Source organism: Hyperolius riggenbachi, chromosome 6 (genome assembly GCF_040937935.1).
Source record: "Hyperolius riggenbachi isolate aHypRig1 chromosome 6, aHypRig1.pri, whole genome shotgun sequence".
NCBI lineage: Eukaryota > Metazoa > Chordata > Amphibia > Anura > Hyperoliidae > Hyperolius > Hyperolius riggenbachi.
Window position 1 is genome coordinate 64,626,045 of NC_090651.1, and position 144,179 is coordinate 64,770,223.

Genomic DNA, 144,179 nt, shown 5'->3' on the forward strand with positions numbered 1-144,179 from the left:
CGCAGGGCCTATGCTGCATGCCAGGTACGACGCTGTCACGCCATCTTAGACATGTCTTGTCTCAAAGCGGAGAGTCACACTGGAGCAGCTCTCCTGGCTGCTCTTAAGAAACAGGTGGATGAGTGGCTGACCCCGCACCACCTGGAGATAGGCAACGTGGTGTGCGACAACGGCAGCAATCTGCTTGCTGCTTTGCATATGGGGAAGCTGACACACATACCCTGCATGGCACATGTCATGAATCTAGTTGTTCAAAGATTTGTGGCAAAGTACCCTGGCTTAGCGGATGTCCTGAAGCAGGCCAGGAAGTTCTGTGGGCATTTGAGGCGGTCTTACACAGCCATGGCACGATTTGCAGAAATTCAGCGGAAAAACAACATGCCGGTGAGACGCCTCATTTGCGATATCCTGACTCGCTGGAATTCGACCCTGCTCATGTTCTCCCGCCTGCTAGAACAGAAGAAAGCCGTCACTCACTACCTCTACAACTACAGTAGAATGAAACAGTCTGGGAAGATGGGGATGTTCTGGCCCGACAACTGGACACTGATGAAAAATGCATGCAGGCTCATGCGGCCGTTTGAGGAGGTGACCAACCTGGTGAGCCGCAGTGAGGGCACCATCAGCGACTTAATTCCCTACGCTTACTTCTTGGAGCGTGCTGTGCGTAGAGTGGCGGATGAAGCTGTGAATGAGCGTGACCAGGAACCGTTACGGCAGGAACAGGCATGGGACCAATTTTCATCAGACCCAGCTGTTTCCTCCACACCTGAGGCAGCACAGAGGGGGGAGGAGGAGGAAGAAGAGAAGTCGTGTGCAGAAGACGAGTCAGACTCAGAGGATGATGAGCAAGGTGTTTCTTTGGGGGAGGAGGAGGAGGAGGAGGAGGGGACGGCGGCAGGAGAACACCCGCAGCAGGCGTCGCAGGGGGCTTGTGCTGCTCAACCTTCCCGTGGTATTGTTCGCGGCTGGGGGGAGGAGGTTGACTTACGTGACGTCACTGAGGAAGAGCAAGAGGAGATGGAGGGTACTGGATCCGACTTTGTGCAGATGTCGTCTTTTATGCTGTCCTGCCTGTTGAGGGACCCCCGTATAAAAAACCTCAAGGGGAATGAGCTGTACTGGGTGGCCACACTACTAGACCCTCGGTACAGGCACAAAGTGGCGGACCTGTTACCAACTCACCGGAAGGTGGAAAGGATGCAGCACATGCAGAACCAGCTGTCAACTATGCTTTACAATGCCTTTAAGGGTGATGTGACAGCACAACGCCAGCAAGGTACCACTGCCACTAATCCTCCTCCCGTGTCCACGCAGTCAAAGACAGGACGCTCCAGCAATCTCATGGTGATGTCGAACATGCGGACCTTCTTTAGTCCAACGCCTCGCCGTAGCCCTTCCGGATCCACCCTCCACCAACGCCTGGAACGGCAGGTAGCCGACTACCTGGCCTTAAGTGTGGATGTAGACACTGCTGTGAACAGCGATGAGGAACCCTTGAACTACTGGGTGCGCAGGCTTGACCTGTGGCCAGAGCTGTCCCAATTTGCCATCCAACTTCTCTCCTGCCCTGCCGCAAGCGTCCTGTCAGAAAGGACCTTCAGCGCAGCTGGAGGCATTGTCACAGAGAAGAGAAGTCGCCTAAATCACAAAAGTGTTAAGTACCTCACCTTTATCAAAATGAATGAGGCATGGATCCCGGAGGGCTGCTGCCCGCCCCAAGACTAAGTCAGTCCCCGCACACACAGCATCTCTGCCTGCACGCCGTGTGACTGGCTGCCTGGGCTGCCCCAAGAAGACTAAGTCGCTCCCAGTCCCTCCACACAGCATGTCTGCCTGCAGGCCGCTTGACTACCTTCTCTGCCACCACCAACAGGGTCCGGGACTCCAGGCGGATTGCTGAATTTTTTAGGCCGCTGCTAGCAGCGGCCGCTGTAATAATTTTTCTGGTGCGTGTACATGACTGCCTAATTTTTCTGGCTGTACTGCGGGCAGCTGCAACAACAAAAGAAAAGGCATGTACATGCGCCCATTCCCCTTCGTGATCATTACCTTGCCGTGGTGAAGGGGCTTGCGTATCACAATGAAGCAATGACCGGCGCCTAGATGAGTGTCTCGGGGGACACACAAAAGATAATAAGGTCGTTGCTTCATTGTGGTCAGACCAAATTTGATCAGCTGGACAGTCACTGTTCTGTCATTCAGCTACATCAGCCAGGCGACCATATGGGCTGTAAAGCCACCAAAACCTGCACTCTCGCCATGGTGCGCACCAGTCCAGCACGGCCATCACTACACAAACAGCTGTTTGCGGTGCGTTACACGGTGAGTTTGGTGTGTCAGTGTGAAGCAGTACCTTAATTACACTACCTGATTGATGTATACACATGCAAGATGTTTTAAAGCACTTTAGGCCTGTCATTTAGCATTCAATGTGATTTCTGCCCTTAAAACGCTGCTTTGCGTCAAATCCAGATTTTTTCTCGGGACTTTTGGCATGTATCCCACTCCGCCATGCCCCCCTCCAGGTGTTAGACCCCTTGAAACATCTTTTCCATCACTTTTGTGGCCAGCATAATTATTTTTTTTTTCAAAGTTCGCATCCCCATTGAAGTCTATTGCGGTTCGCGAACTTTAACGCGAACCGAACGTTACGCAAAAGTTCGCGAACCCGGTTCGCGAACCTAAAATCGGAGGTTCGGCCCATCTCTAGCGGCAAGCGCATGTAAATGCGCCCAAACTATGATCTGGAGAGCCGCTTTAATACATTAGCCTGGCTTTTAGAAACTCAGTGCTCTTCCATCTCACCACCCCTGCCCTGGGGGATGTGAGTGAGTGTTTGTTTGTGTTGTACTTACTGCGAGAAGCCATTCACCCTAAAACAAGACAAGACAAATAACATTTATATTGCGCTTTGCTCCTTGCGGACTCAAAGCGCCAGAGCAGAGCAGCAGCCACTAGGGCGCGCTCTATTGGCAGTAGCAGTGTAAGGGAGACTTGCCAAAGGTCTCCTACTGAATTAGTGCTGGCTTACTGAACAGGCAGAGCCGAGATTCGAACCCTGGTCTCCTGTGTCAGAGGCAGAGCCCTTAACCATTACACCATCAGCCAACTGCTAACCAGACTATCCACACAGGAAAAAGGTTATCTATAAGGGGGGGCAATAAAGATTCTCCAGGAAGTTTCTCCCATCCTAGTTTTAAAGATAAGGAGAGAAACAGATCCCCATTATAAATTCATTAGGACCCATTCACATTCCTGCCTGTCCTGAGAATACCCAGAGACATGTCCCTGGCTTAATGAGCTTTTGATATCTCATTTCATAGTAGTCTATAATTTGATGGATATTGCGGAACCGTTTGGGCCCAGCGGTCCACAACTCACAGTGCGCCATGCGAACAGCGCAGCACACCTTCTGAGACGTTAATCAATCACCTAGTCATCTCCCAGCCGGAGATATCGATTACATAGGCAGGGAAGGTGGCACTCCAAGCGAGTTTGATATCAATTGGTTCAGCGCATGATGACGGAATGTAAAATGTTGGGTTGTATATGATATGGCAGATATTCGCTGAGTTATGGCATACTTGGAGAAACTGCCAATTCTGTCCCTCAGACAATAGGGGCGGACTTCAGCAGCCTGAGGTCAGATTGTTAAGGGTGGAGCAACCACTCTTGTTACCATCCACACCCTCTGGCAGAGAAAGGGTTAAAACCGACTGACACTCAGCCTGGAGAGAGAGACCCCAGCCATCCTGTACCATCACGGATTTGGGCTGGATGATAAAAGGATTAATACCCATTCCACAGAACTTTCCAGAATGGAGCTACATATCTTCTGTGGGACTTACCGCAAAGGACACGGTAACTTGACAAACTGCTCAGACTGTAATTAGCTATTATTTTCATATTGAACCTTCATTATTTCTGTATCAATTTGTTTCTATTGCTATATTTTGTTCTGCATTATTTCTTTAAATAAACGATTAAAAAATCGTTCATCTAAGTGCTGTTCTGAAACAAATCTCCGCCAAAAGAATTCACATCTTCAAAGAGAGACATGTTACCATAACTGTTTTGATATTAAATATTGTTAGTTTTGCTATCTCTAGAAAGGTTGTCAAATTAACCCTTTTTCCTACAGGATTTAGCTAGAGTTCAGGGCCGGGCCGAGGCATAGGCTGGAGAGGCTCCAGCCTCAGGGCGCAGTGTAGGAGGGGGCGCACAATTCATTCAGCTGTCACTCCTAATTGTGTATTAAGCAGAAATAAATAAGAAAAGGGGATACATAGCAGTGACTGCAAGCCATATAACTAGATATTAAGGTGTTGGGGAGGTTGTGGGCCCTGTGGCACCTCTTAGTCTAATAGCAATCAGTGTGTGACAGCTGGGGTGGGAGGGATGGAGGGGCGCAATTTAGTGTCTCAGCCTTGGGTGCTGGAGGACCTTGTCCCTGCTCTGCTAGAGTTAGAATTAGCGCATTCGCACGCCTTTATTGCGGATTGGTTGCAGCGACCTGGCCTCTATATGAGAGCACAGATTGTATCGATTGTATATACAATCGAAATTGGACTGTGTGTGGACCAATCCAAAAGGTTACTTTGCCTGCAGTTCTGACTGTCTTCAGGATTCCCTCAGGGTCTGAGGCTTTATGGTAAACTGCAGAAAAGGGAACAGGAATTGGTGGGTGACTGCGCATACGTCACATACTCCACCTCCAAATAGTTATTAACCGCAGAGGAGTATCTAGGGAAAACAACATCTATGGCTATTGGCTAAGGCCTCTTGCACACTACATGCCATTCAGATTTTTTTATCTAATCCGATTTTTGATTCCGATTAAAAAACTGCATGCTGTTACTTTTTTTAACTAGAATAAAAAAATCGGATGTTCAAAAATATCGGAATTGCATGCAATGTGCAAGAGGCCAGAAACTGAAACCCGCCCTGGTGTAGAGATGGGGGGGTGTCACATCCCAAAAGTTTAAGGTGATGCGCTTTGATTCCTACGGGAGAAAAGCGCTTTACAAATGTTGTTCGTTGTTGTTGTTGTTGTAGTCTCAGTTGAATTGGTTGTGACCAAGGTTGACATGAAGCATAGGTGAGCCTGTACATATTTCCCAAATAACATAGTTACATAGTTATTTTGGTTGAAAAAAGACATACGTCCATCGAGTTCAACCAGAAAACAAAGTACAACACCAGCCTGCTCCCTCACATATCCCTGTTGATCCAGAGGAAGGTGAAAAAACCCTTACAAGGCATGGTCCAATTAGCCCCAAAAGGGAAAAATTCATTCCCGACTCCAGATGGCAATCAGATAAAATCCCTGGATCAACATCATTAGGCATTACCTAGTAATTGTAGCCATGGATGTCTTTCAACGCAAGGAAAGCATCTAAGCCCCCTTTAAATGCAGGTATAGAGTTTGCCATAACGACTTCCTGTGGCAATGCATTCCACATCTTAATCACTCTTACTGTAAAGAACCCGTTCCTAAATAAATGGCCAAAACGTTTTTCCTCCGCGCGCAGATCATGTCACCGAGAAGCGCTCTCGTCTGTCCACAGAGGGCGTGGACAGACTGACATTTTTGAAGATTAACCAGGCCTGGATAGAAGGCATGTTCCTGGCACCTGTTGTCGGCGAAAGGAGGACATAAGGTGCCTGCCTGGGAATTACAATACATTGCCTGCTGCCTGCCATACGTGACGACTCCTCCTCCCCCTGCTGGCCTGCTGCATTGATTTACCTATGAATTTATTTATGTATTTATTGTATTTCTACCTGACTCCAGCTGCTGCTGCTGGCCTGCTGCATTGATTTACCTATGAATTTATTTATGTATTTATTGTATTTCTACCTGACTCCACCTGCTGCTGCTGGCCTGCTGCATTGATTTACCTATGGATTTATTTATGTATTTATTGTATTTATAAAGCGGCAACATATTACACCGCGCTCATTTTCATCCTGATGCTGTCAGTGGTCCCACCGCCAGGGTCCACGCTATGCATTGCCTGCTGCCAGTGCCACACGTCACTCCTCCTCCTGCTGCTGCTGTTGTATTTATCCTGCTGCTGTCAGTGGTCCCACCGCCAGGGTCCACACAATGCATGGCCTGCTGCCAGTGCCACACGTCACTCCTCCTCCTACTGCTGCTGTTGTATTTATCCTGCTGCTGTCAGTGGTCCCACTGCCAGGGTCCACACAATGCATTGCCTGCTGTCAGTGCCACACGTCACTCCACCTCCTCCTCCTGCTGCTGATGTATTTATCCTGCTGCTGTCAGTGGTCCCACCGCCAGGGTCCACACTATGCATTGCCTTCTGCCAGTGCCACACGTCACTTCTCCTCCTACTGCTGCTGTTGTATTTATCCTGCTGCTGTCAGTGGTCCCACCGCCAGGGTCCACACTATGCATTGCCTGCTGCCAGTGCCACACACACGTCACTCCTCCTCCTCCTCCTGCTGCTGCTGTTGTATTTATCCTCCTGCTGTCAGTGGTCCCACCGCCAGGGTCAACACAATACATTGCCTGCTGCCAGTGACACACGTCACTCCTCCTCCTGCTGCTGCTGTATTTATCCTCCTGCTGCTGTATTTATCCTCCTGCTGTCAGTGGTCCCACCGCCAGGGTCCACACTATGCATTGCCTTCTGCCAGTGCCACACGTCACTTCTCCTCCTACTGCTGCTGTTGTATTTACCCTGCTGCTGTCAGTGGTCCCACCGCCAGGGTCCACACTATGCATTGCCTGCTGCCAGTGCCACACACACGTCACTCCTCCTCCTCCTCCTGCTGCTGCTGTTGTATTTATCCTCCTGCTGTCAGTGGTCCCACCGCCAGGGTCAACACAATACATTGCCTGCTGCCAGTGACACACGTCACTCCTCCTCCTGCTGCTGCTGTATTTATCCTCCTGCTGCTGTATTTATCCTCCTGCTGTCAGTGGTCCCACCGCCAGGGTCCACACAATGCATTGCCTGCTGCCAGTGCCACACGTCACGTTTTTAGTTTTGTTTTTTTAAGTACACCTATTTCAATGTAAAGTCCCTTTAAAAAAAGACACAAAAAAAACCCCGAATTCGCGAACACTAACTTTTACCGAATTTTGAGGCGTAACCCCGAACCGAATATGAATTGGAACCGAATTTCATGGTCGAAGGCGAATTCGAATTCGAATGTCATGCGGACCCGAATTCGAATGTACCCGAACCGAATTTTGGTACATCTGAGCATGCCTGGCCAGCAGTCATCAGAAAATAATTGTAATGTGGGAAGCAGCCAGCCGTCATCAGAAAATAATCGTAATGTGGGCAGCAGTCACCAAAAATAATCGTAAAGTGGGCAGCAGTCACCAGAAAATCGCAATGTGGGCAGCAGTCACCAGAAAATCGCAATGTGGGCAGCAGGCACCAGAAAAAAAATGCACCTGTGAAAAAAACCCAATTCACTTACCTGGCTGAAGTCTCCTCTCCTGGCCTCTGGTGCGCAGCTCCCCCGACGAGCCTCCTGCAGCACATCTCCCGCGCTGACAGGCAGAGTGCAGGGCTATGGCAAGATGGCTCCCGAAGCCCTGTACTGGAGACACAAATAGTCTCCAGTGCAGGGCTTTGGCAGCCATCTTGCCGTAGCCCTGCTCTGCCTCCCAGGAGACTGCAGGCTGCGGGGAATGAACTGGCGCGGCGTCTATTAGACGATGCGGCCAGTTCCACATCTGGCTTGGGGATCCCACAATCGGGAGGGCGTCAGCACTCCCCCCGCACACGGCTGGTGGGCCCCAGAGGGGCCCCGGGCCCCCCTGCGGCCGATGGGGTTGCATCCCCAGTAGTAATGCCAGTGGTCAGTACATTGAAGGTGCCCGTACATCTAGGGATTTTGGCAGCCGATCCACCAATAGACAGCTCTCTACCTGATCAAATGTGATTGGAGAGAGATTTGTTGGCCGCCAAATACCGCAGGCCGACTCCCGACCAATTTCAGCATGAAATCTTTAGGCAACTGGTCTTGTGATGTTGCCTCGCCACCCCTGGCCCCGGCCCCACAAGTGTAAATGTACCTCAATGCCCCTGCATTAATACATTACATCTCTGCCGCCACTGGACTCCTCCTCCGGGTTCATGCGCCAGGCAACCACATAGGGGCAAGAACCTGGAAGCGGAGAGGTAATGTATTATTGCAGGGAAATGGGGGATACATTTACACTAGGGGAACAGCGGCCATTGGTTTCCGCCGCATTCGCAACTTTCTCGTACCATTACCGCCGGAAGCCCAAGCATGTCAGTACGACATCTTACAGCATGTCCGGTTGCTACAATTTTGGCCCAAAATGTATCAAATTGTCGATCGGGTATGCTTTCGGCGGCACTGATTTTCATCCAATTCAATACAAATTCTCTAATCAGATGGCCGATCAGTCGCCAAATCAGTAGATGTATGGGCAACTCTAATTATATATTGTAATTTCTTGATAATCCAGAGGAAATTTTGGCCTGATTGTGCATAATTACATGATTGGTTTGCTTTCCTGTTAAACAAAAGGAAATCACTATACTTGCTTTATAAAATAACTGGACATCAGTAAAAAGCGTTTCCAGATATAATAGGCATCCTGCGGAGTTCCACCTTTTACTGTGTAAACTTTTCTGAATCTCCCCTGTTGTGTTCCAGCCTGATAATCCTTCTGTAAATATTATTCTGGTACAAACAATTAACACATGAGAATATTATATCCCTGCGCCTCACGATTTATGGAGTGGGGAATTTACTACTATTTATATTATTTCGTGTTTATATTATACACATTTTATCTATAGGCCCTTAAAGGGCGTTATTTGTGATTGGTGGACACTTTTATTACATTGTGTAGAAATTGTTTGTGCAGCCTGTCATCTTGCTTTATAAAATGGTGTCTTCCTATGTATATGTGTACAAGGAATTCTCCAAAACTGCTGAGATGAAGAAAGCTCTTATTTTATATTTTAAAAAATGCTACAGATCAGCTATATATATTATTATTGCAAAGATTTTTAGAAAATTTTATTACAGATTCATGTCTGCTTCCAATTTAATAAGGCACTGTTTTCTTTAGTACAGTTTCTCAACATTTTTACATACTGTACCCCTTTATGAAAAACATTGAGTACCTCTCAATGTTTTTCATTGAGGGAGTGCTCACAGATCATGGGGTCCACCTGGGAAACCTTTATAGACCCCCCTCCTGATTAAGTAGAACCCCCCCCCCCCCCCATGGTCTATTATCTCATCCACAGCTGGGAGGAGGACCCAGACTACTTTCCTCCCTCCTCCACCAGGAATCCCCACCCATGCTCCCCTGGACATCGCCTCACATCCACCCTTAAACAGACCCACAGACCAGCATAGCTCCCAACTGTCCCTTTTTCGGAGGAACTGTCCCTCTTTGGGAGCCCTGTCCCTCTTTCCTCCTCATTTGTCCCTCTTTCAGGACTTTGTCCCTCTTTCTATGTAAATATATATATTTTTCTACTAAAAAATGTGTTCGATTGACTCTAAACTTTATTCCCATCCTTTAAATTGATATATTACTAATTTTAAAATGTTAATATGAAGGAAAAGAAACCTGGATAGAAAGGACCAGTGTGGTTTCAATTATAAAACAACACATTTTTCTTATGAAATGTTTATGGTATGCGTGATTAGGGGCGTGACGGGGGTGTGGTTAGATGTGTGGCAGGGGGGTGGCTTACGTGTCCCTCTTTCTCATGGATCAGTGCAGTGCTAATGCTTAGGATGACCTCTTCCAGCATCAGGTCCTTGCCACAGCCACTAGTTCCCCTCTTCCTCTATTTAAAGAGACTTAGAGATGAGTCTCACTACAGTTTTTTTACTTGCCCCGGGGTTCCTCCAGCCCCATAAGTATGGCTGTGTCCCTCGCCGTCCTCCTACGATGTCTTGTTCAGCCACGGTGAGCCCCGGTAAACGGCTCAGTGACGTCAGCGGCGGACCTTCTGCGCATGTGCAGACCTCACTCAGTCAGGCTGAGTTACTAGTGGAAGTCGGCACACCATTATTTGCTTTGGGTGCTTGACAAAGTAGCATAGGCAACATAAGTACAGGTTGCAAGGATTGTCAGCACACCACTCTTTACAGCACACACTTTTTGTGCCGGTTTCCACAATGAAGTCTAACAATTGTTTCGGAGGCAAACAAATGTTGGACTTCATTGTGGAAACTGGCACAATAAAGTGTGTGCTGAAAAGAGTAGTGTGCTGACAATCCTTGCAACCTGTACTCACTGAGTCTGACTGAACCGCTTACCGGTGGCTGACTGCGGGTGAACGGCGGCGCTGAGGAGGACAGCGAGGGACACAGCCATGCTTATGGGGCTGGAGGAAGCCCTGGGTAAGTAAAAACTGCAGTGAGACTCATCTCTGAGTCTCTAAGTGTTCTGCATGTCGTGTAGAGTCATGTGACATACAGGGAAACTTGAACCGAGAGGAAGGCAGTGGCTGCAGCGGGAGTGCAGAAGGAACCCGATGATGGAAGGGGTAAGCCTAAGCACTACCGCTGTGCAGATGAGATCTGCAGGTTTGTTAAAGTGAACCTGAACTGAACTCAGAACGTCCTCTCTGCTCTAAAAGATATGCAACAGCTTAATAACCTTAAAAAAGAAAAAAACATTTCTTTGTTACAGCTGATACAAATCCTAAAATACATCTCCACAGTTTTTACTTCCTGCTTTCATGGAAGCAGACATATTGTTAACCTCCCTGGCGGTAAGCCCGTGCTGAGCACGGGCTATGCCGCCGGAAAGGCACCGCTCAGGCCCCGCTGGGCCGATTTGCATAATTTTTTTTTTCTGCTAGTACTGCTACACGCAGCTAGCACTTTGCTAGCTGCGTGCGCAATCCGATCACCACCACTACCCGCCGATCCGCCGCTATCCATCACGCCGCAGCCGCCCTCCCCCCCAGACCCCGTGCGCTGCCTGGCCAATCAGTGCCAGGCAGCGCTGTGCGGTGGATCGGCGTCCCCTTTGACGTCGCGACATCAATGACGTCATCCCGCCCGTCGCCATGGCGACGGGGGAAGCCCTCCAGGAGATCCCGTTCTTTGAACGGGATCTCCTGATCTCTGATCGCCGGAGGCGATCGGAGGGGCTGGGGGGATGCCGCTGAGCAGCGGCTATCGTGTATCATGAAAAATCATTTTTTTTTTTAAAAAAAAGCGGCTTTGCTGCCCCCTGGCGGATTTTAATAAACCGCCAGGAGGGTTAACATCCTGTGCTTTCAAATGAGCTTATCTGCCATTTTTGCTGTGGCAGTCATGTGACACAGGGCAGAGATTAAATTACAATTTGTGATTAGACACAAATGAGGGGGAATTGGTTAAACAGGCTAAACTCTCTTACTACATACAGGGTAAAATTCTCTATGTTTTCCTTCTGTCCTGTGCAAGAGTTCATAAGGTCGTGCACCGTCAGCCAGGGGAGCAAGAAGCCTTAGTGGAGAAGGAAAGAAAGTAGTCTGGGGGGAGGGGGTCCTTGCCGTGCCTCATCCACGTCAGTGAGGGGCTCCTTCCCCACTCATAATGAAGGAATTCTTACCAAACATTATTTTATAATTTAAATTAAATTAACTAAAAAAAAGTGTTTTGCATATGATTTATTCATCTCAAAACTTACTAAAAGAAGTTGGCTTCCAGTACTCATTGGGCCCAACCCAAGCACCCGATGGGTGTACGAGTACCATGTGTTTCACTGGGCCCAACCCAAGCACCCGATGGGAGTACGAGTACCATGTGTTTCACTGGGCCCAACCCAAGCACCCGATGGGAGTACAAGTACCATGTGTTTCACTGGGCCCAACCCAAGCACTCAATGGGAGTACGAATACCATGTGTTTCACTGAGCCCAACCCAAGCACCCGATGGGAGTACGAGTACCATGTGTTTCACTGGGCCCAACCCAAGCACCCAATGGGAGTACGAATACCATGTGTTTCACTGGGCCCAACCCAAGCACCCAATGGGAGTACGAATACCATGTGTTTCACTGGGCCCAACCCAAGCACTCGATGAGAGTACCAGTACCATGTGTTTCACTGGGCCCAACCCAAACACCCAATGGAAGTACGAGTACTATGTGTTGAGAACCTAGATTCTAGATTTAAAAAAAAGTGTTGAAGTCCATCCAAATTTGTAAATGGAAGGAATAGGCACACACATGGATGCCCGGATAGTACTTTTTAAAATCCGAATTGATCCAGATCCTAGTCCCCAGATATCCGGATCCGGTTTGGATATCCGAATCCAACCGTTTAGATATCCGTGTTCACGCAGATATCCGAACGCATTATCCGCGGATATCCAACATATTCGGATATCTGGATAGGAAAACCAGAAGTGCCCTTTAAATAGCTTTAAAAAGGGTTTTTAGGGTAAATGAGGCATGTATCATCATTATTTTGCAATGGGGAACAATAATTGATGAAGTGGGGACTTAAAATCCCCCCCCCCCAAAAAAATGGCTGTCAATTAACATTAGGCCTAGGTTCTAGACAGCTGTTGTGCAGCCCACATTGTGTCCAAAGTCCAACCGCACAACTGGGACATGACAGTTTTCAGTCAAGACACCTCCAAAAAATTATGCAGCAATTGTGTTTTGGGTTAAATATAGGTGGTATCAGTGGCCTGTGGCACCCTGGCCTGGCGGTGGGAGCTGCACAGGCAATGCAGCAGCAGCAGGTGTAACGTGTGCCAGGAGCATGCCGGACGTGGCACTTGGCACATGCAAAGTGTCGGCACTTGCCACTTGTCACGTGGCACTTGCCAAGTGTCACGTGGCACTTGGCACGTGTCACTTGCCAAGTGTCATGTGACACGTAGCAAGTGCCACGTGAATACGTGGCAATTGCCACGTGAATACGTGGCAAGTGCCACGTGAATACGTGGCAAGTGCCACGTGACCCTTGGCATAAGACCAATCCTTTCCTTTATCTTGATCCTAATCTTTAAGTGATCTTCTACACCAGTGCTGTCCAACTGGCGGCCCGCGGGCCGCATCCGGCCCGCCAGGCCACCTGCTGCGGCCCGCTCGTCTCCCTGGGATGCAGGCATGGCTTGCGCTATGGGCGCCATGCCTGCTCCCTCTTATTGTGTCCCCGCTGGCCTCTCCGGTGTCCCCGCTGGCCCCTCCTATGTCCCCCTGCTGCCGCTGCCTCTCCTATGTCCCCCCGCTGCCGCTGCCTCACAGATCAGACCTCACAGATCGCGGCGACTGATGTAAACAGAGGGCGCATGGTACCCGCACGGAGTACGTCACATGCGGAAGTGAATCATTAGTCACTTCCGCATGTGACGTTCTGCCGCGCGGGTGTCATGCGCGCGCTCTGCTTGCTTCAGTCGCCGCGATCTGTGAGGTCTGATCCAGCGGGGACACCGGAGAGGCCAGCGGGGACACCGGAGAGGCCAGCAGGGACACCGGAGAGGCCAGCGGGGACACAGGAGAGGCCAGCGGGGACACAGGAGAGGCTAGCCCCAGAGGTAACGGGCTCGCTACTGGTGGGGGCACCTGTCACTAACTGGGGGGGCACCTGTCACTATCTAACTGGGAGGCACCTGTCACTATCTAGCTGGGGGGGCACCTGTCACTATTTAAGTGGGGGGCACCTGTCACTATCTAAGTGGGGGGCACCTGTCACTAAAGGGGCATTCTGCTTATTTATGTGAAATGCTGTCTATTTATGTGCCTCATGACTGCTGAATTTGTCGTGTTGGGGGCCTCATGATTGCTGAATTTGTCTTGTTGGGGTCCACATGATTGTTGGGGGCATCACGATTTTTTGGGGGCCTCATGATTGCTAAATTTGTCTTGTTGGGGGCATCATGATTGCTGAATTTGTCTTGTTGGGGGCCTCATGATTTGTTGGGGGCCTCATGATTGCTGAATTTGTCTTGTTGGGGGTCACATGATTGCGAACTGTGAGACTATGGAAAAGCTGAATCGTCATCATGAGACAATAGCATGTTGCCACTTTGCAATAAGTGACTTTTGGGTTGCAGTTTGGACACTCGGCCTCCAAAAGGTTCACCACCACTATCCTAATCTAATGTCCCACATTGCTAAGTTCATGTAAATTTGTCTCCACCCGTGGCCACACCCGCATTCTGGTCCATGGCCACACCCATTTTTCGGGAACCCTCGTGTTCACCATTATTTTAAATTGCATTTTGTGAAAAGTGCTGCCAATCTAATTATCCTTTAATTGCATTTTTTTCCGGGGGGGGGGGGGGGGGGGCCTGCGGCTCTAGCAAGACCCTTCGGCCCTCTACCATGGGTGCTGAAAAAAAAATGGCCCTCCATGCCCATGAAGTTGGACAGCACTGTTCTACACTAACCCATCTCCTGAACAATGACTAACCCTAACCAAACCTCCATTAATTAACTTGACACTAACCTAACCAAAAGCCTAATGATACCCTTCTTTAGTCCTAACTGTGCTCACTCCTGATTAGGGATGGTCAATGAGATGCAAATCATTTTGAGTTGATGCAGCTTTATACACATTTTGTCTGCAAGTTTATGCAGCTTGAAAAATAAATCAAAGTAATTAAATCCCGCTGAGGTAAAATTCAATTGGTCCATTTCCAAGCTGCATACAGAATTTGCATAATGCTGCATCATCTCCAAATTATTTGCATCTAATTTACCATCCCTACTCCTAGTATTAGCAATACTTACCAGTGTGGAAGATAGGTTATGATAATTGATTACTCTAGGCAGTCCTTACACAAATTTTAAATTCACTCTCAAATTTTTAGATTAGAATTTAGCACATAATTTTGCATCTGTTTTGCATTAGAGGCATGTATTCAGCCCTAGGGGGCTCTGCATTGCCACTGATGGCTTACAATTCAGGTGCATCCTTGAGCGCTTATCATTTGTCTATTTTGCTTGTCTTACACATATGGCCTCTTACATTTCATTTTCATACTAAGAGTTGACCTGTGACCTCTATAGACCCTACCTTGTGGGACCCCAAAGAAGCTTGGAACCCTGGATAATGTCCCTGTTTGACACTATGGAAGCACTGGCCCTATGCACACAAACTGGGCCTAACAGGTATGCTTTGGAAACTAAAAATTTGCTTAATGTACTTAATATTAACAACAACAAAAAAAGAAATATAGATATTTTTTCCCATAACACTGTTTCAGGGGCACTTTGGAGAAGAGTTATGAACATTCAGCCTCACATCGTCAGTGAGATTGTGTTTCACCACCGAACAAAAGACAACACCTCAGAATAGTTGACCACCGTATCAGATGTACAGTCGGACCTCTCCTGGCACACATTCTCAGTAGCTAAACAACGTAAATCTGCTAGCACCAGCAGACCGGATCAGCTAAAAATAGCGCTAATAGATTTGGGCGCGGCTATAATTCTAATGTTAATTATCGTTTTTGTAAATTTACACTCAATTTTGCATATGTTTGGGCGCAAGTGCCTAAAATCGGTATTTTACGTAAATCGATAAAGTAAACTCGGTAATATTCCTAATTGTGTTGTGGAATCGGTAATATCGGTAATTTAAAGTTTAAGATAATATATCAGAACGAATATCATAACGCTAAATAAAGTAAAACGATGTCAGTCATAACGATAACTTAAAAAGTTTTTTGGTGTAATAACGGTAAATGAACATGTTTAATGATGGAATGTAAGCAAATTCTGTCCAAATACATATAATTTTGTAATTACGAAAATATAACATTCACTGTACAGATGTAATACCGATATTTGACATTTCAATTTACGATAATATATAAAGTATTTACGATAATTTAGGGTGAGACACCACCAGGGGGGTGGTTAGGGTTAGGCACCACCAGGGGAGTTTTAGGGTTAGGCACCATCAGGGGGGTGGTTAGGGTTAGGCACCACCAGGGGAGTTTTAGGGTTAGGCACCACCAGGGGGGGTGGTTAGGGTTAGGCAGCACCAGGGGGGTGGTTAGGGTTAGGCAGCACCAGGGGGGTGGTTAGGGTTAGGCACCACCAGGGGGGTGGTTAGGGTTAGGCACCACCAGGGGAGTTTTAAGGTTAGGCACCACCAGGGGGGTGGTTAGGGTTAGGCACCAATAGGGGGGTCTAGGGGTTAGGGATAGGTACAGGGAGGGTTCTGTGTCAGAGTAGTGTTAGGTACATTTAGGGTTAGCCACCACCATGGGGGTTAGGGTTAGGCACCACCAGGGGGGTGGTTAGGGTTAGGCACCACCAAGGGAGGGTTCTGTGTGAGAGTAGGGTTAGGTTAAGCTGTGTTGTTGAATTACATTACGATATTTAACGTTATTATATTTTCGTTTTCATCTCACATCAGTTTTATACCTGTAATAATAATAGTCAGAATTATTAATTTTACATTACAAATACCGTTAAATTATCGATATTTCTAAATTACGATATTTTTCTTTTCTCGATAAATCGCGCCTAAATTTGACCGCGACTTTTTCAAATGTACGCCCAGCAGACAGCGTACCAAAATGCACAAGTGCAACAACATCAACAGCAAGATCTTATGACATGTGGTTCCTCCGACTATAAAACCTGCAGAAAAAATATGGTCCACACAAGCCATAGACTTTCCGAGCTTTTGTCAGTGATAGGCGAAGATTAACTAGCTTAACCACTTAAGGACCATGGGCTTAAACCCCCCTAAAGACCTAGCAATTTTTAACAAAATAGGCCACTGCAGTTTTAAGGCCTCGTTGCAGGGCTGTAACTCAGCACAGAAGTGATTTCCCACCCTTTTCTGCCCTCCAACAGAGCTCTCTGTTGGTGGGCTGATTGCTCCCAGGATGTTTTTTTTTTTAATAAATATTTATTTTATTTATTTTTAAATAAATCTGCTTTTTTTCCCCACCCGCCCCCTCCCTTCCTCCCCCACCAGCCAATTACCATGATCGGATGTGATAAGCATCAGCCTATGACAGCCGATCACTACTGAGCCTCTTGAGGGGACAGCAGTGTCACGCGTCTGTCTTCAGTACAGCGCTGCCGTAGATCGCAGCACTGTACAGTGTAAATAGAAGGCGGTTTCGCCGTCTAACAGTCTCCTAGCACCGATCGCCTCTGGGAGACTGATGGCGGAGATGATCTGTTAGAATCCGCTCTGCTGGCTTTGATTCCCTGGACTGTTTTGTTTCCTATACAGGTTGCATAGTTCAGTCCAGGGAAAAGAGGCCTTTCTGTCAGTTTGCAAGGCTGACTGATTTGCATCTACTTATCTTGCAAGCTGCTTGTCTGCTTCCTTTGAAGGTTTCCAGTATAAATGTCACTTTCTCCCAGAATTCCTTGCTCGAATTGGTTTCTGTTTGGTGAGATTACCTTGGAGCCTCAGCCTCTTTTGTATCTTGTTGCGAATATTCTAGTGTAGTTAATTCTTTGGGAGTGCACTTTGCAGTCCTTTTAGTGCAGTCAGGTTCTGTATTATTTGTACTGTTTATTCCTGTTTTGTTTTGTCGTTTCCTTGTGATTGTACTGTCACCTGCGGTGGCTGACAGTGAATCGTTTGGTCTTGCTCCTAGATTGCATTCACCCTAGTGGTAGAGGCGGTGGATCTCTCTTTTCAGACTCTTGGAGTATAACCTTAGCTGCGGTTGCTACTGGTTACTCCTTCAGTCTGTTTTGTCTAGAACAAACGCTTGCTGTTGTCTGGTGTGAGGCAACCGATTAGCAAGTGTTCGCAATATTTGTTTGTCTTCATTCTCCGTGTTCATTTGTTAGTCAGGGTTGGTACGTTTTGTCACTGTTGCGCTTAATGTGCGGTGGCCGTGCTGTTAACGCGCGGGTCACTGTTGCGCATATCGTGCGGTGACCGTGTTTAGCTACTTCATTTGTTATTTACCTTGGCGTTCAGATTGTGGTTATTTGCTGTGTCTTCCTTACTCAGTTCATGCTCTGTCTTTGCTCAGTCTTGTGTTGCTGATAGCAATCGCCTCTCTTGCGATTAGCTTTCTCACTCTGGTCTGCTCTGATATGATATGTCTACCGTCGCGGTGTGGCGACTAGATTGGTGGACATTCATGTTGTCTGTCTCTGTTTTTGCTTTCTTCTGAGTTGTTGCTTTGTTGCCCAGTCTTGCTTAATCGGGCAATTTCAATCTGGCATTTGTGGCTGTACAGAGGACTTGTTCCTCTGTACTCCACAACTCCATCTGCTGGTTGGAATTCTCCTCTGTTGTCCAGTCTTGCTTAATCGTGCAATTTCCATCTGGCATCTGTGGCTGTAAGGAGGATTTATTCCTCGGTACTCCACAGCTCCATCTGCTGGTTGGAATTCTCCTCTACAAATCTATACTGGGTACTTTGCTCCTGTGATTGTGGGGATTTCCATCTGCTTCAGCGCAAGTGGTGTGCGCTGACTTTGGAAATTGCCCCCAGATCATTACATGATCGCCTGCAAAACACACCCCCAGGACTTTATGCCAATCGGCGTTAGGCAGTCCTAGGGCTGGCGCCGAGTCCACGCCCATCTGTGTGATGCGGTCGCCAAGAAGTTAAATAAACTATCTCAAATGTTTGATATACACAAATAAAATTAGGTCAAGCTGTTGATCAGTAAAGAAAAAAAAAAGATGAAATAAGATGAAAAACAGCTTTTCAGTTAACTGCATTCTATGTTCTACAAAACATGTTTATCTCTTCTGCAGCGAAAACGGCGAGACTTCCCTCTGTTTCTAAATAAAAGTTTTTTCAGTGTTTAATCAAATGACTCAGCTTGTAGACAAAGATGAAAATCCAATCACGCACACGGGTGAATCTTAGGGCCATAAATCGTCCACCTCTGACAGCCAGTAGCAGACAAAAGCCATCTATTATTCAGAAGTCTTAGTCAAGCATGCAACTGGGTTCTACTCCGATTGTTGAGGGTGTTTTGTCACTTGTCCAGAAAGTTCTACTCCCTTAGTAACAGGAAATTTCTGACAACACTCAGAAGTTAAAACATTAAAGAAGTCGAAGTCAGGAGGCCTTGAAGTCCATAAACTAAGCGTGCAGGCCAAACTTGAACGCCCTCCTGGGGTGGAGGCGAGTAGGCGCAATGCACGCATTGAAAGCAGAAGACAGAATCCTGATTGTGCACTTTTTCTCCAGTCTTAAGTCTGCTTTGTTAAAGAGGTGAGAGTTCAGCCTGAGGTTAGATCGCTTTGAAATCTTGTTTTTCCTCACAGCCATAGTAAGAGAATTGCTGTAGTTGTCACACAGGCCACAGAAATAACTTGAAGTTCATTTTCAAATGTGATCCTCAATGCAGTTAAGCAGACCACTTTACACTGAGGGCCCTTTTACACTTAATCAGTTGCTCTCAGTTATAACTGAAAGAAAACTAATTTCCAAAGTAATGCCCATGTTTTCCTATGGCCTCTTTTACACTTAATGCGTTTTAACTGAAATCTTCTTCCCAATGCACTGCTATGAAAAAAACGCGTACCAACGCACACTAACGCATACTAACGCACACTAACGCACACCAACTGATTAAGTGTAAAAGGGGCCTAAGTAAGGTTTGCAAAGCACCAAAATTATCCACAAATAGTAGATTTTTGCAACAACTTGTAATCTATAACCAGTGAAGTTATACCTTTATAAAGGGATTCATGAAACCCTGGCAAAATTGTAACTTAAAGCAGACCCAAAACCAAACATTTTTTTAATTCAAAATATTTAGTTGCACCACTCTGACACATACAAAGATAAATAAACACTCCTTCAAGCCTATGAGCATTTCAGTGCATGCTTTTCATCCTTCTCTTTTCATAACTAGGGTTATACAGGTGGCAGCCATTAGCAATTCCTCCTTTCCCGACACCTTCTACTCCACCAGACTGCCGGATTCTGTCCCAGCAATATGAAAGGAAGGGAGGGGTTCCTCCAATAAATGTAAAATATTTTATATGTGTCATCATGCAGCTAAAAAAGGCTGCTAATTATTATTATAATTTAATAAATAGATTTTATTTCTGAAATCTTGTATTTTTAATTTGGGTCCACTTTAACCAGTATCTTTGCAAGTAATTTAGCCCATGTTGTGCTTATAATTCAACTCAAATGATGTATTTAATGCATGTGTTACCAGGGCCGGTTCTAGCTACAATGGGAGCCCAGAGCAAAAAGTAACTTGGGGGCACCACAGATAAAAATAGCGCATAGCGCTAAGGGTATAAAAATGGCACTGCATTTACATTATTAGGGGGGAGGGGAGAGTGTTAGGCAGCGGAGGGGGAGGGGGGGGGGTGTTAGAGTGAGAGAGGCAGACACAGGCAGATCAGTTTGTATACATTACCTGGTCCTTGATGATTGCGTCTTCTCTCCACTTACTACTTAATTTGAATGAGTCCGGCAGCCAGCCAATCACCATGCGGCTTTAGTCCCCGCATGGTGATTGGCTGGCTGCAGGACTCTTGCAAACTAAACAGTAAGTGGAGAGAAGACGGGATTGCTGGGACAAGGTAATGTTATTACTAAAGTTATTAAAAATAATAATGTTTCAATAACTTTAGTAGCAAGATGCCATTATCGGCATCACCCCACTCCATTTTTCACATGCGCCATTTTTGACTGTACCCCCCCCCGACACCCAGCCACCTCCCCCAGTATATTAGTCAGTATGTGCCCCTAACAACCCCGTGCAGCGATACGGAGGCAGTGGTGACAGGCAGACACTCACCTCCAGAGTTCCAGGTCCATCTGTCTCCTCTGTAGTTGCTGCTCTGCACTTCCTGCTCCTCACAACAGAGCTTAAAAATAAAAGGAATAAAATCAGAAAGTTCTTACTTAGTTAGCTGAGCAGTCCATTTGAAGCATGAAGAAAATAGTCCAGTTTAAAAGTAGGCATTCAGTTTAAAAGTCCTTTGTACACTGCAGGCGCTGGCTCTCCTTAGCGCCTGCATAGACGTTCCTTAGTCGATGGAATTTGGAGAACTGGGTGGAGTTCCTTGCAAACGCTTTTTACTGACCAGAGTTTTGGGGCGGTCACTACCTGGAAAGTAGGTGTGTTTGAGGCAGGGTTACCTCCTGGCAGTCAGGTTGCCACCCACAGACTTGGAGCAAGGAATGTACCAATTATTAATAATTTGTGTAATTCCGCCCCAGATGGGTGCATCGCAAATCCGAGACTATATTCATAAGCAGCATGCGACGCTGTATTAAATGAGACTATACACGCCTAGTCTGTCGAATTGGCTCTACGCAGGCCGGATAAAGTGGTCTCTCTATTGATTCCTGAGCCAGAAAATTATAAATCATGTGAGTGATAGAACTGATTTCTGGGTATCAGGAAATGTGTTTGTTGTCTTTCTGTGCCAAACCCATCTTGAATTATTAATAAAGTAAATGTTCCCATTGTGTGAAGCTATAAGCTTGGAGGGAAATTTGAAGTTCAACCAGTTTGAGCTGGTTTGGTGGAACATGAGCTGTGTGACCAAATGGCTGCTCCCCAGGTGGTCTGGCCACTTGTGAATTCTTTCCTGACCTGAACAGGATGTGGGGGAGGGCTGTACTCCTGCCATGCTCTCAGAAGAAGAGCAAAGAAAGGCATTTTTTTATTCTACCCAGGGCTGACAGTAACTGTGTGGGGCCATACGAAAATCGTTGGCGTTTACGCGCACGACTTTCCGTAATGTTCGTCACATATACCGCTTCCACAAGGGCAGAGGGGTTGTGGGGACTATTGTTATGCTCTGGAATAGCTCCAGAGCAGTCACAGGTCATTATGGAAAGCTTTAAGTCTTTATGATACATACAGTATCACTGTTGAAATTAAAGCTCCAAAGTAGGAATGGTCAGAAATGCTGATTTCCAATTCCACAGAATTTCCACCATTGCCGACTCCATGGATTTCTGATTTCCAAAGCGTCTGTTTTTTTTGGGTCATTTTTTGCATTCCCTGAGTTGACTCTACATTCTCTAAATGTTCCAATGCTTCTGAGTTCTTTGATTGGGCTAAAATGACTGAGTTGTGATAATGCAGTATTTCTACAGAAATCCGATTTCCAGTTCCTGTTTTCTGTTCAGAAAATCCGATTTTCAATCAGAAATGCGGAAATGTCAATTCCGTGAAATTCAAGCATCCCTACTCCAAAGTGCCTTCCTGAAAGCATTAGGATGACTCGTACATTGTAAACCTCTCTGCATTCCATGTTTATTTATTTAAGTATTTATATAGCGCCAACATATTACGCAGCGCTGTACAGAGTATATTGGCTTGTCACTAACTGTCCCTCAGAGGGGCTCACAATCTAGTCCCTACCATAGTCATATGTCTAGGTATGTATCGTATAGTGCAGAGCTCCACAACCCTGTGCTCAAGGCCCACCAACAGTACATGGTTTGCAGGAAACCACAAACATACACAGGTGAGGTAGTTAGTGTCTCAGCAGAGCTGATTAAGTACCTCTGTGGATTTCCACAAAACATGCACTGTTGGTGGGCCTTGAGGACAGGGTTGGGGAACACTGGTATAGTGCATGTATCATAGTCTAGGGCCAATTTAGAGAGAAATCAGTTAACTTATTTGTATGTTTTTTGGGATGTAGGAAGAAACCCAAGTGGTTGGAGGAAACCCATGCAGACTCGGGGAGAACATAGGTGAGAGCACTAACCACTACACCACCGTGCTGCCATATATAGATTTCTGCCGTCTCTCTACATGTTTTCTTGACACTATGCAGGAGAACAGAGGTGCCAAAAGGATAAAAGGAAGCTAAATGAGCTTAAAAAAAACAAATTCTTGGTAAATAGAGGAGGTAGTGGCAGACTTACCTCCTCCAAGTAGACACACAACAACTGTAGTAAAGACAGTCAATATATTGTGTTTATGAACTCCAAATATGCAACGCGTTTCGCAGGTTTGATCCCGCTTCATCAGGCAATAACAACGGAGCAATAGCATATGTGGTCAGTAGAAGAGCCAGGCACCCTTTTTCTCATCTACAGAGAGCGAATTCTTATTCCTTTGGGGTCAACAAAATCTCCCCACCTGCTTTTACAGTGGTTGCCTAATGGTAACCCTGGTTTGTGAGTATTAATATTTACTCTATCTAGTAACCATTTACCAGTACATATTACACTATTGGGGCTCTTGGTGTTCCTTGTTTTCTTGACACGTTTCACAAATCACAACCTCTTTATTCTCAGCTCTAGGAACCGGCACAATGTGAGCTCATGTGTTTAATATCCACATCTTAATATCATCCTCTTGCCAAGCTTATTGTAATGTCAAATATTTGCTTTGGACTCCAGCGGTTGTATTTTGTAATATCCATCCCAGCCAAGCTTCAGATACTCTCTGAATTAAAATGTACCCACAATGGTATTATAACTTTATTAACAGTATAATCCAATCACTTTCTGCTTTATAGTGCTAATGAAAAAGAATAGGCACCAATTATTTTGCAGTGGAAAGGGACCATTATTAGGTCACTCAGGAGCCTACTAATACCATGCTGACGGGGAGTGATTTATTCGCTTAAATAAAAATAGAGTACATTTTTATTTCATTTAGAGTAAAAGGTTACACAATAAGTAAAATAACTTGCAACCAATCATCAGCTACCAATGCATGGTATTAAAATCAAATTGGCTTCTACAACGTATCACTTCTACAACTGTGTCAATCCTGATGTAATTTCCTCCCTTACTCTTTAATTTTTCCGAGCAACTGCACTGTCATTTCTAGCTTGCTTTTTAAACACGTGTCAGCACAGCATAGACCATATTACAGCAGCTTCTGCAGAGCGTTGAGGTGTATTTCCCTTCTCAGCAATCACTGAACTGCTCTAAGCCAATCAGTGAGGAACAGAAATGTGGGAGGGAAAATAACAAGATCCCTTCTCCCCAGCAATGTACCAGAATAGAGTCAGGCTGACTGAAATAAGATTCATTACAGCAGAAACATTTATGATTATATTGGAATGCTTGCAATGCAGACTGCATGTAGACTACATGATAAACACAGAACAGTGGGTAAATGGAATTTGATTTTGTGGCTGACAATCTCGCTTTAAGGACAGGTTTGCTTTAAAGTGTACCAGATATCGTGAATAGTAAAGATTTGATACTTACCCAGGGCTTCCTTCCGCTCCATAAGCATGTGAGAGTCCCAAGCTTACCTCCCGCAGTCCTCCATTCAGCTGCGATCAGCCCCGGAAACAGGCTCAGTCTGGTTCAGTCTGGGTCTTCTGCGCATGCGCGGTCCTCCCGCACATGTGCAGTAGACATGGACTGATGCAACTGAGCAAGTTATCGGGGCTGATCGCGGCTGAACGACAGACCGCGGGAGGATAGCGAGGGACTCATACATGCCTATGGAGCGGAAGGAAGCCCCGGGTAAGTATCAAATCTTTACTATTCACGATCTCTGGTACACTTTAAAACCATTTGAGAACTGCAGTGTTAAACCCCCCCCTAAAGACCAGGCCATTTTTCATTAAATTGGCCACTGCAGCTTTAAGGCCAAGCTGCAGGGCCACACGACACAGCATACAAGTGATTCCCGCCCCCTTTTCTCCCCACCAACAGAGCTCTCTGTTGGTGGGGTCTGATTGCCCCCCAGATGTTTGTTTGTTTATTTTTCTTTATTTGTATGTTTGTTTGTTTTTATAAAAAAGTGTTTTTTTTTTACTATTGTAAACACCCCTCTCTCCCCCCGCTAGCCAATTCCCGTGATCAGCTGTCATAGGCTTCAGCCGTCTAACAATCCCCGGAGCGGCGACCGCTGCTTGGAGACTGAAGGCTCCGCCCACCAAGTAGGAGATGCGCGCGCAGCGTGCGCACGATCTCCTGCAAAACAGAGCCCCAGGACCTTACGCCGATCTGCGTGAGGCTGTCCTGGGGCTGCCGCCGCGGCCATGCCCATCGTCGTGATGCGGTCGGCTAATAGATACTTATTATAGACAGACACCATCCACATTGACCAGAAACATTGTTTCACAAATTGAACAAAATTGAAAGTAAGGAGCGTACTTGCTTTGCAGTCATTTAGAAACTAGAGCACTTTTGATGACATGAAAAGGCATAAACAATATAGTGAACAACCGTGGGCTTGTTTGGTAAAAGCAGCTGTTCTACAAGTGGGATTATACAGAGCCTCTCCTCCATGTCCAACAGATTTTGCACAGATGTCAGTCTTGGTGATGGGGCGCCCTGCTTTCCATTAAGAACAATAACAAGACCTATCAGGAAACGCACCGAAAATGTTAATTGCAAAATGTGTTTTTTGTCCACTGAGGAGCCCTTAATTTCCTCCAGCCATACCCATGACCTGTGTAATCAAATCACCTTTATGTCAGTACCTGGGTGATTATTACATTCTAAATCAAATTACTGTAATGCTGGAGCGCAGTAGGTCAACAACATATTTTGTTACAATGATAACCTATTAACCAAAACAAAACCAGAACATAATGACTGATTAGCGGCGCTGCAGGCTATCTGATACCTCATAAACCCTCTCAGGTCATCCATGTACCTATAAAACAACATCCAAACACCAGAGATTTTGGCTAAGATAAGCTGTTAGAATTTATAGGAAAACTGTATATGTCTCTGGTGTACACCGGAGGTGCTCAACCTTTTTCTTTATGAACGAATCCCAAGCGTTGTGCGTTTTTCTTGGAATACAGTTGTGAGTGTTCCATTGTTACTGTTACTGATAGGACCCAAAATAAAGAATTAACTGTTTGTAGATTTCAAAACTAGATGAGCACGGATGATGACATTAGAAATCCCAGCAATCTTTGAAGGGATCCTGAGGTGAGAATAATATGGCGGCTGCAATATTTATTTACTTTTAAACAATGCAAGTTGCCTGGCTATCCCCCTGGGGTGTGAGAGTCCCCAAGGGAGGCAAGGAAGGTGTAAGGGATCGCTCCTCTTGGCCATAGTCTGAGGCGGAGACAGAGGTAGAGTCTGCTGACAATTAGGCAGGGGTTTATGTAATAAATAATAATATGTGGATGCTGACCCTGCCAGGGATTGAACCCTGGTCTCTCACGTCAGATGCAGTGCTCTGTCAGAATGTTTTGCTGGTTAGTACTGGTTACCAGTTGACATGTATTGCCACCCGTGTCAGCTGATCTCTCTCTCAGCTGATATTTAAACTAGATTAATGCCTGCGTGCGATTGGCTGTTGTGTGCATGTGGCCGGCCACTGATTGGTTGCCTGATATATTTAAGGTTGCTGAGTGCACTTTGACTTTGCCCGTGTTAGTGTATGCTTCTGCTTACTGCTGGGTGCTCTTTGAAAACTTGTGGATTGCCTTTCTGGACTTTGACCCTACTGCTTGTTACTGGACTCTGCCTGTTTGCTGCCTGCCCTGACCAACTGCCTGTTATTGGATTCTGCCTGTTTGCTGCCTGCCTTGACTATTGGATTGCCTGACCTTCATTTCTGCCTAGCCCTTTTCTACTGTGACAGTTATATAGTACTCCTGTGTTCTGGACTTATTATCTCACCCTGCCCTGGAATCTGCATACCCATAAGCACATCATTATAGGACTAACAACCTCCTGGTTTATTCTCCTGGTCCTGGAACCTGCATACCAATAAGCTATTGTTTCTGGACTTCCATGTTAACATCTCCTGCTATCTCCTGGATTGCTGTTGCCACTAAGATTCAGGTGACTATTACCAGTTCTACTCCTATACTATCTGTGCTTTGTTACCTGTCTCGCAGAGGATTGCTGGTATACATTCGGGTCTCACATTATATGCAAAATCTACTTACAAAGAGTCAGTGTGTGTGTGGTTAGGTCACTCTTTGGTAGTGTTAGCTAGTCGGCCGCATTTGCATACAGTGTGTACCTGAATCTTATATCAGCGAGTCCTGACAGGTTTGTGAACATTAATGGGGCCTCATCAACGTTTTTGAGGGGCATGATTTGTAGTCACGCCCCTGGGAGCACCTCCATGGGTTGTAGTCCTCATCTAGTGCTTGTAACGATTGGTGTCAGCAACACAGATTTTTCTGATTATTGGTGATCTGCAGTATCACCAATAATACAGATGCTATACCTGATTATGTGATGATCTGCAGAATCACCAATAATACTAGTATAGCTGGACACCCAATGTGGTATAGTGTTTTGTGCAACAGTAATTGGAGAGGTTATCTCCCGAGGAGTGGGAAATACAGACACTACTGTAGCCAAGGATTCCCTGAGAGGCAGGGAATCAGACTGTACTGCAGCCAGTGGACACTTGTGGGCAGGGACCACTGAGTGGAGAGATATGGTGAGGATTGGTCTGCAGCTAGAGATTCCTTGATGAGCAAGAAATCAGACTGTACTGCAGCCAAGGATTCCCTGAGAGGCAGGGAATCAGACTGTACTGCAGCCAGTGGACCTAGAGAGGTAGAGATCCACTGGCTATGCTGCCTGATGGCCTCCAGAGGGGCTGGTGACCACAGGACTGAGATAGCAGCAAGTAACCACCTGAAGGACAGGTGTCACAGGTGTACAGTAAGGCTGCTCACCCAAGGGCTAGGTGACAGCCAGTAAGGTCAGACAAGCCAGGTCGGCAACACACGGACAGACAAAGTACAGAAGCGGAAGACTGATTCGGTATCCAGGTACAGGCAGTGTTGGCAACAGATAATCAGATGGGCAGAAGTACCGAATCAGAGGATAGGAGGGTAGTCAGGAAAGCCAAAGGTCATAACAGGTAACAAATAATGTGTCACAGTCCTAGGCTAAGGTGTGAGGTCCTTGGTCTCAACACCTGGGAACTATTCTAACAGATAGGCAGTGACAATATAGATCTCTCCTAGTCTTGGGTGTGAGGTCCTTGGTCTCAACACCCTGGAACTAGTCTAACACATAAACAGTAGCAAGCAATAGTACTTTAAGCTATCAATGGAATCTAACTCAGTGTGAATTCCCAGCTCCGGCTGGTTCTAACACACTGTGGGATCTTACTCAGGTCTGAGCGCTAACACGTAACTGTTCGCAACAGCAGACAACTTGCAAGTGACAGGCAAGTCCTATATATATACTAAAAGCGCTCCACAGCGCCGACCCAGTCACTCAGCCAATCCAGAGCATAGCTGGAGTCAGCTGATCGGCCTGATCAGCTGACTCCCCTTCTAGCAGCATAAAGGTCCTGTCGCCTCCATAGCTCTCCATCTGTGTGAACTAGAAGGACCAGACAAAGCAATATCACGCTGCTGCGCGGCAGCAGCCGCTGGCTGAGACGCGGAGATAGCCGCCATGCCGTTTGCCCATGCGGTGGTATCTCCGTTATTCATTACAGTGCTATATTTAGCACTAAATGAGGACAACAACCCATGGAGGTGGGCAGTATGGGGAGGTGGTGGTCTTACAGTGCCATTAAATCAATAAAAATAATACAAATAAAATATGATTATAGAACAGCATTGCCCTCTAACCCCATTAAGAAGGTCCGTCCTCCCCTCCAGGCATGTCCTTCATAATTAGCGTAACTTGGAACTAGCTTGGGACCATCTGAACTTGATCATGAGTCCGCTAAATGTGAAACACTTCGTTGCCATTGTTTATCTAATCCAAGCAAGCAAGCCTACAGCATTGTCTGAGGAATGGCAGTACTGTAACATGGCACCAAGCTTGTTTAACGATTAATTATCACTTGTCAATCAACAGCTCACATGGTTTGTTCCGGGTCACGGTAACTGATTAATTAAGCACTTAATTCTGCACTTTACCACGGCAGCACGGCTTTCAGCAAAGAGATCACTTTTCTGCTAAACATTGCAAACTTCTAATTCAATGTAGATTAGAAATGACATGGGACATGATGATATATATATATATATATATATATATATATATATATATATATATATATATATATATATATATATATATATATATATATATATATTCTGCAGAGGAACTTGGCCTTGGGCACCAGTGGACATTTCACCATGACAATGACCCAAAACACACAGCAAAAGTGGTGAAGAAATGGTTATTATTATTATTATTTTTTATTTATATAGCGCCAACATATTCCGCAGCGCTTTACAAAGCACAATAAAACTGGTTAGCAGACAACAACATTAACGTTTTGGAGTGGCCCATCCAGAGTCCTGACTTGAATCCAATTGAGAATCTGTGGAGGGAGCTAAAGATCAGGGTAATGGTAAGAAGACCCTCCAACCTGAAAGATTTAGAGCTCATTGTTAGATGAATAGGCAAAAATACCTGTGAAGACATGCAAAAAGCCGGTATGCAATTATAGGAAGCATTTGATTCCTGTAATAGCCAATAAAGGCTTTCTTTTGATTACTGAGAAGGGTATGAATAACTTTGGACTGGACACTTTTGGACACTTTTGCTCAAATGTAAATAAAAGCTGAGAAATGTTTCCCCCCCCCCCCCCACACACACACACACACAATAATGCTTCTTATACATCATCTTGTATTGTCTGTCTTTTGGGAGACACCTATGTCATTTCCTGTAAAAAAAAATTACTTGCAGGTTGAATAAAAGTAACTTTTTGAATAAAAGTCAAAAATTGCCAGGGGTATGAATAATTATGGGCTGCACTGTACATTTAAATAGATTTGTACATGAGTCCTGAAAGAGGGACCAATGAGGAAGAAAGAGGGACAGGGTTCCCAAAGAAGGACTGTCTCTCCAGTTGGGAGTTATGAGGATGGAAGGATGGATGTCAAAATGATGTCCCCACTTTCACCACAACTACTAAGGGAAATCAGTTGTATAGCACTTTTGTTTTTCTGGTATCTCTAGGGTCTCTCTGCAAGTTCCCCAGGCTTATTGTACTGTTCATACTTAAAGGTAATCTGAAGTGAAAATAAACGTATGATATAACGATTTGTACAGTATGTGCAGTACAGCTAACAAATAGAATATTAGTGGCACAGATATGAGTCTCATATTATTTCCACTACAGAAAGAGTTATGAAACTTTAGTTGTTATCTATGCAAAAGAGCTTCTCTGAGCTCTCCGACTAATTTAGTCAGGAGGGAGCTCTGCTATTTTCTGAAGCTTATCTCAACCTGTCTCTCATTGTTCCTTGTTAGTTTAAAGTTTTTCTGCCATGAACGTTCAAAGGGTAATTAGCTCTGCTCTGCTTCATCATTTAAAATACAGAGTATAATTTGTAAACTGAAAATACTAGAGAATGATGCAGTGTTATAGAAAAACAGCTATATAACTTAGAATACAAATATCAGACTCTTTTCTTTGCTACTAATGTTCTATCAATTATCCGTACTACACATACAATTCATTATATTTGTTTTTTTTTCTATCAGTGTCACTTTAACTCCTCAATATGTAGCCCAGAATTTCTCATACTTCTGTCTTCTATTTTCTTTTTTATAACCTCTGAATTGTGATGAAGAGTCATGTTTCCCACTTTTTCAGACAAGGACAGTTGTTAGACTAATTTACATCTTAGTATAGGATAACTATAAGTTTGCGCTAAAACCCATTGGGCTTTTTGAGAACACTGACAGTAACATTTTTTAATAAAAAGTATTTAATTGTCCGTTAGAGATGAGAAGCAGCTGGAGCAGAGACCACCAGGGATATGTCCGTCTCCCAGGCCTGGCAGGGCCACACAGAGCCGCCTCTTATGTTGCATTATTCTGGGTTTGTGTTACCGCAACGCTAAAAAACAAACACATGTAAACATGTAAAGCGTCCACCAAACACACTGCCAGAGGCCTGGGAACACAGCAGGATGACAACAGAGATTAAGAAATGTATTGTCTGTCTTTGGAGCTAGCAGAGTGGAAACATTTTGATTTCTTTCTTCTGAAAACCCAGTTCCAGAAATGTTTATGAATACACCATGGCCAAATCATTTTATGATGTCAAAGTCACGTTAATGTGGACACCACCCTTTTCATTTTTCAATACCTGTCCATCCTGTAACTACAAGGCAAATGATTGAAATCAAGTGGTTGTAACTTCAAATCATGGCGACCCGAGCAACACTTTGATGTAGCCTCCTTAATGTTCACAACCCTTCTCTTGCCACCCCTTGATGACCCTCACAACATGTGGTTCCATCTCACAAGGGTCATAAAATGAGTATGACCATCAGGATCTTCACTCCCATAACCGTGCAGCCGAAAAAACACCTGATCTGGAGTAGTGTTGGGCCGAACGGTTCGCCTGCGAACGGTTCCATGCGAACTTCCGTGGTTCGCGTTCGCGTCCCGCAGGCGAACGTTTGCGGAAGTTCGGTTCGCCCCATAATGCACCATGGAGGGTCAACTTTGACCCTCTACATCACAGTCAGCAGGCCCAGTGTAGCCAATTAGGCTACACTAGTCCCTGGAGCCACTCCCCCCCTACTAAAAGGCAGGCAGCGGCGACCATTACGGTCACTCGTGTGCCTGCATTAGTTAGAGTAGGGCGAGCTGCTGCACACTCTCTCATAGGGAAAGATTAGTTAGGCTTAGCTTGTCCCTGGCTGCATACCTGTTCTGTGAACCCACCACTGCATACCTGTTCTGTGAACCCACCACTGCATACCTGTTCTGTGAACCCACCACTGCATACCTGTTCTGTGAACCCACCACTGCATACCTGTTCTGTGAACCCACCACTTCATACCTGTTCAGTGAACCCACCACTGCATACCTGTTCTGTGAACCCACCACTGCATACCTGTTCTATGAACCCACCACTGCATACCTGTTCTGTGAACCCACCACTGCATACCTGTTCTGTGAACCCACCACTGCATACCTGTTCTGTGAACCCACCACTGCATACCTGTTCAGTGAACCCACCACTGCATACCTGTACGGTTCAGTGAACCCGCCACTGCATACCTGTTCTGTTCAGTGAACCCGCCACTGTATACCTGTTCTGTTCAGTGAACCCGCCACTGCATACCTGTTCTGTTCAGTGAACCCGCCACTGTATACCTGTTCTGTTCAGTGAACCCGCCACTGTATACCTGTTCTGTTCAGTGAACCCGCCACTGCATACCTGTTCTGTTCAGTGAACCCGCCACTGTATACCTGTTCTGTTCAGTGAACAGTTTGGTGTGTCAGTGTGAAGCAGTACCTTAATTACACTACCTGATTGATGTATACACATGCAAGATGTTTTAAAGCACTTTAGGCCTGTCATTTAGCATTGAATATGATTTATGCCCTTAAAACGCTGCTTTGCGTCAAATCCAGATTTTTCCCGGGGACTTTTGGCATGTATCCCACTCCGCCATGCCCCCCTCCAGGTGTTAGACCCCTTGAAACATCTTTTCCATCACTTTTGTGGCCAGCATAATTTTTTTTTTCAAAGTTCGCATCCCCATTGAAGTCTATTGCGGTTCGCGAACTTTAACGCAAACCGAAACTTCCGCGAAAGTTCGCGACCCCGGTTCGCAAACCGAAAATCGGAGGTTCGGCCCAACTCTAATCTGGAGTATCAGAGAAAGGGAAGGTTAGTAGTTGTCAGGGACGGATTTGTATTTTCCAGCACCCAAGGCTACTGCAGCCATCTGCCCCCCCCCCCCCCCCCTTCCACCCAATATCATTCTGTCCAACACCCTAGCAAGCACTAGTTTGTAAAAGAAAAAGCCAGTTTTTTCTAAAAGATTTCTGTTGGAGAAAAACCACCAAAGATACGACATGCCTAACAAGGCAATAGATTAAAACGTACAACAGACTATTCTCCATTTATTTTTCATTTTTTTTGTCATGATCTCGAAAAAGTCTGTTTTATGCCTGGTGCACACAATGCAATTTCCTGTCAGATCTCGTAGGGTCAATAATTCCCAACATGTCCAATCTGATTGATTTCCTGATCAATTTTCCAATCGGGTCTTTAAAAATTCGATTTAACCCATCAATCTGTTGGGAAATTGCATGATGTGTACCAGGCTTTAGTGACTCGTATTCATATATATATATATATGTGTGTTTCTTCTCATCTGACAAATGATTGTACTTCCTGTCACAGCAGCGAGTCCCTCGGTAGTGAAGAAGCAGAGCAGAAGGCAGAGAGAGCAGTGTTCATCTCCCTCTCTGTTCTAATGTAATCAAAGACCTGTTCCTCAGCTATCAAAAGGCATCAACTAGCTGATCAGAAAATTGCCTTAGTGGAGGTAGCCATACATCTAGCGATTCTGATTCAATCAACAAAGCAATTGACTTAATTAAGTGACCGAAAGTCGGTTGATTGACTTGTGGCCCACACACTAAAGCGGCACACTCACCGCTTGCCAGGTCCAGTGATGTCCCCTTGATGACGGTCACTAGCGGCACCTCTTCCTGTCAGCAGGTTAAGCATGAGGTCACACGATATACACGGTACTTCGAGAGAGGCTTCCAGCGATCTCGGTACTTTGCGCAGTGTCGTCAGGGATCTTAAAGATCCGATCCGCTGTGTCGGTCTTTTGTCATCGCATGACATTAAGCGACGTTCACAATTGTCCGCCTGTACCCACCTCGTGATGTCGAATAAAAATTGCCGGTCATCAGGAAAATCGATGGGAAAATTTCCAGGTGGGTACATAGCTTTAGACTCAATTACTGATTCTTTTACTAATGGCTAACATGGTACAATAATCTACTTTTACAATGAGCCAGCAAAGGGTTAAGATTACAAACAAATATAACCCCATTTCTTTAAGGTTACATTCACAATGGGGTGATGTGGTGCGACTTAATGAACTCATCGTACTGTGGAAAATCACAATGCAATGATAACCCTATGAAACATTCACAGTGCGGCATCCCAAACAAAAACAAAAAACGCCGCAAAATTGCTGTGCACTAGTATCTACCCAAGCAACATCGATACACTATTTGTTCAACAGGCCTTATATGAGCAGCATGTTATGTGTGCAACTTGCTTTATATTGATTGGATGGCAGGAGTTGGAGTCGAGGAGTTGGAGAAATATTGGGTACCTGGAGTATCAGTGGTTTCATAAACTGAGGAGGTGGATGATTTTTGTACCAACCCCATAGCCTTGGTAAGTATTAGACTTAGGAGTCGGAGTCAAGGAGTCGGAGCAATTTTGGCTAACTGGAGTTGGATGTTTCATAAATTGAGGAGTCAGATGATTTTTGTACCAACTCCATAGCCCTGACTATGAGAGCCAACCACTATGCATTTTTGGTAGTCTGTGTCTTGATGTGTGATGCTGCGGCATGAGGAGCAATGCTACGCTTGCGTCTTGGTAACATATGGGTGAAGGAAGTGCAACACACAGCATGTAATATACATTTATGTTATGCCCAATGTTTGGGCATGCTCACCATCTGATGTGGCCACAGCTAGTACCACTCATTGCTCTGAAACCATAACACACTGCACATTTGCCCCTTCTTTGCTGCCCCGAAGGGCTCCAGAAGCTCTTCTAGTAACTTAGCATCACTCCTGCATTCCAAGCTTGTACCAAGCAAAGTCCTTCTAACGTTTTGAAGTATTACTGTTTTATTTTATATAAACTGAGTTTTTATAATGCAATAAATAGTTGTCCTGTATCAGTGGCATGGTGTGTGGATGTGTGTTAAGTGACCCAGAATCCCTTAGCTGGGGCACCAAATAGGTCAGCAGAAATGGCCTTGTGAATTGGCAATCTCCCGAAGCCTGACAGCAGTAAGATCTCATCTGCTGCCTAACAAGAACCTGGATATGCCAAATGCTGTACACAAGAGATCCGAGTAAAACAAAAGCCTACAAGAGTTAACAAGCCAGGCAATCAGCAACACACAAAAAAAATCTGTTTCTTATTTTACCCGTCCCAAAGCATTTGGGGGTCTTGGATTGCGTTTCGGCATTCCTCCTTATAAGACAAGAGGGCTCATAATTTATGCAACAATATACTGGCACGTGAAAAATGAATTCCAGTTTGACTTAATGAGAGAAGTAAGGTCCTGTTTCCTGTGTGCAAAGTCAGGGAAGGGGGTTCGGTAATAGGCACCAAATGGGCACCGCTTGATCCAATGATATGTAAGAGAATGTCCGAGAAAAACTATACTGAGCGCCCCACTGAAGTTTTTACACTGTTCTGTGCAGAAACAGATGCTGAAACTAATTCATGAGGAACGGCTGTTAAGTGAGTGTTCCAGCCTTTCCCCTAGATTTCCAGAGTTTGGGACTACAATCTATGTACCAACCAGCTAAGAGCTAACAGAAAACCGGGGCCCACACATACAAATGAAATGCTTGCCACCATGGGCCTGATTCACAAAGCGGTGCAAACAGTTAGCACGCTGGTGAAAAGCCCTTTATCATGCCTAAACTCAGTTTAGGCATGATAAGTTTAGGTGTGATAAGTTTAGGTGTGATAAGTTTAGGCATGATAAGTTTAGGTGTGATAAGTTTAGGCATGATAAGTTTAAGCGCCAACTGCGTTAGCACCGCAGTGCACAGCTGATCAAAAGTTTTACGCTAGCAAAGTCTGGTGCACTTCGTATAAAGTTTAATGGCGCTGCTTTGCGTGCGGGACTTTGCAAGCGATCTAAACTTATCTAAACTTATCATGCCTAAACTTATCACACCTAAACTTAGCATGCCTAAACTTATCACACCTAAACTGGCTTTTCACCAGCGTGGTGCAATGGTTATCATGCCTAAAGTCTCTAACTGGGTTAGCACCGCTTTGTGAATCGAGCCCCATGTGTCTATACAGGGACAAGACCTGAAAAGGAACAGCTTCTCCAGACCCTTTCATCACTGGGGATCAATGGCCTAGCACATTCCTGGATTTGCACCTACCTGTCTGGACATTCTTTCACTGTCTCCTACTCTAATAATAACTCCTCTCCTCACCTGCTGTCTTCTCCATTTACACTAATAGCCTAGGAAAATTAATAAGTTCCTTTGGTTTTCAGTATCACTGCAATGCCGATGACACTCAAATTTATTTCTCAGCTCCTGATCTCTTAAAAATGTTATCTTGAGTCCCTGACTGTCTTTCTGCTGTCTCTACATTCATGTCATCCTGTTTCCTTACAGGGCCGGGACAAGGCAGAGGTGAGAGAGGCTCCAGCCTCAGGGTGCAGTGTAGGAGGGGGTGCACAACTCACTCAGCTATCATTCCTCTATTGTATTTGAAGCAGAGAGAAATAAGAAAAGGGGATGCATGGAAGTAACTGCAAGCCAGATAACTAGAGATTAAGGTGTTGGGGCCCCGGGGCACCTCTTAGACTAATAGCAATCACTGTGTGACCGCTGCTGTGGGAGGGATGGAGGGGCGCACTTTGGTGTCTCAGCCTTGGATGCTGGAGGACCTTGTCCCGGCTCTCTTTCCTTATATCTAACATGAGCAAAATGGGGATTGTAATATTTCTACCTTCTCCCTCTACTCCCTCGCCTATAGTTGCCAACATTATGGAAAACACCCCGATTACTCCAAAAGCTCGCTGTCTGAAGTTAACTCTGAGCTGTCATTTAAACTTTTCGGGACCGCCTCTATGAGATCCTACGCCGCACTTGTGGCTGTTCTAGCCTGATACGGCGTAGGATCTACGCCGGCCCGCAGTTTCCGCTCCCGACGCGATCGTGCGCACCCGGAGGGGGAGATTAAGCTGTCATATAACAGCCGACATCTCCCCCGAGTGATCAGCAGCCATCGCGTATGGCTGCTGATCACATGATCACTACGATCGCCGTCGGATCGTAGTGATCAGTTTGACAGCTGCGGCGGCAGGGGGGGAAAGAAGAGGATCCACTCACCTCCCTGCCGTTCCAACGACGATCGGCGCCCCCCTCCGCTCTGGCCGGCATCTCCGCTCCGTCTGACGTCAGCGCCGGCTCCCGGCTTGATGACGTCATCAAGCCGCGACCCGGAACTGATTGTCAGACATAACGGAGATGCCGGCTGGAGAAGAGGGTCCCATGCGGCTCATCGCTGGAGCCTGGAAGGTAAGTGAAGGCTGCTGGCAGAAGGGGGGGCCCAGGCCACCATGGGGGGACACAAATCGAGGCAGCCACAGACGGGATCCGGCCGCCTGACCCCCCCAAACGCGCGCACCCCCCTCCCGCGCAAAATGCCTGGTCCCGAAAAGGTTACACTACATATTAACACATTAATAAACTCATGCTACTTTCATCTCAAAAATATATTAAGAATTCCTCCCTTCCTTTTAGAGGACGCAAATAAAATGCTTGTACATGCTCTAATCCTATCCTATCTTGACTACTATAACACACTAGTCTGCAGTGTACCATAAAACTGACTGGCACCTCACTAGCGCCTATTGAACTGTACTGCTCATCTCATCCACCTCTCCTCCTCCTCCTCTGATGCTGCCCTCTCTGTCTACCCCTCAACTGGCAGCCAGTTATCCAAAGAATTCAGTACAAACTCCTAAACCTATTATATAAAACTCTATATATATAGTCACCTTCATACATTTCTTCATTAATCTCCTGATACCATCCCTACCAAAATCTTTGCTCCTCCCATAAGAATCTCTTGTCACCCAGCCTGGCCCCGTACTCTCGTGCCTGAATCCAGGACTTTTCTCACAAGCATCACCTCTCCTTTAGAACTCTCCCCCAAAGAAGGGAAATCTTTAAACATACTCTCAAAATACACCTTTTGAGACAAGTTTATGATTTGTCATAGCTAGCATTGGAGGCTCACTGCCGCGTCTATTTGAAATGGGCTCCTTGAAAAAAGGGCTCCTGGTGTAGCCCATATATACCAAATTCGGCTACAAAAAGGGCACCTGGTGTAGCCCATATGCCAACTTCGGCTACAAAGGGCAAATGGTGTAGCCCATATATGCCAACTTCGGCTGCAAAGGCCACCTGGTGTAGCCCATATGCCAACTTTGGCTACAAAGGGCAAATGGTGTAGCCCATATATGCCAACTTCGGCTGCAAAGGCCACCTGGTGTAGCCCATATGCCAACTTTGGCTACAAAGGGCACATGGTGTAGCCCATATATGCCAACTTCGGCTACAAAGGGCGCCTGGTGTAGCCCATACATGCCAAATTCGGCTACAAAGGGCAACTGGTGTAGCCGAAAAAGCTAGCTTTAGTTTATATATAAATAATAAATATGGGCTACAAAGGGGTAGCCCATATAAAAATATGGGCTACAAAGGGGTGTCCTTTTGTAGCCGAAAACCTTGTAGCCGAATAAAAAGTATGGGCTACAAAAGGGCGCCCTCTTGTAGCCTATATCAAAACTCGGGTCCCCTTTTCACCACCTTGTAGCCCATATTTGCAGTAAAAACATTGATATCCATGGAGGAACTCTTTTCATACAGGCAGCTCAGGAGCCCTTTTCAACGGATCCCTCACTGCCTCATCTGCTAACTCATGCAGGGCCGGATTTGTACTCTTTACCACCCTAGGCCACTGTCACTAGCTGCCCCCCTTCAGTATAGGTAGCGAGATGGCCCCTCCCCCTTCCCTCTAGTGTAGGTAGCCAGATGATCCCTCCCCCCCTTCCCTCTAGTATTACGTAGCCAGATGACTCCTCCACCTTTCTCTCCAGTATAGGTAGCCAGATGACTCCCTAAATCCCCCCCCCCCCCCGTCCTCTTTCAGTAATGGTAGCCAGCTCTCCTTCAAGCCACAGCAGCCATCTATGTCACTCATTTCTCCGCTCATCTCCAGTGCAGAAGCTTTCTTTTACTTTCGGTCTCCAATGCTGCCCAAGTCCATAGCCGCCGGCCACAATGCAAACTTGCACAGAGAGCAAGGTGGCTGCTGCACAAGCAGCTGGCAGCAGAGTACCGAAGTCAGGCTCTCGCCTGATCTCCCTGCATTGCAGCTTGCGAATGCTCCCCTAGCTTAGCCTGCTGCTTTGGTGCACTTCCTCCTGTGGTGCCCTAGGCCATGGCCAAGGTGGCCTTGGCCTAAATCCGTCCCTGAACCCATGTGTCTCCTGCCCTACTCTCCCCACCCCACTAAGCTCTAGATTGCAAGCTTGCAATGCAGGGACCTCCCCCTAGTGCTGTACTTTATCAAGTACAGTGGGTTGCAAAAGTATTCGGCCCCCTTGAAGTTTTCCACATTTTGTCATATTAGGCCCCGTTCACACTTGCGGTTTTGCGAAAACCGCACCGGATGTCCGGACCGCACCGGAGCCGGATCGGACCTGAACCGTACGGTTCCTGTCCGGATCCGGTCCGGATCCGGTCCGGTTGCATACGGTTTCCGTGCGGTATGAACACGGTTCCGGTCCGGATCCGGATTCTTAAAGAGATAACAACCTGTATAAATACCTGGGGTTCTGGGAGGTCAGCAGAAGCTCTGGGGTCATTGTTGGAGACAGCTGGACGTGTGGAGACCATCCTTGGATACAGAGACAGCAGTTGGGACCATGGATCCAGTCATTTTTTACGCTTATTACCTGGGAATTCTCTCCTTCCTGTTGTTTACCTACTACTATGTGGGGAGAAGGCGTGCTCCTCGCAGGAGATGGTGGGTGCACCCTCTACTAGCCAGGAGGCAGAGGAAGGGAGAGTTCCAGGCCCTCTACCGGGACCTCAGACGACACCCACAGAAGTTCTACAGCTACACTCGGATGTCTATTCCCCTGTAAGTATCTAGGCCTAAATACACCAACCCCCACCATCCCTAAACACCCCACCCTCACCCCCACAACACCTCATCCCTGTATACCTAGCTAAACACACCACCCTGACCCCCACACCCCTGTATACCTAGCTATACACTACACCCCCACCCTCCACAACACTCCCAAACCTCTGTAAACACACCTCCCCCATCCTCCACCCAACACCTTGTCCCACAACATACTTTACAGCTTCTTCCTTTACATCTCCTGACAGGTTTGATACCCTTTTGGAGATGGTGAAGGATGACCTTAGGAAGAAGGATACCACGTTCAGGAGAGCAGTCACACCACAAGAACAACTACTCATCACACTGAGGTATGTAAAAACAAATTTTTTTATTGCAAAAACAACCACTTTCCAACATGGAAACATTCTTCCAACATGGAAGACAAAAAAATAACATATCAATGGTATAGCCCGGTCAGTTTTAAGGAACACCAACCACCAACTTTGTGCTGGAAGAGTTGCAGGGCATAGCTGCCCAAGTGTCTTTCGGGGACACCAGTACCTAATATTAAAGTGCTTTAAAAACCTAACCACTGGCACAGGACCCTCTGAGCCATGGATGAAGGACACAGGGCAGTGAAAAGGCTAGGCCTCTCACCGACCAGTGAAGGTGTCCTTCATCCATGGCTCCAAGGGTCTTGTGCAAGTGGTTAGGAACAAGAACAAAGTGGGAGCAAGAGGAACCGATGGCAGAGGTGCATGACTACAGGTGCAGTGCAACAGGCACAAGGTTGTGACCCAGGTAGTGTCTTTCGGGGACACCAGGCCCTAATAAATTGAAGTGCTTTAAAAACCTAACCACTGGCACATGACCCTCTGAGCCATGGATGAAGGACACAGGGCAGTGAAAAGGCTAGGCCTCTCACCGACCAGTCAAGGTGTCCTTCATCCATGGCTCCAAGGGTCTTGTGCAAGTGGTTAGGAACAAGAACAAAGTGAGGAGCAAGAGGAACCGATGGCAGAGGTGCATGACTACAGGTGCAGTGCAACAGGCACAAGGTTGTGACCCAGGTAGTGTCTTTCGGGGACACCAGGCCCTAATAAATTGAAGTGCTTTAAAAACCTAACCACTGGCACATGACCCTCTGAGCCATGGATGAAGGACACAGGGCAGTGAAAAGGCTAGGCCTCTCACCGACCAGTCAAGGTGTCCTTCATCCATGGCTCCAAGGGTCTTGTGCAAGTGGTTAGGAACAAGAACAAAGTGAGGAGCAAGAGGAACCGATGGCAGAGGTGCATGACTACAGGTGCAGTGCAACAGGCACAAGGTTGTGACCCAGGTAGTGTCTTTCGGGGACACCAGGCCCTAATAAATTGAAGTGCTTTAAAAACCTAACCACTGGCACATGACCCTCTGAGCCATGGATGAAGGACACAGGGCAGTGAAAAGGCTAGGCCTCTCACCGACCAGTCAAGGTGTCCTTCACCCATGGCTCCAAGGGTCTTGTGCAAGTGATTAGGATCAACAAAGTAAGGAACAAGAGGAATCAAAGGCACAGGTGCAGGACTACAGGTGCAGTGCAACAGGCACAAGGTTGTGACCCAGGTAGTGTCTTTTGGGGACACCAGGCCCTAAATTATTAGTGCTTCTAAAACCTAACGACTGGCACAGGACCCTCTGAGCCATGGATGAAGGACACAGGTCAGTGAAAAGGCTAGGCCTCTCACCGACCAGTGAAGGTGTCCTTCACCCATGGCTCCAAGGGTCTTGTGCAAGTGATTAGGATCAACAAAGTAAGGAACAAGAGGAATCAAAGGCACAGGTGCAGGACTACAGGTGCAGTGCAACAGGCACAAGGTTGTGACCCAGGTAGTGTCTTTTGGGGACACCAGGCCCTAAAGTTCAAGTCCAGCAAAACCAAAAGTTAAAAAGCCCTGTGATGGTATCCTTCCTCCGAGGATCGTAGGTATTCAGAGGAGCATGTCCAGGAACAATTTGACTTTTTTTTTCAAATTGTATCGGCACCACTACTAGAAAAGGTGGGAGTTGCTGCCTGGAAATCTGGACTCTCTTGGGTGCTGGTCGTGGATGAGCTGGACCCTGACAGCGGTGGCCCATATTGACTGCCTCTGTAGCCGGTGTACATCTGTGATGATTGCCAGGTGGGCACCGCTGTTGGTTGTGGGGGTCTAAAAATTGGTGGTTGCAATAATGGCGTGTCCATGTGCTGTTTAATCACCTCCAGCAAATTGGAATGGCACGCCATCAGGTTTTGTGAAGGCACCTTTTCAAGATATGGTATTAGAGACATCACAGTGTGAAAACACGGGTGTGCCTGCAATTTCAGTAGTTCCTTGCTTTGTTGATGCATTTGCTGCATCATGTTCTGCAGCTGGCCCACCGACTGATGATGCTGCGCACGCAGTTGGTCGATTTCTCCTCTGTGCATCTCATGCATCATTTTAAGCTCGTCCCTGTAGTGCCCATGTACAGCGTCGAGCTCACATTGCAGTGAAGTGATGTGGGACTTGTACTGCTCCATGATATGGCCCCTGTCCTCATCTTGCAACTGCCGGGTTATGAGAGTTTGGTGGCTCTGAAGAATCCCGAGAAGTCCGGAGACAGCCCCGGACATCTCGGACTCTGTCTCTCTCCTTGTTGGGGGGAGGGTACCTCGACGCCTCACTGGTGTGGTGGTCCTCACTGGTGGTGTGGCAGCATCTTCCCGTCCTCTGGCCTGTGTCGGGGTTGCCCTGCGCGCTGGTTGTGCTGCAGTCTCTCGGTGCTCCTCACTTTGTTCTTGTTCCCCTGGAGCTTCCATAGCGGTCGATTGTGGAGGTTCAGCTTCTTCCACACTCGGTCCTGCAACCTCAACATCCAAGCTCTCTTCTGCCAAGTCATCATCAAAGGACGGAGTTGTGATGAAGGACTCCCTCCTCCTACTCCTCGCCTCGGGGCAATAGGTTACATCGGCGACGTCATCATCCACCAAGCTCTCCTCACTGCTGAACCGTGCCTCCTGGGTCGGTTCCTCTTGCTCCAAATTGTCTTCAGTCCTGTAGATAAAAAAAATATTTATTGGTGTGCCAAACAGCATGTGGCGTCAATTCACAGAGCTAGCAAACACTAGCAATCACTTTATCACCCGTTTCTACCCAACATTTGATAAAGCTTGTGAGAAAAGTTCGCTAGCCATGGGAATTGAGGCCATAGCAATACATGGCCGAAGTCATGGTAAATGAGCTCTCAGTTCCTGCCCACAGTAGTGGTACTTACAGTCTAGGTTCCAGGCTTGCATTGATGAAAGACAATTGCTTGGCAAATTGGTAGTCTTTTTGTCGCCTTCCCCCGCCACTGCCACTTCGTTCGGCAAGTTTTTTCTTCCGTAGCCATTTCACATATGCATCCCGTATATTGCGCCACCTTGTCTTGTACCTTTCTCCTGTAACGACATGAAAAATTGATTTCGATTATTTCTCTTGTAGGTACATCGCAACTGGACAAACATATACATCGCTACATGTCACATTTCGTATTGGGAAGAGCACGGTGGCAGGCATCGTCGTGAGGACTTCGAGGATCCTTTGGACGCGACTGAGGGCCAGATACATGCCTGTGCCGGACACCACGAAATGGGAGGAGATCGCCCAGGGCTTCTGGACCGAGTGCAAGTTTCCTAATTGTGTTGGCGCACTGGATGGGAAACACATCCGGATTCAGAAACCCGTGGGGAGTGGCAGCCATTATTTCAACTATAAAAAATACTTCAGCATTGTTCTAATGGCAGTGGCAGATGCGGACTACAAGTTTGTGTACGTGGATGTGGGGTCGTACGGTAGTTCCAATGACTCTGGAATTTTCCAGCGTACGACCCTTTGCCAGCTGATGGAGGAAGGCAGACTGCGTCTCCCCCGTGACAGACCCTGGCCTGGGACAAGGGCACCGGCCTACCCCTATGTGTTTGTGGGGGACGAGGCCTTCGCCCTGTCCGACCATGTAATGCGTCCGTACCCAGACAGGGGACTTGATGCCAGCCAGCTACACTTCAATGCTCGGTTGAGCCGTGCAAGGAGAATGGTGGAGTGCACATTTGGGATCCTGGTGTCAAAGTGGAGGGTGTTCCACACGCCCATGCTGCTGAAACCGGGCAACGCAGTTGTCGTGGTGAAGGCAGCATGCATCCTCCACAACTTTGTGCGGCAGGAGGAAAGAGAGACTCCGGAACCCCCGAATGTGCTTCCACTAATGCCCCTGCGGAGGTATGCAACCAGGCCAAGGGTAGTGTCACTGCGGAACAGGGACCAACTGAGACTTTATTTTACCACACCACCTGGACGAGGGTGAATGTTTGGTTTTTAATATGTTTTGTTGAAATGTGTTTATTTTGGAGTTTCAAGTTTGAGTGATTTTAAATGTATTAATTTTTTACAATAAATTGATGTATAATAATTGGTCATTGTGTATGTTTTATGTGCACAGGTGGGGTACATCACAGGTGGGTGGGATACAACACAGGTGGGGTACAGGTGGGTGGGATACATCACAGGTGGGGTACAGGTGGGTGGGATACAACACAGGTGGGTGGGATACATCACAGGTGGGGTAGAGGTGGGTGGGATACAACACAGGTGGGGTACAGGTGGGTGGGATACATCACAGGTGGGGTACAGGTGGGTGGGATACATCACAGGTGGGGTACAGGTGGGTGGGATACATCACAGGTGGGGTACAGGTGGGTGGGATACAACACAGGTGGGTGGGATACATCACAGGTGGGGTAGAGGTGGGTGGGATACAACACAGGTGGGGTACATCGCAGGTGGGTGGGATACATCACAGGTGGGTGGGATACATCACAGGTGGGTGGGATACATCACAGGTGGGGTACAGGTGGGTGGGATACATCACAGGTGGGGTACAGGTGGGTGGGATACAACACAGGTGGGTGGGATACATCACAGGTGGGGTAGAGGTGGGTGGGATACAACACAGGTGGGGTACATCGCAGGTGGGTGGGATACATCACAGGTGGGTGGGATACATCACAGGTGGGTGGGATACATCACAGGTGGGGTACAGGTGGGTGGGATACAACACAGGTGGGTGGGATACATCACAGGTGGGGTAGAGGTGGGTGGGATACAACACAGGTGGGGTACAGGTGGGTGGGATACATCACAGGTGGGGTACAGGTGGGTGGGATACATCACAGGTGGGGTACAGGTGGGTGGGATACATCACAGGTGGGGTACAGGTGGGTGGGATACATCACAGGTGGGGTACAGGTGGGTGGGATACATCACAGGTGGGGTACAGGTGGGTGGGATACATCACAGGTGGGGTACAGGTGGGTGGGATACATCACAGGTGGGGTACAGGTGGGTGGGATACATCACAGGTGGGGTACAGGTGGGTAGGGAACAGGTGGGTGGGCCACGGGTGGGTGGGCAACACGTGGGTGACACAAATCCATAGCAAAAGTTGAATACATCACAAGCTTAAACCACAAGCCCCCCCCCAAAAAAAAAACGTCTAGTCAACATACCCTCTGTGCCTTGCTGTCTCTTGCTCAAGTTCTCAAAGTCCTCCACATACAGCTTGGCAATTTTTTTCCACAGGCCTCTGCATTTTTTGATGTTGCTGTGGTCCGCATCCCCCTTGTCCCACAGGGCTGGTACCTGCTGCACCTGTAGGATGAGGTCTTCTGATGTGTAGGGCCTCACCCCCTCGCTATCAGACAGATCCTGCTCCATATTGCTGCCAAAGAGCTCCAGCATGAAGTCACTGCTGCTCCACTCTGTGAACGCTGGTGCCATGTGGTCCCAATCCAAAATGGCCACCATACCATAGAGTCTGCATAGGAAGTGTGGTAAAACATCCGGTTTTTATAGCCAGTGTGTTGTGCGCTCTCCGGTTCTCATTGGTTTACATTGGCCGGATGCAACATTCCGGCTCCGGTCCGGATACGTCAGCCGGACCAGCCGGACCAAAAAATAGCGCATGTTGGAACGGACGCCGGAGTCCGGATCCGGTCCGGCTCCGGTCCGGACGAAACGGACGCATGTGAACGGTCGCATAGACTTTCATTGCTATGCCGTGCGTCCGTTTCGTCCGGTCCGCATGCGGTCCGGCTCCGGCACGGCTCCGGCACGGCGATTCCGGATAGCAACCGCTAATGTGAACCGGGCCTTACTGCCACAAACATGAATCAATTTTATTGGAATTCCATATGAAAGACCAACACAAAGTGGTGTACACATGAGAAGTGGAACGAAAATCATACGATTCCAAACATTTTTTACAAATAAATAACTGCAAAGTGGTGTGTGCATAAATATTCAGCCCCCTTTGATCTGAGTGCAGTCAGTTGCCTATAGACATTGCCTGATGAGTGCTAATGACTAAATACAGTGCACCTGTGTGTATTCTAATGTCAGTACAAATACAGCTGCTCTGTGACGGCCTCAGAGGTTGTCTAAGAGAATATTGGGAGCAACAACACCGTGAAGTCCAAAGAACACATCAGACAGGTCAAGGATAAAGTTATTGAGAAATTTAAAGCAGGCTTAGGCTACAAAAAGATTTCCAAACCCTTGAACATCCCACGGAGCACTGTTCAAGGGATCATACAGAAATGGAATGAGTATGGCACAACTGTAAACCTACCAAGACAAGGCCATCCACCTAAACTCACAGGCCGAACAAGGAGAGCGCTGATCAGAAATGCAATCAAGAGGCCCATGGTGACTCTGGACGAGCTGCACAGATCTACAGCTCAGGTGGGAGACTCTGTCCATAGGACAACTATAAGTCGTGCACTGTACAAAGTTGGCCTTTATGGAAGAGTGGCAAGAAGAAAGGCATTGTTAACAGAAAGCATAAGAAGTCCCGTTTGCAGTTTGCCACAAGCCATGCGGGGGACACAGCCAGTGGCGTAGCTAAGGAGCTGTGGGCCCCAATGCAAGTTTTACAATGGGGCCCCCCAAGCACCCTATACATAACAATTGATACGGCGCACCAAAACCTGCCAATGGCAACTACAGTGTCAGAGGTGCAAGAAGGGGATAGGGAACAGTTTGTTAATGATTACCACTATTCAAAGCATCTATAGGTGTGATTATTACCAGCACAGGACCAATAGAGAGCTAATACTGTAGTTGAGGGAGGGCCCTTCGGGGCCCCTCTGGCCCAAGGGCCCCGATGCGGTCGCTACCTCTGCACCCCCTATTGCTACGCCCCTGGACACAGCAACCATGTGGAAGAAGGTGCTCTGGTCAGATGAGACCAAAATGGAACTTTTCGGCCAAAATGCAAAACGCTATGTGTGGCGGAAAACTAACACTGCATATCACTCTGAACACACCATTACCACTGTCAAATATGGTGGTGGCAGCATCATGCTCTGGGGGTGCATCTCTTCAGCAGGGACAAGGAAGCTGGTCAGAGTTGATGGGAAGATGGATGGAGCCAAATACAGGGCAAACTTGGAAGAAAACCTCTTGGAGTCTGCAAAAGACTTGAGACTGGTGCGGAGGTTCACCTTCCAGCAGGACAATGACCCTAAACATAAAGCCAGGGCAACAATGGAATGGTTTAAAACAAAACATATCTATGTGTTAGAATTACCCAGTCAAAGTCCAGATCTTAATCCAATCGAGAATCTGTGGCAAGATCTGAAAACTGCTGTTCACAAACACTGTCCATCTAATCTGACTGAGCTGGAGCTGTTTTGCAAAGAAGAATGGGCAAGGATTTCAGTCTCTAGATGTGCAAAGCTGGTAGAGACATACCCTAGAAGACTGGCAGCTGTAATTGCAGCAAAAGGTGGTTCTACAAAGTATTGACTCAGGGGGCCGAATAATTACGCACACCCCACTTTGCAGTTATTTATTTGTAAAAAATATTTGGAATGATGTATGATTTTCGATCCACTTCTCACGTATACACCACTTTGTATTGGTCTTTCACATGGAATTCTAATAAAATTGATGCATGTTTGTGGCAGTAATGTGACCAAATGTGGAAAACTTCAAGGGGGCCGAATACTTTTGCAACCCACTGTAAACATACATTAGCATTGGTGATGCCTTAAACCCCACAGCAACTATGTATGTATGTATTTCTGTATCTGTACATGTATTGCTGGATGACTGACTGTACAGTGTTTTGAACTTCTCATGTATCTGCGCTCCCTACTATTTGTTTTGTACTATATACAGTGCTACGGAAGATGTTGACGCTATATATAATGTCGCTTTACCTGGGACCTTTCCAGTGGGGGCCATGTATGTCTGTGGTTCTTAATACCTTGTGTACCAGCAGTCTCTGGCCCCTTAAGGACCAGAGACTGCTGGTACCACAAAACTGCGCTTACCAATGAATCGCCGCACATACCCATCATCACTCTCACTGGTTATGCCATTCTCCAATTGTCGCAGGCCCCTCTCTCTGCCGTCGCTATGACGGCAGAGCTCTGAGCACTGGTCAGGAGCCACTTTTATTGTCTCCTGACTCTGTCCATGAATGTAAGCCAATGGCATTGGTTCACAGTGCTCACGCAGTCAGGAGCCAACCAGCTCCAGATCGGCTCACAGAGCTCTGGCGTTATATAGAGCTGCAGGGTGAGTGAACTGTGACGGGGAGAGAACGACCCGATCGGTGGGTAAGTTGAAATCTGCGTCCTGTCAGAGCCTTGCAGCCACCAGCAGGACGTACATTTCAACCAACGCGGTCTGGAAGCAGTTAAAGGACAACTAATAAAGTACCGTATATACTCGCATACAAGCCGAATTTTTGACCCCCAAAAAGGGGGTCAAAAGTTGGGGGGTCGGCTTGTATGCGAGTCTTCCCTGGTGGTCCGTGGTCCGCGGCCCCCGCTACCCCCTGCCCGCTCCCCCCGCCGCCGCTGCTATTACTTGTTTCGGCAGCGGCTTCCTCGTCCCCGGCGGCTCTTTCTCTTCCCCGCTCTCATGCCACTATGAAGAAATCACAGCAGCGCGCCCGGCGCTGCTGCTCTGATGATGCAGGGGGCAGGAAAGAGCGGTTCCCATGGTAACGGCGATGCAGATCGCCGCTACAGGGAGCCGCGCTCTTTCCTGCCCCCTGCATCATCAGAGCAGCAGCGCCGGGCGCGCTGCTGTGATTTCTTCATAGAGGCATGAGAGCGGGGAAGAGGAAGCGCCGCCGGGGACGAGGAAGCCGCTGCAGGTAATAGCAGCGGGGGGAGCAGGGCACTATACCGGCCACTACCTACCTACACTGGGTACTATACTAGCTATACTGGGGCACTACCTACCTAAACTGGGCACTATACTAGCTAAACTGGGCGCTATACTAGCTATACTGGGGCACTACCTACCTATACTGGGTACTATACTAGCTAAACTGGGCACTATACTAGCTAACCTGGGCACTTTACTAGCTATACTGGGGCACTCTACTAGCTATACTGGGGCACTCTACTAGCTATACTGGGCACTATACTAGCTATACTGGGCACTATACTAGCCATACTGGGGCACTACCTACCTATACTGGGCACTATACTGGCTAAACTGGGCACTATACTAGCTAAACTGGGCACTATACTAGCCATACTGGGGCACTACCTACCTATACTGGGCACTATACTGGCTAAACTGGGCACTATACTAGCTAAACTGGCCACTATACTAGCTATACTGGGGCACTACATACCCATACTGGGCACTATACTAGCTATACTGGGACACACTGGGGGGATTACGTGGCCTGCACCAATCCAGCATTTCCTACCCCCGGCTTATATGGGGGTCAATCATTTTTCCCTGTTTTTCCATGGAAAAGTTGGGGGGTCGGCTTATATGCGGGTCGGCTTATATGCGAGTATATACGGTAGCCTTCAGAAAATGTTTAAAAACGACAACTTGGTGAAAATGTAATTCTATTGCATAATTGACTTCTTTGTTTTTGAAAATTAAAAATATGCATAGAATAGTATGATCTAAAATGGTCAATGAGAGTATCTTTCATAAGGAAGACCATTATAAGAAAAAATATTTTCCAGTGTAGGTAAAATAAAAGATTGATTTAAAAACGGATTACTTAAAAAGCGTTTTTTTAGTCATTGCCACTGTCCTAGAATAAAAGTATTGACAACGGAGCCAAAAGTGACCTGGATTCAATCTAATGAGTTGTGTGAATAGATAAACTTGAGGAGGGTAATAACAAAAATAACTCATTAAGGGTTTATCATCCAGTAGACAGGGGTGTCAAACTTAATCACGAAAGGGGCCAAAATCTAAAATCTAGTCTAAGTCGTGGGCCAAATTGTTTATTAAAATATAACAATTATTGAACAGTCTCAAATAAAGTGACATAACTATAGTGATCGTAGGGGGGGTAGGATCCCCTCTCCTACCGCTTCTGCAGAGTAGCACAGTGGAGCTGTTTTATATTTGCCTGCTCCAGTACTGCTATGGGTCTCCTCTGTTCTTCCTGACAGCCACATGCTGCACACCTCTGTCTCCAAATGCATGTCACGGAACTAGGAGCTGGAGGTGAGGAAGTATAGAGCATGAAGCTGACGGGAAGAACAGAAATGACAAAACGTGGCACTGGAGCAGGGAAATATTACACTGCTCTGCTGCACTACTCTGCTAAGGGCGGAGATGGTGGTGGTGGTTGGAAGGTGTGAAGGCGTGTGTGTTTTACCTGCCACATTGGGGGCGTTTGGATCATACTAATTTCACAGGAAGGGTCCGTTGGTTGTTGCTGCACCAAGGCTCAAGCTGACAATGTTTCAAACAGAAACTCTGTCATCCTCTGGATGGGACGGCTGTGTACTGTTGTTCTTTTACTGCTTACAATGATTGGCATTTGAAGCTCTGGAGGACCACTTAAAATGGCAAGGAGGGCTGCAATTGGCCCGCGGGCCTTGTGTTGTGCAATAGACTGAAGATCATGAAGCTCGGACTCTTTTGAAATCAGATCGAGCCTTCAGTAACTTGAGGTTGGTCTTGAATAAGGGTAAGGCCTGGCTGTGAAAATCAACATCAGCAATTGCCCTGCAAATTATTTTAGCGGCTTTTCATAAGTTTTGGAATTTTTGAAATCAACCGCAAGCCCACCTTATATAACATTTTTTTCAAATGTACTTATCTGATTGTAAAAGAGCTCATATTTTACCAGTTTATTGAGCCCTGCGCTGATCTCCGGAATGCCAGACTATGACTTTTGGCTGTACTATAAACAAGAAGGATCTAGATTTCATATATTTGTTAATAGGAAGGAATATGTAGTAAAATAAGCCCATGAGACTGCAAAGCTATGAGCCTTCAAACAGATACCAATTACAGTATAATCTCGTTATAGAAAACTCCAAGGGACCAGGAAAAGTAGTTTTCTATATCAGAAGGTACAATATCAGAAATTGTCCCATAAATGGCCCAGCATGCACTGGTACATTACCTGCTGCAAAAGGAGCAACTCTGTCCTCCCATTGAAGGCACAGTACAAGCACTTGCACATTTGGAGTAAACCTTAGGGCTGCATAGCCCTATATTGCTGGTGCAGTATCCAGGGCTCCTTAAAGATTGCAGCCGTCACTGATTAGAGGCAGCCACTCGCTTCCTTCCTCCGATACTTCCGCGGGTGGGACTTGCAGCACATGCCTTGCAACGCAAACCTGAAGAGAGTAGCATATCATGGGTTTCACACTGACATAGGACACATGCACCGCTCACTTTTTACTATATCCAGAGTCAGCTTCCCGTAGGGACCAAAAACATATTTACTGTAACAGAAGTTTTATTATATCCAAGTTTACTATACCAGGTGTTGCTCCCATAGACTTACAATCAGGGGCGGCGCCAGGGGGGTGCTTGGGGGTGCTCGAGCACCCCCTAGAATTGTCCAAGCACCCCCAAAGCACCCCCTGGAGTGAACTGACTTCAGGCGTCTAAAAGACGCCAAGTCAGTTCACACAGCGGCAGCACGGAGCAGCAGGCAGGGCTACGGTAAGATGGCCGCCCGGAGCCCTGTTCTGCAGACTTCGGGCGGCCATTTTCCCGTAGCCCTGCTCTCTGCATGCAGGCAGGAAGTCTCGTCGTGACGTCGGGAAGGAAGAGGATCGTGGGCGCGCGGGCGCTGCGCGCCACAATGAGGTCGGGACTCGGGACAGGAGGTCGGGAAAGAAGGTCTTCTGGCTGTAGGTGAGTAAATGGGTTTTTCTTTTCTTTTTCAGGTGATGCTGATTGTGCATATTGGGGTCATATCTGCTACGGATTGTGCATATTGGGGTCATATCTGCTACGGATTGTGCATATTGGGGTCATATCTGCTACGGATTGTGCATATTGGGGTCATATCTGCTACGGATTGTGCATATTGGGACCATATCTGCCACCGATTGTGCATATTGGGGTCATTTCTGCTACGGATTGTGCATATTGGGGTCATTTCTGCTACGGATTGTGCATATTGGGGTCATATCTGCTACGGATTGTGCATATTGGGGTCATATCTGCTACGGATTGTGCATATTGGGGTCATATCTGCTACGGATTGTGCATATTGGGGTCATTTCTGCTACGGATTGTGCATATTGGGGTCATTTCTGCTACGGATTGTGCATATTGGGGTCATTTCTGCTACCGATTGTGCATATTGGGGTAATTTCTGCTACCGATTGTGCATATTGGGGTAATTTCTGCTACCGATTGTGCATATTGGGGTAATTTCTGCTACCGATTGTGCATATTGGGGTCATTTCTGCTACCGATTGTGCATATTGGGGTCATTTCTGCTACCGATTGTGCATATTGGGGTCATTTCTGCTACCGATTGTGCATATTGGGGTCATTTCTGCTACCGATTGTGCATATTGGGGTCATATCTGCTACGGATTGTGCATATTGGAGTCATATCTGCTACCGATTGTGCATATTGGGGTCATATCTGCTACCGATTGTGCATATTGGGGTCATATCTGCTACCGATTGTGCATATTGGGGTCATATCTGCTACCGATTGTGCATATTGGGGTCATATCTGCTACCGATTGTGCATATTGGGGTCATATCTGCTACCTATTGTGCATATTGGGGCCATATCTGATAACGATTGTGCATATTGGGGCCATATCTGATAACGATTGTGCATATTGGGGCCATATCTGATAACGATTGTGCATATTGGGGCCATATCTGCCACCGATTGTGCATATTGGGGCCATATCTGCCACCGATTGTGCATATTGGGGCCATATCTGCCACCGATTGTGCATATTGGGGCCATATCTGCCACCGATTGTGCATATTGGGGCCATATCTGCCACCGATTGTGCATATTGGGGCCATATCTGCCACCGATTGTGCATATTGGGGCCATATCTGCCACCGATTGTGCATATTGGGGCCATATCTGCCACCGATTGTGCATATTGGGGCCATATCTGCCACCGATTGTGCATATTGGGGCCATATCTGCCACCGATTGTGCATATTGGGGCCATATCTGCCACCGATTGTGCATATTGGGGCCATATCTGCCACCGATTGTGCATATTGGGGCCATATCTGCCACCGATTGTGCATATTGGGGCCATATCTGCCACCGATTGTGCATATTGGGGTCATTGGACGTGTTTTTTGTTAAAATCTGCTCATATTACGTGTATTTTCTTGAGAAAACCTGCACAATTATGTGAATTTTCTGGGAAAAGGGTCACCAAAACTTGGGCCCTCTGTCTTTGCGTTGCACTTTAAGGGCCCGTTCACACTGCACGCGTTTCCAGCCGCGTTTTGGAAACGCGTGCAGGTGGCCGATACGCACGACATCAGACATTGCATAGAGTGCAATGTATGATGTTCACACTGAATGCGTTCCGGACCTGTGCGGTCCGGGAACGCATGCTGCACGCAGATTTTGCTAAAACGCGTGGCTGTCCCATTCACTTTTCAGTGATGGGATCAGCCACGCAACGCACACAATCGCGGATGGCCATGCGTTCGTACGCATTGCGTTCTGCACGCATGGCCATCCGCATTTGTGATCTGAACGGGCCCTTAAAGGGAACCCGAGGTGAGAATAATATTGAGGCTGCCATATTTATCTCCCTTTAAGCAATACCAGTTGCCTGGCTGCCGTGCTGGTCCTCTGCCTCTTATTCTTTCAACCATAGACCCTGAACAAGCATGCAGCAGGTCAGGGGTTTCTGACAATATTGTCAGAACTGACAAGATTAGCTGCATGGCTTGTTTCAGGTGTAATTCAGTTCACTACTACAGCCAAATAGATCAGCAGGGCTGCCAGGCAACTAGTATTGTTTAAAAGGAAATAAATATGGCAGCCACCATATCACTCTCACCCTGGGTTCACTTTAAATTACAGTTAGCCCCGCCCTCATCCGGTCATGACCACGCCCATTTTTTCGCCGCGGCGCGCTTCGCGCGCCGCAGGTTGTAACCGCACCCATTTTTGCCGTCAGCTCCCCCGGAAATTGGTCCAGCACCTGCATAGCACCCCCTAAAAAAATTTCCTGGAGCCGCCACTGCTTACAATGGAGATTGGCCAAGACCTGGAGAGGTAGTTTACTCTACCAGAATGGTTACTATAAGCTGAGTTTATTATGAGACTATACTGTACATGATCCAACAAAAAGTGCACATGAGTGTGGCCATTCCCAAAAAGTTGCCAAGATGTGTCAAAGAATGACATGTGCGTAGGTTTTTAAGAGGTTTGTGCCACCATGAGAGACATTTACAATAAGTGTCTGGTATTTTGGAATTTATATGGGAGGTTTGAGCCAACCATAAGATTTTGGTTTGCTGTTCCTTAGTTATTGGCTGACCTAGTTCCTCCTAGCTCTTCCTCCCAATCTCTGAGGAAACTGCGAGGATCAAGATGAGTGAGACGCAATAATAGTTTATATATTAGCAAAATCATATGCTTTATGGGAGAACTCTCTGAGAAAAGGTGTTCAAATTGTTCAAGTTCTCTCTGTTCTAGTAAAATGAAGTAACTGGCTCACCAGAAATCCAGGGAATCTCAGCCAAACATATTTCTAAGGGTGTCAAAAGCAAATAATGTTACTTATTTTGCCCAAATTATGAGCTATCCCTAAAAAACAAATTTACCATGTTAACAACATTCAAAAAATGCAGTCAGTAGCATCTCCACCCCACTGTTCCTATCAAGAGGAGATCCCAGTGTCTGCTATCCAGAAAAGAAGAGGTTTTAACCAATTGAATTAAGTAATGCCATGCTTCTGCTGTGTCCCCTCTGCCAGCCCCCGTACTTCGCGCTGCGACCCACAAAAATTGCCAACATGCAGCTTGTCGACAATCTTGAGGGAAAGGAGAGTCCCTTGCAGGCCCTTGACCACCTATACCCCACCCATTCCTCGCCTTTCTGAGCTCTGTGCTTCTCGGATGAGGGTACAGAGCTCTGTATGCAGCATCGTGACCCCTGAAAGTGAAAGTAAACCACTACAGGCTTCAGGAGGGGTGGGGAGCGGCGGTTATGGATGCTACCTGATCTGGCTTGCCCCCCAGATCAGGGTAATATGCTTTTTCTCACAAAATAATGCTGTATCGGGTTCTCTTTAAAAAATGAACTGTACTGGATGTAGCAATTAACAAAATTGCCTATTTTTTACAGTATTACTTTATAAATTATCTAGTCAGCGTTTTCCCAATGCAAAATCTTTCCTAACACTGATTTACATTCTGAAATGTATCTCAAGTTGGTGACATCTTTACTGCTGTCAGGTGATCTTTGAGGAATGTTTGTATAAAAAAATGTAAAGGAGGAAAAAAAAACAGTATCTGTACAAACACGCACATAATTATACTGGTGAGATTTATTGCATTTACGTTCACTATCTATCCTGCAAGCGAAAACAAAAATGGAATTGCACATTAAAAAAGGTGAAAAATAGTTTCCCAAACCTGAAAAACAACATTCTTTAGATTGCAATATGATTTCTACAGATTCATTGTGAAATATATATCTCCACGCTGCTTAGTCTGGAATTTTATCTGGGAAAGAAAAGGCAAAGGGGGGATATGAATATATAACGATCATTCTAAATTAATATTGCTAATAGATGTCAAGAGAATGAAGCTGGCTTCTTAAATGTTTTGACACGGTGTTGCATGATGGAGGATAGAGCGCTATCTCACTCTGATAAGTGGAAGGGGGAGTGAACAGCAGAATGTTAATAGTTTATAAAACATCAGCTTATGCTGTGATGTATGGCTCCCATACACGTATATATAGACTTTCTCATGATGGAAGGCTTGTATGGTTCAGCAGAGAAAAAGTCTAAACTCCGGGTAGAGATCCAAATGCTCAGCTGAAATACTGCATATGTGACATGTAGGGCCAACATCAGGATCTATCAACATTTTCAGGGCCCCATACAAGGTAAACTTCATAGTTTTACATAACAGGGTGAATTTCCACTAGTAACATTGTAGAGATCCGACAGCCAGTTCAATATTTACCTTTCCAGGCTCCAGCGGGGGCGCTGTTTCGGCTCTTCTGACAGATATAGGAGGAAATAGCTGATCTCCGTCGGGTCCTCTCTACTGCACAGGCGCAGGAGACTTGCGCCTGCGCAGTAGAGCGGTCAGACGGAGATCGACTATTTCCGCCTATCTCCGTGGGAAAGAGCGGATACTGCGCCTGCGCTGGAGCCAAAAGGTAAATATTTACATTGCAGCCTCTCCGGGAGGATTTGCGCCGCCACTGTGGGACCGAGGAGAACAGGGAAAGCCTCAATAGGATCCGGAGGCTTCCCCCACCCGAGGTGAGTACCCCCTAGGGGAGATTTTTTTCGTTACAGATTTTCTTTAATGAATAGTACAACAATTTATTAACAATCATTATAAACAGTAAAAGAAAAATTAAATATTAAAAATGTGTCTAGGGCCCGACTTGTAACCACAATTCGTCCCACGTTGCGCTGCACCTGATCCAGGTTAACCTGGATCAATTATCGAAAGGAACGCCTAGATACAACATAGTGAGAAAACAATCCATGATGGAAAGGCCTTTTGCAAAACAAAAGTTCAGTTGTAAAAACACATGTATGCATCTGTTTTTTATATACTCAAGTATAAGTCTAGAAATGTAGGTCTGAGTGACACTTTTTTGATAAAGGAAATGCCAAGAAAGCACAGGTCTGAAAGTCCTGGCCACAACAATTAACAAGGAAAGGGGCAGGGGGAAATACTGGGCTGCATGAAAAGGAGTGAATTGCAGCACTTGGGGGCCTGGAGGAGGTATTGGCTGCACTTAAGGGACAGGAGGGGTTAACAAATGTAATACTGTATGCAGTGCAGTCATGAACCCCTCCTGAGCCCCAAGTGCAGCCATTAACTTTGCTGGGTAGACTAATACTTGAGTCAATAAAAAAAATCTAGCTTAAGAGGGTTGAACAATGGGGTCGACTTATACACGAGGTCAACTTCTATTCGCGAATATACGGTATTCTGTACCGAAATAAAAAAACTTGTAAAAAGAAAACAAAGTTACAGAATTTAAAATAGACTACTTAAATTGTTACCTCAGGGACTATTATGGATATTTTTAAATATCTATGCCATGAGGGTATATTACTGTTATTTTTGCAAATAAGGGATTGTAATCATTGCTAGGGTACAATGATAAAAACGAAAACCACAATATAGAAAAAATACACCTTTATTTTCAAATAATATATTTTGACATGCATTACACTAGGGGCATAATCTAAATGTTGGGATAACCAAGACAAATGGGCAAATAAAACGTGTGGGTTTTATCTACGGTAGCATTGTTTATTTTAAAACTATAGGTGATGGAAATAGAGAAATAGTATATTTTCTCATTTTTTCTCTCTTTTTTCTCATTAAAATGTACAGACAATAAAAAAAATACTGAAAACAAATATCACCCATGAAAAAAGGCAAAAAAAATATATAGATCATTTAAGAGTGATAATTAGTGATAAAGTTATTGGCGGGTGAATGGGAGGAGCGCTTACATTAAAATATTGCTTGAAAACAACCCGGGGGCTGAAGTGGTTAAAGACACTTGAAATGAGATAGTTACACACCTGGAACAATCATGCAGCCATAACTACTGAACTGAATGCTTGTCCTGGTCTGAGTCATAAAACACTCAGACTAGGAGAGGATTGGTAGAACTGCCAGTCTAGCGATACATATATATTTTTTTAAGAATGTCACCTTGCACTCATTTATTTATTTATATAGCACTGACATATTACATAGCGCTGTACAGAGTATATGGTCTTGTCATTTACTGTCCCTCAGAGGGACTTACAATCTAGTCCCTACCATAGTCCTATGTCTATATCATGTATTGCATGTATGAGAGTCTAGTGCCAATCTAGGAGTCGGACGAAGCAAATTAACGTATCTGTATGTTTTTGGGATGTGGGAGGAAACCGGAATGCCCGGAGGAAACACACACAGACACGGGGAGAACATACAAACTCCTTGCAGATGTTGACATGGCTGGGTTTCAAACTGGGGACCCAGCGCTGCAAGGCGAGAGCGCTAACCACTACGCCACCATCTTGCCTTCAGGATTCCCTTCTGTTAATCCTTCTTTTATTTGGTTCCACTACCTCACATATTAACTTTTTTTAATAACACAGGATGAGATAATCAGACACATTTATTATACTTGTTAATCAGTTTCCTAAGTTAGTGTATTTTTCTTTCCTTTTCACGCTGATATTTTCTTAGCGTTTCTGTTATTTTGGTTCCATTTACAACAAAGTGGTCGCCCTTTGAAGCGATAATGCGGGGGACTGCGATTACTTCCTTAAAACAACTCGTGCTTCTTATTCTTGTGTCTGTCACGAATTTGCCCCATAAATCACAGCTAATGATTCCTCTGATCTGACCGCAGCTATGTTCATGTTGTTCTCTTTTAAGGTGTTTTAGCATGTTCTTCTTGCACACGCCCTCCGCCATATGAATGAACCAGGCGGCCAGGAAATGCTGATAGCTAAAAATATCTCTCCAATTAATCTGGTCTGGATAAAGACATTTAATATAAATATGCTGCACCCCCACTGTAGACTGGATTAGCTGGACGCCCACGCAAGCATTTTATGTTTTAGGAACTCAAGGGAGTGCTTATTATATATTACCTGGACTCTAAAGTACAGTGTATGGCTAAAATGATGTGGACAAATGAACAAAGCACTCGTGTGTGGTTAGTTACATAGACAGTAATGTGGAGTTAGGCCTGGGGCCCAATAGAGTGATTTGGAAATCCTGACTTTCTCAGCAATTCCTGGAGCAATCGAGATTTGTCCCTCAATGCCTTCAGTTGCGATCGTTCCAAGTTAATCCAAAAATTGCTGCAGGCAGCGCTTGTGCAATCACTCTACGATTGCAACATTGCTGTGGAACCTTCCCCATAGGGTTTCATTTGTGCAGCACTTTGCCGGTAATCGGCAAGAGCTGCAAAAGCGCTGCTAGTGCACACCTAGCATTAGTGCTTTTTGCTGCTAGATCTTCCTCTGTTCTTTGCATAGGAATTTGCTCCCGTTCAGGCACAAGAGTATTAGCAATGTCAAGCACTAATGTTGGGGGGGATGAAGGTTTTCAATGGGATTCAGGTCTGGACTCTGTGCAGGTCAGTCAAGTGCATCTATAGTAGAACCAATTTTTTAGTAGGTATTATAACTTGACTGCTCTGAATTACTTACCGACATTTTTTGGATTAGTCCATCTCCTCATGAGGAATTAGCAAAACTTATTTTTTTCAGTTTCAAAAGCCCTCCCTTGAAAGGACAAACATTCCAGCAGTCACATAAATTTCAAATTTTACAGTTTTTCACCATAGTGCCCATTTAAAGGTGGGACTTATCCCAAAGTATGAAATATAGCACCAGATCACCATTCCTCCACCACCAAGCTCTACAGTTGTACATGCAAGCAGCCGGTATTCTCCTGCAATCACTCAAACCCAGATTCAGCTGCCTAAAGACTGCTAAGCAAATATGCTTGTGATTGATTTGTCTAAACAATTCAAAATGCTCATCTTTCAGTAGTATATCCAGTTCCAAATATCACTGATATCACTGTGGAAATAATCCTCTTCTTGTTTAAGACTGCTGCAATAGTTGGCCTGTTTTCCACGAGCGGCTGTGGTCCACCAGTTGAAACACCCTTGCTTCTAGCCCCAAGCACCATGCAGCTGCAATTACATGCAGCCAAATGGCAGAGTTTGGTAGCACCATGTGTGTCATGTTTCACACACGGCGGCGTTGCCCGGTGGCAAAATACAGTCTCATGTCTGACGGAAACTGCCATGCTCAGAAGTAACTACATGCAACTACCACCTAGCCACGGTTTGTGCCAAGCACTAGCAAGCGCCAAGCCGTGGATGGGAGCAGCTGACAGGCGGTGAATTTACTGAGTTGTGCTGCACATGGAAAAAAAGGCCTAAAAGGCCTCAACATGACATAGGAAACCCAACATATATGTGGGAAGGACTTTGCTGTTTAAAAAAAGGGGGGAAATGTGTACACCTGCAAACATTGTGTACAAATTTGAAGACAACATTGGAAGTTGCAAATCCAGGGTGAATACACCTTCCATACCCCTAACAGAACCAAGCAAAAGTATACTCCAAGAAGATAGCAGTTTGCATTACCTCCTCTTCCTCATTGCCAGGTAGAGATGTAGCTAACGGTTCGCCGGCGAATGGTTCCAGGCGAACTGCAGGTGGTTCGCCTTTGCAGAGAACCGGGATCCTTTTTTTCCAAAAAGTTCAGTTCGCCCATAGACTTTAATGGCACCGACTTTAGCGGTTAATAGTAAAGCCCCCTTACATAGTAAAAACACCAAAATTGTTGGGAATGTTAAGTGGAATAGTGGGAACAAGAGGAAAAATTTTTTTTTTCAAAAAGACCTTATACTTTTTGAGAAAATCAATTTTAAAATTTCAAAGTAAAATGAGCTGATTCATAAAAAAAGAACCGATTCATTAAAAAGAACCGGATGATTCAAGAACCGTTAGTATAGCAGAGAATGCGTCCTGAGCAGGACGTGAAGCTGCCGGCTCCTGCTGTCTCTCCCCACCTCCTCACCTGTCACCCTCACCTAGCCTGGCACCCGGTGCACCCATGGGTGCCAGGCTAGGTGAGGGTGACAGGTGAGGAGGTGGGGAGAGACAGCAGGAGCCGGCAGCTATGCGCCCGAAAGGACGCATTCTCTGCTATGTGGGAGTCGTCGGAGATCCTCAATCAGAGTTGCCAACCGTCAGTAAATTTACTGACAGTCAGTAAAAAAGTCAACAAATCTGGGCTGTCAGTAAAGTCCATGAAAATAATTGTGGTGTCAGTAAAAAACCCTCTCTCTTTCCTCAGGGGTCACAGCACTTACTGCTTATCAGTTCACGTATCACTCTGGAATGTACACTGCTCTATCTAAAGGTGGCCATACATCTGTAGACTTGGCGGCCGATCAACCATCAGATAAGACAATTAGTATCGATATTATAAAAAAATCGGTGCCACCAAGAGCATGCCTAGTTTACAATCAAACCAATTTCGGGCCAAAATTGGTTGCATGTATCGATCGCATGTATAAATCGGACATGCTGGAAAATCTCAGGTTGGCATGCTCGATCAGGCATGCAGTGGTAAGGGCTGTGATAATCGAGAAAATGTTACGGAAACCGCCAGTTGCATCCCCCAAATGTAAATATATCAAAGTCCCCCCCCCAGATGTCATGCATTAATACTTCACCTGTCCGGTGTCCGCCACTGCACTCTTCTTCCTCGTTCGAGCCCCATGTGGTTGCAGGTGTATTGCACGTGGGGTGCATGTGTGATATCTTTCATTTAATTTCAATAATATTAGATGTCAGTAAAAAAAGTGTTCTGTCAGTAAATTTTTTGTGCTTTGTCAGTAAAAATGTATTTCCGAGGTTGGCAACACTGTCTTCAATCAACTTAATTGAAGATCGCAACATAAGAGGATACAGTTCGAAAACTTTTTTAAAGGTACAGGTAAGTATTTATGGTTAATTTAGAATAATAAAATACTTTTCTCGTGGTTGTGTTTTTATTTGATTTAACCCTTTGTGCCCACCCCCCTCCCCTCATTTCTCCTGGGAGGGGGGTGGGCATCTGGGGTCCCCTTCTTAAAGGGGTCTCCCAGATGCCACCATGAACCCCCCCCCCCCCCCCCCGGCTGGGGCTCCGCATTCTAGCTATCCCAGCCTGCATGGGGGACAAGGGGTTACAGAGGCTCGGGAGGGGGGACCCCACGCCATTTTTTTTTTCAGATTTTGCACACACAGCACATAAAAATAATAATAAAAAAAATAAAAACATTTTTTAAAGGACTTCCGAGGCCACAAATGTGAAAAAAAAGTTAAATACCTTTTCATAATCCAGATCTATTGAGGATGCCATCCGCACCCTTCCGTTCATTCCCCCATGGGAACCCTCCCACACTAATAACGGCCCGGTCGAGTCCCGACCCCTCTGAACCGGTCAGGTTTTCAACTCATTCCCCCCTCAATATGGCCGCCACAGATTGCCGCAGCTGAACAGTCCGCATAGACGCGATTGCGGCTGCGCAGCTCTAGGACCTCCTCCCGATGCATCCGATGTATGCACGCATATTGATGATGCGGCGGGAGGAGGGCCTAGAGCTGCGCAGCCGCAATCGCGCCTATGCAGACTGCACAGCAGCGGCAATCTGTGGCGGCCATATTGAGGGTGGAATAAGAACCTGACCCGTTTGGAGGGGTCGGCGCCCGACCGGGGCCGGTATTACTGCGGGAGCCATGGGAGAATGAACGGGAGGGCGCGGATGGCGTCCTCCATGGATCTGGATTATGAAAAGGTATTTAACTTTTTTCACATTTGTGGCCTAGAAAGTCCGTTAAATATTGTTTCCCGCTATCTTTTTAACATATCCTGCAAATTTGGTGTTGCTAGGATGTAAGGGGCCTTTGCTATTAACTGCTAAAGTCGGTGGGTGATGATGATAACCAACCAGAATTATAGGGGTGCAAAAGTGCTGAATTCTGCCATAGGCTTCCATTAGGCTCCCTATTTCACTTTCAAAAATCTCAAATCTTTTCAAAGGGTGATGGCTCAGCAGTGGCAAATTTTCTAGCATTGTAGGGACTCTTAGGGGGATCTTGACTGGTGAGTTTCGGGCCCCTAGGCCGAAGAGGTCATAGCCTAGGGCAGGGGTGCCCACACTTTTTCGGCTCGCGAGCTACTTTAAAATTTGCCAAGCCCAGGAGATCTACCAACATTTAGGTAGCTAGGTATACGTGCCTTCAGTATAGGTAGATAGGTATAGGGGCCTTCAGTATAGGTAGCCAGGTATAGTGTAGTTAGGTGTAGGTGCCTTCAGTATAGTTAGCCAGGTATAGTGTAGTTAGGTGTAGGTGGCTTCAGTATAGTTAGCCAGGTATAGTGTAGTTAGGTGTAGGGGCCTTCAGTATAGTTAGGCAGGTATAGTGTAGTTAGGTGTGGGTGCCTTCAGTATAGTTAGCCAGGTATAGAGTAGTTAGGTGTGGGTGCCTTCAGTATACTTAGCCAGGTATAGAGTAGTTAGGTGTAGGTGGCTTAAAGAGACACTGAAGCGAAAAAAAATATATGATATAATGAATTGGTTGTGTACTATGAATAATTACTAGAAGATTAGCAGCAAAGAAAATATTCTCATATTTTTATTTTCAGGTATATAGTGTTTTTTCTAACATTGCATCACTCTATAATATGTGCAGATTACACAACACTCAGCATTCAAAATGAGTCTTTCAGAGCAGTCTGTGAAGTAATGAACTCTCCTCCAGCAGAGGAAAAGTAAACAGTTCAATTACAGTTGAGATAATAAAAGTCAGATAACAGCCCTCTCCACGACTAAGTTAGTGGGGGAGCTTAATGGCTTGTTTGCATAGAGATAACAACTGGAGTTTCTCAACTCTTCCTGTACTGGAAACAATTAGACTGATGTATCTGATCTTAATGGTTTTTTTCTTAGCTGTACTACACATACAAATCATAATATCATCATTTTTTTTTCGCTTCAGTGTCTCTTTAAGTATACTTAGCCAGGTATAGAGTAGTTAGGTGTAGGTGCCACTCACCTCCCTCCAGTTCCAGCGGCGGTGTCTGGGGCTCTTCCTGGTCTCCCCTCCTTCGGCCGCGCTGGCTAGAAGAAGGCTCCGGCGAGCGAAGGGGGCGGCGGGCAGCGTGCGCTGACGCATTGTGCCCAGCACCGCCCCCCGCTATGACGTCGCAGGGTCCTCCATTCCCGCTGCGCCACCCCTCTCCTCTCTGCCTCTTCCGATTGGCTAGCGGCCGACAGGGGTGCAAAAGTGGTAAAATCCCCCATAGGCTTTCATTGGGCCTCCTATTTACCGTTCCAAAATCTCACACCATTTCAAAGGGCAATGGCTCAGCAGAACCACAACATTTTCTAGCATTGTAGGGACACTTAGGAGATCATGACTGGTGAGTTTCGGGCCCCTAGGCCAAAGAGGTCATAGCCTTGGGTCACAAAAACCTGTTTATTTGGGCAAAGTCAATGGTGGAAATTCTGACGAACATAAATCGCAGCCATGGCCGTTAGCAATGTCTGAATTTTACGACATGTCTCATGCAGGTAGAAGGCATATTGTTATACTTGGAATCCAAAGATAGGTTTGCTACATCTCTCCAAACCAGAGTTACAGGGGTGCAAAAGTAGTAAAATCCCCCATAGGCTTTTATTGGCTCCCTATTTCACTTTCCAAAATCGCAAATCTTTTCAAAGGGCAATGGCTCAGCAGTACCAAATTTTCTAGCATTGTAGGGACACTTAGGGGGATCATGACTGGTGAGTTTTGGGGCCCTAGGCCAAAGAGGTCATGGCCTTGGGTCACAAAAACCTGTTTATTTGGGCAAAGTCAATGGTGGAAATTCTGACGAACAGAAATCGCAGCCATGGCCGTTAGCAACGTCTGAATTTCACGACATGTCTCATGCAGGTAGAAGGCATATTGTTATACTTGAAATCCAAAGATGGGTTCCCTACATCTCTGCAAACCAGAGTTACAGGGGTGCAAAAGTGGTAAAATCCCCCATAGGCTTTCATTGGACCTCCTATTTACCGTTCCAAAATCTCACACCATTTCAAAGGGCAATGGCCCAGCAGTGGCAAAACTCACCCTTCATGCTCCCCCTAAGAGTCCCTACAATGCTAGAAAATTTGGTACTGCTGAGTAGTGTTGGGCGAACATCTAGATGTTCGGGTTCGGGCCGAACAGGCCGAACATGGCCGCGATGTTCGGGTGTTCGACCCGAACTCCGAACATAATGGAAGTCAATGGGGACCCGAACTTTTGTGGTTTTTAATTCTCTTACAGCTGCCCTCAACGATGAGATGGAGGAAGATTGCAAAGATGTGGAGTCCGTTTGGGTAAATATTCATGGTGGAAATAAAAGTTGCCAATTGCTTATTGGGGTATGCTACAGGCCACCTCTTATTAATGAAGCTGCAGAACTGCGATTACTACAGCAGATTGAAAAAGCTGCAGGTAAAAATGAGGTCATAATTATGGGCGACTTCAACTTTCCAGACATTGACTGGAGTATTGAGGCTACCCATTCTGGTAAAAGCAGCAGATTTCTGGCAGCACTACAGGACAATTACTTGACTCAAATGGTAACTGAACCAACTAGGGGGAATGCGTTACTGGATCTGATCATTTCTAATAGACCAGATAATGTATCAAATGTGCAGGTTCAAGAACATTTGGGAAATAGTGATCACAACATGATAACGTTTGAGCTGGTGACTGATAGGCCACGGGGCAGCGGGACCACTAAAACTATGAACTTTAGAAAAGCAAAGTTCACTCAAATTAGGCAGGCACTAAGTTTGGTGAACTGGGATAATGTACTACAAGGGGAAGACACTGAAGGGAAATGGCAAGCTTTTAAACTTATACTCAATCAATACTGTAGTATGTATATCCCATATGGAAACAAAATGTCTAGGAATAAAAAAAGGCCTCTATGGATGAATAGAAAGGTTAAAGATAAAATGAAGAGGAAAAAGAATGCCTATAAGGTCTTAAAACAGGAGGGGACAGAGGCTGCACTAAGCAATTATAAGGAGTGCAATAAAAATTGTAAAAAAGAAATTAGGCAGGCAAAGATTGAAGCTGAAAAACAAATCGCTAAGGATATCAAATCTAACCCAAAAAAGTTTTACAAGTACATTAACTCTAAAAAAAGAAAGGTTGACTGTATAGGTCTCCTAAAGGATGAGGATGGGAACTCAATGGTGGATGACCAAGGTAAGGCAGAGTTATTAAATGCTTTCTTTGCTTCTGTCTTCACAAAAGAAACAGCACTGTTGCAAACTACAGAGGCGGAAGAGTCTCAATCTTCTAACTGTAATATTAAATACTTAACGCAGGAAGAAGTGAAGGCAAGACTAAATAAATTAAAAATAGACAAGGCACCTGGCCCGGATGGCATGCATCCTCGGGTCCTAAGGGAATTAAGTTCAGTTATAGATAAACCCCTTTATCTTATCTTTTGTGACTCTCTTGCAACTGGCAGAGTCCAAGTGGATTGGCGTACAGCCCACGTTTTCCCATTATTTAAGAAGGGCAAAAAATCTGATCCAGGAAATTATAGACCTGTAAGTTTAACATCAGTTGTATGCAAACTATTTGAGGGGTTACTAAGAGATACTATACATGACTTCATAGTAGAAAATAATCTTATTTCTCAGCATCAACATGGGTTTACTAAAGACAGGTCCTGTTTGACTAACATGCTCAGCTTTTATGAGGTAGTGAATGCTAATATGGATATTGGGAATGCTGTAGATGTGATATACTTGGTCTTTGCAAAGGCCTTCGACACTGTTCCCCACAAAAGTCTGGTGCAAAAGTTGAGGATGCAAGGACTGGGGAAGAGTCTGTGTTCATGGATAGGGAACTGGCTAATGGACAGAAAACAAAGAGTTGTGGTCAATGGATCATACTCAAAATGGGAGACTGTTAGCAGTGGGGTCCCACAGGGGTCTGTTCTGGGTCCAGTGCTCTTCAATTTATTTATTAATGACCTAGTAGATGCAGTAGTGAGCAATGTTGCTATTTTTGCAGATGATACAAAATTGTGCAGAATCATTAACTCTCAGGAAGATAGTGTCATATTGCAACAGAATCTGGATAGGATGGCTATATGGGCACATACATGGCAGATGAAATTCAATGTTGACAAATGTAAGGTCATGCATTTTGGACGTACTAATGGTCTAGCACCATACAAAATAAATGGGATACAGTTGGGGACATCAAACTTGGAGAAGGACTTAGGAGTACTCATTGACAACAAGTTAAATAATCGTACTCAATGCCAAGCAGCTGCAGCTAAAGCTAACAAAATTTTGGGATGCATTAAAAGGGAAATAAAAACTCGAGATGCTAGCATAATATTGCCCCTGTTTAACTCTCTAGTAAGGCCACATCTGGAATATGGAATTCAGTTCTGGGCACCACATTACAAAAAAGATATTGCAGTTTTAGAGCAGGTGCAGAGACGAGCAACAAAATTGATGCGTGGGATGGAAGGTCTCACTTATCGAGAAAGGTTAGATAAACTGGGTTTATTTAGTCTAGAGAAAAGACGCCTTAGAGGGGATCTAATTAACATGTATAAATACATCAGAGGGCAATATAATACCTTGGCGGATGAGCTTTTTGTCCCTAGGCCTTCTCAAAGGACTAGAGGACATGATCTGCGCATGGAGGAAAAATGTTTTAGCCATTTATTTAGGAAAGGGTTCTTTACAGTAAGAGTGATTAAGATGTGGAATGCATTGCCACAGGAAGTCGTTATGGCAAACTCTATACCTGCATTTAAAGGGGGCTTAGATGCTTTCCTTGCGTTGAAAGACATCCATGGCTACAATTACTAGGTAATGCCTAATGATGTTGATCCAGGGATTTTATCTGATTGCCATCTGGAGTCGGGAAGGAATTTTTCCCTTTAGGGGCTAATTGGACCATGCCTTGTAAGGGTTTTTTCGCCTTCCTCTGGATCAACAGGGATATGTGAGGGAGCAGGCTGGTGTTGTACTTTATACTGGTTGAACTCGATGGACGTATGTCTTTTTTCAACCAAAATAACTATGTAACTATGTAACTATGTAAAGCCTCCTTACATGCTACACACCCCAAATTTACAGGGTATGTGCACCTTGGGAGTGGGTACAAGAGGAAAAAAAAATTAGCAAAAAGAGCTTATAGTTTTTGAGAAAATCGATTTTAAAGTTTCAAAGGGAAAACTGTCTTTTATATGCGGGAAATGTCTGTTTTCTTTGCACAGGTAACATGTTTTTTGTCGGCATGCAGTCATAAATGTAATACATATAAGAGGTTCCAGGAAAAGGGACCGGTAATGCTAACCCAGCAGCAGCACACGTGATGGAACAGGAGGAGGCGCAGGAGGAGAAGGCCACGCTTTGTGAGACACAACAACCCCGGCCTTGCATGAGGGCAAGAAGCGTGCGGATAGCATGCTTTGTACCGCCATGCAGTCATAAATGTAATAAAGATAAGAGGTTCCATAAACAGGGACCGGCAACGCCAACCCAGCAGCAGCAGCAGCAGCACACGTGATGGAACAGGAGGAGGCGCAGGAGGAGAAGGCCACGCTTTGTGAGACACAACAACCCAGGCCTTGCATGAGGACAAAAAGCGTGCGGATAGCATGCTTTTTACCGCCATGCAGTCATAAATGTAATAAAGATAAGTGGTTCAATAAACAGGGACCACGCGGCAACGCTAACCCAGCAGCAGCAGACGTGATGGAACAGGAGGAGGCGCAGGAGGAGAAGGCCACGCTTTGTGAGACACAACAACCCAGGCCTTGCATGAGGGCAAGAAGCGTGCGGATAGCATGCTTTGTACCGCCATGCAGTCATAAATGTAATAAAGATAAGTGGTGCAATAAACAGGGACCACGCGGCAACGCTAACCCAGCAGCAGCAGACGTGATGGAACAGGAGGAGGCGCAGGAGGAGAAGGCCACGCTTTGTGAGACACAACAACCCAGGCCTTGCATGAGGGCAAGAAGCGTGCGGATAGCATGCTTTGTACCGCCATGCAGTCATAAATGTAATAAAGATAAGTGGTTCAATAAACAGGGACCACGCGGCAACGCTAACCCAGCAGCAGCAGACGTGATGGAACAGGAGCAGGCGCAGGAGGAGAAGGCCACGGTTTTTGAGACACAACAACCCAGGCCTTGCATGAGGACAAAAAGCGTGCGGATATAGCAGCAATGCTTTTTGCCGCCATGCAGTCATAAATGTAATACAGATGAGAGGTTCAATAAACAGGGACCGGAAACGCTACACCATCCCAGATGTTCATTGGTCATGTTACTTGGTTGGGGTCCTGGAGTGTTGCGTAGTCATTTCCAATCCAGGATTGATTTATTTTAATTTGAGTCAGACGGTCTGCATTTTCTGTAGAGAGGAGGATACGCCGATCTGTGACGATGCCTCCGGCAGCACTGAAACAGCGTTCCGACATAACGCTGGCTGCCGGGCAAGCCAGCACCTCTATTGCGTACATTGCCAGTTCGTGCCAGGTGTCTAGCTTCGATACCCAATAGTTGAAGGGTGCAGATGGATTGTTCGACACAGCTACGTCATCTGACATGTAGTCCTTGACCATCTTCTCCAGGCGATCGGTGTTGGAGGTGGATCTGCACGCTTGCTGTTCAGTGGGCTGCTGCTGCATGGGTGTCAGAAAATTTTCCCACTCCAAGGACACTGCCGATACCGTTCCCTTTTGGGTACTAGCTGCGGCTTGCGTTGTTTGCTGCCCTCCTGGTCGTCCTGGGTTTGCGGAAGTCAGTCTGTCTGCGTACAACTGGCTAGAGGAGGGGGAGGATGTCAATCTCCTCTCTAAAGTCTCCACAAGGGCCTGCTGGTATTCTTCCATTTTGACCTGTCTGACTCTTTCTTCAAGCAGTTTTGGAACATTGTGTTTGTACCGTGGATCCAGAAGGGTATAAACCCAGTAATTGGTGTTGTCCAGAATGCGCACAATGCGTGGGTCACGTTCAATGCAGTCTAGCATGAATTGAGCCATGTGTGCCAGAGTCCTACCAGAATCCTCATCATCCTCTTGTGAGCGTTGTGATAGTTGTTGTGATGCATCATAGTCGTCACCTTCCTCCTGGTCTGCTTCTGCTGACCATTCGCGTTGAATTGTGGAAGTCCAACGTGCACCGCTCTGGCCCTCGTCAGTGGTGGCATGAAATTCCTGCTCCAACTCCAGCTGTTCCTCCTCCTCTTCTTCGTCATAGCTGCTGGGGCCAGCGTTCCCTGAGGCGGATGGCCTGATGTTGGTACCATCACGCTGATCGTTTTCTCCTTCAGATTCCCCCAGTTGCATCATGACAGCTGTTTCCTTGATTTTTAACATCGACCTCTTCAGTAAACACAGCAGTGGTACTGCTCATAAGCAACGTGGATTGCTAAAAATTTTGGAGGACTTGGCAGAGGTCCAACATGTTGGCCCAATCGGATCCACAGAAGCTTGGCAGCTGGCCGGATGCGCCTCGGTACTGCGCCGTCATGTACTGGACCACTGCACTCTTCTGCTCGCAAAAGCGGGCTAGCATGTGCAGCGTAGAATTCCAGCGCGTAGGGACATCACACAGCAAGCGATGGTGGGGGAGATTGAAGCGGTCCTGCATCTTGGCGAGTGCCCCCGAAGCAGTACTGGAATTTCTACAATGTTTGGCCACTCGACGCACCTTCAACAGAAGATCGGCCACGCCTGGGTATGTCCTCAGGAACCGCTGAACTACTAGGTTCATCACGTGCGCCAGGCAAGGGATGTGTGTCAGCTTAGCCAACCTTAAAGCGCGAATGAGATTACTCCCATTATCACACACAACCATGCCCGGTTTCAGGTCCAGCGGTGCCAGCCACAAATCCGTCTGTTCCTTTATTCCCCTCCAAATTTCCTCCCCTGTGTGCTGCTTATCCCCAAGGCAGATTAGCTTCAGCAACGCTTGCTGACGCATGCCAACAGCTGTGCTGCACTGCTTCCACGATCCTACTGCTGCTGGGTTAGCGTTTCCGGATGAGGTACAGCTTTGAGATGCGTTGGAGGAGAAGGAGTCAGAGAGGTAGGTGCTGCTGTTGTTATCCAGTGGGAGGGACGGCGGTGCAGCTGTTTGTGGCGTGGGCAACACCCGTGCCGTAGCAGGTGAGGAATCGCTGCCAGGCTCCACAAGGTTCACCCAGTGCGCGGTAAGGGAGATGTATCGACCCTGGCCGAACGCACTCGTCCAGGTGTCAGTGGTGAGGTGAACCTTGCAGGCAACGGCATTCTTCAAGCTTCGGGTTATTTTGCTGACCACGTGCTCATGCAACTCAGGCACTGCAGAGCGCGCAAAGTGGTAGCGGCTGGGAACCACGTAACGTGGGATGGCCACTGACATCATGCCCTTGAAGCTGTTTGTCTCCACCACTCGATATGGCAGCATTTCGCACATTTCGCAGGCCAGAAGCTTGGCTATGCTGGCTGTTACTGCCACGGCCCGGGGGTCATTTGCTGGCAATTTCCTCTTGCGCTCAAACATCTCCGACACAGACAACTGAACCGTAGCGCTGCACACGGAAGGGCTGTTGGTTGTTGTGTTTGATGAACACTGGGAGACCTCAAGAGCACTACTCCGGAAAGTGACAGTGTCAGCGTCGTCTGATGTTTGTGAATGTTGTGAACCACGCAATGGCTGGGCTACTGCTGCTGCTGAGGCGGGTCTGGTGGTGAGTCTGGTGAACCCAAGGGAGGCAGTGTTGTTGCTGGTACCCTGTCCTGACGCGTTTGCCCACAGAGTGGGATGTTTGGATAGCATGTGACGGCTCATGCTGGTGGTGGAGAGGTTGTTAATACTTTTCCCCCTGCTCAGGCGGGTCTTGCACACCTTGCAAATCGCCATGGTAACATCCTCAGTGCAGTCTTCAAAGAAAGCCCAGACTTTGGAGCACCTGCCTCCTTGCTGGCGATTTCTGTTTGCTCCTCTTTTGCCTCTCACTTGAACTTCCACGCTTGTGGTGCCTGAAATTGCGCGCCGCCTACCTTGTGGCACAAGGCGAACTCGTGCAGCAGTGGGTTCTTCAACAGACTCATCTGTGCTGCTGCTACGACGGCGATGTTCTCGTTCACAAACAAAATCTGGGTCTCTGTCCACATTGTCCATACCCTCCTCTTCCATCTCCTCAAACTCGTCATATGTCATTGTGGGCCGCCGCCGTGGAGTAGAGCTCCCCACAACAACCTCTGCGCAGCACACTCCAACGTCGTCTTCCAGATCTTGTCGGCCGACCTCCTGCAATTGCAACCCCTCCTGCCCAAATTGCTCTGGGATTTGGGTTTCCGAGTCCTCCTCGGACTCGCCTTGTATTTCAGTGCGCGGTGCATTTCCCACAGTTAACGGTTGTGAATCCAGGCACAACATTTCTGGCTGTTCCTCCATTGACCTTTGAAAGGTGGAAGTTTGTTGGGCTGGGAATAGCTCCTGCGAATACCCCATTGTGTCCTGAGGTAATTCATCGGACTGGTTATCTGGCAGTTGTGTGCGTGGTGTCGCTGCCGGTTGTGTCAGCTTTGTGCCCACTGGCTCCTTGTAACTGGCTGAGGACTCGGACCTCGTGCGTGATGTGCTGGTGCTGCTTAACCCACTGCTGGACGCTTGAGAGGTCATCCAAGTAATTATCTGGTCCTGTTCTTTTGGATTTGTGAGGGTTGTTGTCCTGGACAACATGGGCGGTATTGAGTGGGTTTTCTTGGGTGCTCCCCTGTGGCCTGTACGTGAACCGTCAGGGGAAACACCTCTTCCCTTGCCCCCCCCCCCCTCTTTCACCGGATTTCTTCCTCATTTCACTTATCCTTACAGTACACGCTGACTGGCAGCAGTACAGTGGCAGTACAGAAATGCTATACAGTACCACTATTCCCAGCAGCGACACAGAGCACAATGCTATACAGTGACGGGTGAGCGGTGTACCACTATTCCCAGCAGCGACACAGAGCACAATGCTATACAGTGGCGGGTGAGCGGTGTACTACTATTCCCAGCAGACACAGAACAGTAAACAGAATGCTATATAGTGTGGCTGAGCGAGCGGTGTACCACTATTCCCAGCAGACACAGAACAGTAAACAGAATGCTATATAGTGTGGCTGAGCGAGCGGTGTACCACTATTCCCAGCAGACACAGAACAGTAAACAGAATGCTATATAGTGTGGCTGAGCGAGCGGTGTACCACTATTCCCAGCAGACACAGAACAGTGAACAGAATGCTATATAATGTGGCTGAGCGAGGTACACAGAGTGGCAGTAAACAGAATGCTATATAGTGTGGCTGAGCGAGTGGTGTACCACTATTCCCAGCAGACACAGAACAGTAAACAGAATGCTATATAGTGTGGCTGAGCGAGCGGTGTACCACTATTCCCAGCAGACACAGAACAGTGAACAGAATGCTATATAATGTGGCTGAGCGAGGTACACAGAGTGGCAGTAAACAGAATGCTATATAGTGTGGCTGAGCGAGCGGTGTACTACTATTCCCAGCAGACACAGAACAGTAAACAGAATGCTATATAGTGTGGCTGAGCGAGCGGTGTACCACTATTCCCAGCAGACACAGAACAGTAAACAGAATGCTATATAGTGTGGCTGAGCGAGCGGTGTACCACTATTCCCAGCAGACACAGAACAGTAAACAGAATGCTATATAGTGTGGCTGAGCGAGCGGTGTACCACTATTCCCAGCAGACACAGAACAGTGAACAGAATGCTATATAATGTGGCTGAGCGAGGTACACAGAGTGGCAGTAAACAGAATGCTATATAGTGTGGCTGAGCGAGTGGTGTACCACTATTCCCAGCAGACACAGAACAGTAAACAGAATGCTATATAGTGTGGCTGAGCGAGCGGTGTACCACTATTCCCAGCAGACACAGAACAGTGAACAGAATGCTATATAATGTGGCTGAGCGAGGTACACAGAGTGGCAGTAAACAGAATGCTATATAGTGTGGCTGAGCGAGCGGTGTACTACTATTCCCAGCAGACACAGAACAGTAAACAGAATGCTATATAGTGTGGCTGAGCGAGCGGTGTACCACTATTCCCAGCAGACACAGAACAGTAAACAGAATGCTATATAGTGTGGCTGAGCGAGCGGTGTACCACTATTCCCAGCAGACACAGAACAGTGAACAGAATGCTATATAGTGTGGCTGAGCGAGCGGTGTACCACTATTCCCAGCAGACACAGAACAGTAAACAGAATGCTATATAGTGTGGCTGAGCGAGCGGTGTACCACTATTCCCAGCAGACACAGAACAGTAAACAGAATGCTATATAGTGTGGCTGAGCGAGCGGTGTACCACTATTCCCAGCAGACACAGAACAGTAAACAGAATGCTATATAGTGTGGCTGAGCGAGCGGTGTACCACTATTCCCAGCAGACACAGAACAGTGAACAGAATGCTATATAATGTGGCTGAGCGAGGTACACAGAGTGGCAGTAAACAGAATGCTATATAGTGTGGCTGAGCGAGCGGTGTACTACTGTTCCCAGCAGCGACACAATGACAGGGGGGATCCTGGCTAGCGTGGCTGGAGCGCGAACTACCCTGCCTGCCTACCCAAAGCTAAACCCACAGACAAATGGCGGAGATATGACGTGGTTCGGGTATTTATTTACCCGAACCACGTGACAGTTCGGCCAATCAGAGCGCGTTCGGGTCCGAACCACGTGACCCGTTCGGCCAATCACAGCGCTAGCCGAACGTTCGGGGAACGTTCGGCCATGCGCTCTTAGTTCGGCCATGTGGCCGAACGGTTTGGCCGAGCACCGTCAGGTGTTCGGCCGAACTCGAACATCACCCGAACAGGGTGATGTTCTGCAGAACCCGAACAGTGGCGAACACTGTTCGCCCAACACTACTGCTGAGCCATTGCCCTTTGAAAAGATTTGAGATTTTGGAAAGTGAAATAGGGAGCCTAATGGAAGCCCATGGCAGAATTCAGCACTTTTGCACCCCTATAATTCCGGTTGGTTATCATCACCCGCCGACTTTAGCAGTTAATAGCAAAGGCCCCTTACACCCTAGCAACACCAAATGTGCAGGATATGTTAAAAAGATAGCGGGAAACAATATTTAACGGACTTCCGAGGCTACAAATGTGAAAAAAGTTAAATACCTTTTTATAATCCAGATCCATGGAGGACGCCATCCGCGCCCTCCCGTTCATTCCCCCATGGCTCCCGCAGTAATACCGGCCCCGGTCGGGTCCCAACCCTTCCAAACGGTGCCACAGATTGCCACTGCTGTGCAGTCTGCATAGGCGCAATTGCGGCTGCACAGCTCTAGGCCCTCCTGCTGCCGCATCATCAATATGCACACATACATCGGACGCATCGGGAGGAGGCCCTAGAGCTGTGCAGCCGCAATTACGTCTATGCGACTGCGCAGCTGTGGCAATCTGTGGTGGCCATATTGAGGGGGGAATAAGAACCCGACCCGTTTGGAGGGGTTGGGACCCGACCGGGGCCGTTATTACTGTGGGTGCCATGGCGGAATGAACGGGAGGGCGCAGATGGCGTCCTCCATGGATCTGGATTATGAAATGGTATTTAACTTTTTTCATACTTGTGGCCTCGTAAGTCCGGGCTTGTTTGCGCTGATCTGTGCAGCGTGGGCTCTCCAGCCCACAGCACAGATCAGCGGACAGCCAGGGCGACCAGACTTCCCCCCTTTTTCCCCGGCTAGGGGAATGTCCTGCTGGGGGGCTCTGATCACCGCCGGCTATTTGCAATCAGTGGGGGGGGTTGGGTCCTCAAAGCCCCCCTCCGCAGCGATTTTCCGCCTCCTTCCCCTTCCCTCCCTCTCCTCTTTCCCCTGGGCGGCGCAGAACGGAGATCTATCCTGCACTGCCTCTAATAGGCTTCAGCCTATCAGCTGCCGGCGATCCCGGCCAATCAGAGGCCGGGGATTGACGATCTCCTTTACAGCAGCGCCGTATGATGTAAATAGCGGGGATTTCTTCCCTGCGTGTCTACATTTCACCTGCGAGCCGCAATCGCGGCTCGCAGGTTGTTCACGGAGGCACCCTCCATGAACTGACATAGAAAAGCCACTCGAGCGGCCATTTCCATGTAAAACCACTTAACACCTAGGTCTGCCGATCGGCTGACCGCGGTCGTTAAGTGGTTAAAAAAAACAATAAAATGAAAAAAAAAATAAAAAAATATATATATATATATATATATATATATTATTATTATTATTATTTTTATGTGCTGAAGTGTGGGAAATCTGAAAAAAACCGACGTGGGGTCTCCCCTCCCGAGCCTCTGTAACCCCTTGTCCCCCATGCAGGCTGGGATAGCCAGAATGCGGAGCCCCGGCCGACTGGGGCTTCGCACCCTGAACTATACCAGCCCGAATGGTCCATGGTATGGGGGGGGGCTCCGGGGGGGAGGGGCGACCAAGCCTTACCCTCCCCCCCAGCCCTTGTCCAATCCATGGACAAGGGGCTCTTCCCCACCTCCGGTGCCCCAGGAGGAGGTGGGGGCGACGACTCCCTGGGGGGGTTCATGGTGGCATCTGGGAGTCCCCTTTAAGAAGGGGACCCCAGATGCCCACCCCCCTCCCAGGAGAAATGAGTATAGGCCCTCCTCCCGCCGCGTCATCAATATGCGTGCATACATCGGATGCATCGGGAGGAGGTCCTAGAGCTGCGCAGCCGCAATCGCGTCTATGCGGACTGCGCAGCCGCGGCCATATTGAGGGGGGAATGAGTTGAAAACCTGACCGGTTCAGAGGGGTCGGGACTCGACCGGGGCCGTTATTAGTGCGGGAGCCATGGGGGAATGAACGGGAGGGTGCGGATGGCATCCTCAATGGATCTGGATTATGAAAAGGTATTTAACTTTTTTTTTTACATTTGTGGCCTCGGAAGTCCTTTAAAAAATGTTTTTATTTTTTTTATTATTATTTTTATGTGCTGTGTGTGCAAAATCTGAAAAAAAAATGGCGTGGGGTCCCCCCTCCCGAGCCTCTGTAACCCCTTGTCCCCCATGCAGGCTGGGATAGCCAGAATGCGGAGCCCGAGCCGACTGGGGCTTCGCACCCTGAGCTATACCAGCCTGCATGGTCCATGGTATGGGGGGGGGGGGCTCCGGGGGGGGAGGGGTGGCCAAGCCTTCCCCTTCTCCCCCCCCCCCCCCCCGGAGCCCTTGTCCAATCCATGGACAAGGGGCTCTTCCCCACGTCAGTGGTGTACCTAGGGCATTTGACACCCGGTGCTAGGTATTGAAAGACACCCCTCCCCCCCTCGGTACACCACCTGCGGCGCGCGAAAAAATGGGCGTGGCTATGATCGGATGGGGCGGAGCTAATTTAAAAGTGCACCCAAGTTTTAGTCAACCTTTCTCCAGAAAATTCACATCATTGCGCAGCTTTTCTCCAGAAAATACACAAAATGTCAGAAGCTTTTAACATAAAATACATGTAATGCGAGAACATTTCACCAGACATTACACGTTATGTGAGCAGATTTCACAAGAAAATACATCCAATCATGTCGGCAGATTTGACCAGAAAAAAATCATTCAATCTTGCGGCACATTTGACCAGAACATACACAATGTCAGCACCAGATTTCACCACAAAATACACAATATCGGTAGTTAAACTGACCACAAAATGCACAATGACGGTAGTTAAACTGACCACAAAATACACAATGTCGCCAGTTAATCTGACCACAAAGTACACAATGTCGGTAGCAGATTTGGGTGTTGGCAAGCTGATAGCCTGGTGGGTAGGTGGTGAAGGGTGAGCAGCCTGATTGCCTAGTGGGTAGGTGGGCAGCCTGCTGGGTAGGGGGGCAGCAGTGGTGGGTAGGTGGGCAGCCTGCTGGGTAGCCTGGTGGGTAGGTGAGCAGCCTGGTGGGTAGGTGGGCAGCAGTGGTGGGTAGGTGGGTAGCATGGTGGGTAGCCTGGTGGGTAGGGGGGCAGCAGTGGTGGGTAGGTGGCCAGCCTGCTGGGTAGCCTGGTGGGTAGGTGGCCAGCCTGCTGGGTAGCAGTAGTGGGTAGGTGGGCAGCAGTGGTGGGTAAGTGAGCAGCCTGCTGGGTAGCCTGGTGGGTAGGTGGGCAGCCTGCTGGGTAGCCTGGTGGGTAGGTGGGCAGCAGTGGTGCATAGGTGGGCAGCATTGGTGGGTAGGTGGGCAGCAGTGGTGGGTAGCCTGGTGGGTAGGTGGGCAGCCTGCTGGGTAGCAGTGGTGGGTAGGTGGGCAGCAGTGGTGGGTAGCCTGCTGGGTAGCCTGCTGGGTAGGTGGGCAGCAGTGGTGGGTAGGTGGGCAGCAGCGGTGGGTAGGTGGGCAGCAGCGGTGGGTAGGTGGGCAGCAGTGGTGGGTAGCCTGGTGGGTAGGTGGGCAGCAGTGGTGGGTAGGTGGGCAGCAGTGGTGGGTAGCCTGCTGGTTAGGTGGGCAGCAGTGGTGGGTAGGTGGGCAGCAGCGGTGGGTAGGTGGGCAGCAGCGGTGGGTAGGTGGGCAGCAGTGGTGGGTAGCCTGCTGGGTAGCCTGGTGGGTAGGTGGGCAGCAGTGGTGGGTAGGTGGGCAGCAGCGGTGGGTAGGTGGGCAGCAGCAGTGGGTAGCCTGCTGGGTAGCCTGGTGGGTAGCAGTGGTGGGTAGGTGGGCAGCAGCGGTGGGTAGGTGGGCAGCAGTGGTGGGTAGCCTGCTGGGTAGGTGGGGAGCAGTGGTGGGTAGGTGGGCAGCAGCGGTGGGTAGGTGGGCAGCAGTGGTGGGTAGGTGGGCAGCAGTGGTGGGTAGGTGGGCAGCAGCGGTGGGTAGGTGGGCAGCAGCGGTGGGTAGGTGGGCAGCAGCGGTGGGTAGCCTGCTGGGTAGCCTAGTGGGTAGGTGGGCAGCAGTGGTGGGTAGGTGGGCAGCAGTGGTGGGTAGCCTGCTGGGTAGCCTGCTGGGTAGGTGGGCAGCAGTGGTGGGTAGGTGGGTAGCAGCGGTGGGTAGGTGGGCAGCAGCGGTGGGTGGCCGGTGCACCTGTAAAAGAAAAAAAAACATTCACTTACCTGCAGATGAAACCTCTCTTCCGAATCCCAGGCAGCCTCTCTCTCCGCAGCTCCTCTTGAATGTCCCGCGCCGTCTCTGTCGCTGTGTCATCAGTGCAGGGCTACGGGAAGATGGCCGCCGAAGCCCGCACTGGAGACAGAAATAGACGGCAAGATGGCGTCGGCGGCCATCTTGCCGTCTTTTTTTGTCTCCATTGCGGGCGTCAGCGGCCATCTTCCTGTAGCCCTGCTCGGGTAAACTGAGGGCGGCTATCAGCCGCCCTGTCAGTGTCCGTTGCCGGCAATCGTGGAGGGCAAGCGCCGAAGGAGGGGACCCAGGTGAGGGAGATGTGGGGGGGTATTTCCCCCCTCCCCGCCGACGCTGCCACCCCTCCTTCAGCGCTGCTTCCCCTCCTGTGTCATCAAGGCTTCTGGGGGGGGGGTTCATGGTGGCACCTTTGAGTCCCCTTTAAGAAGGGGACCCCAGATGCCCACCCCCCTCCCAGGAGAAATGAGTATAGGGGTACAAAGTACCTATTTCCACAAAGGGTTAAATCAAATAAAAACACAACCACGAGAAAAGTATTTTATTATTCTAAATTAACCATAAATACTTACCTGTACCTTTAAAAAAGTTTTCCCACGCCAATATCCACGGTAAATGATCCAACGAACTGTATCCTCTTATGTTGCGATCTTCTATTAAGTTGATTGAAGATCTCCGAAGCCCCCCCACCCACATAGCAGAGAATGCGCTGTCTCTCTGTCACTGGGTACCAGCCTAGGTGGGGGTTGACAGGTGCAGGCAGGTGGGGAGAGACAGCAGCGAGAGCCAGCAACTTCACGTCCTGCCGAGGACGCATTCTGTGCTATACTAACGGCTCATGAATGAGCCGGATCTTTTTAATTAATCGGTTCTTTTTTATGAATCGACTCTTTTTTTTTTTACTTTAAAATCGATTTTTATCAAAAACTATAAGGTCTTTTTGAAAAAAAATGTTTTCTCTTGTTCCCACTGTTCTTCTAAACATTCCCAGTAATTTTGGTGTTGCTAGCTTTTAAAGGGGCTTTGCTATTAACTGCTAAAGTCGGCAGCCGTTTAATTTTCCCACGTTCAGAAGGAGTTACTTTAAAATGATTTTCTCAAAAAATATAAGGTATTTTTGTAAAAAAAAATTCCCCTCCTGTAGTCACTGAAAGATCTCAGGTGTTAGACACCTTGAAACATCTTTTCCATCACTTTTCTGGCCAGCAGAAATGTTTCTAGTTTTCAAAGTTCGCCTCCCCATTGAAGTCTATTGCGGTTCGCGGAAGTTCCTGCAAGCCGAACCTTCCGCGGCAGTTTGCGAACAGGGTTCGCGAACTGAAAATCGGAGGTTCACGACATCTCTATTGCCAGGGTTCTTCTGAGTACTTCGTAACCTAAACTCTACTTGCTGTATGCTATGTCCCTTCTCTCCTTACCTGACACAATCACTGAAGAGTGGTCAATGGAGGAGGGCATTGTATGCAAAAACATGCTTATAGACACCAAGCAACTGGCAGATGTGTGGTAATGAGAAATATCTGCCTGGGGTCTGCTGTCTCTTGGGTAGGGGGTATTCGGAGGGGGGAACCAGCGACTGAGTGTGCAAGCAGAGTTCTCATAATTTAGCCTCCCCACTCCTGCTCTCCCCATTGTCCACAAACTCCTCCCTTGATCTATACCATCAGGAGGAACATACAGTGACCCAGCCAGCTGTCAAAATTTGCCGGGCCGATCGCCCAGCCAAATACCCTTGGAGAGAACACTGCATTTAAAAAGAACTAAAGCTTTCCAAAACAAATTGCTCCCCAAGTAAAGAATTCTCCATTACAGCACACTGTAAAAGATAAATTAAACTATTAAATCAAACTTACAAGTTTTGTGACAGAAATTGTGCTCTAAGGACTTCTTTACATGAAACTGGCAATTAAATAGGGCTGTTGGAGGGATAGAACTGTGTAACTTATTTATGCCACACAAAAAAAAGACAATAGGTGAACAGCGAGATGTGGTATATTCTTTCAGGCATGCAATGGGCACATACTCTGAGATACAGAGAGAGAGGTCCATTTGCAGAGACTCCAAAAAGACTCCACAAATGTTTTACAAATAGTATCTACAAAAACAATGTCACATTAAAGTACTGTATATATCTGGTCAAACTGAAGAAGCATCCTGTGGTAGAAAAGCAGATATCTATCTGTTGGCCATGGCTCCTTCTTGACTTCACAAATCTCTCCTCCAAGGCTCCAACTCTACTCCTTGGGTGTGTTCCTCCAATGACCATCTATTCCATAACTCCAAGCCATGGAAAGGTGACCAGCAACCTTGTCAATCAAACCTATTCCCTTTACTTTCTCATTATACGTCTTACCATAAGGAACAGGAAGTGGAGGCCATTTCGGAAGACATAAAGGATCTTCATTGGTGCCACAGTATAGCTGAGTGAGTAGAAGCTAGGAACAGCAGAGGGAGTTTTTTTTTAGGAAGGTAATTGTGTGGCTCTCTCCATGCAGATTAACTTTGGCATCAAGAGCAAACAAATAGTAGGCCTCCAAACATTGTTACTACTGATGTTTTGTAACAGAGATGTCCAACTCCAGTCTAAGAGGGCTATAACCATTCCAGTGTTTAGGATGGGCTGAGAAATGTGTTCTACTTTATGAATCACACCTTTCCCGATTCAGTTCCATCAATAAAATGGAGCTGTGCTAAAAATGTGCGAGGATCTCGGCCCTTGAGGGCTGGAGTTGGGCATCCCTGCTTGGTAACATTCAGACATACTCTCTTTACTTTACATTTGTTCCCTTTTTAAATAATAAATTATGAAAAGTTTTCTTCCTTTCCTATAAATTAGCATCTCTTTGAAACAGCGCAGTGCTACAGCATCTCATAAATCTGGACCGAAGCTCCTTGTTTTTGCAATGTTTTCGCAGACCTGCCAACATAATCGCACCTCTTTTCTCTCTCCCCCACCTCAATGGAAGGCCTCGGAAAGCGACAAACTATTCTTAATGAACCTCTCTGATGTCAAGAAAGGTGACAAAGTAAAACTTCATAAAACACAGAAATGGGCCTGGGACGTAACAACGACCTGTTCAATATCCTTTCTATCTCTGATACAGCACGCGCTTTGTGGGTCCCGCTAATTGCACTGATAAATTATAAAAATCAGCTACCGAAAGACAAACAGAAGCCCAATTACTTTTCAGGACTTGTTTACTGGGAACAGAGTGGCCATTGTGTTTGGTCAGCTAGTTTACGAGGTGTGAGAGAGTAGGGTGAGATGTCTGTGGGGCGCGGCCCTTCATTCCTCCAGTACATCACAGCCATGGAGTAAAGGTTGTGTGACTGTTGGTTGAGTGTGACTGTTGTGCATTGTGTGCCATTACAAACTGACAGCTGCTACGTCTAATAAAAATGGATAAAGCAAAAGTACTCTTAAAGCAAATAAAATGTGAAATGTTAATTTAAAGGATTTGTCCATGAAAAATTAATATATGAGCTAGAAGTGGAGTCCATAAATATAGCCCTAACTGCCTTTACCCCTCCTCCAGTGACTTACTAATGTCTTCCTCACTTATAGCTTCTTCGCAGGCATTGCTTCAAGAGTTCTCTAGACCTGCTCCCACTCTTTGGAATTCCCTACTTTGGCCTGTGAGGCATGTTCCTATCTTCAACATACCTGTATTCAGCCAGACCTCAAGACCCACCTGTTCAAAACTAGGGATGAGCTTTCAATTTTTGAGGTATTCCAATTTCCAAGTTTCCGATCAGAAATTGGCTTTCCATGACGGAAATTGGTATGCGGAAATCTGTATTCCGCAGAAATACCATATTGCCGAGACACGGAAATTTTAGGTCAAACACAAGACTCCGAAGCATTGGACCAATCAGAGAATCAGTATTGTGCTGTGGAAATCGGATTACTGAGGAAATTTTAGGCCAATTAGAAGACTTGGACGTATCAGGCCAGTTAGAGAATGAAGACGTTTACCGATCGGAAATGTGGATTCCGCATAACAACATACTCCTGTACAAAATAGAAGTTTCTGTAGTTTTTTTTTTATTTTTACAATTAACTAACTTTATTAAACTCCCAAAAATTTAATGAATAACATTCTGCGAAAATCGGTATTTGCAAATTCCAATTTCTGCTGATTTACATGGAAATCATAGAAAAAACACTTATCGGTAAGCGGAAATCCATAAGTATCGGACATCGGCATTTCCAACCATCCCTATTAAAATTGACTACCAGTCTTCCTGTTCAACACTGAGTGATCACTGTCCCATTTCTATTACTTGTTGTACCCTGGTGTATTGGTCTGAAAGAAACTAAAACGCTCAGTATTTAAAGCATAATAATGTAAAATGTGGCCTTTTTAAGGAGTACCTGAGGCGAGTTAAGTAAAAGAATTTTTACTTACCTGGGGCTTCCTCTAGCCCCATGTACTCTGTGGGCTCCATCGTCGTCCTCCAGAGTAGCTCTGCTCGTCTTCAATGTTCTCCCTTAGGAAGGCTTTAGTCGCAGCAGTCATGTTGGACTGTACATGCATGGACCGGCTGCACTGCACACCCCCCATCGTGCTCCCATTGCTTGTACTACCTGTGCAGGTGCAGAATGCTCCCAACGACGGGTGCACAATGGGGCCGTGCATGCACAGTGCAGCCTTGTTGGCACAACTGAAGCCTTCCTAACTGAGAGGATTAAAGATGAACAGAACTGCCCATGAGCACAGTGAGGGAGCCCACCGAGTACATGGGTCTGGGGGATGCCCCAGGTAAGTATAATTTCTATTTAACTCTCTCCAGGTGTCCTTTATAGAGAGTCTGAAGTGTCCAAAATTACCTACTTACCTACCTATTATTTCAGAATGCTCTTCAGCCTTAAAGAGAACCCGAGGTGTTATTTTATTATGCTAGTGGGGCACAGACGCTGGTTGTGGATAGTGTTGGGTGAACACCTAGATTTTCGTGTTCGCGAACGTTCGCCGAACATCGCCGCGATGTTCGGGTGTTCGCGCCAAACTCCGAACATAATGGAAGTCAATGCAAGCTTCCTTACATGCTACATACCCCAAATTAGCAGGGTATGTGCACCTTGGGAGTGGGTACAAGAGGAACATTTTTTTTTTGAAAAAGAGCTTATAGTTTTTGAGAAAATTGATTGTAAAGTTTCAAAGGAAAAACTGTCTTTTAAATGTGGAAAATGTCATGTTTCTTTGCACAGGTAACATGCTTTTTTTCGCCATGCAGTCATAAATGTAATACAGAGAAGAGGTTCCACGAAAAGGGACCGGTAACGCTAACCCAGCACCACCAGCAGCAGACGTGATGGAACAGGAGGAGGCGCAGGAGGAGAAGGCCACGCTTTGTGAGACACAACAACCCAGGCCTTGCATGAGGACAAGAAGCGTGCGGATAGCATGCTTTGTACCGCCATGCAGTCATAAATGTAATAAAGATAAGTGGTTCAATAAACAGGGACCACGCGGCAACGCTAACCCAGCAGCAGCAGACGTGATGGAACAGGAGGAGGCGCAGGAGGAGAAGGCCACGCTTTGTGAGACACAACAACCCAGGCCTTGCATGAGGACAAGAAGCGTGCGGATAGCATGCTTTGTACCGCCATGCAATCATAAATGTAATAAAGATAAGTGGTTCAATAAACAGGGACCACGCGGCAACGCTAACCCAGCAGCAGCAGACGTGATGGAACAGGAGGAGGCGCAGGAGGAGAAGGCCACGCTTTGTGAGACACAACAACCCAGGCCTTGCATGAGGACAAGAAGCATGCGGATAGCATGCTTTGTACCGCCATGCAGTCATAAATGTAATAAAGATAAGTGGTTCAATAAACAGGGACCACGCGGCAACGCTAACCCAGCAGCAGCAGACGTGATGGAACAGGAGGAGGCGCAGGAGGAGAAGGCCACGCTTTGTGAGACACAACAACCCAGGCCTTGCATGAGAACAAGAAGCGTGCGGATAGCATGCTTTGTACCGCCATGCAGTCATAAATGTAATAAAGATAAGTGGTTCAATAAACAGGGACCACGCGGCAACGCTAACCCAGCAGCAGCAGACGTGATGGAACAGGAGGAGGCGCAGGAGGAGAAGGCCACGCTTTGTGAGACACAACAACCCAGGCCTTGCATGAGGACAAGAAGCGTGCAGATAGCATGCTTTGTACCGCCATGCAGTCATAAATGTAATAAAGATAAGTGGTTCAATAAACAGGGACCACGCGGCAACGCTAACCCAGCAGCAGCAGACGTGATGGAACAGGAGGAGGCGCAGGAGGAGAAGGCCACGCTTTGTGAGACACAACAACCCAGGCCTTGCATGAGGACAAGAAGCGTGCGGATAGCATGCTTTGTACCACCATGCAGTCATAAATGTAATAAAGATAAGTGGTTCAATAAACAGGGACCACGCGGCAACGCTAACCCAGCAGCAGCAGACGTGATGGAACAGGAGGAGGCGCAGGAGGAGAAGGCCACGCTTTGTGAGACACAACAACCCAGGCCTTGCATGAAGACAAAAAGCGTGCGGATATAGCAGCAATGCTTTTTGCCGCCATGTAGTCATAAATGTAATACAGATGAGAGGTTCAATAAACAGGGACCGGAAACGCTACACCATCCCAGATGTTCATTGGTCATGTTACTTGGTTGGGGTCCTGGAGTGTTGCGTAGTCATTTCCAATCCAGGATTGATTAATTTTAATTTGAGTCAGACGGTCTGCATTTTCTGTGGAGAGGCGGATACGCCGATCTGTGACGATGCCTCCGGCAGCACTGAAACAGCGTTCCGATATAACGCTGGCTGCCGGGCAAGCCAGCACCTCTATTGCGTACATTGCCAGTTCGTGCCAGGTGTCTAGCTTCGATACCCAATAGTTGAAGGGTGCAGATGGATTGTTCGACACAGCTACGTCATCTGACATGTAGTCCTTGACCATCTTCTCCAGGCGATCGGTGTTGGAGGTGGATCTGCACGCTTGCTGTTCAGTGGGCTGCTGCTGCATGGGTGTCAGAAAATTTTCCCACTCCAAGGACACTGCCGATACCATTCCCTTTTGGGCACTAGCTGCGGCTTGCGTTGTTTGCTGCCCTCCTGGTCGTCCTGGGTTTGCGGAAGTCAGTCTGTCGGCGTACAACTGGCTAGAGGAGGGGGAGGATGTCAATCTCCTCTCTAAAGTCTCCACAAGGGCCTGCTGGTATTCTTCCATTTTGACCTGTCTGACTCTTTCTTCAAGCAGTTTTGGAACATTGTGTTTGTACCGTGGATCCAGAAGGGTATAAACCTAGTAATTGGTGTTGTCCAGAATGCGCACAATGCGTGGGTCACGTTCAATGCAGTCTAGCATGAATTGAGCCATGTGTGCCAGAGTCCTACCAGAATCCTCATCATCCTCTTGTGAGCGTTGTGATAGTTGTTGTGATGCATCATAGTCGTCACCTTCCTCCTGGTCTGCTTCTGCTGACCATTCGCGCTGAATTGTGGAAGTCCAACGTGCACCGCTCTGGCCCTCGTCAGTGGTGGCATGAAATTCCTGCTCCAACTCCAGCTGTTCCTCCTCCTCTTCTTCGTCATAGCTGCTGGGGCCAGCGTTCCCTCAGGCGAATGGCCTGATGTTGGTACCATCACGCTGATCGTTTTCTCCTTCAGATTCCCCCAGTTGCATCATGACAGCTGTTTCCTTGATTTTCAACATTGACCTCTTCAGTAAACACAGCAGTGGTATGGTAATGCTGACTGAAGAGTTGTCACTGCTCACAAGCAACGTGGATTGCTCAAAATTTTGGAGGACTTGGCAGAGGTCCAACATGTTGGCCCAATCGGATCCACAGAAGCTTGGCAGCTGTCCGGATGCGTCTCGGTACTGCGCCGTCATGTACTGGACCACTGCACTCTTCTGCTCACAAAAGCGGGCTAGCATGTGCAGCGTAGAATTCCAGCGCGTAGGGACATCACACAGCAAGCGATGGTGGGGGAGATTGAAGCGCTCCTGCATCTTGGCGAGTGCCCCCGAAGCAGTACTGGAATTTCTACAATGTTTGGCCACTCGACGCACCTTCAACAGAAGATCGGCCACGCCTGGGTATGTCCTCAGGAACCGCTGAACTACTAGGTTCATCACGTGCGCCAGGCAAGGGATGTGTGTCAGCTTAGCCAACCTTAAAGCGCGAATGAGATTACTCCCATTATCACACACAACCATGCCCGGTTTCAGGTCCAGCGGTGCCAGCCACAAATCCGTCTGTTCCTTTATTCCCTTCCAAATTTTCTCCCCTGTGTGCTGCTTATCCCCAAGGCAGATCAGCTTCAGCAACGCTTGCTGACGCATGCCAACAGCTGTGCTGCACTGCTTCCATGATCCTACTGCTGCTGGGTTAGCGTTTCCGGATGAGGTACAGCTTTGAGATGCGTTGGAGGAGAAGGAGTCAGAGAGGTAGGTGCTGCTGTTGTTATCCAGTGGGAGGGACGGCGGTGCAGCTGTTTGCAGCGTGGGCAACACCCGCGCCGTAGCAGGTGAGGAATCGCTGCCAGGCTCCACAAGGTTCACCCAGTGCGCGGTAAGGGAGATGTATCGACCCTGGCCGAACGCACTCGTCCAGGTGTCAGTGGTGAGGTGAACCTTGCAGGCAACGGCATTCTTCAAGCTTCGGGTTATTTTGCTGACCACGTGCTCATGCAACTCAGGCACTGCAGAGCGCGCAAAGTGGTAGCGGCTGGGAACCACGTAACGTGGGATGGCCACTGACATCATGCCCTTGAAGCTGTTTGTCTCCACCACTCGATATGGCAGCATTTCGCAGGCCAGAAGCTTGGCTATGCTGGCTGTTACTGCCACGGCCCGGGGGTCATTTGCTGGCAATTTCCTCTTGCGCTCAAACATCTCCGACACAGACAACTGAACCGTAGCACTGCACACGGAAGGGCTGTTGGTTGTTGTGTTTGATGAAGACTGGGAGACCTCAAGAGCACTACTCCGGAAAGTGACAGTGTCAGCGTCGTCTGATGTTTGTGAATGTTGTGAACCACGCAATGGCTGGGCTACTGCTGCTGCTGAGGCGGGTCTGGTGGTGAGTCTGGTGAACCCAAGGGAGGCAGTGTTGCTGGTACCCTGTCCTGCCGAGTTTGCCCACAGAGTGGGATGTTTGGATAGCATGTGGCGGCTCATGCTGGTGGTGGAGAGGTTGTTAATACTTTTCCCCCTGCTCAGGCGGGTCTTGCACACCTTGCAAATCGCCATGGTAACATCCTCAGTGCAGTCTTCAAAGAAAGCCCAGACTTTGGAGCACCTGCCTTGCTGGCGATTTATGTTTGCTCCTCTTTTGCCTCTCACTTGAACTTCCACGCTTGTGGTGCCTGAAATTGCGCGCCGCCTACCTTGTGGCACAAGGCGAACTCGTGCAGCAGTGGGTTCTTCAACAGACTCATCTGTGCTGCTGCTACGACGGCGATGTTCTCGTTCACAAACAAAATCTGGGTCTCTGTCCACATTGTCCATACCCTCCTCTTCCATCTCCTCAAACTCGTCATATGTCATTGTGGGGGGCCGCCGCCGTGGAGTAGAGCTCCCCAGAACAACCTCTGCGCAGCTCACTCCAACGTCGTCTTCCAGATCTTGTCGGCCGACCTCCTGAAATTGCAACCCCTCCTGCCCAACTTGCTCTGGGATTTGGGTTTCCGAGTCCTCCTCGGACTCGCCTTGTATTTCAGTGCGCGGTGCATTTCCCACAGTTAATGGTTGTGAATCCAGGCACAACCTTTCTGGCTGTTCCTCCATTGACCTTTGAAAGGTGGAAGTTTGTTGGGCTGGGAATAGCTCCTGCGAATACCCCATTGTGTCCTGAGGTAATTCATCGGACTGGTTATCTGGCAGTTGTGTGCGTGGTGTCGCTGCCGGTTGTGTCAGCTTTGTGCCCACTGGCTCCTTGTAACTGGCTGAGGACTCGGACCTCGTGCGTGATGTGCTGGTGCTGCTTAACCCACTGCTGGACGCTTGAGAGGTCATCCAAGTAATTATCTGGTCCTGTTCTTTTGGATTTGTGAGGGTTGTTGTCCTGGACAACATGGGCGGTATTGAGTGGGTTTTCTTGGGTGCTCCCCTGTGGCCTGTACGTGAACCGTCAGGGGAAACACCTCTTCTCTTGCCCCTCCCTCTTTCACCGGATTTCTTCCTCATTTCACTTATCCTTACAGAACACGCTAACTGGCAGCAGTACAGTGGCAGTACAGAAATGCTATACAGTACCACTATTCCCAGCAGCGACACAGAGCACAATGCTATACAGTGGCGGGTGAGCGGTGTACCACTATTCCCAGCAGCGACACAGAGCACAATGCTATACAGTGGCGGGTGAGCGGTGTACCACTATTCCCAGCAGCGACACAGAGCACAATGCTATACAGTGGCGGGTGAGCGGTGTACTACTATTCCCAGCAGACACAGAGTGGCAGTAAACAGAAAGCTATATAGTGTGGCTGAGCGAGGTACACAGAGTGGCAGTAAACAGAATGCTATATAGTGTGGCTGAGCGAGCGGTGTACTACTATTCCCAGCAGACACAGAACAGTAAACAGAATGCTATATAGTGTGGCTGAGCGAGGTACACAGAGTGGCAGTAAACAGAATGCTATATAGTGTGGCTGAGCGAGCGGTGTTCTACTATTTCCCAGCAGACACAGAGCAGTAAACAGAATGCAATATAGTGTGGCTGAGCGAGGCACACAGAGTGGCAGTAAACAGAATGCTATATAGTGTGGCTGAGCGAGGTACACAGAGTAACAGTAAACAGAATGCTATATAGTGTGGCTGAGCGGTGTACCACTATTCCCAGCAGCGACACACAGCACAATGCTATACAGTGGCGGGTGAGCGGTGTACCACTATTCCCAGCAGCGACACAGAGCACAATGCTATACAGTGGCGGGTGAGCGGTGTACCACTATTCCCAGCAGCGACACAGAGCACATTGCTATACAGTGGCGGGTGAGCGGTGTACTACTATTCTCAGAAGACACAGAGTGGCAGTAAACAGAATGCTATATAGTGTGGCTGAGCGAGGTACACAGAGTGGCAGTAAACAGAATGCTATATAGTGTGGCTGAGCGAGCGGTGTACTACTATTCCCAGCAGACACAGAACAGTAAACAGAATGCTATATAGTGTGGCTGAGCGGTGTACCACTATTCCCAGCAGCGACACAGAGCACAATGCTATACAGTGGCGGGTGAGCGGTGTACCACTATTCCCAGCAGCGACACAGAGCACAATGCTATACAGTGGCGGGTGAGCGGTGTACCACTATTCCCAGCAGCGACACAGAGCACAATGCTATACAGTGGCGGGTGAGCGGTGTACCACTATTCCCAGCAGCGACACAGAGCACAATGCTATACAGTGGCGGGTGAGCGGTGTACCACTATTCCCAGCAGCGACACAGAGCACAATGCTATACAGTGGCGGGTGAGCGGTGTACCACTATTCCCAGCAGCGACACAGAGCACAATGCTATACAGTGGCGGGTGAGCGGTGTACTACTATTCCCAGCAGACACAGAGTGGCAGTAAACAGAATGCTATATAGTGTGGCTGAGCGAGCGGTGTACTACTATTCCCAGCAGACACAGAACAGTAAACAGAATGCTATATAGTGTGGCTGAGCGAGGTACACAGAGTGGCAGTAAACAGAATGCTATATAGTGTGGCTGAGCGAGCGTTGTACTACTATTCCCAGCAGACACAGAACAGTAAACAGAATGCTATATAGTGTGGCTGAGCGAGGTACACAGAGTGGCAGTAAACAGAATGCTATATAGTGTGGCTGAGCGAGCGGTGTACTACTATTCCCAGCAGACACAGAACAGTAAACAGAATGCTATATAGTGTGGCTGAGCGAGGTACACAGAGTGGCAGTAAACAGAATGCTATATAGTGTGGCTGAGCGAGCGGTGTACTACTATTCCCAGCAGACACAGAACAGTAAACAGAATGCTATATAGTGTGGCTGAGCGAGGTACACAGAGTGGCAGTAAACAGAATGCTATATAGTGTGGCTGAGCGAGCGGTGTACTACTATTCCCAGCAGACACAGAACAGTAAACAGAATGCTATATAGTGTGGCTGAGCGAGGTACACAGAGTGGCAGTAAACAGAATGCTATATAGTGTGGCTGAGCGAGCGGTGTACTACTATTCCCAGCAGACACAGAACAGTAAACAGAATGCTATATAGTGTGGCTGAGCGAGCGGTGTACTACTATTCCCAGCAGACACAGAACAGTAAACAGAATGCTATATAGTGTGGCTGAGCGAGGTACACAGAGTGGCAGTAAACAGAATGCTATATAGTGTGGCTGAGCGAGCTGTGTACTACTATTCCCAGCAGACACAGAACAGTAAACAGAATGCTATATAGTGTGGCTGAGCGAGGTACACAGAGTGGCAGTAAACAGAATGCTGAGCGAGCGGTGTACTACTATTCCCAGCAGCGACACAATGACTGGGGGGACCCTGGCTAGCGTGGCTGGAGCGCGAACTACCCTGCCTGCCTACCCAAAGCTAAACCCACAGACAAATGGCGGAAATATGACATGGTTCGGGTATTTATTTACCCGAACCACGTGACAGTTCGGCCAATCAGAGCGCGTTCGGGTCCGAACCACGTGACCCGTTCGGCCAATCACAGCGCTAGCCGAACGTTCGGGGAACGTTCGGCCATGCGCTCTTAGTTCGGCCATGTGGCCGAACGGTTTGGCCGAACACCATTAGGTGTTCGACCGAACTCGAACATCACCCGAACAGGGTGATGTTCTGCAGAACCCGAACAGTGGCGAACACTATTCGCCCAACACTAGTTGTGGACACTAACACCCGCCTCTGTTGCCCCATGGTGTGCCTCCAAGACCCCCCTGCGCGCCGCTATACCCCCCGCAGTGCTGGCGACACGCAGTGTGTTGCCAGCACAATGTTTACCTAAGCGCTGTCTGTCAGCGCCGCTCCCCCGCCTCCTCCGTATCGGCGCTACCCGCCCGCGTCACTTCCCTCCAATCAGCGGGAGGGAAGGGACACAGGCGGGTAGTGCCAATACGGACGAGGCCGGGAAGCGGCGCTGACAGACAGCACTTAGGTAAACATTGTACTGGTGACACGCTGCATGTCACCAGCACTGCGGGGGGTATAGCGGCGCGCAGGGGGGTCTTGGAGGCACACCATGGGGCAACAGAGGCTGGTGTTAGTGTGCACAACCAGCCTCTGTGCCCCACTAGCATAATAAAATCCCACCTCGGGTTCTCTTTAAGAGCAAAGAGGATTTGCTGCATTCCCACGGCCACACAAGGTCTTTATCACTCCCGGAATCACTGGGGCAAAATCCTCCGGTACTTCCTGGAGGAGGCAGAGCTTTGGCTGTAGCTCTGCCTCCAGTCCATTCAATCACTGCCGATTGCCACTTCTAAAAAGGTAATTTTAGGCACTTCAGACTCTCTCTTTAAGACCAGGGAATTTCAGGATACCACCACTTCAAGTCTAGGTCATAAGAGTAAGACCATAAGGTCTCTTTCACAAATGCTGAACTTCAGGTTTGAACTGAGCCATTTAGTGCAATTTGCAAGCAGTTATTTTGAAGTATTTGTTTTCAGCACTAAAACATATGTGTGTCTTTCCCTCTGCTGGTGTAGGGTTTGTGAGAGTAATCAGTTACACAATGAGGAGTACCAAGATTTTCGGAAGTGAGCTAAAGGGAATCTGGATGCTTTTAGTGGGAAGCATCCTGTACTAAAACTTCTTACTTCAACCATGGCAATAACTCAGTGATATACAAGACTTCTTGAAATGTTATATTTGTGTCCATGGCTTCGGTACACTGTTTACCAAAAGTCTGTGCAAAGCTTGGATTTAAAGTTAAGTCATCCACTGCACTATTTTTTTTTGGTTCACTGAGCCCTCAGTTTATATCATCCAAGCCAAACTTTGGCCCGTGGCCCTCAGAGCCCTCAAGTAGTTTCCAGACCCTTAGGAAAGCTATATTGAGCAAACTAAAAAAGGGAAGAAGGGGGGTCAGTAGACATCACGGAACTGTATAGGGGAGGTAGGTCACTAGACATCAGGGAACCGTTTAGGGATGTGAGGGGGGGGGGGGCGCTAGACACCAGGGAACTATTTAGGGGTGGGATGGGAACCAGTAGACACTAAGGAACTATATAAGAGAGTGAGAAGGACAACTGGACAGCAGGAAACTGTATATGGGGGGGAGGGGGGTAACACACCACTATGCACTAGGTAATTATATAGGGGAATGTGTGAGGAGGACCACTAAACACCAGAGAACTGTATAAGGATATGTGTGAGAACCACTAAACACCTGAGAACTGTATAGGGGAAAGAGGACAACTAAACACCAGGGAACTGTGCAAGAGAGGAAAGACCACTAGACACCAGGGAATTGTACACAAAATGAAGGAGGCATTAGACACCAGGGAACTGTATAGGGGATGGAGAAGGGCCATTAGACACCAGATAACTGTATAGGGGAGGAAGGGGGAGCAGTAGACACCAGGAAACTGAAGAGGGGGCATTAGACACCATGAAACTTTATAAGGGAGAGAGGTGGAAACTAGATATTGAGGATGGCTTGGTCCCAATTTTGGCCCACTTTGTATTTGAGTTTGACACCCCGGGTTTATATGGTATATTCTGCGCTGTGGAAGATATCAGCGCTATATAAATACTAAATAATTATTATTATTCTATTTGCACTGTAGATTCTAGCTCTGATATCCCATACCACTTTTGGAGGTGAACTGACTTCCTTAGGTTTATCTCAGTCTCCATGGGTGGCTCCAGGGGGGTGCTTTGGGGTGCTGAAGCACCCCCTAAAATTGTCCAAGCACCCTGTTAGCACCCCCCAACAAAACAGGTGCTGATTTTTAAAATTGTTTAGCTTTTCCGCTTAAATGTATGCTGTTGTTTTAAATGTTTGCCCATCCCCACTGGCAGTGAGTCTGGCACTCCTCCCTTGCTGCTGGTGAGACGTCACTGATGTCAGACGTTCCGTCCGCACGCTAACATGACATCTCACTCAGGCAGCATAAAAGTGTGCATGGTGTTGGTGTGGTGGTGGAGGACTCGGAGACGGAGAGAGAGGCGAGGTGGAGCCTGAGAGGAGGAGACAGAGGCAAGCGAGTGAGCAGGACAGCAAGACACAAGACGAGAGTGTGGCGCAGCCAATGCAGCAGAAGTCAGGAGAGGAGAGACTGTCCAGTCCAGCAGCAGCCATTTGGTCACTGTCACTGACTGTGAGTCCCTGGCTCCCGGGTCAGTTCAGCACCAGCGGGCATCGGGGGGGAGGGGCTAGTGGCGGGTCATCTGATTGGGATTGGGTGGTTTTGCCTGCAGCCTGACTGTCCACAGTTTGTAGTGTGTGGGGTGGGGTTGGGCCAGGTGTGTTATGTAGGCTCTGGCCTGGCCGCTGGCGCCTTTTTGACTGCACAGACAGATCTGACTGACTGACTGACTGCGCAGTCAAAATGGTGCTAGCCAGGCCAGAGCCTACACAACACACCCGGCACAGAAACAGTGGATTGACACAACCCTTTTGGCCACGCCTCTGGTTTTGGCCACACCCTGGTTTTGGTCATGCCCCTTTTTTGCGTCTTAGCTACCCCTACAAAAAATCCTGCATCTGCATAGCACCCCAAAAAAAAAGTTCCTGGAGCCGCCACTGGTCTCCCAGTTTTTATTGGGATGCAACCACCATACTGATCTGTAGCCTCATCCAATGCTTACGGTGGTTGCCTTAGCAGTGAACCTTTTTTATGAGTATAACACAATAGCCTCAATGCACTAAGATCATGCTAGAGATAATAAGGCAAGAGAAAACTTACCACCACACATCGATCTTGCCGTATTAAGGTGTAGAGATAAGTTTTCAAAGTGAGAGAGTTATCTTATCACTTCAGTTCTTAAGTTACCTCCTCTGTAGTTATTTTCACATGCCGTTAATTAACAGCCTGGCCCATATGCAATTCACTTTTTCCCCTCCGTTTTCTCCTAGGAGATAATTTTTCATCTTCAATTTAAAATAACTTTTTAGCACTTTGCAATGGAAAAAGTACAAAAAAGTAGGTGAAAAGGTACTGTAAAAATTATTTTGAGCATTTGTTTGCTTACTGGTGGCTTAAAAAGCATTTTATTTACAAGTATTGAAAATATCGCCTAGGAGAAAACTCAGGTGAAAAAGTGAATTACATATGGCCCACTGTCTTTAGCTTTAGAATTATGGAGTTATTTCAAAGATTGAATAGTTAACTTTAGAGATCTCACCCTAACTTAAAGACAGGAGAGTTAACTTTAGGTTTGCCTGAGGTAAAATGTTTCCTGAATACTACATGCCTGATCCCCATGGTGATAACTCTAGAAACGTTATTAAAGACAGGAGATACGCTTAGTGAATTGAGGCCAATGTTAGTTCCACCAGTAATAATAAAGTGAACCAGAGACAAAGCACCCTTATGTATTTTACCATATATATCAATGGGAACATTTGAGAAAACATCTACCCTGCTCTCTGTTTCATTTTTAACTGTTCAGCTTGTTTCTTATCAGCCATGATAAAATCCCCGACTAAGCTTTCAGTCTGGCTTTGCTCAGGAATTGTTATAGCTGAGTCTGTGTTCTCTGGTGCCTTTTTAAGCCCAAGCCTGCCCCCTTGTGGCTCTGCTCAGGAATCATTATAGCTGAGTCATTATAGCAAAGCCAGACTGAATGCTCAGTCGGGGATTTTATCAGGGCTGATTAGAAGCAAGCTGAACAGTTAAAAATGAAACAGAGAGCAGGGTAGGTGTTTTCTCTAATGTTCCCACTGATATATATGGTAAAGTACATGAGGGTGCTTCGTCTCTGGTTCACTTTAAGCACACTTTCCCACATTAGCACTTAGCTTTTCCCCTGTTCCTCATCACTTACCTTTAGAATGGTGACTTTCAGGTCCTCCCCACATTGTTTTTCAACATTATTATAGAATGTACCCGTTTATATTTACAAATAACCCTGTTGTGGGTAATGGCACCACAATTACGCCTTGGTGCAAGTATATCTGTTAGGAGGATCTCATAATTGCGCATAAATGCTTTAAAACAACTCCCCTTCCCTTAAAATTACCTTAAAATATGAGATTGGGTTTGTTTATTCATGATTTGCCATTTTTTCAATTTCACAATTTACTGTAATGGATTGACTGTGACACGTTCAAGTACCTCCTGAACTCGGCCTAAGTGCCCCCTGCGGTGTGCATAATGCTTGTAGAGAACCTAGGCTCTCTGTATTGACCAATTTGGCAAAAGTGTGTCCCTACTGTCATTATTAGCATTAAAGTGGACCTGAACTCATGCATGGGACACAATTAAAACACAGATTAATCAACCCTGTTTGTGTTTAGAGAAGGGCCTGTCTAATTCCCCCTCAGCTGAAAGTAATCACAACTGTAATTTGATTTCTCAGCTGTGTCAGCGCAGGTATCTCGGCAGCATCAGCTAATTTGTAAACACAGGATGTTAACCCTTTGTCTGCTTCCATGAAAGTTTTGTGGGCTGTAACAGAATTTTTGTTATCTTTAAAGGTTATTATGCTATTATGTATATTTTAGAGCAGAGAGGAAGTTCTGAGTTCAGATCCGCTTTAAGTTTGAGTGAGTTCATCCACTGCCATAAGGTTTAGTTCAAATATTTGTAAGAAATCCTATTCTGAAAACATGAATCGGCTATTGTAAAGCATGAATTCCTCATAAAAAGTAGTATCCTACCACGGCAGTCTGGTTTATTGTTGTCTTTGTAATTTGCTATGTCCCATGGTACCCCTGTTGCATGCTATGTGTGATTCTGATACTAGATTCTTTTTTTGCAATGTAGATCATAATTACAGTAAAGTTTTGCAAGTTACACAAAATTACCTTTTTAGAAGTGTTTTCAACATATATGCCCATTGATGAATACAGTATATGTGGGAAAAAAATGGCCATGCACACAAACATTCACTTTCACCAAATGCAAGTTGGGTACACAAAAACATATTTTGGCATGACTGAGTATAAATGCAAACATTTTTGGGCATGTATGCAAAAATTCAATTTCACCAATGAGCATATTCACATGAAACTATGAGTCTAAGCAATGTTACATGTTCTAGTAATAATTTTGTGCAAAATTAATTTCACAATCGTTTTCAATTTCACATTCTGAATTTAGATCTTTATTTGTGCATTTTGCTGCTAAATCACTAATGTTCAAAATTCAAGCTCATCACTACTAGTTGAAGTGTCTTTTTTACCTTAGTTTGGTATGCAGGCGTGTTCATCATTAAATTCCAAGCTGATTCGCCACATTCCTGCGGCAGAATGAGTTAAAAATGCCCCTGAAATAGCCTAGCTAAATTCCACGACTTTCCAGGTCGTAGATTTTGCTTACCAGAAGAGGCAGAGCGTTGTGCAGTAGTTCTGCCTCTTCTCCAGTCAATCTCTGCTGATCTCCGCCTCTCCCCGCCCCTCTCAGTGAAAGAAGACTGAGAGGGGTGGGGAGAGGAAGAGATTGGCGGAGATTGACTGGAAAAGAGGCAGAGCTACTACACACAGGCAGGACCGGTTCTAGCTCCAATGGGGCCCAGTGGCAAAATTAACGTGGGGGGCCCCCTGACCCCCCTGCCCCGACCACTGATGGACCCCCCCTCCTCGCCTCCATCTGACTGAATGACCACCTGTGCTCCCTGGTCTTAGGTAGTCTCCCCCTAGTATAGATGGCCAGAAGTGTCCCTCAGGATTAGGTAGCAACCCCCAATATAAATATCTAGATGGGCCCCCCATGAATAGATATCCTCCCCCCTCCAGTAGAGATATCCAGATGTGCCCCCCACATGATTAGGTAGGAATAAGTTTCCTCTCTCGCCATATGCAGTGAGGTGGGCATCCCAAAAGAAGGGCAGATGGTACTAATCACCTATCAGCATCGCAGGGAAGTCCAGAAATACTTCTCCACTTCACTGGGTCACAGCGTCTCCTCTCTGACTCCTCTAGCGGCGCAGTACTGAGAGCTGCCACTAGAGGACAGCAGAGAGGAGACGCTGTGACTGAGTGAAGCGGAAAGACTTTCTGGACTTCCCAGCGAAGCTGACAGGTGATTAGTACCCTCTGCCCTATCGTTTCACTGCCCTCCGCACTGCGTATAGGGAAAGGGGGAGCACTCCGGGAGGCCCTGCCTCCTTCACATGCCTGCCGCGCCTAACCTTCACCCCCCAACACATGCTGCATATCTGCAGCCAACCAAATCAACTTGCATGGGGAGCCCCTGTGGACTCACTCAATTGCCCCTTTTGCCTGCATTGTAGCACCGGCCCTGCACACAGCTCAACCTCTTCCAGGAAGGAAAATTCTGTGATCACAGAATCTATTTAGGGCAATTCTGGGGGAAATCATTCTTGTTCTGCCGTGGGGATGTGGGGAAAAAAACCTGGATTTTAATGCTGAAGACGGCTGCACAGCAACAAGAGGTAATAAAATCTTCTTCAGATTCTGCTAGCACAGAGCCGCTTATCTAACAAGCCAACTAACCAACCTATAATACAGACTAAATAACCATAGTTCCTCATGAATCATCACAAGACCGAAAAACAAGTTCCTGTATCAGAACACACCGTAGGGCTGTGATTAAAATCAGTAACTGTAAAACATAAGAATGACTAAAAAATGGGCCTCTCTCTGACATGTTATCTTTTTAATGCTTAAAACACACACACAAACAGTAAAGGCTTACTCCTATGAAGAGTGGAGTTTGGCATGGAGTAGGAAGGATAGGCCGGTGCAGGCGCCGTGGCCAGGAAAAATGGAATGGGGGCCTGACAAAGTGGGATTCCCCTGAAACGCGTTGTCATGTGAGCAGACCTAGAGGGGAAGGTAGCTATGTATGTGGCTGGATAGTGTACTAGTGGCTGGATAGTGTACTGTTAAGGGCACTGCCTTTGACATGAGAGACCAGGGTTCGAATCCTGAGTAGTACCTCTTCAGTAAGAAGTCCTTAGGCAAGAATCCCTGACACTGCAGGGTGCCTTTTGAGCGAGTCTCAGTGGCTGCAGCTCTTGAGCAATTTGGAGGAAAAGTGCTATACAAATGTTTGGATTATTGTATTGGATGTGGTGCAAAGTAACAGACATCCAGGTTGTGACCAGGAGAGTCTTGCAGTGCGACTGGCCACAGTGCTTGCACTGGTCTATCCTTCCTACCAGGGGCTTAGCAATAGCCATAGCAGCCATAGCAATTGTTATGGGACTCTGGAGCATAGGCGGCCCAAGTGGTAATTGATCTGTTAACTATTAATTTTTATGTGCTTCTCCACGCTTTGACTTTATCGCCGTGCCCAGGGGCGTAACAATAGGAGATGCAACCCCTGCCCCCGTAGGGGGGCCCAGGGCCCCCCTAGGGCTTGCTCAGGGCCTTTTTGGGGGGCAGGAGGCGGAGCAGCGGACGGGCAGCGGCAGGCTGAATACATAACTCCATCGCGCAGGAGGTTCTGATCAGTAAGTGCTTCATGTTACTTAGCCCTTACTGATCGGAACCTCCTGTGCGATGGAGGCATGTATTCAGCCTGCCGCCGCCCGCTGCCACTAATGAGTGCAGGAGGGGGAGCGCTGAGAGGAGAGCCCGAGATGAGGGAGGGGGGGAATGTCCCCCCTCCCCGCTGATCTGCCACACTCTCTTTTGCTGCAACCCCTCCTGCCCCCCAAAAAGGCACTGAGCGGGTCAGGGAGAGAGGGGGCAGATTTTTTTTTTTTTTTTTGCAGGGGGGCCCGGGGATTTCTAGTTATGCCCCTGGCCATGCCCATAGACTGTTTGCAGTATACATTGCATAGGAATGTACATTGTGCAGTCATCTCATATCCTATAGGGTAGGGGCAGGTGGCAGTGATCAACACTGCCTAGGTCTGATGGTCCCATCAAAATTCTGCTATGGGGATCTATAATCTCTAGCCGTGCCTCTGCTTCCTACTACATGCCAATCTCCGCTCTTCATATAGGTAAACATTTACTGTTTGTGTGGGTGTTGTTAACTATTAAAAAAGGTAATATGCCAGTGAGGCATGTTTTTGTCATTCTTATGTATAGCGGGATATTTACCTGGTAATAGTAGAACTTCCCTAACCTCAAGAAATTCTGAAGATCTAGATTGGCGTACCTAGATGTGTGTCTTGTAGTTTTTTGGTGAGTTGGATCCATCTATGGAACTTGTTTGATCAGGAAATTCCTATTTTATTTTTATAGAGTGGTTCTCTAAAGTTTCTGTAGGTGTTTTATATAAAGTCGCATTTAAAAAATAATAGTTAAATGCAATATTTTGCAGTGATTCAAAATGTAAAATCATTGAAAATGTGCCTTTAAACCCGGCCTCATTATAGTGTTTGTCTTGCGGTGACGGGATTGGGGCAGACGCACACTCTTGTGTTTATTACAAGATCATGTTGTGGTTTTCCAAACGAAGAAGTTTGTCCTCTGGGGAGAGCATTATACCTCTGGCCAGATAAGAGCTGCAGTCAAGACAAACTGTTTTTGTGTTTGTATAATAACTTCAGTCTCCCCAAAGAGTTCTCTTGGCCCTGAACGGGAGGTTCTGATAGAACGCTTTGTGCTATTACACTTAAACAAAAGTCCATCTCACACGCATTAAAGACAAATTAAAAGGAATATTTATCAATTTTATTCTTTTTTTTTTTTTTAATGTAGAAAGTTTAAAAACTGGAACTTTCTATATTTTAATTTTGACTAGTTAAAAGTATTTGCAAGTCTCTAATACATTGCTCCTAGCTATAAAGGGCGTTGGTAACTACTAGCAGCTATGGATACAGCTCGGGTGAAAGTCTCAAGGAGGATAAAATGCAATCAGGGGTGTAACTAACTACAAATCATGGTGCCCCCCAAAAACTTTGATTAAACCCCGCCTCCAGCATATTTGTCCCATAAACCCCTCCCCCTGTGGTAACCCCCAAACCAAAAGCCAGGAATTATATCACAAGTGAGGCCACCACGACGCCTTTGCCCCATATGAAATTGGCTGCAACACCTACTGTAGAGAGGCAGACCCTGTATTGATGGTAGAAAGTTGGGATTACCAACTTCCTTACCAACATGTAAAAGGAACTGTTCCTTTTACAAGAGAAAATTTTGCTATCTTATGGTGAAATTTGGTGGATCCAATTTTATGGTAAATCAAATTTTTCTACTTGGACTCTTTATGCTTTAGATAGAAAGTCAGCTTTGATTTTAAAGAGAATCTGTATTGTTAAAATCGCACAAAAGTAAACATACCAGTGCATTAGGGGACATCTCCTATTCCCCTCTGTCACAATTTTGCCGCTCCCCGCCGCATTAAAAGTAGTCAAAAATAGTTTCAAAAAGTTTGTTTATAAACAAACAAAATGGCCACCAAAACCGGAAGTAGGTTGATGTACAGTATGTCCACACATAGAAAATACATCCATACACAAGCAGGCTGTATACAGCCTTCCTTTTGAATCTCAAGAGATCATTTGTGTGTTTACCTTCTTCCCCCCTGCAGCTCTCATCCACTGAAGAGTGACAGGCTGATTGTTTCTTCCTGCAGACAACTCTGCCAGTGTCTGTATTTCCTCAGTATGTGACAGGCCAGCCTGCTCAGTGGACGATTTATCCAGCTTGTAAAAGGCAGCTCTCTTCTCTCACTGACAAGAGAGCAGAGAGGTTGCCTAATGTAAATAACACACACAGGAGTGTGCATAGAGGGGGGCGTGCATAACAGATCAACAACACTGAAGAGTTGGCAGCCTTCCAGACAAAGGACGACAAATCCCACAGGGGAAAGATAAGTTGATTTATTACAGAGACCGTGATAGTAGAAAGTGCTGCAGTAAGCCAGAGCACATTAGAATAGGTTTAGGAACTTGTAGGATAGTAGAAAAAAGGATGACATTTTTGTTACAGAGTCTCTTTAACACAGTAGGCCCCCATTATACATACCAGTAACAGCGTCTTTTGCTAAATAGAGGCTTTTATGCCCACATGAATGGGGTAGTACTTTATTAAGGTACAGTAATTCATGTGGGTATAGTGATTTGTTACTCACAAAGCACATAGGGGCGTATTCACTAAATGTCTGTAAAATTGCTGTGCGCATGCCAATTTTACTGGCTTTTCCGATACTAGGAAGCAAGTTGCTCTATTGACATGACCCACACAACCTACATAATGTATACATTGCCAGGGTACTTACACGAGTGTAACACAAGTGTACCTAGGTAATGTGGGTCACACTGATAAAGCAATACATGATACCCCACAGTCGGAAGTATCAGTAAAATTGCTGTGTGCTCCCTGTGCACAGAAATTTTACTGACATGAACACACTCCATAGAAACCCCAGTGACACAGGCTGGGGGTTTGATTTAAATCTCAGATATGGCCATTTCTCTTTAAGGTCATGAGAGATGTTTTGCTAAAGCATGGATCACAGTTAGACCTACTTCTCTTATGGCATGAAATGTTGGGTTTAAAGAACGCTGGGCAGGAGGGTTAGGTGCATGGAGGTACATGGCTGTTTGCAGTGAGGAGCTGGCTACATGTGATCCACTCCAGGAAGTAATATCCATTCAAAGGGCTGGTGCACACCAGAGCGCTTCTGGAGCGTTTTTATAAAACGCTTGGGGATAGAAAAACACTTGGCTAATGTATTTCAATGGGCTGGTGCACACTGGAGTGCTTAGTTTTTTCCACAAACGCAAACATGGGCTGCAGCATTTTTTAGATGTCTGAGGTGTTTCTGCCTCAATGTAAAGTATGAGAAAGTGGAAAGCCGCTCTGAAAAACGCTAGATCAGAGCGGTTTTCCAGGCGGTTTTGTTGCAGTAGCTGTTCAGTAACAGCTTTACTGTAACAAAATATGACATCTGCTACACATAAACGCTCCAAAAAACGCTAGGCATGTTTAGAAAACCTCTCTAAACATGCCTAGAATCGCTCTGAAAATCTGCTTCAAAAACCTCTAGCGTTTTGCGGATCTGCTAGAGGTTTTTGGTGTGCACTGGGCCTTAAACTGGAAAAATTAAATATAATTACAAAATAAGTCCATGCACATCATTTTTTAAATTTGCATTAAAAAGATTCCTATGGCTGAACTTTTCACTTTCAGTGATGAAAAGGGGGTAGCTTATGGCATACCTCCCAACATTTTGAGATAAGAAAGATGGACATTTAAAGACACACCCCACCACACCTCTAACCACGCCCGTCCTCATGCATATCACAAAAAATTCAGAAGCAAAAGATGCAGTTTTATTATTTAAACCACGCAGATCCTTTCTATCATCATTTTACATTTCTAAAGCACCTGTGGTCTCTGCCCCTTTAAGGACCAGAGGCCGCTGGTACAGAAACGTCAGAATCTCGAAAAATCGCCGCACATACCTGCCGCAACCGCCGTCACCACCGCACGTTGGGAACCTGGGCCACCCACTCTGCCGTCTCTACGACGGCAGAGTTCCTGTGAGCCGGTCAGGAGCCGCTTTCATTGACTCCTGACCATGTCTTTCAATGTAAGCCAATGGGAGTTGCTTACATTGAAAGACGGGGTCAGGAGCCAATGTAAACGGCTCTGCCATCACAGAGACAGGCAGAGCAAGTGAGCTGTGATGGGAGACGGCTGGTATTCAGCGGCGAGATCGATGGGAGCGACGGAAGCAACAGATGCGCGCAGAGGCGGCGAATTAAAATCTGCACCCTTGCAGCCAGATAGCCATCAAAACCGGGGGTAGAGTTCAATTTAGCCCGGTCCGAAAGTAGTTAAATGACGGGAATAAGAGTCAGATTTCCTGTTGAAAAATACATGTATTTACAGAGATCTGTACATCAGTCCTGAAAGAGGGGCAAATAAGGAAGAAAGAGAGACAGAGGGATTTGGTGTCCAAAGAGGTACTGTTCTTCAAAAAAGGGACAGTTGGGAGCTATGGTACAAAAGAGAGATTGAGACCTCTTTCAGATGGGCTGTGAATTTGCCGCCTATCAGCTGTTCCCCTGCACTGGCTGGGCACTTTTAAGTGCTTGGTACCGGTGTTGAGCGGGCACCCCCATGGAGTTACAGAAGTGTGACTGCACCTGTGCTCAGACGCAACATGTCCCGGTTGTTTGCTACTAAATAACACCACAGCATGTCAATCAGAGACGGAACAAGGTCCTCCAGCACCCAAGGCTGAGACACCAAAGTGCGCCCTTCCATCTCTCCCAGCCCAGGCGCCACACACACTGATTGCTATTAGACTAAAAGGCACCCCACCCCAACACCTTAATTTATAGTTATCTGGCTTGCAGTCACTGCCATGTATCCCCTTTTCTTATTTCTCTCTGCTTCAAACACAATAGGGGAATGATAGCTGAGTAAGTTGTGCGCCCCCTCCTACACTGCGCCCTGAGGCTGGAGCCTCTCTTGCCTCTGCCTCAGCCCGGCCCTTATGTCAAGTGTGTCATGCATGGTGTTATAAGCCACTTCCATTTGCCTGCATCCGAATGGGGCTTGTGGGCAGCAGACAGGACCCTTAACTGCCCGACAAGCGCCCAGTTCAGCCATCCATCTGAAAGAGGAATCAGGGCAGACTGGAAGTTTGAGTTAGATAATGTCAGGTAAAAGAACATTTATTACCAGCACTAGGAAATCAATGACTTATCTCTTTATATAGTATAATCCTGCCTCAATTTTTTTCAGAGCTTCTTTGAAAAAACTCTCCAAAAATGTATCCTGCTCATTATTTGTGGAGCAAATAACCCACTTGCTGATCCTCACTTTTGCATCAGTTACTAAAGGGTAAACTATGCTTGAAGATGCTTCACAGCTGTCCTATGTGTACCTCTCCAAGCTGTCTTTCTATAACACTACACATAATATTTATTGCAGAATCCATCAGGCCAGTCACGCCAAGGCAGTGTTTGGCTTAGAGAGTCTCTTCATCTTACATTAAAAGTGACATTGTAAACTATAACCCAATAACCCAGCTTCATAGATCACTGTGCGCAAACAAGAGATAAATTGGCCCATGCATTAAACAGAGCAACAACAAGCAAACAAAACTTTCCTGAATTGGCTCGTCCAGTTTTCCTCCCTTGCAGTTTAGTAATCAGATAGAGGATAATTCGTCTTGTCCAAAATCTTCACTGTGTAATCAATCATTTAAAACAGGACATAGAAGTTGTTTCATTAAGGTTTCTTAATGCCTTCTATGTCTGTTTTATCTCCTACTTTAACTTATCCAATGACTTCACTTTGTTGTATATTAACTAAACAACCTTAAAATTAGTAGAACATACATGTAAATTTTAGCAGACGTTATACAGACGTTACACAAATGACATAAATGGCAATACCCAGTTGATGTAACTCAGATTATACATGCAAATGGCATAACAGCCGATGTATCATTTGTACAATGAGTCGGGTGATTAGCCGGAGATATGCCTTAGGTCAGCGACGCTAGGTTCTACAACAGCTCATTGGAGATTTGATTTTTTTATATGTCTGAAGAAGCGGGAACCTAGTTGCAATCTAAAACTTCCAGTTCTTGACTTCACTGAGTTTTTTTCACCTTGAGAAGGTACAGTGGCTTGCAAAAGTATTCGGCCCCCTTGAAGTTTTCCACATTTTGTCACATTACTGCCACAAACATGAATCAATTTTATTGGAATTCCACGTGAAAGTCCAATACAAAGTGGTGTACACCTGAGAAGTGGAACGAAAATCATACATGATTCCAAACATTTTTTACAAATAAATAACTGCAAAGTGGAGTGTGCGTAATTATTCAGCCCCCTTTGGTCTGAGTGCAGTCAGTTTCCCCTAGACATTGCCTGATGAGTGCTAATGACTAAATAGAGTGCACCTGTGTGTAATCTAATGTCAGTACAAATACAGCTGCTCTGTGACGGCCTCAGAGGTTGTCTACGAGAATCTTGGGAGCAACAACACCATGAAGTCCAAAGAACACACCAGACAGGTCAGGGCTAAAGGTATTGAGAAATTTAAAGCAGGCTTAGGCTACAAAAAGATTTCCAAAGCCTTGAACATCCCACGGAGCACTGTTCAAGCGATCATTCAGAAATGGAAGGAGTATGGCACAACTGTAAACCTACCAAGACAAGGCCGTCCACCTAAACTCACAGACCGAACAAGGAGAGCGCTGATCAGAAATGCAGTCAAGAGGCCCATGGTGACTCTGGACGAGCTGCAGAGATATGTAGCTCAGGTGGGGAAATCTGTCCATAGGAAAACTATTAGTCCTACACTGCACAAAGTTGGCTCTTATGGAAGAGTGACAAGAAGAAAGCCATTGTTAACAGAAAAGCGAAACAGAAGAGTAAAGGAGTCGGCACTAGTAGCTGACGGCAACCTAGTTGGGGGTAGGTGGATGGTTCAATGGAAACAGAAAAGCATAAGAAATCCGTTTGCAGTTTGCCACAAGCCATGCGGGACACAGCAAACATGTGTAAAAAGGTGCTCTGGTCGAATGAGACCAAAATGGAACTTTTTGGCCAAAATGCAAAACGCTATGTGTGGCAGAAAACTAACACTGCACATCACCCAGAACACACCATCCCCACTGTCAAATATGGTGGTGGCAGCATCATGCTCTGGGGTTGCTTCTCTTCAGCAGGGACAGGGAAGCTGGTCAGAGTTGATGGGAAGATGGATGGAGCCAAATACAGGGCAATTGTAATGATCCGCTCAGCTGGCTGCACAGGCAGACAGCTGTTTGACCATTCCTTTAGCCGGTGGGATGCAGGTCTCTGGATAATAGACCTGTCTTTGCTTTGCAAGCTTCAGACCTGCTCTGCTGCTGAGGAATTTGCATATACTGATTATGCAAATTGCCTGGTCGCCTCCCTTGGAGGCTTGCAGCATAAATACCATGTGATCCCACAATCCTTTGCTGGCCATCATGGTTTGTTACTGTTGAAACACTCCTGGAGTGTCAGCTTTGCTATTGTTTGCTAAAGATTATCTTACAGTTAATCCCTGGGGACTGCATTAGGCATTCCTCTAGTACAGTCAGGTTGTATTATTTGTATTGCCTGTTCTGTCTTCTGTTTGTCCTTGCGATTGCACTGTCGCCAGCGGTGGGCGATGGTGAATCGTTCGTTCCAGAACTTGGGTCACACTTGCTCTGGCGGAAAGAGCAGTGGATCCTGCTAAGCTCTGTTTCTGTACTTGGATCACACTTGCTCTGGCGGAAAGAGCAGTGGATCTTGCTAACTCTGTTTCCCTACTTGGTTCACACTCGCTCTGGCGGAAAGAGCAGTGGATCCTTCCTGTTCTGTCTCTGAACTTAGATCGCACTCGCTCTGGCAGAAGAGCGGTGGATCATATTTGTCCTACTCCTGTTTCTGTTCGTTTGTCTGTCTGGATCGCACTCGCTCTAGCGGTAGCAGCGGTGGTTCCTTTTGAACTCTGTCTGGGAGTGTAGGCCAGAGCTGCGGTTGCTGCTGGCTGCTCCTTCTCTCTGTCTTGTCTAATACGAACGCTTGCTGTAGGCTCGGCGGGGTAACCGTTGAGCAAGCATTCGCGTTCTCTGTTTCGTGTTTGTGTGGCGTTGGTTAGTTAGGGTGGCGTGCTTGTCTCTGTTGTGCTTATCGTGTGGAGACCGCGCCGAAATCCGTTCGCTGTTGGGAATGAGTGTGGTGTTCGCGTTTAGCTAGCGTTTGTTATTTTCCTTATCTTCTCATTGTTGTTTGCTGTGCCTTTGCTACTCTCGCGCTCTGTCTTGCACAGTCTTGTGTCACTTCTGGAAATCGCTTCTCTTGCGATTGCGTTCCTACTTTGTTTCTGCTGTTGTGTGTTCACCGTCGTGGGTTGGCGACTGGATTGGTGCACGCACATACATTCTGTCCCTGTGCTCTTTCTCATTGGTAATCGCAGCTCTTGCGATTGCGTTCTCACTTGGTTTCCCTCGTACAATTCCTATCTGGCATCTGTGGCTGGGCAGAGGATCTGTTCCTCTGCACTCCATGGCTCCATCTGCCGGCGGGAATTCCCCTCTACAGGTGCATTGCACCTTTTGCTGGGTTCTCTCAGATTATACGCTTGTGGAGGATTTCCGCAGTGTCAGCGCGCATCCTGTGCGCTGACCATGGAGAGAATTCCACAATTGTTGCAGCAATCTTGGGAGAAAACCTCTTGGAGTCTGCAAAAGACTTGAGACTGGGGCGGAGGTTCACCTTCTAGCAGGACAACGACCCTAAACATAAAGCCAGGGCAACAATGGAATGGGTTAAAACAAAACATCCATGTGTTAGAATGGCCCAGTCAAAGTCCAGATCTAAATCCAATCGAGAATCTGTGGCAAGATCTGAAAACTGCTGTACACAAATGCTGTCCATCTAATCTGACTGAGCTGGAGCTGTTTTGCAAACAAGAATGGACAAAGATTTCAGTCTCTATATGTGCAAAGCTGGTAGAGACATACCCTAAAAGACTGGCAGCTGTAATTGCAGCAAAAGGTGGTTCAACAAAGTATTGACTCAGGGGGCTGAATAATTACGCACACCCCACTTTGCAGTTATTGATTTGTAAAAAATGTTTGGAATAATGTATGATTTTCGTTCCACTTCTCACGTGTACACCACTTTGTATTGGTCTTTCACGTGGAATTCCAATAAAATTGATTCATGTTTGTGGCAGTAATGTGACAAAATGTGGAAAACTTCAAGGGGGCTAGGGATGGTCGGAAATGCCCATTTCCGATTCCGCGGTAAATCTGCATTCCGCCATTGCCAAATACCGATTCCGCTTTCCGCTACCAATTTCCGCATTCCAATGCGGAATTTCCGCTGGAAATCGCGGAAATTCCGCCCGACTTTAACATCGATTTTCTCAAAAACTTTAAAGTCTTTTTGAAAACTTTTTTTGCATCTTGTTTAGGAGATTCTGCTTAATAAACCCTGAAAATTTGGTGTTTCTAGGACTTAGGCCTCTTGCACACTGCAAGCGATTCAGATTCAGATTCCGCCTTTTAATCTGTTTTTACTTCCGATTCAGATTTAGATTTGCAGTTTGCTCCCTGCACACTGCAAATCGGAATCTGAATCGGATGTAAAAACTGATTAAAAAGCGGAATCTGAATCACTTGCAGTGTGCAAGAGGCCTTACCGGGGCTTTGCTATTAACCGCTAAAGTCGGCGGATTTTTACTGTAATGTAAATGCAGAAAATAGGCAGATGCGGATTTTCTGCATTTTACATTACAGTAAAAATCCGCCGACTTTAGCGGTTAATAGCAAAGCCCCCGTAAATCCTAGAAACACCAAATTTTTAGGGTTTATTAAGCAGAATCTCCTGAACATGATGCAAAAAAAGTTTTCAAAAAGACCTTATAGTTTTTGAGAAAATCGATGTTAAAGTCGGGCGGAATTTCCGCGATTTCCGGCAGAAATTTCCGCGATTTCCGGCGGAAATTTCCGTGATTTCCGGCGGAAATCCGCCTAAAGCACTTGCATTACCGATTTCCGCATTCCAATGCAGAAATGCAATTTCCAATCGGAATTGAATCCGAATGAGCATCCCTAAAGGGGGCCGAATACTTTTGCAAGCCACTGTATGTTTACCTTTGCTTCCTCTATTTTTAAACTGTTTTTAATCATTTTATTTAACTTTGGTGCCTCTGAACCATGTACATAACTATACCACCACCTCGTATGGAGGGTATATCCCATTGTTGTTTAGTCCAAATTTGCAGAGAGCGACTTAAACCCAGGTGGGGTTGTATTTGTTCTCCCTACTGCTGTGGCACAAATGTAAGTATAATTATTCACGTTCTCTTAATCCTTATATCACAAACTCACTACACTATATTGGCCTCTTGGTTTTCTCCCACATTCCCCTTCCACCTTTTTTCATTTTTATTCATTATATGTAATACACTATCCATTGCTATAAGTTATATGTAGGGTGGGTTGCAATCTATATATATGCATGGTTGGCTGGTGTTGGGACCATTGTGTCACACTCACCGTACCATGCTCCCGCGGTGTTCCCAAACCCGTTCCCTTCTATGCATGCGCGGGGGTTACCTGGGACTCCTTTGTTTACTTCCTGGCCGACGGCATTTGGCGTCATGCTGCAGGCGCATGCGACGAAAAGATCGCACCAGCACATGCTCCAAACAGGTCGCACCAACGCATGCACGAAAAATTACCGCAAATTTTCAGCATTCTGATTGGTTCCCCACAGTATTTAAGCAGCACTGCCCTCAGTGACAGTGCTGCTCATTCTGACAGCTTGGCGTAAGCTCCGTGGTGACTTTACTGCTTCCTGATTGATTCCTGTTTTGACCCTTGGCTTGTGACCCCGACTTTCATTGATTGCCGCCTGCCCTGACCCTTGGCTTGTGACCTGACTTCATTGATCGCCGCCTGCCCCGGACCTTTGGTTAACTGTCTGACTACGTTTTCTCCTTCTCATATACTAGCGTCACTATTCTCCCAACCACTAGCTGAGGTTATCCCAGTAGTGAGTGACCTGGTGGGCACTAGGCAGCAAAATCCTGCACTCCCCTCAGGGGGGTGTGGGCGAAGACCCGTGTGCACTTAGATCCCACTACTGGGTAACCCCTCTTCCATCAGTGGAAGGGTCAACAGTGTCTGAAGATAACTGGGCTGAAGTTAACACATTGCCAATATTATGCACCATATCAATTTCATGATTCTTATTACATGATCGTATACGTACTGCACAGTTCACTTTTTTAGAGGCATATATAGTATATTGTATATGGAAGAAGGAAATTTGGGCAGATAGCATACCGCCATGGTGCCACCATGTAGACTGTGGCAATAGCTCATTAATTTTAGCCCAGTCACAGAACTTTGAAGCATTGGACCAATCAGAGAATGCAGAGTCAACTCGAAAGTATTTGGCAAATCAGAAAATGCAATAAATGTCCCAAAAAACTCTACTCGGAAATCAAAAATCCGCGGAATCGGTAATCGGCATTTCCGACCATCTCTAGCTGGCGATAGTAGATTATCGGTAACATTACTGACAGGCCCGGGTTTACCTCACAGGAGCCAATTAGGCACAGATGTCCTGGCACCCTAGACTTCACCCACCATGAACCTACAAACACCCTCCAAACCGCGCCGCAAGTGTGCTGGCTGCTCCAGCTGTCACTTCTCCCTTACTTCCCTTGCCCATCATAGGTAGCTACAGGTGCCCCTTAGTATGAGGTAGCCAGAAGTGCCCTCAGTATTAAGTAGCTAGAGGTGCCCCCAAGTATTAGGTACCTAGAGGAACCTCAGTATTAAGTAGCTAGAGGTGCCCCTGACTGAAGGGAGATCTCTTCAGTAGAATGCCGAGAGCAGGGTGAGTAACCTCTCATTTACACTCTCAACAGCACTCTGCATAGGGAAGGAGGGAGGGAGGCACTTGGGGAGGGGAGTAAGCTGCCTTTCCATTATCAGGCGCTTGTAGGCATGTGCCTACAGTGCCTTATGGTAAATTCTGCCCTGTTTACTGATATTCTACTATAGGTATTAGCTGGACCCAAATCATGAGTCTTTTTTTGCATAGGCATTTATATATTTCTTTAGCCCTTGTCCATAGCACTGTGCACTTTAGTGTTATCTAATCATGTTATGTGCTTCTGTACTAGATTCACATTGTTTTTACATTGTGACTTGGTATGTACACATATGTAATTATGACACTTACCATTTATACATAAACATTGTCAAACTTTCCCCTTTTTTCTGTTTTAATTAACCATATTTTTCCAATAAAATGACTGGATTTATGCCTATTTCTGATGCAGCAGATTCAACTTTTTCCATTCCATATTCCTAGTTTATGCAATGCCCCTTAACATTTTTATTCATTGTCTGCACATGTGAATTTTAATGTTACTTGGTGAATATATACCCTTTGTCTCATGATTCAAAAGCACCCAACAGTTTTCATTAATTAATTAAATGCATTAATTAAATGCGGCAGCCAGAATTATCCACTCCTCCCATCGCTCCACCACGGCGGCTCCCCTCCGTGAATCCCTCCACTGGCTTCCTATCCAGTCCAGAATCAGATTCAAGATACTGTGTCTGACCTACAAATCCGTCCACAAAACCTGTCCAAACTACATTTCCGATCTTACCCAGAGGTACACACCTAGCTGGCTCACTTCGCTCCTCCAATGAACTTCGCCTGACTGCCTCCCGCATCACCCAAACCCATGCACGCCTCCAGGACTTCTCAAGAGCTGCTCCAACACTATGGAACTCCCTACCTCCTCCATTAGGGTTTTCCCCTCCTTCAACATCTTCAGGAAGGACCTCAAAACTCACCTCTTTACTCTGGCCTACCACCCCATCCCCCCCCCCCCCCTCCAGGCCTCTAAACCCGCAGCTGAACTCTGCTCCCTACCTTTCGTGTCCTTACCTCTCCCTCTAGATTGTAAGCCTTTGGGCAGGGTCCTCCTCCTTAAGTCTCCTACCTGGTCACGCACCTCCATTACTGTGCACCCATGCTATGCATTTGAGTGAACTCAACTTGCCTAATCTCCATGCTCCCATGCAGTGACTGACTAAGCATTACCTTGTACTCATACTGTGCTGCGTGATCTGGTTTGCATGTATTCCTGTATTGTCGTTTTGCTGTATGTCACCCATAAATATTGTCTGTAACCTTAACTAATGTCCAGCGCTGTGTAATATGTTGGCGCTTTGTAAGTACAATAAATAAATAAATGACTGCCTACTTATGCACAAATATTAACACCTATGTAAGAAATTGCACGTATTACCAAATGTCTACTCACAGCTTTTCAGCTGTCTCTCATTTAATTTAAAGGATACCCGAAGTGACATGTGACATGATGAGATAGACATGTGTATGTACAGTGCCTAGCACACAAATAACTATGCTGTGTTCCTTTTTTCTCTCTCTAAATATCAGGTATGTACGTGGCTTACTCAGTCCTGACTCAGACAGGAAGTGACTACAGTGTGACCCTCACTGATAAGAACTTCCCCTCTTTATCTCTTTCTTGCTCTCGGTCGCCATTTTCTGCTAGGAAAGTGTTTTATATTTGGAATTTCTTATCAGTGAGGGTCACACTGTAGTCACTTCCTGTCTGAGTCAGGACTGAGTCAGCCACTTACATACCTGATATTGAACTCTTTCAGGCAGAGAAAGAAAAAAAAGAAACATAGCATAGTTATTTGTGTTCTAGGCACTGTACATTGTCTATCTCATCATGTCACATGTCACTTCGGGTATCCTTTAAGATCTGCCTGAAGCAGGTCTACACTGTGCATTGCTAATTAATACAATTGCAAAATCTTTTGCTTTAAATTCCACAGGAAGAACAGAGGCTTTTAAGCTAGGTTCACAGTAGGCATTGTGGTCCCTGTAAAAGGAAGCACACCACACAACTGAATGGGAAAGTCACACGGCATGTTGTACAACTGCTGCATTGCATACAGTAAAGCACACGGTGAATGCAACGTATGCTTTGCTGTCACTGCTAAAGAAAACCTGAAGCTAGAAAATAAACTTATGATATAATGAATTGTATGTGTAGTATGGATAAGGAAGAGAACATTAGTAGCAAAGAAAAGAGTCTTATATTTTTATTTTCAGCTATATACCTTTATTTTATAACATTGCTGTTCCAGTTCCAGTTATAAAACCACACTCTCTTTTTAAGCTATAAAACAGCAATAATTACTCTTTGAACTTTCCTGCAGTAAAACCTTATCAAAGCTGTCTCTTGTTTTATTGTCTCTTTAAGTCCTTCAGAAAACAGGACTGTCTTCAACCCAAGTTGGGTCCAAGAGCTCAGAGAAGCTCTTTTGCATAGATAACAACTGAGATTTTTAACTCTTCATGTACTGGAAAACAACATGGGACACTTTTCTTTGCTACTTATGTTATATTTCTTAGCTGTACTACACATAGAACTCATTGTAAACTTTATTTTCTCTATAGGTTTGCTTTTATGTGTTTCACGATAATGCGCTGCATGCATTGGGCTGAGATACTGCCGTTACTAACCATGCTGTGAACATTGCATAGGTTTTGCATTGCGGCGCAACTTTCTACATTTTAATGCTACCGTCAGGGGCGTCTCACCCACCAGGCAAGTATAGGCGGTTGCCTGGGGCGCCATGAGGTGGTGAGGCGCCATGAGGTGGTGAGGCGCATTCCCCCACCGCTGCTACTGTGACCATGTTTTTTTTTTTTATATTATATTACCTCCCGACTCAGTCCCCGGTGCTCGGCACGCTACCATGTGCTCAGCAGTGCCTCCACCTCCACTTCTCCCCAGCCAATAGAGCAATCAATACTGCTCTTCTCTGCCAGGCTCCTTCTTTAAAGCCGTGCCCCTTCTTCTCAGTAGCCACACAGGTAAAGTGTTTATCCCGTGTGGCCCAGCCTTTAACTCCGCCCCACGCCAGTCAAACCAGGAGCCAGCGGCCAGCCAGCTTATGCCCCCGACAGTCTGACCCCTCACCTGTGTCACTGGCTGCACACAGACACTGGAGCGAGACAGCCAGGGGACAGATGCAGTCACAGAGAGAAGAATGTGATGTGTCCGTGTTGGAGCCCCGCCCCCGCACAAGATAGCAACACAGCCCGGGAGAAGGGAAGTTTCTGCTCCAGAGTAGTGATGGGAATTCCGGCTCTTTTCAGAGAATCGACTCTTCTGAATCGGCTCCCATTAAAGAGCCGGCTCTTACGGCTCTGAATCGGCTCTTCATTAAATATCACTAAACACCACTCAGAATCGGAGTAAAAGCCCCTCCCCCGTCTCCATGACAATTCCAGACTGCTTCTCTGACTGGGGCAATCCCTCCTGCTACTGCTCTGCTCCGCCCCATACACTCCTACAAGCTGCAAGAGGAGGACTACATCTCCCAACATGCCTCAGCGCCCTTTATTGCAGAGCAAAGCAGAGCTCTGTGGGGCGGCTGAGGCATCGGCTCTTTCAAAACTGAGAACCGGCTCTTGTCGTTCGCAGCAAAGAGCCGGCTCTTAGAGTCGGCTCGTTCGTGAACGACCCATCACTACTCCAGAGATGATAAGCTGCATGCACAGGCAGAAGAGAAGGTATGCAGGCAGGCTGCTAAGAACACTTCCTGTCCTGTGTGCAGACTCCCAGTACTGTTATAACTGCTAGAATGTGCCCTGCTCTTTTGATACTAGAGTTTTCTTTGAAAGCTGGTTAGGCTGTAGGCTGGTAAAGCTGTAAACCCGTGCTTTAGTGCTGTGCTGTCTCTCCCTCTCCCCTCTCTGTTCCTCTGCCCCCTCTTCCATTTTATGCTGTCTCTACCCCTCTCTGTTCCTCTGCACTCTCTTCCATCTTATGCTGTCTCTACCCCTCTCTGTTTCTCTGCACCCTCTTCCATCTTATGCTGTCTATCCTTCCCCCTCTCTGTTCCTCTACCCCCCTCTTACATCTTATGCTGCCTCTCCCTCTCTACTCTTTCCCTCTGCTCGGATTACGTGTATTTTCTGGTGAAACGCTTCCACATTACGATTATTTTCTGACAACGCTGCCCCATTACGATTATTTTCTGGTGAAACGCTGCTGCCCTATGATTAATTTCTGGTGAAATGCTGCTGCAATAAGTGTATTTTCTGGTGAAACGCTGCCACCTTATGAATATTTTCCGGTGAACTGCTGCTGCAATAAGTGTATTTTCTGGTGAAACACTGCCACATTACGATTATTTTCTGGTGAATTACGATTCTGAATTACGATAATTACTATTATTTTCTGATGAAACACTGCCGCATTATGATTATTTTCTGGTGAAACGATGCTGCATTATGATTATTTTCCTGGCGGGGAGGGGCTTGGGGGGGGCGCCACAGGTTTTCTCGCCTGGAGTGACAAAATGACTAGAGGCACCCCTGGCTACCGTTATGCCGTACTGCGACGCATCACTATGATATGAGCACTAGAAACACTAGGTTAGACTAGCTAAGACAGGCCTGTAAAATTCATGCAGATTGTGAGCATGCCACATAAAACACTCACTAAACCGTGCGAATGAGTCCACAGCACTTGGCATAAACAGAAAGAATGAATAAGAGGAATTTTATGACATGAGTAAAGACCGTGACACAACACACAATACTTTCTGTAACACTTACAGCTCATCTGAACACAGCACTGCCCAGCAAGAGGGGCTCGTGAAGAGCATTGAATTCTGCAGCCAGATTATTACCTCTGAGCTAACTTTTATTCGCTTTTATGGCTTCCAGTTACAACTGGCAAGTGGTCCAAGGTATTAGGTCCAAAGATGCAAAAATATTTCTGAAGCTGTAATGTTCTGTGTAGTAGAACATGAACAGTAAAATGCAGTTGTGTGTGTGTGTGTATGTATGTGTTAGATGTCAGATCTGCTGTTGAGTTTTATGTTTTGTTTTGTTTTTATTAGACACTGATGCCATCGCTATTTATGATGGTGACGCACCATGAATTCCCAGAAGGCATAGCGGTGATGTTCGAGAAAGAAACAGGGTCTTCAGGGATGACCTCTGATGGGGCAAAGCGATGATCAATAACTCCTATGGCACAAACAATCCCTTATTCGGCAATATTTATTCTTTGTTTGATTGTTCTGATTTTAACCCCTTGAGCACCAGAGCAATTTTCACCTTTCAGCGCTCCTTCCATTCATTCGTCTATAACTTTATCATTACTTATCACAATGAAATGAACTACATCTTGTTCTTTTCGCCACCAATTAAGCTTTCTTTAGATGGGACATTCTGCCAAGAAGTATTTTATTCTAAATGTGTTTTAATGGGAAAATAGGAAAAAAATGTGGGAAAAATGTATTATTTTTCAGTTTTCGGCCTTTATAGTTTTTAAATAATGCATGCTACTGTAATTAAAACCCATGAAATGTATTTGCCCTTTTGTCCCGGTTATAAAACCATTTAAATTATGTCCCTATCACAATGTTTGGCGCCAATATTTAATTTGGAAATAAAGGTGCATTTTTTTCAGTTTTGCGTCCATCCCTAATTACAAGCCCATAGTTTATAAAGTAACAGTGTTATACCCTCTTGACATAAATATTTAAACAGTTCAGTCCCTAAGGTAACTATTTATGTATTTTTTTTAATTGTAATTTTTTTATTTATTTTTTTATTACAAAAAAAAAATTGGGGAGTGTAGGAGGTAATGAGTTAATTTTTAGTGTAAAAGTAATGTATTTGTATATGAAAAATGCTTTAGGGTGTAGTTTACTATTTAGACACAAGATGGCCACAGTAACTTTTAGTTTATGCGTCCTGCAAGCGTACAGGAAGTATGCTTGCAGGAAGGGTTAGGAGGCTGGGACACTGTTTTTTTCTCACAATGATCGCTGCTTCTCGTAGAAGCAGCTGATCATTGCGGGGGGAAGAGATCAACGAATGGGAAAGGTCTTTCCCGTTCATTGATCTCCGGGCGAGCGGGCGGCGGCATGCACGAGCGCAGGGGCGCGCGGACGGGCGAGCGGGAGCGCGGGAGCGGCGTTGGGTACGGATTTCTCCGTCCCTTGGTGGTAACAGGGTGGATAAAGGGACGAAGAAATCCGCACCGCTGGGGGTAAAGTGGTTAAGGTACATACTGTACATTTACATAAACTTAGCATACACATTTGCATCAACTTGGAATTATTTGCATCTTAACTATCCCTTATAATTATCAATTCCATACAATATGCTTTAAAAAAAATTAAGGGGGACAGGCAGCCTCTATTTTAGAGGTTGTGGAGAGCTATGGGACCTGTTACATGTATTCTGGACCTGCCGTATACTGCTGTAATTCTGGTCTTGCAACTATGTACTCATACATGCCATTTTCAGCAGGGGTGTAACTAGAAAGGAGTAGTCCCTGTGATTGCAGGGGGGCCCGAGCTATGGGGGGTCCCAACAACTAACCTTACCTTTCTCTGATGAAGGGGTCCATCCTTCAGATCCAGTGTTTTTGAGGCTACACTTATTATAGGTGTGAAGATCATGATGGCCTCACTTGTTTTAGGACCTTTGTAAGATGGGTTTCAAGGCCATGAAGGGCACCAAGGGGAGGCAAGGGAACATTGGGGGGGGGGTCCAATCAGAGTTTCACTGGGGGGCCCTAAACTTGTAGTTCCACCACTGCTTTTCAGCATGGTCATTCGCAAAGAACCCTGGTCTGCTCACCTGCTCTTCAGGCCTCCCATACTTACCATTTCTCAATGTCAACCACTTTATTTCATAGCGGTTGCAGCTAAACAGACAATTGCAAAAGCCTGGATGCACCCTATGTTTTTATATGATGAAGCTAAAGCGGTGGCATTTTATTGACAAGGTGTAAAAATATCTGTAGGGAAAAAAATAAAAAAAAAAAGTTAATTGCATACGGGCCCTTTTCTCTTTACTTTCTCAAACCTACCATACTTACCAGTTATCAAGTCAGGACCCCAACAGGTTCGCCAGAACTGTGGTTATTCTTTCCAATAGAGTTTATCAATGGTGTGAAAATCAAAATTGCATCTCTGATCTAAAACATAACATTTTTGGAGACTTCTTTTAGCATCTTGAGGTCTGCTCTCAAGTTAACTTGCACGGACGACAAGACCTGGACATGTTGGCTGCTGTACTGAAAAAGTCTTCCACTTGTTGACTATTTTCCGGTCACTGGAACAGGGCCGGCGCTACCATAGAGGCAAAGGAGGCAACTGCCCCAAGGCCCTAGAGCTTGTAGGGGCCCCCAGTGGCTACAAGAGGAAAACATTTTTTCAAATCGACCTTTTTTGAGAAAATCGATTTTAAAGTTCCAAAGGAAAAAAAATACACATTTAAAAACCTGCCGACCTTAATGGTTAATAGCAAATCCACCTTAAATGCTAGAAACCCTAAATTTGCAGGATATGTTAAGGAGATCATTGGGAATAAGAGGAAAAAACGAAAAAAAGTTTCGCAGGAAAAAAGTATACTTTTAAATGCGGTAAATGTCACTTTTAGTAGCAAACCTAACGGTAGTGTAATTTTACATACATCAAAAGAAAGAGCAATAAATTTCCTGATGGGGTTTCCAGGGGGTCCATACACAGCCGCAGCGCTTTGGCCAGGGATCGCTATACAGCCGCAATATGGCTGTATGAAGATTCCTGGCATTTTGTTCCTGTTTTCCCCCCCAAAAATGTATGTTTAGAGTGTGGGAATTTTTTTAAAAAAAAATTATGTGGGGTCCCCCCTCCTAAAACTTTTTAACCCCTTGACCCCCATGCAGGCTGGGGTAGCCAGAATGTGGAGTCCAACCGATTGGGGCTTCACACCCTGACTATAACAGCTGCGAAAAAGGTCCCTTAATACCGATTTTTGCTCTGGGGTATCTGTTGGGGGGCCCCCCAGGTTTATTTTGCCCTGGGGCCCCATGGTTGCTTAAACCGGCCCTGCACTGGAATGGATGATTTCAAATTCTGTTGAGATCTTTTTAAAGTTCTTACCAGACATATAAGCTGCTACAATCTTTTTTTTTTTTTTAAGGCCTCAGGCAGCTCTTTTGACCTCACTACATTTAAAATTGCCATGGTCAGACAGCATACCCTGAAAAACGGCATACCCTGCGCCTGCTGAAAGTCCAGGATGGGGGCCGATTGCCGAATGACCTCATTTTTTTCTAATTGCTCCTGCAATCAGTGCCCCTATGGCCATAATTCACATTACATCCTATGGTCTGCTCTGAAATTAGCTGCCTCGCACCAAGGTGTTTAATCTCGTCTCTACAGTCAGGAGCATACAAAGTTTAAATAGGGAAAACTTCCTGTTGAGTAACTATGTTCTTATCTTTGTGCACCTAATGTGATACACCTGTGTGTGCATTGAGCCATTTCAAGTGGGAATCAGCGTGGGGGTGTCCTGATTTATTACTCACCAGAAACAGCATTTTTGTAGAATCTCTTTTTACAGAAGATATTAAAAAGTCTTTCCTTTAGTTTTAATTATTTAGCTTTATTATTTGAATCTCCTAGTATTGCAAAAAGATTAAATATCCATGGGCTTGATTCACAAAGCGGTGCTAACTGTAAGCACGCCTGTGAAAACCCCCTTAGCACGTCTAAACGAGCACAAAACTTTATGCGCGAAAAACTTCGCAGGGCGCTCCCAGTGCCCATTAAAGCCTATGGGACTTCGCGCGCACATAGGGCTTTACGCGCAAAACTTTGCGCGTGGTACTTAGCGCGCGATCTGATTTAGAAAACCGGTGCTAACCTACTTAGCACCCTGGTTAGCACGCCTAAAGACTTTAGGTTTACTTTAAAGAGAAGAAACACATACTAACACAAGGAGACGGAAACTTCTGGATCCTAATGAAGCTCCCCATGGCATCCTTTGGTGCTCCATGGTTGGCCAGGAGTCTCCAGTTAATGGGGACAGCGCTCCTCTTCTGGCACAAGTGCGGCCGTGCCTGTGCAGCAGTGTGGAGAGCAACAATGACTTACTGCACAGGCTGCGCTCATGCTTGAATAGGAGAGCGGCTCCGATCAGAGTATAGACAAGTCTTTATCGGTAATCTTTGGATGGTCCCCGAGCAGCAATACAGAACCGGAGGATGACATGCGAAGCCTCATTAGGAACCAGAGAGTTCCTTCTTCTTAGGTAAGTATGTGACTTAAAAAAAAAATGGTATAGTGACTAATGTATAGTAATTACCTATGTACAGAAACTTACAAGACACAAAAGTGGAGAGAAACCTGCCCTTACGAGCTTACACTCAAGGATCTTGATGGGAGCTCTTTAATTAGACTGACAAAAGAAAAACTGTTTGTGTAACCGGACTGTGGGACATGCAGGAATTTGTAGCTGCTTGACAGTCAGCATTAAGGTGCCCATTAACGGTACAATTTTTCCTTCAGATTAGATCTTTCAACATGATTTTTTATTATCGGTTTGTATAGAAAACTGCACCTTGTGTGGCTCAAATTGATGAGAAACAATTGTTTGGATGATTGGAAAAAAAGTTATTGATCCGAAAGTTGGAGTTTATGATGAAATCATAATGTAAAACCATCCTAAATTGTTCCGATAATGGGTGCAATAATAATTACCTTCCAATTAGTTTTGATAATTCAAATCGATCAAAAGATCATAAATTGTATTGTTAATGGACTGGATCAGCTGATTTCGGCGCGCGGCTCTGGGAGCTGAGCGCCGAAACTGGGCGCCCCTAGCAGCAATGTTATGCTGTGCAGGGCGCGTAGCAGTTATTCAGGGCTCTGGCGGCTGCCAGATCCCGAATTACATCTCCCTCTGAATTGCGACAACTCGGAGGGGGAATTGTATTTAACGCCGCCTCGGAGTTTAGCGGCACCGGTGAGAGCCGTCATTCGGCTCTCACCGCGCCGAACTGAATGGCGCCGACATGCACCTGTTAATGGACACCTTTACAGTACAGATAAACCATAACATATATGAACACTGTCGCGAACTATGTCTTGCCCTTTCCTGCCTGCTGGTGGTGGTATTGATCTGGACTGTCCTGGACATTAATTGTTCCACCAGCAGAGGGCTCTAGGGATCTTACAACATCCTGAACCTCCATCATCCACCAGCAGGTGGCCTGTTACTGCAATTAGTGTTGATCAAACAGTGCTTGACACTGTTCATTATTCCCCGAACATTAGGGTGTTCAGGTTCGGGTCGAGCACAGCCGAGCACCGCATGGTGCTCGGTCGGCCGCACAGTTTGGTCTCCTCCCCTCGCTTATTGACACCTTTGCAAGCAGGCAAGCGGCGACGATGCTTTTTCCACAGCTATGGTCACACAGCCTAGCTGGCTGTGACCATAGCTGTGATTGGCCGAGTGGGTCACGTGTTCAGATATATAAATACCCGAACGCCCGACTGGCTCTGTCATTCGCATTGGGGTTTAGCTTGAGGTAGGAGCCCCTGCCTCACCACTGCCAGGCATTGGCAGCAGCCACACTGCCCCAGCCTCACCACTGGCAGCAGCCACAGTGCCCCTGCCTCACCACGCCAGCCCACTGCCAGCAGGCACTGACAGCAGCCACTGTGCTTTCAGTACTTTCAGTGCCAGCTGGGAACAGTTGTGCCCATAAAATAAACACACTTTATTGCATTTTACTCTTGCTTATTGTTGAAAATAAACAGTACTTTTAGTGCCAGCTGGGAACAGTTGTGCCCATAAAAACCCATTTTGCAGAAGTTTCCCTCATTTTGCAAGTTTCTTCAGGCCTACAAAGCAGGCATGCTCGGGTCCCCATTGACTTCAATTAGGCTCGGTGTTCGGCCGAATACCCGAACATCTGGACCATGTTCGGCCGAGCCGACCCGAGCCTGAATACCTGGGTGTTCGATCAACACTAACTGCAATCACAAAGACTTGCAGTTCCCTGTTTGGCCTCCGAGTGGCTTCATGGGAGCTTTCATTGACACTGCTCACCACCAGCTGCATCCTGTGGTTGCTAATTGCATGGCCTAGTTAAAAACTGCCTCTTCCTCTTGCTGATTGCCAGAACATTGTAGTCTTGTGCAGATCTGAGTCTCTAGTCATACCTGTTCCTGTTAAAGAGACACTGAAGCAAGAATAAATCTCGCTTCAGTGCTTATATTCAGCAGGGGCATGCGTGCCCCTGCTAAAACGCCGCTATACCGCGGCTAAACGGGGGTCCCTTACCCCCCAAATCCCCCCCCTGCAAAATCAACGACCAACTTGGTCGTAGATTTTGCTGCTGTTGAGGCAGGGCTAACGGCTGCAGCCCTGCCTCTCAGCGCCATCTATCAGCGGCGCATCGCCGCCTCTCCCCTCCCCTCTCAGCGAAGGAAGACTGAGAGGGGCGGGGGAGAGGCGGAGATACGCGCTGACAGACGCGCGTGAGACAGGGCTGCGGCGGTTAGCCCTGCCTCTATGCGGAAGAGATCCCCGGCGAGGACGGAGGGGATTTGGGGGGTAAGGGACCCCCGTTGTGCGGCGCGATAGTGGCGGTTTAGCAGGGGCACACATGCCCCTGCTGAATATGAGCTCTGAAGCGAGATTTATTCTCGCTTCAGACTTTCTTTAAGCTGTTACCTTGAAACCTGATTGCTTGACTTCCTGGTATTTAATCTTTGCTGTTTGACTATCTCTTGCCTGCTGAATTGTGTACTGTGTCTGATTGTATATATTTGCTTATTGTACATATTTGTATATATCTCCTGCACATTGCTTGTAAATAGATATTGTTTGGTATTGTTTGTATGTGTTCACACTGTTTGGTCTGATTTGTGGGAGATTCATTGTACATATTGTGTTTGCATGTGGTTTGCATTTTATTTTTATTTCTTGGTATATAGGTTTTTTCACCTTATTGCATTGCAATAAATACTATTGCACACTAACCATCTTGTCTCAGTGTCAATATTCCTGCAAACTGTGGTCATTTCCTGATTGCTTGTTTAGTAATCGTTACAAACACACTTATCGCTTGTATGACTGCCACAATCAAATCACAGAGCACAGATCTGTAACGTAACTTTTTTTCAACTTTTTTTTTTCAAATATAGGTGTGTATTCACTTATCTTACCTACTGTTAAACTGCCATACGCAGAAAGCTGACGGCAATCTTACCAGTATGTCAGTTAGAGAGCGTGCTTTGCACAATTAGCACAACCCCTGTCACCCTGTCACCTAGGTAACGTGTACATTACTAGGGTACTTGTGATGTGCGTGGTACCGTGGCAACATACATGATACCTAGTTAATGCTAATTGCACAACATGCAAACTTAAAGTGAACCTCCGGACTAAAAATCTACTCAGCAGAACTGAAAAGGCTTGGTGTTTCTTTAACAGTTTCACAGCATCAGAACTTTGTTTTTCTTACCAAAGCATAATTTTTAGATGCATTTTTAGCTAAGCACAACCCATCAAAGAAAACTGCCCAGGCTTTTTTTCCCTGATGCTGTGCAAAGCATGATGGGAATTCCTATGTTGTTATTCATGTTGCCTAACAACTAGGAGTGGTGATCAGGACAGTTGGAACTGTGCCTCATGCTCCTTGTCACCTCCTTTCAACCAAAAAGATGGCTGCCATCATGAAATCAAACATTTGCCTGTTCTTTTAAAACAGGGGGGGTAAGAGATTATATTACCTATCTATTTTAATTAACATAACGAATGTAACCTAATGACAGTATGTTTGTTTAGGCTGGAGTTCCTCTTTAACTGCCGGAGTACTGGTAAAATTGCCGAGCTCTCTCTACGTACGCCGGTTTTACCCTAGGTTAGTGAAAACACCATATACTTTCTTGTTGGATTCACAAACAACACTGAGCATTAAATAACCACACATTTTCTGAATCCTTGTTGTTTAAAAAAAAAGAGGAATTGTGCAATACAGATGAAAAAAACATGCTGTGTGTTTGGATGAATAATGCTAAATGAATAACATTTGAATCTGGGAAAACCTCTTGAAATAACTGAGAGAGGCTTCTAGCCATGTGATACAGCTGCTTTACTTACAGTAGAACTCCAGGCACAGATTTTAATTGAAATTTGTAGAAAATGTGAAACAGCCTTTCATAAGTTAAGTCTTTTAATTATTTTTAAAGTGTACCCGAGACAAATGCATTACAAGGTTATATCCTTATTTGGGGCTTCCTGCAGCCTCCTGTAGTCTGTGAGCTCCTTGATTGTCTGTTCCTTTTGCCGCTGTAAGGCCTGGGGAAAGTCTCTGACTGAGGCAGTTGGGTACTACTGCGCATGCACGGCCGTGGCTGTATGCCTCCTTAGTCGAGGCCATGGAAGCTTTCTGCTAACTAACAGCGCAGGTGCTGCATGCTCCTGGCCATGGGAGCATGACCAAGGAGGAGCGTGGCCAAGGCAGTGGGCAGTACTCATCAACTACTGGGGCTGACACATTAGAACAGAGGGAACTAGACAAGCACAGAGGAAGCCCACTACTGCGGGGGACTGGAGTAAGCCCCAGGTAAGTATAAATCCATTTGATGTATTTGTCTCAAGTTTACTTTAAGAAGATTATGGCCCATATGAATTTAACTTTTTCTCTTGAGTTTTCTTCTAGATCATTTTTCATCTTCTCTTTAAAATAAGTTTTCAGCACTCTCCAATTAAATAAAAGTACAAAAAAGTGGGTGAAAAGGTACTAGCAAAATAATTCTAAGTAACTTTTTTCTTTCTTGCTTGGGATTTAAAAGACATTGTATTTGACATATTGGCCCATATGCAATAAACCTTTTCTCCTTGGTTTTCTCCTAGGTGGTATTTCTAAACTTGTCAATAAAATGACTTTTAAGCCGCCAGAAAGCAAGAAAATACTCAAAATAATTTTGATAGTACTTTTTAATTTACTTTTAGGTACTTTTTTAGTTGAAAAGTGCTGGAAAGATATTTTAAATAGAAGATGAAAAATTATCTCCTAGGAGAAAACTCAGGTGAAAAAGTGAATTGCATATGGCCCATTGGGCCATATGCAATTCACGTTTTGACCTGGGGTTTCTCCTAGGAGATATTTTAACAAATTATAAATAAAATGCCTTTTACACCATCAGCAAGCAAACAAATACTCAAAATAATTTTAGCAGTGCTTTTTCACCTAATTTTTGGTACTTTTTCCATCGCAAAGTGCTTCAAAGTTATTTTAGGTCAAAGATGAAAGATTACCTCCTAGGAGAAAACTCAGGAGAAAAAGTTAATTGCATATGGGACCATAGGTGAGTTTAGGTTTTATAACTTCTGTTTGTGTTCCCCTTGAGAAATGTATACTTCCTGTTCTAGTGAAACCTATTCTAGATATGTTAACTCCAAGTCAACATTTCTAGTAAGAAAATTGTGAAAATCTGGGAGCTGAACCTCACTTCTGGGATCTCTCCTTACATATGGAGAGGAAACAGAATCCCTCTAGAAATAGCAAATAAGGAATCAGGTTTTTTATTGGTTTGATGATTTATGATCAGTAACCAAGAGCGAGACGATACAGAGGTATCTCTCGCTGACCCAACGCCGGAAGCCATAATGCTATGAGAGTTATGAGAAGCTGGATTTGATGGGCTCGATCCACTCTGAGACCCGATGAAAAGGTATTGTGTGTGTTGTGTAACATTATCTTTTACAGAGGGGCTCTAACAGATACACTCTTCCTGTTATACAGCTCTTCGGGCTGTCTTTATAGAGGTCTTCTGGGAAGGAAGCTCTCCGCAGCCACACAGAAGCCTTGTTGATGTCCTCGTATAGCCAACATGTGTGACCCAGATGATCATGATGATGAGCCTTTATGCTTCCTGCCCAAAAAAATAAGCCTTTTTCGGGAAGCTGATACAAAGTAGCAATATGAAGTGGGAAGAAAACACTAGTGAGAGGATGTCCAATGTTTTCATTTAGCTTGAGAGTAGTTCTAATGCCTCTACTTTTTCTCCTCTACTGCTTGTCCATCAAGATGCTGCAACCAACTTACAGGCCCCCCGATACGTGTAGATATATGCCTGGCAGACAACTAGATACACATACAAGGGCTGTTCTCCCTTATTCATAAACTTTGCTAAGTTTATCAGAAGTGGTCACATTGGGGAGCAGATAAAAATGGTGCAGGAAGAGAGACAAAAAAAATGGTGCCACCATAGGCAGCAAAAGTAAAAGCTGCTATTAGTGGCAAGAAGGTTAAATTATGGCACCCGATAAATGGCCATTTATCAGGCACCATCATTTAACCTTGCTGCTAATCGTGGCTGTAACTATTTCTGCTATGGTGACTAGAGATGTACCGCACGGTTCACCGGCGAACGGTTCCAGGCGAACTTTGGGGGTTCGCGTTCGCCTGGACCAAGCGAACTTTTGCGGAAGTTCGATTTGCCCCATAATGCACTATGAGGGTCAACTTTGACCCTCTGCATCACAGTCAGCAGGCACATTGTAGCCATTCAGGCTACACTAAGCCCTGGAGCCCCACCCCCCCCCCCCCTTATATAAGGCAGGCTTGCCGGCCATTACACCCACTTGTGTGCCTGCTAGAGACAGACTAGGGACAGCTGCTGCAGACTTGTTCTCCTAGGGAAAGATTAGTTAGGCTCTTGGCTTGCTCCTGGCTGATTGTTATTGCTAAAATAGCACCCCTCAATAGCTCTTTTGAGAGCCCTAATGTTTTCCTGATGTGTTTTTTTGTGTGTGCGTTGCTCACTGAATTATACAGCCCTATCTGTTGCAGCTGGACCTTGGTAATTGTTATTACTGTGCCAGCCAGGCCCTGCCTAACTATCTATACTGGGACACCTACCTAGGCCTACCTAACTACTGGGGCACCTACTTACCTATACGGGGACACCTACCTACCTACCTACCTATACTAGGGGACCTACCTATGCCTACCTACCTATACTGGGTCTCCTACCTATGCCTAGCTAACTACTGGGTCTCCTACCTATGTCTAGCTAACTACTGAGGCACCTACCTATGCCTACCTACCTATACTGGGTCTCCTACCTATGCCTAGCTAACTACTGGGACACCTACCTATGCCTACCTACCTATACTGGGTCTCCTACCTATGCCTAGCTAATTACTGGGACACCTACCTATGCCTACCTACCTATACTGGGTCTCCTACCTATGCCTAGCTAACTACTGGGACACCTACCTATGCCTACCTACCTATACTGGGACTCCTACCTATGCCTACCTACCTATACTGGGACTCCTACCTATGCCTAGCTAACTACTGGGACACCTACCTATGCCTACCTACATACAAGAAGATAATAAGGTCGTTGATTCATTGTTGACAGACCAAATTTGATCAGCTGGACAGTCACTGTTGTTCTATCATTGAGCTACCACAGCCCGGCCACCATATGGGCTTGAAAACCGCCACTGCCTACACTCTCGTCACGGTGCACACCAGTCCAGCATGGCCGTCACAATGCAAACAGCTGTTTGCGGTGCGTTACACAGTGAGTTTGGTGTGTCAGTGTGAAGCAGAACTCTAATTACACTCCCTGATTGATGTATACCCATGCAAGATGTTTGAAAGCTTTTTCCCCGGGACTTTGGGCATCTATCACACTCCGCCATGCCCCCCTCCAGGTGTTAGACCCCTTGAAACATCTTTTCCATCACTTTTGTGGCCAGCATAATTTTTTCTATTTTTCAAAGTTTGCACCCCCATTGAAATCTATTGCGGTTCGCGAACTTTTCAGCGAACCGAACCTTCCGCGAAGGTTCGCGACATCTCTAATGGTGACAGGGAGTAGGTTCAATTAGGCAGGGGGTTAGGGTTAGGCATGGGGGTGGAGTGGTTAGGGTTAGGCACCTGGGGGGTCTTATGGTTAGGCATAGGTAGAGGGAGGGTTCAGTGTGAGAGTAGGCAGGGCTGTAGCTATTCATTACCCGGTCCTGGCGATTGCATCGCCTCCACTTCCTAGTTAGTTTGCTGTTGTCCTGCAGCCAGCCAATCACCATGCGGCTTCAGTCTCTGTATGGTGATTGGATGGCTGCAGGTCTCCTGCAAACTAACCAGGAAGCGAACGAGACGCGATAGTTGGGACCAGGTAATGTATGCAGATGCCGGAATCTCGTTACTAAGGCTTTTTAACATTTTTTGGACATTTCTAAAATGTTAAATAACTTTAGTAGCGAGAGGTCATTATCGCCAACACCCTACGTCATTTTTTTTGCGGCACTATTTTTTTAATGTGTGCTCACATAGGATTACCACAGTGTAGGAGGGGGCTTCTGTTTGGAATTCACTTCTCTGAATAGAATATCTATGCGGTGCATCAAATAATATTAGAACTTATACCCCTGTCACAGAGGAACTGTGTGCCATTAATGTTAGGCTGTGTATATACTTAGATTTAAACCAAGAGCCATTTCTGGGCACAGGCCATACAGGCAAAGGCTTGGGGCTCCCTCTAGTGTTAAGGACACAATTCTGCACCCTCTAATAAAAGCAGTTCCGAGATGAAAAACTAACTATAACAAGTAACTTTTCTATATATATTATCTAAAGTTTAGATAGTTTACAAAGCAAATCTAGCTGCAAACAGCTTTAATAGAATATGATTCTTTCTTCATGTGATACAATGACAGCAGCCATGTTGTTTGTAAACATTACACAGAGGCTGGCTTATCTGCATCTTGAGCAAAAAAGCATAATCCCCCCTCCTCCTCCCCTCTGCCTCTGAAATCTCTGGCTAGTAATACCTCCCCATCCTCCTGCCCAGACTGAGCTCCCATGAGCCCTTGCTAATGTCTGAAAGTGCCTTGGCTCTCTGAAACCCTGTGGGCGTGGCTTGTTTTGTTTATAGGAAATTAGAGTATTAAAACAAAAAAGTATTTGGCTTGAGGAATGCCCTATAAACAATAGGAAAGGAGGGGCGTGGCTTCCGCACGAGAAGAGACGGACGTGCTGTAGATCGACTCGTGCTAGAGAGAGGGTTTAGTGGCCCAAAGCAACTTAAAACAGCGGCCTTCCAAGATGCAGCCAGCGGAGGAGATGGTGCTGGAGACCGACACATCTAAAAGGCGGAGGCAGGCACCACCGCAGCCACGTAAGGTGACCGATTTCTTCCAGAGGCGCCACTCATAGCGTGCCCAAGATGGCGCCGGACCGGATGGAGGCTCACAAGCTGCCCGCACAACCTCCAGAAGCGGAGGAGACCATCCGGCAGAAGAGGATTATGCTGACCAGCAAGAACTGGACCTATCTCCCACAGGCAGCCCGGCAAAGACCAGATTCAGACGGGATTCAGGCGACAGGGTAAGTGGCTCTCCCCAAGCTTCACCTCAGGCAGAAAACAGGCTGCTAGCAATGGAGGCCTTCCCTGCATCAGACACAGCTGCCACATAATCCTTTATAAAGGATATCCTACTGACTTTCCGCTCATCATTGATGGCAGAATTCTCTACTTTAACAGCAGGCTTACATAATGACATTGCCTCTCTAGGAAATAGAGTGAGCATTATGGAGGACAAAATAGGAGAGCTGGTTACAGAACACAATACGATGGTAGATTCCTCAGCAGCCAACACTGCAGATATAAAATGGCTCAAAGCCAAGTCAGCAGACATGGAGGACAGAAATCGCTGCAACAATTTGAAATTCATGGGTATTCCTGAGCAAATTCAGCAATCAGATCTCAAAAGATACCTGAAAGATCTCACTAAAACTATACTCCCAGAAACATCAGACATAGGGCTTGATTCACAAAGCGGTGATAACTCAGTTATCACGCCTAAAAGACTTTAGGCGTGATAACCTGTGCACCACTGAGTTATCACCGATTTGTGCTGCTCTTCGCGCGAAGCTCCCGCGCGCAAAGCTTTGCGTGCGCGCGCGCGTGCAAAGTCCCATAGGGTTTAATGGGCGCTGCGCGCGAAGCACGGTACACTGCGGTGCGCTACGCGCACAAAACTTTGCGCGCGGGAGATCGCGCGAGTTTCTTCTTATCACGTCTAAACTGAGTTTAGGCATGATAAAGGGCTTTTCACAGGCGTGCAAACACTTTGCACCGCTTTGTGAATCAAGCCCAAAGAGCTCACCATAGACAGGGCACACCGTCTCCCTAAGCCGCCACACCTAGCTGATACGATCCCGAGGGATGTGATAGCAAGATTTTTATTTTTTCATGTAAAAGAAGGCCTGGTAAACATCACTCGTAAAGCGAGCTCTCTGCCAGAACCATACCAAAGTGTACATATATACGCGGATCTCTCCGCCATTACACCAAACATAAGACGAGAACTACAACCCTTTACCACAGCGCTGCAACAGCTACAAATAACCTACAAGTGGGGTTTTCCCACGAAGCTAATTTTCAGTATCAGAATAAGCAATATGCAATTGCCTCCACCGAAGTAGGATTTAAATTGTTTAAACAACTCCAGATCCAAGTTCAGCAACACTCTTCCACAAACACTTTGGCTTCAAAATCCACTAAGCTTGTAGCTGACTGGCAACGACAGAAGAAGCCCTGATTAAGCTGTCATTTGGGAAGTTGACTGTATCAAGGAACTGTTCCCTCTCTATATAGGTGCAGGTTTATTTTCCCCCACCACTTCATGTGGAACTGGAACTGTGTCCCACAGTACTACACAGTCACTACTCATACACTAATCTTTAATCTCATATTTTGCAGTTGGTTAAAGCTTTGTATTTTAGGCAATGTTGATGTTAATCTGTTTGTTCTATTTACTGCACATGTCTTTTCTCACAATAGGAAGTACAACAAGGAATGTGTCATAATATACTTTATTGCTTTACTAACACATGTATTAATGCTGTCCTCAGCTAACAAATTGCACCCATGCCGTTAAAAATTACAACTATAAATGTTTGGGGCCTCAACTCGCCTTATAAACGTCATCTACTATGGAACGATGCAAAGTCACAAAAATCGCAAATCCTTTTCGTACAAGAGACCCACTTACTAGAGAAAAACACTAATTTACGCCATAATCCTGTATTCCCCTTGATTTACCATAGTACTTTAAAAAAAAAAAAAAAGAGGTGTAATGATGGCCTTTCATAAAGACCTGAAGATGGAACCTATAACAACCTCTATAGACCCAAATGGAAGATATATTATTTTTGTTGGAATGATTAATGATTAACCTATCACTTTGGTGACGTTATATAGCCCCAATTCAGCACAAAAAGATTTTCTCCAAAAGCTTTGTACTAAAGTAAAAACAATACAAAAAGGTCAAGTATTAATGGGTGGAGACTTTAATGCCTGCCCGTCCAAGATAGATTCCTCATCAAACGCAAAGCACCAGAAAATTGATAAACAGATGCTCTGGAATGAGCTATATGACCCCTGGTGCATCCTGCATGACTCAGAACACGACTATACATTCTTTTCTAGTGTCCACAAATCCTATTCAAGAATCGATTTCTTTCTTACTGACAAAATTCTTCTTCAAAAGATACTAGACACCTCCATTGACTATAAATCGGATCATGCCCCCGTCCATATATTATTAGATGATAAACTTTCCCAAACGAAGCCATACATGTGGCGGCTCAATACCTCACTACTTGCAAATAAACAATTTGTAGACAAAATTACCAAGGAACTACAAGAATTTATAGAAATCAATAGCACTTCAAATAATAAAGTTGCATCTATATGGTCTGCCTTAAAAGCCTTCTCAAGAGGCATTTTAATTAGACAGGGTTCTTTTATTAAGAAACAAAGAACGACTAAATATAACAATCTTATAAAGCGGATTAGGAGACAGGAAAAACTCCACAAACAATCCCCATCTCTTGAAGTAGAAAAACTTCACGAACTTCACGAACTTCGCACCATACTTCAATCCCACTATGATTTTATTCTTCAAAAATGCAAACTTAATTCCTACTTTCAAAACAACAAGGCGAGTTCCTATTTAGCAAAACGAATAAAACATAAGCAAATTAAAACAAAAATTCATGCACTAATCAACCCAATTACGAAGCAACTTGTCACAAATCCTAAGCAGATCGCTGATCTCTTTTGTGACTATTACGCTAGTCTATATAATCTAAAAGAAGACACAGAGACTCCTCAACCTACAGAGGAGATTATTTCAAATTTTTTAGCCTCTATAGACCTTCCAAAATTATCTAAATCGCAACTGGACAAGCTTTATGCTCCCTTCAGTATCGAAGAAATAAAATCTACTATAAAATCACTCAAGCGCAACAAGGCCCCATGCCCTGATGGGTTTGCTAATACGTTTTTCCTGTCTCTGAATGGGCTGTTAGCCCCACTACTCGAAAAGCTATATAATGAATTTGCCCAATCTGGCTATATTCCAGCTGAATACTTGGAGACGTAGTCTTGCCTAAAGGCTCATACACACATCAGACTATAGTCTTTGGATAATGAAAGATCACAGACCAATCTTACCACCCTTCATGTAGTATGAGAGCCATACTCTACACAGTCTTTTCTATGGAGCTGAACTCCACATTAGAAAAAAATCTTTGCAAGATGCTGCACACAGATGCTGTACAGACACAAAAGATCAGTATCTGCAAAAGATCTGTTTCTGCCAAAATCCATTCCTGCAAATTGCAATGATAGTCTATGAGATCTGCAGATCATCATACACACATGATTTAACTGACATTCATCTGCAGATCAAGCAATCATCCGCAGATCTGAAAATCCATCCTGGTGGATCTGATCTGCAGATGAATGTCAGTTAAATCATGTGTGTATGATGATCTGCAGATCTCATAGACTATCATTGCTTTGGAGATGGTAAGACACTGGTGGAATAAAGCTTCCGAAAAACCATGGGTGAAATTGGAATCCCAGATTTTAAATACCAACCTTAGAGATCTTATAAACAGTATTATGATGGGGGCCCCCTCCATTCAATCTCCATACCCAACAATCCAAGCTACACTTAAATCATGGGAATACTTCATTAAAAATATTCCTCCAGCAAAAAATGCAACAGCAATCTCAGTCTTATTATCGGCCCTAAAACATTTTACCCCCGATTTGGATTTAAGAACATGGGATGAAGCAGGAATTAAAAATCTACAAGATATCTTTGATGGCGCCAGTATCAAATCATTTGCCAAACTAACACAACAATTTGCTCTTCCGCAGTCTCAATTATTTATGTTCCATCAAATATTCCACCTTATTAAACCAAAAACACTGACCCCCTCCAACATTACACCCCAAAATAGCAACTATGCTCAACTTTAAAGGACAATTCAAGGGAGGCATTTCCATCTGGTATAGTAATATATGCTCAAACAGCAGCTCCCCGCTGAATAGATGTGCATTAATATGGTCTGCAGATCTAAAAAATAACATATAGTAGATCAACTACAGTTAGCCAGTAGAGTTATTGTCAAGGTCTCAAAGTGCAATACACATTGGGAAACCTCCAAGAAAGTGCTATACAGATGGTATATGACTCCCAGACAAATTGCATCCTTTTCAGCCAATACCTCCCCGTTATGCTGGAAGTGTAACAAAAGCCTGGGGACTTACCTCCATATGCTTTGGGAATGCCCCTTAGTTAATAACCTATGGAATATAGTGGAGCCCCACATCAGAAGAGCCTACCACCCCAATTCCCGACTCTGTCCTGAACTAGCTCTATTACAAGTGGGGGCATCAGACTTACCCAGCAATATTCGCCCCATCATCTGTCATATTATATTCAGTGCCCTACACATGATATTAATAAATTAGAAATCTACTGAGGAATTTCAACAGGCTCACCTACTAGCTCATACTAAATTGAATATCTCGATGGAACAAAAAATAAGGAATAGATTAGATATTGAAAGTGGTAATAGAAACATCTCGATGGAATACAAAATAAGAAGCAGGACATTAGGAGACCACAATAATTTTGTTCTCCCAAATAACTGGCTGAGTTACGCTAGCCAATTACCACTTTAACTTGGTGAACTGATACCCCTATACTTTTAGCCTTGTCGGTACCTTTCTTCCTCTCTTCTTTCTCTTTTTCCAATCAATTCCTACTTCTTGCTCTTTTCTCTACTAATGCTCTTCATTCCTTCTAGTAGCTATTACCTCGGTTATATATAGATGAATAATCACCCTTATAGAACTGTTGCTATCACTCTAACAACAAAGTCACAGTACTAATAGGTGTCGTAAGCCTGTTGGGCTACCTGCCTCGACACTTTATTTTCAACCCCAAAGTTGGTTGTTACCTGTTACAGGTTTAGCTAAAACAACTAATCCGGGTTCTTAGGTTTTGGAGTGATTTAAATATTATTCTCATTATTCTTTATCGTTCCTAATGTTTACTGTAATACATTTGTTATCTTACATATATTGTAGTCATATATAAGATTCACAGCTTTTCAACTGCAAGTTTATTTGAATTTTTGTAATTAACATCTGCTCAATAAAATCTTTTATGATGAAAAAAAAGATATTGAAAGTGGTGATTATGTGATACCTGATGCTTGGTGTTAAACATTTCTCATAATAGTGCATTAGATTCTCTGCTATAATGGTTTCCTACGAATCATTTTATAAAAATATTACTTGTACACTTCCTGGACAACTGTCATCTGCAGTTTGCAACATAAGACATGCATATAAGTTAATAATAGCTCAAGTTAATAGTAGCTCATTGTTATAAAGCTGTTTTTGTATCTTTTTATTCCTTTTAGCAATCTGGTCACTCCATTAATAATGATGAAAGCACAATGTATTAATGTACATGATCTCAGGTTATGCATATTCTCTGATGGGGGCTAGTCAGGGCCATTTGGATCTGTCAGAGATGCACTATGTGGTAGGACTCTTTCTGGTTACCTTTTAGGTCTTGTAAATACCAGCTAGGAGACTACTTTAGAGATGCACAGTCTTTTACTAGGATGTGATGTAGTACAATGATAAATTGTAATATATGTTAATATTCTACTATGCACAAGTATTTACTGCACAATGGATGTCACCATTATCATATATATGTTTGTTAAAATTATATTTCAATAAAAAGGAGTTTGATGAAAAAAAAAACAATAGGAAAGGAACACAATTATGCAATAAATAAAAGTTCATCTCAGATCCACTTTAAATACAATTCAGTTTCAGGAAGACTGCAGTGCACGGCATCAGGTTTTGCAGCACCTCAGTTATGTCTTGCAGGCGCAGCTTTCCAGTAGCCATCTCCAATAAAGTGGTCTTCCAGATTCCACAACGATTTGACTTAGCTGGTTGTATGTTTGCATTTCTGTTTATACCAGGGTTTTTATATATTTTGTCTCTCTGTAGTTAAGATGTGCATCTTTGCTATGTGTACATTCCCATTTCTTCCACACCATTTTTACTGTTTACCTGATATACTTGAAGTCTAATGCCATTCGTGAGTGCCTGGTATGTAAGAAGCTTTGTAAAAAGTTGGCCATACACTGTTTCATTTTTTGTCTAGTTTTTTATTTTACCTAGAGCAGGGAAGTCCAAACGCTTTAGGCCAAGGACCATATTGCCTAGAGTGCTAGGAGGCCGAAAAAGCGATATTAAAAGACTCCCAAGGTGGGAGTTACAATTCCCTTTAGAGCCCGTTTCCACTAATTGCAAATATGTGTATAGCGATTTTCCTGCGGTTGCGCCATTGCGGTGCGATACGGCACCCTGCAGGGAAAATATTGATTTCTGCAGCATGCATCCAGTTCCCCTTAGCAGTGGGTGACAGCCGGGGAAGCAGGAGATTTGGGCGAATGAGACAAGTGGACAAAAAGGGCGCCCCATTCACTCCCATTATAAATATCGTTTACCGGGCGCCGAACAGGGAAAAAAAGGCGCCGGAGATTTTTAAGGATTTATAACTATGTTTGTGATGATTTAACTTTACAAAATGAGCCCGTGACGAATAACGTTTATAAAGATACTAAATCACTATTTCTAAAGCATTTCTAAAACATTATTATTCACCCAAAAAAATTAATTCCTTTTTTTTATTTACATTTTTTATTTATTACTGTCTGTAAAACATTATTATCCATAGGGGGTATTAGGTTTAGGCACCAACAGGGGGGTCTTAGGTTTAGGCACCAACAGGGGGGTCTTAGGTTTAGGCACCAACAGGGGGTCTTAAGTTTAGGCACCAACAGGGGGGTCTTAGGTTTAGGCACCAACAGGGGGGTCTTAGGTTTAGGCACCAACAGGGGGGTCTTAGGTTTAGGCACCAACTGGGGGGTCTTAGGTTTAGGCACCAACTGGGGGGTCTTAGGTTTAGGCACCAACAGGGGGGTCTTAGGTTTAGGCACCAACAGGGGGTCTAGGGGTTAGGGATAGGTACAGGGAGGGTTTTAACAAACGTAAATATAAGTTTCAGTTTACAAATACGGAAGATTAACGTTTTAAGAATTGCCGATCTCATACACATTATTTAGTGATTTATAAATTCTTAAAACACTATTTCTAAACGAAATTCTACACAATATTTCAATAAACGATAATACTGTTTATCGTTTACACCACGCGCCCTTTTTTCCCGATGCCCTTTTTTGATGTACGCGACAGCCGGATCCAGACTTCCAAAAGACAACCGAAAGACACCCGATATGGAAAGCCGGATGCAGAAAGCATCCAGCTAGTGGAAACCGATGTATCAACAAATATGTATACATTGTCAAAACAGCATACATTTAAAGTAATATTCTCCTTTTTAGCAGAATCAGTGTCCCCTTGCCCGCTCGCTTCACTCAGACAACTTTTTATTCTAACTCTATGTCTACTTGGATAGTGGACATTGCACACCAGGACGCAGGCTGCTAACTCGGGTTGCAAGGTTAGTGCTGCTGATCGGTATTATAGGGTTAATTTATGGCATGCATGACTTTGTACATGCTCAGCAGCACTTGTATGCTATTTTGATGGTTATGCTGAAATGTTGGTACACCGGCTCTAACTTGGCATTTTTACAGCAGGTTCACAATATGAGCTCTTTGACTAGTGCTTGCAGTGCAGTTATCTGTGTATGGCTATGAGTGTGTATTGTGCATTGGTTTCACCTATGTTATTGTACAAAACAAACTTCTGCTTCGGGGCTGTAGTTCTGTTCCCTGTCCAAGAGTGTAATTAGTTTGTTTTTCTAGAATGTGTTCCTGCATATTTGCAGTACGTATGTATGTTCCAGACAGGACGATCCGTGACCCAGATGTTTCTCACATCTAAATTTAACTCCACAACAGCTTCACAAGAAGCGCCAAGTGGTGGTTTTTGCATAACGTCGTCAGATAGCACAAGCCATATTATTGGGCAATAAGTATGCAGTTGTCAACAGGCTGTCAGAGGTTTCAGAGGTGTAACATTGACCCTTTCGCCACTGTACAACGACAGGGTCATATACATAGGCTCTCTCCCCCGGCTAGTGACATACTTCCTGCTAGGCAAGAAGTACATCTCTGGGATTCCTGTCGCTCCCATCATGCACACTTACTGTGCCGCCCATCGACTTGCATTGCTGCATAGTCTACTGGTAGGCATGGATCATGCTGTAACGCGTTGCAGCCTTTGCGTCAGCATTGTGGCAATTTAGATACTTGTAGCGCACCTTATCGTGAGAACTGTGCAAGTCTCCATAGACTTGCATGGCCCATGCTGCGGTGAAGCATACAGCGGTGCGATGCAGCGCGCAAGTGTGCAAGGGGCCTAATGGTGGATAGGCAGGAACGGTTCTCTCCTGAAGCAAGGTGATACATTTGCATCAGGTGCAGAGATTACAGGGGCAGCAAGTTTGTACTGGGTTTACATGGAGGCCGGGTGCACACCGCAGAAACGCTAGCGTAGCGGGAAATTCTGCGTTTTATGCAGCAATGTTAGTCTATGGGATGCAGAAGAAGCTGCGTTCACTCGCCCTAATCAGCACATATAGTGTATTCAATGTTTGCGCCTCTTTGCGAGGAGCAGATGAGGATGATTGACAGGAAGATACATAGAAGCACATCTGGAGTAAAGATGTGGCGTTTCCCTAGAAAGCACAGAAGGTCCAGAGGGCAGAGGGGATTCAGCAATCATTTTATAGACATTAAAAGCCGCAGTTGTTTTAGAGCTGTACATTAACGTTATTTATACGGATGTCACTGGGGGACTCCGGCTTGGCTTCATAAAAAACACTTACACAGTCATAAAGCATTTCGCTCCTCAAGCAGTTTGCTCTGATACTTGCTGCAGTGATGATTCACTGCTCGCTAATAATGATTAGACTCTCGTGTTTGACATGGAGCACACTGCTTGCTGCACGCTATCTTCAGCAGAGTTTGATTGCAGAACAGCATTAACCTCCCTGGCGGTAACCCCAAGCTGAGCTCTGGGTAGGAAAAAGTAGCACGCGGCAGTAATTCCCGAGCTCAGCTCGGGGTAGGCAAATACCTTATTTCCCTTGCGTTCTGGAGTCCCGCGTGCCATTGGCTCTGCACAGCAGAACTCTGGCCTCTCTCGCTGGCAGTCTGCCTTCTATTCTGTTCCCCATGTCCCCGCTCTTCCTCCAGGGACTGGCGGCCAATCAAGGCGGCCGTGCGGCGTGACGTCATCGGCGGCACAAGTTTTTAAAGTGGACCCAAACCTTTGCACAGGGCAGAAAAAAAAAACATAGAGAAATATATATAGGGGGATGGGGGATCAGACAGGCTAATCTCTCTCTCTCTCTCTCTCTATGTGTGTATATATATATATATATATATATATATATATATATATATATATATATATATATATATATATAGTTTAGCCTGTCTGATACCCCCATCTGGACTCCAATCTGCTGCACAGGACAGGAGGTAAACATATAGAAATGCAGCCTGCATGTATATAGAGATCCACTTACCTGGGGCTCTTGAATTTGTTTGATTTATGGGAACTATTCATCCTTACTGCCCCCAGGGAAGGTGGGGCTAAGGACGGTATCCATTAGTAACGGAAATGGTTTACTATCATAGTCTGCATATTGAGTGCGAGTATATTACAGTAAATAAATGTATGTTTGAAATTTAAAATTGATAACATTGCTGAATTTTTTTAAAACCCTTCAAATATTTCAAAAGCAGCTGCAGTAGGGCAAGAAGGTGAGGCCTAATGGTCATGTGTCACCACACTTGTTGTCAGGGCCAGTCAGAATTCCGAATCAGACGTTTGAAATGTTGAGTTCTAAATGAATTCCGAATGTCGGCAATTCCGAGTTTGCATTAAAAAATTGCACAATAATTGTAATTTGTTACAAAAATTAAAAGCAGTAGAGTGTTGTACCGTGTTAGCCATCCGTTTAAATCAGGATGATACCATTTATTGGCTAACTTAGGCCCAGTTCACATCTGCGTTTTTTACGGAATGTAACCAGAACGTATACTGTACAAACTGAAGGGATGTGAAAGGTTCCAATGTTATCACAAGAAAAGGAAAACACGTGCACCTTCCGTCCGTTGCTTGGCGGTGTTTAATGTGTCAATTATGGCTTCATAGAAGAATCATACAACAGACAATATGTATCATAGTCTGACCTGTGTGGCTTTCATGGTGGAGGAGGTGGGTGGCAGGCAATGGTGGAGGAAAGCGACGGCCGTTTCGTGTCATTCGGACACTTGGTCACGCAGCGTTCCACCACCACATGCGTCCGTTGGTATGGATACGTACCGAATGTTCCGTTCCCCGGACCAAAAAAATGCAGCAGGTCCTAATTTTCTGGACTGTTCTGCCCAGTGGAAACTGTACAAATAAGGCAGGCAGAGAGTAGTCAAAATCCAGGCAGAGGTCAGTGCAGGTGGCCGGCAGAGAATAGTCAAAATCCAGGCAGAGGTCGGTACAGGCAGCAGGCAGAGAATAGTCAAAATCCAGGCAGAGGTCGGTGCAGGCGGCCGGCAGAGAATAGTCAAAACCTAGGCAAAAATCAGTAACAGTAAGGAAGAAGCACTTAGCTCAGAAGCAGTTGGGAACCAAATGAGCTTATCTGCCATGGCAGTCAGGTGACACAGGGGAGAGATCAAATTACAACTTGTGATTAGAGACAAATGAGGAGGAGTAAGACAAGCCAAACTCTCTATATACATGTTCATATACAGTAAGTGGGTCGATTAACTAAAAGACAGTAGAATTGCTTAAACAGGTACTTGCAAATGCTTGATTGACAGCTCCACGAGACGAGATTTGTGTTTTCCAGCAGCCAAGGCCCGTTGCCACCAATACCAAGGCCACGGCTACCACCACTGCATTGTTATATGCCACTGGGGGTGAGGGGTTCAGGGGGAGCACCATTACCTACCTACGGGGTGTTGATCCTCTGGCCCCCTTCTCTTCCGTCCGCAGCTTGTGAGGTAATTTGAACTTCTCGCCAGAATCACATGCACGCCGCAATGCATGTGACCCTGACATAACAGAATTCATCTGATCTGAGGTCTGAGTGATGGGGAGGCACAGAGGTAGGCATAGCGGCACAGTACAGGGGCAGGCATGGCGGTGCAGCACCTGAGCAGGCATGGCACCCATAGTGCTGTGGCACCCATGGCACGAGCCATGCCTGCACCCCTGTAGATACGCATCTGCCTGTCAGGGGGCACTGCTTCATTGTTCCATGTTCAAAGTGAAGGTAACCGCTCCACTGTGCTGTGATAGACAGTGCTGGATCACAGGCAGCCAGGCCCAATCAATCTAGAACAAAGTAAGGATCCGCAACGATGTCTTCACGAATATTCTTTATTTAGGACATATCCTAATACAGCCAGAACCTAATAGCTGACGTTTCGGACCGAGGTCCTTAATCATAGCTATTTTACAGCTCTCAGTGTCAGATTTAAAAAGAGAAAGGAGCAATTACAGGTGGAGCAGAGACCGCACATAAAAGGGAGGGAACATCAAAGTCGGTACCCAAGCCCCGCCTGATACCAAATTCCTCATAAATTTATAATCACAAATACAAATAAATAAAATCAGACAACAAGAATAAAATACATAAGGAGCAAAAGGTATACAAAGATATATAATTTGTTCTAGTGACATTAAATTTGCACACCCAAATATAAATAGACGAACTTGTACATGCCTAAATGGGAGTGCAAGCAAAAAGTCACCTCAGGCCTCACTTGCCAAAAATCAGTATAAAGTTTATTGTGAACAACATTCCAAGACATAATCAAAGCACACAAATATTAAAAACGCTAAAAACAATTGGAGACGTTTGTAAAAGAGTATCCTAGAGCCCCCCTGCCACTCACACACGCATCATGCACGCATTGCTGCTGACACAATCTCCATGCAGCTATAGATAACTCCTGAAGCAGTGGACTTGGTTGTATTGGGCACTATATCTCTCTAATAGATGGCAAACAATAAGAAATTGATTATGGCTGACAGCAAAAAAATTAGTACTGCAGTTCACAGCAGGCCTGCTTGTAGTTTGTTGTTAGAGCTGTAATAAGCAACAACCATAGGTTGGGTCAATATACAGTGGGTTGCAAAAGTATTCGGCCCCCTTGAAGTTTTCCACATTTTGTTATATTACTGCCACAAACATGAATCAATTTTATTGGAATTCCACGTGAAAGCCCAACACAAAGTGGTGTACACCTGAGAAGTGGAATGAAAATCATACATGATTTCAAACATTTTTTTACAAATAAATAACTGCAAAGTGGTGTGTGCATAATTATTCGGCCCCCTTTGATCTGGGTGCAGTCAGTTGCCTATAGACATTGCCTGATGAGTGCTAATGACTAAATAGAGTGCACCTGTGTGTAATCTAATGTCAGTACAAATACAGCAGCTCTGTGAGGGCCTCAGAGGTTGTCTAAGAGAATATTGGGAGCAACAACACCGTGAAGTCCAAAGAACACACAAGACAGGTCAGGGATCAAGTTATTGAGAAATTTAAAACAGACTTAGGCTACAAAAAGATTTCCAAAGCCTTGAACATCCCACGGAGCATCGTTCAATCGATCATTCAGAAATGGAAGGAGTATGGCACAACTGTACACCTACCAAGACAAGGCTATCTACCTAAACTCACAGGCCGAACAAGGAGAGCGCTGATCAGAAATGCAGTCAAGAGGCCCATGGTGACTCTGGACGAGCTGCAGAGATCTACAGCTCAGGTGGGAGACTCTGTCCATAGGACAACTATTTGTCATGCACTGTACAAAGTTGGCCTTTATGGAAGAGTGGCAAGAAGAAAGGCATTGTTAACAGAAAAGCATAAGAAGTCCTGTTTGCAGTTTGCCACAAGCCATGTGGGGGACACAGCAACCATGTGGAAGAAGGTGCTCTGGTCAGATGAGACCAAAATGAAACTTTCTGGCCAAAATGCAAAACGCTATGTGTGGCAGAAAACTAACATTGCACATCACTCTGAACACACCATCCCCACTGTCAAATATGGTGGTGGCAGCATCATGCTCGGGGGGTGCATCTCTTCAGGAGAGACAGGGAAGCTGGTCAGAGTTGATGGGAAGATGGATGGAGCCAAATACAGGGCAAACTTGGAAGAAAACCTCTTGGAGACCGTAACCTTAAGGTCCAGAAACAGTATCACCACCTCATCATATGTATATGTTAATCTGATGTTTTTATTATTAATATTTAAAAGATTTATAAATTCCTCCAACTCATCCTTTGTTCCCTTCCACACCACCAGCACATCATCTATAAATCTAATCCAGAGGGCACCGGAACATATCAGTAGGATATACATCATGCCTCTCCCAATATCCAAGGTGGAGGCATGCATACGCCGGTGCACATGCCGCCCCCATTGATGTACCAGCCACCTGGTCGTAGAACCTATCATCAAACAGGAAGAAATTCTCAGTTAACACCAGTTGTAGCATATCTAGCACAAAGCAATTATGTTTTGGGAGAAATTGATATGTATCAGCCAGAAAAAAAGGAAAATGCTTCAAGGCCCACCTGGTGAGGAATAGACGTGTAGAGCGACTCCATGTCAATCCCCACCAGGAGGGCCCCCGGAGGATTGCCATCTATTAGAGAGATATAGTGCCCAATATAACCAAGTCCACTGCTTCAGGAGTTATCTATAGCTGCATGGAGAATGTGTCAGCAGCAATGCGTGCATGATGCGTGTGTGAGTGGCAGGGGGGTTCTAGGACACTCCTTTACAAACTTCTCCAATTGTTTTTAGTGTTTTTAATATTTGTGTGCTTTGATTATGTCTTGGAACGGTGTCCACAATAAACTTTATACTGATTTTTGGTAAGTGAGGCCTGATGTGACTTTTTGCTTGGGCTCCCATTTAAGTTCATATGTTGAGTTGCAGGCCCACCATATATATTTGCGTGTACATGAAAATAGGTATATAATTTACCCTATATGTACACAGCATGAATACCAACCTAAACAGTGAAGGCCAATTTTTTACCCTTTTGAACTTGTACATGCTACCAAAAATGGTGGTAATACTTGACTAGGTAGAGATGATGATTATAACATGCTTAGAGGATTATTTTACCTAACCTGTGACTAGCGCCACATCCCATCTAGCATTAAGTCCGTGAGGGGCCCTTGTTCCCAGGCGAAAAATCCGAAAGGTTTCTCGTCTGCGGATCATAGCCTGTATGTCCCCTCCACTTTTTGGCAAGAAAATCCTCTCAATGCTCTGAAAAGAGAATCCAGACATGTCACCCTGATGAACTGTATGATAATGCTTAGCTACATTAGATATAGTAGAAGTAGCCCATCCCGCTCCCAGGTAATATTCAGAGATGCAAGCTTTTAATGGCCTTGTAGTGCACCCCACATATTGTAAAACACAAACGTCACATGTCACCAAATATATTACATTTACAAGATCCCTGCTATGCTGCGCAACATTCTTTGCGGTAAGCCCAGCGAAGTAACGCCGACTGACATCACCCTCCTCCACTGCCGGGGCTTCCGTGGACGTCACATCCAATTCCGCTCTGGGTATCCTCGTCCGGCCTGTTACCCCCAGCCTTGACTC